We start from the raw sequence: 127,822 nt of genomic DNA, 5'->3' as shown, positions 1-127,822 counted from the left end.
CCACAGCTACCAAAGACTAATCTGCAATGCCAAGGAGTCTATAACTGAAAAAGTTTAAGCAATCGGTTGTGAAGATCTTGATATATAGTCCCACTTCCGGTTGCCCAGAAGTAGAGGTCAACATAGGGTCACAGTTTTTCAAAGTTAATATTTATTGCCTTAGAGTCTATAACTGAAGTTTGAACATTGGCTTTGTACTTCTTGAGATATTGGCCCACTTCCGGTCGACCCGGAAGTAAAGGTCAACATGGGGTCAAATGTGTTTCAAACTAATCTTGAATGTCCAAGGAGTCTATAACTGAAAAAAGTTTGAAAATTGGTTGTATATTTCTTGAGATATGGTCCCACTTCCGGTTGACCCGGAAGTAGAGGTCAACTTGAGGTCACGGTTTGTCAAAAGTTATATTTTTATGCCTAAGGAGTTTATAACTGAAAAAAGTTTTATAATCTGTTGTATAGTTCTTGAGATATGGTCCCACTTCCGGCCGACCCGGAAGTAGGGGTCAACTTGAGGTCACGATTTTTCAAAATTAATCTCCAATCCCCAAAGAGTCTTTAGCAACAAACAGTCTTAAAATCGGCTGTATACTTCTTGAGATATGGTGCTGCAAAGATTTTCTGATTGAATATGCAAATGAGGGTCATGTGGTTAATTAGTTACTAGTTGCCATTTTTCAAAAACAAATTAAAGATGCAAACATCACGACATCGTCTTCTCAGACTCTCCCCGAGAGTCCTCAACCCATACATGTCCGCAATGTGTTGCAAGAGCTATAGAGATGTTTAAACATTGCAATGAAAGTGACTGCACCCAATTTATGAAGTACTACGTTGTACCCATGATGCCAAGATTCTAATTGATTAATTAATTAATAGACGAACATTGATTGCTTTTATGGACTGAAACAAATCTTATTAGAATCAGTGTATTTTTCTACACATAATATGATATTTAGGAAACTAACAAATAAATTATTTCGAAGTTATTGTGTTTTTGACCAGTTTAAAGTATAGATTTGAAGAGCCATTGTGTTTGTGCACAGACACAAAACGTGCATTAAATGACGTCATGGTGACGTCATCCGAAATTTTATGTCAGAAATCACCTTAACAGGACCTGACTAGTGTATAGCTGAAAAAAGTTTCAGGATCGGCGGTCTACTTTTTGAGATATGGTGTTAACTAGGTTTGCTAATTAGATATTCATAAGCTTAATTAAGGCTTATTAATTAACAATTTTAATTTTTTTTTACGATAAGAATTAAGCTTATGTTCTAAGCTTCAATTTGGTATAATAAACTCACTCTTTCGTATTATGGTTTAGGAGATTAGGCTGCCACAAAAACGTGTACAAACACTATGTGATTTAGGGAGAAACAAAGAATAATAATAAAAACAATAAAAATCTAGACGAAAACAATACCTGTTCCGACGGACGGTCGGAACAGCTAATAATAAAAATCTCGACGAAAACAATAGCTGTTCCGACTGGATCGGAACAGCTAACTAGACATTAAGTGTTTGTGAACAAACACGAAGCTGTTCCTTGTTGTTTTGCTTGGATTATGTGCTTCATTGCCCAAGGAATATATAACTTAAAAAAAGGTTTCAAAAAAGTTGTGTAGCTCTTGTTATAAGGTTTTACTTCCCGGTTGACCCGTAAGTAAAGGTCAACATGGGCCCACAGCTACCAAAGATTAATCTGCAATGCCAAGGAGTCTATAAAATCGGTTGTGTAGATCTTGATATATAGTCCCACTTCCGGTTGACCCAGAAGTAGAGGTCAACTTGGGGTCACAGTTTTCCAAAGCTAATATTTATTGCCTAAGAGTCTACAACTGAAGTTTGAACATTAGCTTTGTACTTTTTTAGATATGGGTTCACTTCCGGTTGACCCGGAAGTAAAGATCAACATGGGGTCAAAGTTGTTTCAAACTAATCTTGAATGCCCAAGGAGTCTATAACTGAACCAAAATTTATAATCTGTTGTATAGTTCTTGAGATATGGTCCCACTTCCGGTTGACCAGGAAGTAGGGGTCAACTTGAGGTCACGTTTTTTTAAAGTTAATATTTTATGCCTAAGGAGTTTATAACTGAAAATATTTTGAAAATCTGCTGTATAGTTCTTGAGATATGGTGACACTTCCGGTTGACGCGGAAGTAGAGGTCAACTTGACGTCACAGTTTTTTCAATCTAATCTCCAACCCCCAAGGAGTCTTTAAAAACAAACAGTTGAAAAGTCGGCCGTGAAGTTCTTGAGATATGATGCTGCAAAGATTTCCTAATTAATATGCATATGAGGGTCACTGGTGGTTAATTAATAAATAATTTTAATATGTTTTATGATAGGAATTAAGCTAAACATCCTAAAGCTTCCATTTGATATTATTTTACGTGTTTAAAAACACATAATTAATTTGTAGGATACTCCTTTATTTTCCTACTCCTGCCGATAGGGGGCGCTCTTATGAGACATTTCAATTGCACGATTTCTGCACCGTAATGTCTGTATCTGACTCTGTATTTGTATGTGTACGTCGCAGAGACCAAAACTGTCACAAAATGTCAAGCTATAATTTCCCCTATAGAACACGGCCCAGTTTTATGGCTCTGTCTGCTTCAACCAAACTCTGCCCATTTATTATACAACCACCATTCTCCACTTACTGTGCAGGCGCTGAAATATCTGTACAATTAGTTCAAAGCAAATATTACATATGATAAGTTTCCCCGCGCACAATCAAAAATATCCCTGCTAAGCTGTGAAATATGCTTTAAGTAAGCGATAATATCCGCGCTTCTGATGTGTCAATTCTTTGCTTACGCAGTGAAGCAGAGTCAAATTGGACCAGTTTCACAAGATTTCCCCTCATGTACTAACAATCTTTTTTGACTTTACATGTTTGAAGTGTAGGCCTTACCAAACCTACTTACAGGGCAAAGTTACATGGTTCTCATGACCACCAAAGTCTGCGCTTACGATCACCATTTTCCGCTTTACTGTGATGTGCAAGCTTGGAAAATAATGTGCGAACTTGGAAGCACACAAACAAAAGAAATCCCTGCTATAAGCAGTCTATTTCGCTTGACGTAAGCGCAGAATTCAATGCTTCTGCAGAGCACTGAATCTTTTTCATTAAGCAAGTTCCCATCATGACTCGACTAGTCGAACCTCAAACCTAACTACGACACTTGTCGAGATAAAATACAGATTCTCAAGATTTGTGCCGCTATGTGCCGCAAAGACAATATTAATTATGTTGCGAATAGTAGTAAGCAACACAACTGGTTCACCAAACAGGTAGTCGGGACAAATTTTGTAGTCGATGTGTGGACACGATTATAACGGAGTAGAGAAAAACAGTAGTCGCGACTCAAATAATAATTTGTAGTCGCGACTTTAACACTAAAGCACACTAGTCCACCCTGCCTACTTTTGTCACAAGTAAAGCACGGTTTTTCCTGCGAATGCAAATCAAATTTTTAAGTCACTGTTTTCGCAGTGAAAGTTGCGCAGGAGTTGAGCACAATTAGTCAACTGTAGCAAATTTTTTGATGCGAATTGTGACGTGAAGAACACATTCCCTGCTAAGCTGTAAAATACGCTTAGCGTAAGCACAGTTCCCTGATTACGTAAGCGCTGCGATTCTTTCCTTTAAAAGCCATTGGCCCAGGACCAAACTACATAATAGCTTTTTAAACACAAAAAGCAGCTTAACCATGCCTCATGTTCAAGTTGTGAATCCAGGTATTCTGCTCAATTTCTGCAATTTTGTAAAGCAAAATATTTTGCCTGTTTATTATAAGCAGCTCTATAAAACTGAGCCACTCAACCACCAGAGAAACGTCAGCATAATAAAATCTCTGCTTTTGTATTCCTGTCAGTTTTTGTTTGTCATGGTCTAATTTCCGAACGTAACGCGAAATACTGGAATTAGTTTAGGCAAATGGTCCCCGGCGCGAACAAGGTGACTTTACCCGTAAATAATTCCAAATCCCGGGCGGTCTATTTTCGTCGTCCACGCTCGTCGGCTGAAATGAACCCGGTCCACGACGCACCATGCTCAGGCTTGTCAAATTTTGGGAACAAGTTTAGACTTGTGCTAGTCGGTTACCGTAAGAAATCTATGTATATTGAACAAAAAAACGCAATAACACCGGTCCAAAATGGTATAAGGACTTGGTCAAGTTAACAGTTTTACAATTTTGACTATTCAAATCAAGTTTTACGCCGTACCCATGATCTTTGAAAAAACTTCCCCGGAAATACAGGTTTTTTAAAATAATTACACTGTTTCTATAAGTTCTGATGCTTTTAAAATGACCATCAATAACATATATCTTAATCTAAAGCAGTTTTGGGAAGTGTACAACATGTAATTTAATTTTAATCGAATAAATTATGTTTCCGAAAGCTGGGTTTGTTTACACTTCAAGAGCCATTGTGTTTGTGCACAGACACAAAACGTGCAATACATGACGTCATGGTGACGTCGTCCAGAATTTTATGTCGGAAATCACATTAACAGGACCTGACTAGTGTATAGCTGAAAAAAGTTTCAGGATCGGCGGTCTAATTTTTGAGATATGGTGTTAACTTGGTTTGCTAATTAAATATTCAAAAGCTTAATTAAGGCTTATTAATTAACAATTTTTACATTTTTTACGATAAGAATTAAGCTTATGTTCTAAGCTTCAATTTGGTATTATAAACTCACTCTTTCGTATTATGGTTTAGGAGATTAGGCTGCCGCAAAAACGTGTACAAACACTATGGGATTTAGGGAGAAACAAAGAATAATAATAACTAGACATTAAGTGTTTGTGAACAAACACGAAGCTGTTCCTTGTTGTTTTGCTTGGATTATGTGCTTCATTGCCCAAGGAATATATAACTGAAAAAAAAAGGTTTCAAAAAAGTTGTGTAGCTCTTGGTATTAGGTCGCACTTCCCGGTTGACCCGCAAGTAAAGGTCAAAATGGGCCCACAGCTACCAAAGACTAATCTGCAATGCCAAGGAGTCTATAACTGAAAAAGTTAAAGCAATCGGTTGTGAAGATCTTGATATATAGTCCCACTTCCGGTTGACCCAGAAGTAGAGGTCAACATAGGGTTACAGTTTTCCAAAGTTATATTTATTGCCTTAGAGTCTATAACTGAAGTTTCAACATTGGTTTTGTACTTCTTGATATATGGGCCCACTTCCGGTCGACCCGGAAGTAAAGGTCAACATGGGGTCAAATGTGTTTCAAACTAATCTTGAATGTCCAAGGAGTCTATAACTGAAAAAAGTTTGAAAATCGGTTGTATATTTCTTGAGATATGGTCCCACTTCCGGTTGACCCGGAAGTAGAGGTCAACTTGAGGTCACGGTTTGACAAAAGTTATATTTTATGCCTAGGAGTTTATAACTGAAAACAAGTTTTATAATCTGTTGTATAGTTCTTGAGTGTGTGTTGCAAGAGCCATAGAGATGTTTAAACATTGCAATGAAAGTGACTGCACCCAATTTATGAAGTACTACGTTGTACCCATGATGCCAAGATTCTAATTGATTAATTAATTAATAGACGAACATTGATTGCTTTTATGGACTGAAACAAATCTTTTTAGAATCAGTGTATTTTTCTACACATAATATGATATTTAGGAAACTAACAAATAAATTATTTCGAAGTTATTGTGTTTTTGACCAGTTTAAAGTATAGATTTGAAGAGCCATTGTGTTTGTGCACAGACACAAAACGTGCATTAAATGACGTCATGGTGACGTCGTCCGAAATTTTATGTCAGAAATCATCTTAACAGGACCTGACTAGTGTATAGCTGAAAAAAGTTTCAGGATCGGCGGTCTCCTTTTTGAGATATGGTGTTAACTAGGTTTGCTAATTAGATATTCATAAGCTTAATTAAGGCTTATTAATTAACAATATTAATTTTTTTTTACGATAAGAATTAAGCTTATCTTCTAAGCTTCAATTTGGTATAATAAACTCACTCTTTCGTATTATGGTTTAGGAGATTAGGCTGCCACAAAAACGTGTACAAACACTATGGGATTTAGGGAGAAACAAAGAATAATAATAAAAACAATAAAAATCTAGACGAAAACAATACCTGTTCCGACGGACGGTCGGAACAGCTAATAATAATAATAAAAATAATAAAAATCTCGACGAAAACAATAGCTGTTCCGACTGGATCGGAACAGCTAATAAAAATAATAAAAATCTCGACGAAAACAATAGCTGTTCCGACTGGATCGGAACAGCTAATAAAAATAATAAAAATCTCGACGAAAACAATAGCTGTTCCGACTGGATCGGAACAGCTAACAAGTTTAGGGGTCTAAATTTATCTGACTGGGTTTTAAGAGACTTTAAAATATTTTATGAGAATTGTTTTATATTTTAGCATTATAAACATTTATACATGGGAGTTTTATTTTAATGTGGAGCACCCTCATAACTTTTCAGTCACTGTACTATCTACAAAAAGTACCGCCCTCTGTCGACGACAAGGTCAATGTCCTCTATGCGGAAATAAAAAAATAGGGTTGGAAATAATTATTGCCAAACAGTCAGTGTCTGGATTGTTCATAGGCTGGGCGTAGACCAAAGTTACACATTGATTTGAAAAAAACTCCCCATTGCCTACACTGTACACATCTTCAGATTATCATAAATTGGAGTATGGTAAGTACATAAGTTAAAGTTTATCACCCCTTCTTCTTGTAAAAACTCTAGTCTTAGAAGTGGGTGCGAATATCGAGCAGGTGTTGAGATTTAAAAAAGACTCGAAAACCTTTGTCAAAGACCAGTCTTCTCACTTGGTGTATCTCAATATTAGGAGTCGCCGGCTACGAGGTGGTGCTTATGGGTTGCGGGGTATTCTGCAATTGAGCCCAATATTATCATCATATGCACAAAGTAACACACCTGTGAACATTTGAATTCAACTTTTTTGGTCATTGAATTTGCGAGATGATAATGGAAGAAAAAAACCTTGTCGCCCACCTTGTTGAGCTGTCAATGGCTCCGCTTTTAACATCGGTCTCATCACTGTCGCCATCCAGTGGTGAGACCGATGTTAAAAGCGGAGCCATTAACAGCTCAACAAGGTGGGCTTTGCTTTATGATGCTTGATTTCGAGACCTCAAATTCTAATTCTGATTTCTTGAAATCAAATTCGGGGAAAAATTACCTCTTTCTCGGAAACTACGTACGTCACTTCAGAGGGAGCCGTTTCTCACAATGTTTTTTACTACCAACCTCTACCCATTACTCGTTACCAATTAAGGTTTTATGCTAATTGTAATTATTCTGAGAGTAATTACCAATAGTAGTGTCCACAGCCTGGAGCTTTTAAATAATACGGCATGGATGTAGAAATAGTAATTGTTGTGTGCCTCATTGAATTTAGGATAACTTTCCGTATGGCGCCACCACTTTTTCACTCATTTTTACAAAAAGGGATATATCAATGTGTGATCTGCCCAACTTGGTTGAGTTGTATCTTTTCGCTAAATGGATCCCTTGGAGGTTCTGCTGCATCATGGGCCCATCACTTCAAGAAGATGAAGAGCCTTCAGAGGCTTTTCTTGAGTCTCTGCTCATTGACAGATGGAGATATGACACATATTGCTCCTGCACTGTGTGATCTGCCCAACTTGGTTCAGTTGGATCTTTGAGGAAATGTATGCCTTGATTCTTATAGATCCCTTATAGATGTTTTTAGATGAAATAGATCCCTTATTGGTTCTGCTGCATCATGGGCCCATCACTTCATGAAGATGAAGAACCTTCAGAAGTTCGACTTGAGCTTCTGCTATAATAGTAATGAAAATTTATAAAGCGCCGGTATCCGCCATGACTGACGCTCATGGCGCACTAACAAAAAGAAAAGAAAGAAAAGAAAAGAACAACAAATTAATCACAAAGACGTGAGGAAAACAGGTGGGTTTTTAAGCAGGATTTAAATACAGTCAATGAAGAACACTGACGAATTTCAAGGGGTAGATTGTTCCAGAGTTTGGGAGCAGCATGTGAAAAGGACCGATCTCCCCAAGAGTGACTGGTGCGGGGGACAGTGAGTTGCAAGGCGCTGCTTGAACGAAGGCTACGTGACGGTAGATGTCGACTGATGATGTCTGTCATGTAGTCCGGTGAATTTCCTTGAAGTGACTGGAAAACGAGAATGAGGATCTTGAAGGCGATGCGATCGATGATTGGAAGCCAGTGGAGGGACTTTAAGACGGGGGTGATATGCGTGGAGCGTCTGGTTAAGGTGATGAGGCGAGCAGTTGCATTTTGTAGGCGTTGAAGTTTGTTTATTTGGTGTTGCGGGAGGTTATACAGTAGGGCATTGCAGAAATCTAAGCGAGATGTAATAAATGCATGGACTATTTGTTTCGTAGCGGTGCAATTGAGATATTTTCGGATGAAGCCAAGGTTACGGAGATGAAATCTGACTGATTTTGACACTGCTTCTATCTGATTGACGTGGGACATGTGGGAGTCAAAGGTGATACCAAGGTTGCGACATTTATTGGAAGGATAGATGTGACAGTGTCCAATCCTGATGCTGGGGATATTGAACTTGGCAAGTTGTTGTTTAGAACCACACAGGATGAATTCAGACTTGCTGTCGTTTAACTTGAGACTGTTTGCCAACATCCATGTCTTGATGTCATCAATGCATGCCTCAAGCTTCTCCAGGGCAGAGACAGCATTGGGCTGAGATGGAGTGAAGGATTGATACAATTGTATGTCGTCAGCATAAAGGTGGTATTGAAGGTTGTGCTTCTTGATGATCTGGGTGAGTGGTGATATGTAGATAGTGAATAAAAGGGGACCGCCAACTGATCCTTGAGGAACACCGCAGTTGAGGGAGGCAGGGGCAGATAATACACCATTGATGTTAACAGCCTGTTGCCGATCCGCAAGGTATGATGTAAACCACTTCAAGGCTGCATCGTTCACTTCCAAAGATTGCAAACGACTGGTAAGGATGGTATGATCAATAGTATCAAATGCTGATGATAAGTCGAGAAGCACAAGTGCCGTTACTCTACCAACATCCATCTGTTGTAGGATGTGGTTTGACAGATGAACAAGTAGTGTTTCTACACTGTGGTTCTGACGATATGCAGATTGGCGACTATCCAACAAATTGCTTTGCAGTAGAAACGTGGAAAATCTGGAAAAAAGCCACTCGCTCAAGTAACTTTGAGATGTACGGCAAGTTGGAAACCGGGCGGTAGTTTTGAAGGTCGTTTGGGTCTAATGTAGGTTTCTTTAACAAGGGAAGTACATGGGCAGATTTGAAGGCAGAGGGAACAACACTAGATTTAAGGCTGTGATTGATGATCATGGTGATAGCAGGAACAATTGAATTGGAACATTGCCTCAGGAGCGAGGTTAGGTATTGGATCCAAGTCTTAGTAGCCAGTCAATGTCTGAGGAAGGTTCAACAAAACTCCAGCTGCAGGCCAGGTTTTCAGAATTCCAAACGGTGTCTGAGGATGTCGTAAGGAGAGCCATCAAGCAAAGCCCGTCCAAGTCTTGTCGCCTGGACCCAGCCCCGACTTGGCTTGTCAAGACCTGCCTCGATGAGATGTTGCCCCTCATCACTCGGGTTATCAACCTGTCATTGTCAACTGGAATAGTCCCATGTATTTTCAAAACTTCTCACATAACACCTGTTCCAAAGAAATCTCTCCAGGATCCTGATGACCTTGCCGGTTACAGACCTATTGCCAACCTGATGTTCCTCTCAAAGATCTTGGAAAAGATTGTTGACAATCAACTGCGTGCTTATCTTCGAGAGCACAACCTGTTTCCAGCCATGCAAGCGGCATATCGTGCAAATCACTCGACAGAGACGGCTCTTACTAGAGTCTACAACGACATCCTTCTGGCGGTTGATAAGGGTCAGGAAGTCATCCTTGTTCTTCTCGACTACTCTTCAGCATTCGATTCCATCGACCACAAAAAGATCACTCGGTGCTTTCAGCAGTCTTACGGCATAGACGGAACGGCCCTTAGCTGGCTTACCTCCTACCTCATAGACAGAAAACAAATCGTAGTGGTTAATGGTACTATGGGAGATGAGTACCCCCTTTCTTGGGGAGTTCCACAAGGATCAGTAATGGGGCCGCTTTACTTCGCCATGTATACTGGTTCTATATCTAACACTATATCTGCTCATCCGGGTGTTAATCACATAATGTATGCTGATGATACCCAATTGTACATCATCTTGAAACAAAATGAACTTGCATCTGGAGCTTCAATCCTTGAGCATTGCATTACTGATGTGAAGTCCTGGTCGAGTCAGAATAGTCTTCTGCTGAATGGTGGGAAAACTGAGGTGATCCATATCGCGTCACAGTTTCGTAAAAGAAATCCATCACCAGATCTGATCATTGATGGTGTGCGCATCACTCCTTCCACTTCTGCAAAGGACCTCGGGGTTATAGTTGATAATGCCGTCACTATGAAAGAACACATCAAGAAAATCTCTCGCGCCGCATCCTTTGGAATATTCAAAATTGGAAAACTTCGACAATACCTAGACCGTACCTCCACAGAACGTCTCGTCAACGCACTAGTCACCTCCCATCTTGATTATTGTAACAGCCTCCTGATAAATCTCCCTGCTTCTCATCTCGCCCCACTACAGTCCATCCAAAATACAGCAGCTCGCCTCATCACTCGGTCCAAGAAGTTTCAGCACATCACCCCAGTACTTCACTCATTACACTGGCTCCCCATTCCCCGTCGCACCCAGTTCAAAGTTCTTCTCCTCACCTACAAGATATTGCGTAACCATGAACCATCATACTTAGCTGAACTTTTGTCTTCCAGAACACGCCCCTCAATCAACCTTAGATCTTCATCATCATCCCAGTTTGCACCAGGTCCCCGTACCAACACACGATACGGCGATAGAGCCTTCTCAGTATGTGCCCCCACATTATGGAACAGTCTCCCCTCCTACATCCAGAATGCTCAGACAATTGGCAGTTTCAAAACACAATTAAAAACCCATCTTTTCAATGGTTTCCATCAGTGCCAATGAGATTACAATAATTTTTCACATAGTCTAATGATATTTGTCTCTTCTAAATAGCCTGTTATATATTGTATATTTCGTGTACCTTTTGTATTATTATTGTATATTTCTAGCTTTAATTTTCCCGTTAGCTTACTTAATCGTTTATATTTACTTTGTGAAGCGCTTAGAAACTTATTTTTAGTATGAAGCGCTATATAAATGTAATCATTATTATTATTATTAAGTCGCATGATTTGGCTGGGGATTTCAACATAAAAGTGGAAATTTCGTCATGAGAGGCAGAACGAAGAGTGGCCAGTGTTGAAGCTGGCGACGAACAAACAGCTGGCACAGGGGGTGGTAGTGCATCACGAATCAAAGCAATCTTGGACGTAAAGAACTTGCTGAAACTATCAGCCAACGATTGGTCGGAAACATGAAGGGGTACAGGGGATTTCTTATTCCTATGCAGAAGCTTGTTAGCAACACGAAAAAGTTGCTTTTGATCGCCAGAACACTTGGAGACTATTTCAGAGTAGTGGGTTCTTTTGGGTTTACGGATCAACGAGATCACATGTTGGCGTTGTTGGCAGATAGTTGGCGGTCAATTTCGAGTGAGGATGCGCGCCACCTGTGCTCAAGCTGCCTTCTCATGTGCTTAGCTTGGGACACCTCGTCCGAGTACCAACCGGTGTCGGGCCGAATCATGACACGCCGAGACTTCACTGGTGCAAATTTATCCAATAGTTTTGACAGTATTGAGGTGGGAGAACACAGGTGGGTCAGCAGAACGTGTTATGAAGAGGTCAAGAATATGGCCACGCTGGTGGGTGGGGATGTCTATGTGTTGTTCAAGACCATGGGCGGCCAACAGATCAGCAAATTGTTTGGTCTCAGATGCAGTTGGCACATCAACATGGATGTTGAAATCACCAGTCATTATCAAAGAGGAAGGTTCTATATTAAGAAGCTGTCAGCGAGCCTGGCAAATTCATCTATGAATCCACTAAACGGGTGTTTTGAGCCGGGAGGGCGATATATGATCACAAGATGAATGGAAACAGCATTGTCGATAATCTCTGCTTGCATTGACTCGAAAGAGATGAAGTTCTCTGGAGTTTTGCAAATGTTAACTTGTAGCCCAGAGCGATGTAGCAGGCCAATTCCGCCACCACGTCTGTTAGATCTTGGTATATGTTTAAATATGTACCCATCGGGTGTCATGTCCGCAATAACTGCTGAATCGTCAGGGAATAACCACGTCTCACAGATACCAACAATATCGAGATGATTGTCACAAACAAAATCAATGAGTTCAGTTTTTCTTTGAAAAAGTGACAGGAATTTCATTGGGGTTGTGTTTTCTCTTTCTGTTTCTGTTTTTTTTTTGTCCACCTCTTTTCCCTCGTCAAGTTGAACGTTTGGCGGTTATTCCAAGAGATCTGATGGTGGCCCATACAGTATACTCAATTCTCGAATGATACTTGAGATTGATCAGAGCTGCTTTATCGTATTTTATGACAGACTGTTGTTGCCCGGGTCCCTGCAGCTGATGTTGATACATGGTGAGGTTGTTGTCATCAGAGGCACAAGCCTCATGACGACCTGGGCCGGGGTTAGGATGTACATCACCGGACCGAATGAGAGGTACCTGGAGTGTACAAATGGAATTGATGTAGTAGGAAATTCTCCTGCCAGTGTATTGTGAATAGACAATGCGTCTGCTTGAAAAGGGTTTAATCCATTGAGTGGTTCTTGGAAATCCTTCATTGTCGAGTTGAGCACATCCCAAAAGAAGCACACAGGTAGTAAGCCATTGTGTTATCCTCATTGTCAAGTAGCCGGGTCTTTAAAGACACTCAACAATGTGTAACATGTAGATATGGTGAGGGTAGTAATGGCTACTAGGCTACATGTAGATCTGGTTGATGTTGATCAAAAATCGACGATTCAATCACAGTAAAATATGAAGTGAAATATGACGAAGAACTTGTCCAGTGGTACCAGTGCTACATTACAATTTAGCTGGTAGAATTTATTTAATATAGAGAGCATTGAAACTCGGAAAATAGCAGATAACATCAGAGAGAGGTGCGAGCAGCTGTCAGACTGCCAGCGCTCACTTATGACATCTTGAAGATGAAGATATGACACATGTTGAAAATGCATTGCATGGTTTGCCCCATTTGGTTGTAACCGGAAGATAATTCATAAATGAATAATTCTCAATGGATGATCCAAAGATTTTGACAAATTTGTGAAAAAGACGGCTAGCTTTAAGACAAGCTTAAATCTCAACGGTCCTCATGCATGATGTAATGGTGACTCTACAACACTCTGCACTGCATCCTTCCTTGCATGTTCTAATGTACATGGCGTAAAGTATTATCACAACATCGAGATGAACAAAACCTTTGGTTGGTTCTGCTGCATTATGGGTACCGTCACTGAAGAAGATGGAAGAACCTTCATAAGCTGAGCATGATGTTCTGAAGCTGTGACAAATACAAATTGCACTGCCCAACTAAGTGGTTGAATTGATTCTTGGTGAGCAGCAGTTGATCAAGTGTCCCATGGCGCTGACTTGTTCATGACCTTACAGGTACACTCAAATATAACACACCACTGAAGTTGAACCCGTGGCTTATAATTTTGCAATAATCATCAAAAGCCAAATAACGACTTCATCTCTAATACAGAAAACGAACAGCAAGTTTCATCCCACACAATAAACATACACAACTCTTTTCCCTCCATTCATGGGAACATGTTTTTTCCCTGTGTCACACGAATGCGCGCATTCAAGTTATAGGCTAGTCTTGCACGAGCGCGCATAATGTACGCTCAAAGGGCAGTAATAATCACTCTCAGCTACATAGAGGTCGTTCTGACACAGTACTAAAGTCGGTTGAACTCATGGTTCAACCCGATCAAGTTCAACTCTGTGCGTCTGAACGGTACTAAAGATAATCCGAATCAAGTTCAACCCACAAAACATAGACCGTCCAGCGAGGCTGTTTATCTTGAAACCGCTTTCAGGTTTTTCTTTTAACACTGTGTGGACAGAATAAAAAAGACCATATCCGGTTTAACTTACAACAGACAATCCAATGACCTCCGCAATCCAATGACCTCCGTAATCATTACACAAACACACTGTGACCAATGAACAAGACAATAATTAGAGGAACGGGGTCACGTTTGCTTTGACCTCTTAAAACCAAAGATAAATTGTATCGGGTTTTACTCAGTGCTGTCTGAATGCAACGGGAACAACTTTCTTGAAAGTTAAACCATGGAATTAAAATTGGGCCCTGGTTGTGTTAATACATTGACAGAAACGTGGTGCAGGAGTTTAGCATCATGTCATCATCTCTTATGTGTGTGTGTAAATAAAGGCAAATCTGATGTATATTTTTAGAACTTCTATTATTTTTTGTTCTAACTAAACACTCACCGTTGTATACAAGAATGCAATTAGATGTAGTTCAAGGTAAATGAAGTTTCACTGTCTGTGTATTTAAAGCCACGTACAATTGTGCTCTCTGCTAAGTTGAGGGAAATATATTCTTTTAAATTAGACTAAAGGAACTTTACAGAATTGGTTTTGCTGACAAAACAGTTGCTGGCAGTGTAAGCACTTTATCTAATCCACCAGATATGTAATATAAACTAACAAACCTGTAGAAGTTTGAGATCGATTGGCCATCTGGGTCCGAGAAAATAGTGAAAAACCAAATCACATTTTTGCATTTCATCGATGCAAAAAAAAAAATGAATAAAACGCTCACTGAGCGATAAACTCCAAAATAATTTATTCCTCAACAAATATATGACATTTAAAGACAATAATATTTCACAGGATGTTTTCTACTATCATCATTAGACCGTGTAAGTTTTATGTAAACCTGTGATCTTCACAATTTTTGTTTCTTACCAATTCTGTAACGTTCCTTTAAAACGAATGCTGTAAGCCCTCTCTGCTGTCATGATGTGAACTTTATTTGTATTGGGATGTAATAATAATAATATCAGAGGCTTATATAGCGCACGTACATGTATCTACCAAACAAGGTACTCAAGGCGCTGAGTATATACAAACTTTCAGAAAGATAGGTTATTGCAGTGATGAATTCTGAAACTGAATTATGTAGCACCTTATAAGGGTTTACAAGGTGTTAGGGCGCATACAGCAGCCACAGCCAGGAACACTGGGGAGAACCCCTGCTCTTTTCGATAAGTGCACTGGGTTCTTTTACATGCGTTACACAACACATGGGACCAACGGCTTTACATCCCATCCGAAAGACAAAGCAATGGTTCAGTGTCTTGCTTAAGGACACAAGTGTCACGGCTGGGGATTCGAACCCACACTCTGCTGATCAGTAATACCAGTGTTTGAATTCGGTGCTCTTAACTGCGCGGTTACGACACTTCCCCAGAGTTATGGAGTTAAGTTACTTTGGTAGAATAAAACAAGACATGAAATAGACAAGTATCCAGTGAAATATAAACAAACATCTGGTGTAATATTTCAATTACTAAAGGCAACTTTTTCTAGTTCTACAATAAAAGTCGAGTACCAAGAAGAACTTCACCAAACATGGAATTAGACAAAAATCAAATGGTCAAGAAGAATTTGGAAACTGTTCAATTCCAATCTACCTTGCATTCCAACTTAATTTATTATGTTCACTTTTGTGGTTGTCTAGATGTAGCACCCTGATCTAGATGGGAGTTTTCTTATAATAAAGACACTAGACACCTTTGGAAATTGCACAAAATAATAAACCTGTGAACATTTGAACTCAATTGGTAGTCAAAGTGGAGATAATAATGGATGGATCAAATTACCCTTTTCACACGAAGTTGTGTGCTTTCGGTGTTTGATTTCGAGACCTCGAGTGTGAGCTCTCGAAATCAATTCAAATATTTTACTGAGAAATTACTCCTTCTCAAAAACCTTGCTACTTCGGAGGGGGAGCCGTTTCTAACAAAGTTTTTTTTTTACTACTAACAGCTCTCCATTGCTCGTTACCAAGTATGTTAATAATTATTTTGGAGTAATTACCAATAGTGTCCAGTGCCTTTAGGGTATTCATTAATAATTAAAGACACACCGTAGTATTTCTAGTTGAAAGGTAGGATTTAAAAAAGCGTGATACTATTTTATTTGAAGAGCACAGTCATTCCGATCCTCTATAGTTTCCAACAAACAGATCAAAACCAACCTATGAATGGTTTATCTTCTTATATGATTATAAATACTGGTAAATGCTTTGACATGGATTGTGGGCATGTTTAAAGACCCTGGACACTATTGGTAATTGTCAAAGACCAGTCTTCTCACTTTGTGTATCTCAACATGCATAAAATAACAAACCTGGGAAAATTTGAGCTCAATGAAAGAACAAAACACTGTGTCACACTAAGTTGTGTGCTTTCAGATGCTTGATTTCGAGACCTCAAATTCTAAATGTGAGGTATTGAAATCAAATTCGCAGAAAATTACTTCTTTCTCGAAAACTACACCACTTCAGAGGGAGCCGTTTCTCACAATGTTTTTTACTATCTACCTTTCCCTATTACTCATTACCAAGTCAGGTTTTATGCTAATAATTATTTTGAGTAATTACCAATAGTGTCCACTGCCTTTAAACAGAAAGGCTTTTGATCGCCTATAATTATAAGAACCAAATGTTGAGGATAATTTGTTGCCACACATCCAAGATTGTCCCCCCGATTGGTTCATGGTCTCTGGCTAATGGTAGCATTTGAGGCAGCAGTAGTTTAGTTGACTGTTGACACTATTATCAAAATAAACACTTAACGAGTAGATTTATATTTGGTCATTTAGTTTTAGAATAACTTATTTTGAAAATTAACTTTAAAGACAAAGATTTCAGTATAAGCAATTATCATCTAACGTAGAATTATGTATTCTATTTTACACTTATCTGTAACACTAACAGCGCTTAGAAACCTTGTATTAAATGCTACATAAATGCAGCTGTTATTATTGTTATAATTAATTGGTAACTGTTGATGATAAATGATCAGTTTTAATTATCTGAAAGTTCACTGAATAAAAAACTGATAATAAAGTTCATACTAGTGCAATTGGTGAGAGATATCGTCAATCTAATTCAGTGAAATTTAAAAGAACACGTTGTCTTGGATCGGTCGATTTGGTCTTTGAAAAGCATTTGTAACTGATTGTTATAAAATGCATAGAAAGATGATTTAAAAGTAGAATACAATGATCCACACAAATTTGCCTCAAAATTGCGTGGTTTTCCTTTTATTTTACTAACACGGTCAGCCATTTATGGGAGTCAAAAAATTGACTCCCATAAATGGCCGACCGTGTAAGTCGACGATGTTAAAGGAAAAGTGCAATTTTGAGTGATACTTGTATGGATCACTATATTCTACTTTTAAAATATATTTCTTACCAATATGCATTTTATAACAAACGGTTATAAACGCTTTTCAATTACCAACTCCACCGATGCAAGGCAACGTGAACCTTTAATTCCTTGATAAAAATGTATCTACAAGTTATGTTGACTGATGAAATAGTGTTGTTTATAGTTTTGTTATTTATGTACCTTTTCATTGAGGCGAGTGTATGTAAGGTACAATAAGAATAATAACACTCTCATTGCCTTACCCATTGAACTGTAGTAGAATGTAATAAGAGAATAAAAGAATGAGACTCTGCTAAGGTTGAAACGTCAGGCCATTAACTATTTTCTTTTTGCATATAATGCCATCGGTCCATTTGGTTGGTAAGTTGTTTGCAACAGCTTATTCTATTTTCTCAAGAGAATAAAACACAAACTTATTCTTGAAGTTTTGTATGGAAATTATTTGTGTGAGGTTTTGCTTTCAGTTTCCCATGTTACTATTATTGATTTCTTATTGTTATCCCTCACTAAGTACAAGATTAGCCATAACTTAAATGATTCTTGTTATTTACGATCGAAAGTGACGTTTGATTCACTTGCATATTCCATATAATATACAGCTGGATTTCAAATTTCGATTTTGACAAAGTGACATCCAGATTATTTGAGTTTTGTCTAAGTGATTACATAAAAAAGAATTGATTTTGAACATCGTTAAATAAACAACTCGGCCTTTGAGACTCGTTTACGTAAACAGATTTTGGAAATTGAGAGTTTGTCATCGCAGAGAATAAAACTATTTTCTTTGTGAGGACGTAAGACCTACCCATCAGGCCTACGTGTGATTACTGGTCACTTCTTACTTGCTCCTTTGACTATTTCACCGATCGCGAGTTTGTTATCCTACATTCTTGCACAGTTTACCACCTTGCAAGCTCAACATAGGTTCGATATTCGAGTTTTCCTTTTGTACAAAAAAAAAGTTCCTTTTGGAAGTAGCGAAAAATGGTGTTGTGAGTTTTCAGTTTCTGAGGAGATGATAAGTTTGGGTTTTTAAAAGTTTTTCCTATTTAGTTTGGGAAATGGAGAATTGCCTCATGAAAACTGGCGGCAAGTTAAAAAAAATCGAAAACTCTGACGTGCAAACAATTTAATATAAATAACAAGTTTAGGGGTCTAAATTTATCTGACTGGGTTTTAAGAGACTTTAAAATATTTTATGAGAATTGTTTTATATTTTAGCATTATAAACATTTATACATGGGAGTTTTATTTTAATGTGGAGCACCCTCATAACTTTTCAGTCACGGTACTAAAAAAAGTACCGCCCTCTGTCGACGACAAGGTCAATGTCCTCTATGCAGAAATGAAAAAATAGGGATGGAAATAATTATTGCCAATTAGTCAGTGTCTGGATTGTTCATAGGCTGGGCGTAGACCAAAGTTACACATTGATTTGAAAAAACAACTCCCCATTGCCTACACTGTACACATCTTCAGATTATCATAATTTGGAGTATGGTAAGTAAATAGTTTAAAAAAGACTCGAAAACCTTTGTCAGAGACCAGTTTTCTCACTTGGTGTATCTCAATATTATCATTATATGCACAAAGTAACAAACCTGTGAAAATTTGAATTCAATTGGTCATTGAATTTGCGAGATGATAATGGAAGGAAAAAAAACCTTGTCGCCCACCTTGTTGAGCTGTCAATGGCTCCGCTTTTAACATCGGTCTCATCACTGTCGCCATCCAGTGGTGAGACCGATGTTAAAAGCGGAGCCATTAACAGCTCAAAAAGGTGGACCATGCTTTATGATGCTTGATTTTGAGACCTCAAATTCTAATTCTGATTTCTTGAAATCAAATTCGGGGAAAAATTACCTCTTTCTCGAAAACTACGTACGTCACTTCAGAGGGAGCCGTTTCTCACAATGTTCTTTTACTACCAACCTCTCCCCATTACTCGTTACCAATTAAGGTTTATGCTAATTGTAATTATTCTGAGAGCTTTTAAATAATACGGCATGGATGTAGAAATAGTAATTGTTGTGTGCCTCATTGAATTTAATGCAATTCAATAAAAAAAAACTTTAATCATCCTCAAAAGACAATTACATCAGTTAGCTTGCTCCATATAAAAACAAATACAGTTATGATTATAAATAGACGAATACAATTGTTTTAAATATATAAAGATTGTTTGACAAAATGACAATAAGCACAAAATGTAAAAAGTGGTTGAAACCACAGCAATTACATGTAATTACATTTAAAACATTGGAAAAGTTTCCGTATGGCGCCACCACTTTTTCATTCGAAATAAAATAATATAGTATCTAATTTACCTGATTGATATTATCCCTATATGTAAAAATGAGTGAAAAAGTGGTGGCGCCATATGGAAAGTTATCCAAAACATTTATTGAATGATAAAAAGCCTGGCGGAATAAATGGGTTTTGAGCAATGTTTTGAAGGTACCTGTATTGTTGGCGATCCTGATTGCATGTGGGAGAGCATTCCAAAGTTTAGGAGCAACACACTCAAAAGCGCGATCTCCCAGAGTACTTTTGCTTTTACAGAGTGGGTAACTGAGAGTGGAAGTGTCATTAAAACTACGAAGACAATATTTAGAAAAAGACCTTTTAGTTAAAAGATTACACAAATATGAAGGCGCTTGCCCATTAAGGGCTTTATACACAATCAGCAAAATTTTAAAATTAATTTTAAAACTGACAGGCAGCCAATGTAAACCAACAAGCAAAGGCGTGATATGGCAATATCTATTTTCATTACAAACAAGCCTATAGCACATGAGTTTGGACCCGTTGAAGTTTATTGATGAGACTGTCTGGCAAACCATGGAGGAGGCTGTTACAATAGTCCAAACGACTTGTTGTAAAGGCATGAATTAGTTTTTCGGTGCATTACTCGTAGACAGATATTTTCTGATACGTCTAATATTGTGTAAAAAATAAATTAAAAAAAATGCACTGCAAGCTTTTGTAATGTGTGTATTCATATTCATGTGACTATCGAACCAGGCGCCCAGGTTTTTCACAATGGGTACAGGGGTTAATCTGAAACTCCCCACCTTGATGCTGTGAATATATAACTTTGGCCAACTGTTGACGAGTGCCAATAACCATGAATTCAGTTTTTGTGTCATTTAACATCAAACCGTTGCTGAGCATCCATTCACGCGCTTTATATACGCAGGCCTCCATTGCAAAAAGAGAATTGTCTGGACAAAAGGAAAGATAAAGTTGAGTATCGTCAGCGTAACAATGTACATTAAGGAGATGATTCTTAAAAATATCAAAAAGTCTGCTGGTATACAAATTAAACAACAAAGGTCCCAAACACGAGCCCTGGGGAACTCCCCACTCATGGTCAAATTTCTGAAAGAGGTTACCCTTCACCAAAACACGCTAAGATCTGCGCCCAATTTCATAGAGCTGCTTAAGCACAAAATTTTTGCTTAAGCAAAAAAATCCTTGCTTAGTAAAATCAGATTACCGGCCAAGACTCCACACAATTGTTATGCTATGTTAACAACAGCTAGATACCAGTCACAAGCAATGCATAATGGCATTAAATTTTGGCCAGTAACATGTGTAAAATAAGCGAGCTATTTTCGTGCTTAAGCATTTTTTTTTTGCTTAAGCAGCTCTATGAAATTGGCCCCTGTTAGACAAATATGATTTAAACCAGGGGAGAGCAACACCGTTAATACCAAAATCATACTCTAATGTGCGCAGTAAAATCTGATGATCTAAAATATCAAAAGCGGAACTCAAATCAAGTAAAACTAACAAAGAGACATGCTGCTTATTCATAGCCATTAAAAGATCGTTCCTAACCTTGAGAAGCGCTGTCTCATGTACTATGATGTTAACGGTAAGCTGATTGAGCAATAGGCAACAGATTGTTATTGGATAAGTGACACTGTAATTGATTCGCAACAACTTGTTCAGCTAGTTTAGAAACGAAATGTAGGTTGCTGATTGGTCTGAAATTTTTAATTTTCAAATCTAGACCAGGTTTTTTGAGCAAGGGTAATACAACAGCTGATTTCCAGACATCAGGGAAATGACCAGAACAAAGAGATGAATTTACCATTCTGGTGATAACTGGTAAAAGAATGTACAAACAATCAATGAGTAGTTTCGTGTGAATGGGGTCAAATATGCAACATTTCTTGTTAGAACGTAAAATCAGCTTACGAACACTTTCCTCAGAAAGTGTATCAAATTCTATCAAACTTGTATCACAAACCCTAGAATCAATGGGGTCGGGATTCAATAAATGAGAAGAACCAGTCTCGTCCAATCTTGATCTGATCTTAGAAATTTTCTGAACAAAGAAGGTACCCATTTTGTTGGCAAGTTCAGTGTCATTAGAGTGTGGAGGTAATAGCAAGGTCTTATTAAGATTTAGTAAAGACCTGCTAAGTGCTAACCTTGAACAACTTGCGCTGATCATCACTGTAAGTTGGTGTAATACTCCCGACGAGCCTTGTTCATCAAAAAAGTAACATTATTTTTGTTCCGCTTGAAACAGTTCAAATCCTGTAAAAGTTTAGACTTTCTCCATTTATTCTCAGCTTTTCTTCTTGATGTTTTGGCATTTTTGACTTCATCAATGTACCATGGCACACGGGGGCGAACAGTGATATTTTTTGTCTTGATAGGCTCATGTTGATCAAGAATGTCTCGTAAAACATTGTTGTAGGATGTAGTGAGATCATCAAGGTTATCAGGTGTTTCCTGACTAATTGTATTAAATAGATCAGAAACACAATTATCATGTTTTAACATTTGAATGTCAACATCATTAATCTTCCTGAGAGCAATATTTTTCACAGATAGCTGAGGTTTATTCAAGTCCAAGTCACACAAAAGAGAAAAATGGTCCGAAAAGAGATAGACCGGAACGGGCGTGGACTTAATGATCACCTCTGACTTGCGGGTAATAATTAAATCAAGGGTGTGTCCATGAACGTGAGTAGGTTGATTAACATGTAGCTCCAGGTTTACTGATTCCAGAAGCTCACAAAAGCGAACTGCGTCTTGGTCATCAATGTTATCAACGTGGATGTTAAAGTCTGCTGTGATAACGAGGGGTGCGGTCGTTAGTAAGATTGACTCCAAAATAATATTCTGAAAATTCTCTGAAAAATACAGAAACCGTGGCACGATGATTGTTTGAATAAGGCGGCCTGTACACCACAACAAACAATACACCCACAACATCCACAAACAGTAGCCTACATAAGTACAAATATAGCATCATACACCACTTATTGACGCCGTCAAATAGTTAAAGAAATTATTAAAGTAATTCAAAGTCTCACAGTTGAGTAATTGTTATGAGTTTCAATTACTTTTGTTTGGAGAGATCAGTACTCATTTCGCAGCGTCAAAAGAGGGCGCCCTTTACCCCTCCCGTAAAAAAAGTGACCCCATCATCTTTCAATTTCTCGCTGTCACGGACGGGGTGAAATTGACTGCTAAAAAGCTACAGATTTCTCACTGTGTTTTAGCCAGCGAGAGATTGTTGCTACATTTATTCACAGAATCACTGTCTGTCGAATTGGAAGGATAAGAAGCTTACAATTGCCGAGTTTGGACGTGAAAAGGATTGCTTGTAAGTAGACATTTTTTTGTTTTATTAATAATGTCGACAACGTGCTGGGCCTTTCTAATGTGAGTGTGTGTACAGTGTGGATTTGGGGTGGGGGGGGGGGGGGTCGCTGGGTGCGCAGTGATGACCAGCGTTAATGTGGGGCAATTAATAATCATTATGATCCTAATAATACTTTTGTTGACAAATACTATAACATTTTTACAAATGTTGATTTGACTTTCGAACTTACAATTAAATTGTATAAATTATTGAATAAGGGGGCGGGGGGGGGGGTAACTCATTTCGAAAATGAATATTTACTGACTGAGTCTGAGAACGGATGGCGGAGCCTGTGTCGTGTGAACACACCCATGGGGGAGGAGGTAGGCCCTGGCTGGGGCTCTGAGTCTGTACTTAGTGTAGTCGTGTTTACAGGTTTTTTGTATAGTTTTTTTTTACTTCGTCTGGCCAGTCTGTATTATTATTATGGCATCAGGCCTCACAAGTTACTCCTACACTCCTGCAAAGACAAAAAACAAAATGAGATTACAATCTCTATGCATTACTGCAGGTAAAACGTAAGTTTCTCTTTTATGAAGTGCTTGTTCCAATAAGAAACCAATTTTTTCACTCATTTTTACAAAAAGGGATATTAATATCTCATTGAGGTAAATTAGATAGCCTACTATATTATTTCATATCGAATGAAAAAGTTGTGGCGCCATGCGGAAACTTTTCCGAAACTAGAAATGTTCAGATGTTTTCACACCTTTGGAGTTTGATGCAATAATAATGTAGCAATCCGGCTGCTAGTCCAGCAAAAGATTTTAGCTGCAAAACCTGTGGTCTTGTGAACTGTACTCTAAATTGATTTTGGGTCATTTATGATGAATGAGTGATTATCACGGTTGGTAATGACATGAAAATGACACAAACGATTTGAGATTGAAAAAGTGTTTTGGTTGGTAATGACCAACTGGTAATGACATGACAACGACACAAACGATTTGAGAATTCTTTCCAGATTAAGGCCCAATAATGGGTGGTTTCTCTCATTACGAACTGACTGGACACGGTCAAATGCTAAAACCTTCCTCTGCCTACACTTCAAGGTCCAAGGTGATTAAAAACAGGTGTAATTGAGTTCAGATTGGTTTGAAGAAAAGGTCAAGTGATTTGTGTATTTAACAGGTAGGACTAGAGCCTTAGTTTCATGTCTTTTTTAGACCGCATGGTTTGTCCCATGAAGCTGTTTCGGTGAAACTTTCGGTTTGACACTAGTATTTTGCACTGGATGGTTTTCCATAGCGTATCATTTGATGGAAAGTTTGACAGGTTGGTTTTTAACAGAGTCTGCTCTAATAATAAGACACCCCTTTGTTCCCGCACCCCTATGAATGTTCCAACCCTACTGAATTCTGAAATCCATTTCGTACATTCTATATTAAACGATGTAGCTCGTGACGCTCTGAGTTTGACACCCCTGTGTTCCGATAACCCTACATCATGTTGTTGTTCTGATACCTCCGACCATCCACCGCCCCTACATGACAATACACTACATGTGTACATGTATGTTTTGACACCCCTTTGTTTCGACAACTCTACATGTTCTGACACCCCTCTGTTGAATGTAACCCCTATGATTTGTTATAATAGGGAGTGAGGGTTAGTTAGGTTAGGGTTGGGGTTGTCAGAACACCTGTGTGAAACCAGTTTAAGAATGTCTTATAATAAGGGAATCAATGTGTGGTGAAGAGGTTTTCAACTAGTGGTTTAAACCCGGTGAAGCCTGGTTCTTGATAATTTTACCGAGACAAAGTCGAGGTAAATTATCAAGAACCAGGCCTCGTCGGGTTTAAATCACGAGTTGAAAACCGATTCAACACACTTTGATTCCCATTCAATATACATTTTTCGGTCAAAAAACATCAACACTTTTTGGTCAAATAGTAAAATAAATGCAAAAATTTTAATTGTTCAATGATTTCTTTCAACACAACACCCCTACAGCTATGAAATGGTAAGACCCTCGGGTAAACAACTCCTTATTAAGGAGATGCTGTGCGCGTATCGCGTGATGTGGCACAGCTGTTCCAGCAGTTGCTCTCGGCCAAATAGGAATGTAGAAACCGTCTTATAAGCACAGGTGCAAAGTCGCGTGTCACGCCCATGTGTCAACACTTTTTACTGGTGTTATATCATCCGTTCAAACACCCCACGTGATGCCCTCTCGACCAATCAGAATGGATAAACTGTCTTACATGTACATGTAATGTATGTATTTATGAATGGCTTATATAAAAAATAAGAGGATCTCAAATCAACCGCAACATTTTTTAAATCCATGTGTCTCAGTTGTACAATTTTAAATATAAAAACTCTCTGAAAGAATTGGGGCGCCTGCTGGCACTTTCCTCTGTTTTTGTTTTTGACAACCCATAGAGCTATATATATTGACTAGAGCGCTAACAGCCCGTTATACACGCACTAAGGTTTTGAAGCCTTGTGGGCGCATCCATGTTTATGTACAAACCAATACAAAAGCTTGAAATTTTGTACGGCAATTGTACGGCTATTTGCATGATAGTGCGTTTGTTCTTTTTTATGTGCCACCGAAGCAAAAAATGCAACAAATGTGAACACACAATCTACTGATCTGCGCACAAACTGCGAGCGTCATGTGCGTCATGATTAAAAGGCGCGTTTACTTTTTTTTAGTACGGCAATCAAGTCCAAGTTACGGTTTTCGTAGCGCGGACGTACGCGAGTGGACAGTTGCGTATGTATACGCACACGCAGAATGTAAAATAATTGCGGCAATGTGTGTTCTCTTAAAATTCCGAATTCACGCAACACATCAAACATGTCTGCGCCCAGGGTGGCTTCAAAACGCAGAGCAAGTTAGCGCTCTAGTCAATATATATAGCTCTATGGGACAACCTCACCTGTCCTGCTGTGCACTGTGGATACCAACACAGGTGTGACAGTCTCCCTCTTGCGAGGGCAAGGCTGTTTTCCTGATTTGTCACAACTTATGTATTTTTATGAGGACATTTTAAGTTTGTAATGGAACCTAAGGGTCACCAAGGCAATGACCATGGGCATGATTGGCGTGTCGTTGTCGCCTATGTGCAAAGCATTAATCAGTGTTTTAGTGAATCAGCAAGCCTGGAATTTCATCTTTGAATTTTTAAAAGGGCACTTCCATTGGAAATTGGTTGTTAAAGTCTATCGGAAACTTTTTGAGGGCACCAAAACCAGTGCAGCGAAGACCATGGCCTCCGTGTTGTCCAGGCCTGCATCAGCAGTGTCCAACTGAACTTGCTGTTCCCCATTTTGGTTTCGTTCAAGCTCTTACCCAAGTTTTATTACTTCCAGAAGCATTGATTTCCCTGCCCTGTAAAGCGATCCCCAAGTTCTAGTCCTCTGGGACTCCGTAGCCTCATTATCAGGTCAACTCTGGCTGCCTTGTGTTTGCCATCATGAAAACATTTAATAACAATGCCAGATAGTTTTATAAAGCGGCTTGAGAAGGAGTCCAGGTGGCATTAAATTGATTTGTCTGACCTCGATGACCTTTTGACCTTCGTAATAATGGGTAGCGTAATCTGTTTACATTGTATGACAAAAGTTTCCAGCTTTTTCTTATCGTCACTAGAGACTAATTTCCAACTTTTGTTACTTAGCTTTAAGATTGCAGCTTTAACATACTATGTGTATGGTTATTTTGTACACTTGTACTGCATACATAATTATGCCATCATAACAGGGCCCAATTTCATGGCTCTGCTTACCGCCAAATTCTGCGCTGACGACCACGATTCCCCGCTTACGTGCAAGCGCCTAATTTCTGCGCTAGCCTTGTACATATGTATGCGTAGAATGCTTGGTAACGTGGAGTACGCACGGTTGGAAGCCAAAATTCCCTGCTAACCTGTGAAATATGCTTGCCATGAGCACAGAATTCCCTGCTTCCGTAAGCGCCGTCTGTGCTTACGGTAAGCAGAACCATGAAATTGGGCCATGTTCCTTGCTCTACAGTGTGATTACAGTACACTTTGTGTTCTTTCTGTGTGTGATTTTGTTTGCACTACATTACACGCGTACAGTAGAATTTTAGAATTATAGTTATTGTTTTATTGTCCGCAACATGTGCTGGATTTCTTCTTAGCTTAGCCTTACTTTTCAATTTTGGTTATTGTACATGTAAATATTATTCTTTGTATTTAGCGCCATGAGCACTTTGATGGATTTGTGCGCTTTATAAGTTCTCATTATTATTATTATTATTATTATTATAAATACACAGAAAATTCACATCATCAATACAGTAGACCCTACACACGTATTGTGTTAAAGGGAAGGTACATGTTTGGTAATTACTCAAAACAAAGATTAACTTAAAAACTGACTTGATAATATACATAACACATTGTGGGAAACGACTCCCTCTGAAGTAACGTAGTTTTTGAGAAAGAGGTAATTTCTCACTAAAATAATAAAAGACTTCTAGCTAGAAGTCTTTTTTTCTTATCTGAAAGCACACAAATTCAACCAACAAGGGTGTTTTTTCTTTCATCATTTTCTCGCAACTTCGATGACCAATTGAGCCCAAATTTTCACAGGCTCGTTATTTTATGGTTATGATGGGATACACAAAGTGAGTACACTGGTCTTTGACAATTACCAAACATGTACCCTCCCTTTAATGTTCAACCCCATGAAAGATTTACTGTAGGTACCTTGTAATAACAATTGAGCAAATTTGTACTTCACAAAATGTAATTGTTCCTACTCAAAAATTATCATTTGTTACTCAATACCCAGCATTCAGTGTGTAGAAAAAATGTTCAGTCTAAATGTTTTGCTATGCGAAAATGCTTGATGAAAACGTTCCCCTGCTACCCATAATACGCAGTGACTCAGCACCCAGTACACTCTTCACCATCACCATCACACCCTAAGGTGATTCAGATGGTATGTTGTCTCTTGCTGTGCGGCCATTCAGTGGGATACGATGATACAATCCTCAATAGTCGAAGATGTCATCAGACTGTCACACAGTCTGAAAATCTGCGCTCGTTGGAAAAAATTAATTTGTACTGCGGGAGGCTGGGGAGCAGAGTGTTAGTTGAAGTGGGTACCTGAAGGAGAGGGAGCGACAAAGCCGACATGCTGGCTTTTTGGGAATGGTTTTCTTTCATTCCATGTATTTTTATCAATGATGACCTGGTGTTTGTTTGTTTTTTGGGGTTTTTTTTTTTTGGGGGGGGGGGGTGGGTTCGTTTGGGAAATTGAAACAAAGATGGTGATTCATAAAGATAATGTGTGAATAAATTACTGTAATTATGTCACCCCATGATTGAATACTGTAAGCTCTACTTGTATGTTATGGGATATTTCATTATTGTTTCACCATGTGGATGGAAATAAATAACGAACAGTAGGCGGGATTTAAACTGTATGCATACTTAAATCTGAGTGTGGATGATGAATAGTCACACAGTAGGAAGGTTAACTTTGTGTTCCTCTGCATGCTACAATGTGCATTAGCAACCTAATGTACATGTAGTTCAATGTACACTTCACCCCGAGCCATGCAAGCATTTGTACCTATTGGAATGATATTGATTGGTCACAAAGTAGGAAGGGTAACTGTGTTTTGCACTTGTACGTATGAGTGCATTCGCATCATCATCTGCAGGCTTGCAGTGTGCATGTTTACGTTCATGTAGTAGGCCTAACCATTCAAAAATGTCTTGGACACGATATTGAATAATGAATACAGTGAATGATTTCCCTTGTACACATGTAGCAAAATGCTCCATAAAATGTCTCAGTTGCTACTCAAAAATCATTGTTTGCTACTCAATTATTGCATTCATTGTGCGCAAAACTTTCCAGTTAAAATATTTTGCTACACTGAAAGCAAAATTGCTGGACGAGTTTGTTCCAGCTGTTAGTCAGAAAGTAGGCTCGGGTTAGGACTTTGAAGTAATTCATCAAATAATGTGCGATGAAAACACCTCACTTCTGTTGAACCCAAGTCTAGTCTCCAACACCACGAGCATCATTGTCTGCACCACAACCCCCCAGCATGTCCTCAAGTCCTGTACACTACATCAACTCTCTGGTAGCCGTTGAAAAAAAAAACTTTTCAAAACATTCCCTGGCCCTTTGAAAAGACCCTTTCTACTCCAAACGACACTCATGTCAGTTAAGTGTATTGTTTGTCTTTCTTACTGTACATTTTACGTGTACATTCATTACGCGCACACATTGCTTCTGGCGCCGTACTGAAAAGAGGTGGGGAATTGGCTACTGAGTGTGTATTAGCATACAACAATCAAATATTGGTATTTTTCCTTAGGCCTATATATTTTTTTATTAAAAAAAAACAGTTTGGCAAGGAAACTGACAGAATTAAATCAAAATTAATTCCAATGTGTCAATCTTCTGTACAGTAGATTTCCAAAAGACAACGTGTGATTGCTTTTTGTTTGTTTTTTCCCTTTTGAAATTGTCCATACTTCAGACCCATCCTCTAATTGTTTAATAAAATGAAACTATTATTTGTAATTAATGATGGGTTCAAATCCCGGTGACTTTGTTTTTGCTTCTCTTCAACTAGGGGTCGTGGGTACCGGTGAGGGTAGCTACATAATGTATGTTCATGGTTTTTAGCTTGTAACCTTATCTGGATACATGTACATATAGCATGATTTGGTTGTGCTTAGTTTTGTCTGTGTTTAAAGCCATTATACACTTTCGGTAAACAGTATTGTCCAAGTCCCACACTTTGTGTATCACAACTTATATAAAATAACAATCCTGTGGAAATTTAGGCTCAATCGGACATCGGAGTCGGGAGAAAATAACGGGAAAACCCACTTCTGTTTTCGCGCGTTTGCCTATGTCATGACATGTGTTTATAACAAATCCATAATTCTCGCTAACGAGAATTTATATTTTTTTACTGTTTTCTCAAAAAGTAAAGCATTTCATGGACTAATATTTCAAGAGAAGTCTTTCACCATTACCTTCTGTAAACCCTGTAAATTATTTGTAAATTTGTGAACTTTTTTTTTTTTCTGTACCGAAAGGGTCCAATGGCTTTAAAGACAGTGGACACTAATGGTAATTGTCAAAGACAATTAATGGTAATTGTCAAAGACAAGTCTTTTCACTTGGTGTATCTCAACATATGTATACATAAAATAACAAACCTGTGAAAATTTGAGCTCAATCGGTCATCGAAGTTGCGAGATAATCATGATAATGAAAGAAAAAACACCCTTGTCACACAAAGTTGTGTGCTTCCAGATGTTTAATTTTGAGACCTCAAACTCTAAATCTGAGGTCTCAAAATCAAATATTCGTGGAAATTTACTTCTTTCTCAAAAACTATGTCCCTTCAGAGGGAGCCGTTTCTCACAATGTTTTATACCATCAACCTCTCCCTATTACTCATAACCAAGTAGGGTTTTATGCTAAACATTATTTTGAGTAATTACCAATAGTGTCCACTGCCTTTAAAGCAATTGGACCCTTTCGGTACAGGAAAACACAAAGTTCACAGATTTACAAATAACTTCAGGGTTTACAGGGTAGTGGTGAAAGACTCCTCTTGAAATATTATTCCATGAATACTTTTTGAGAAAACAGTAAAGCAATAGGCCTATCCATTCTCGATATCGAGAATTACGGATTTATTTTAAACACATGTCATGACACGGCGAAACGTGCAGCTACAGTACAAGGGTGGGTTTTCCTGTTATTTTCTCCCGACTCCGATGACCAATTGAGCCTAAATTTTCACAGGTTTGTTATTTTATAATATAAGTTGTGATATACGAAGTGTGGGCCTTGGACAATACTGTTTACCGAAAGGGTCCAATGGCATTAAAAGCAGCTCTGTGCAATTTGGGCTGATATGACCCTTTTACTAAGCGCGTTTGATATTCACACTAAACATTCCCAAGTCCTCTAGGATTGGATGGCGTTTATTATGCTACCACCTAATCCACTTTACACACTGTTCAATGAGGACTCCAGATCATAATGCCTACCGATCTTTCATTACCGGGTAATGTTAGACCATGGACCAGTGACTCAGACCTCTTGAGATTTGCAGAGTATTAATTTTTTTTTCCCTTCTTTTGTGTAAAAATATCTTAAAGGGTCTGGGTACTTTTTGTAGGACACAAAACATAATGTCCACAGATTTACATTTAACTCACACAGTTTGACAACAACGATATTAGAAAGCTTCCCTATAAATATTACTTGCTGAGGTGCTGTACATTTTGAGAAAAGAGTGAAACAATTCACAAAAATAATTTTGGTCTCTAAAAACTAAAATTAATTTAACATGTAAAACGTATTTTCGTGACATTATTATCAGCAAGTTTTCATGTAAGCTTTCAACTATCATTATCTTCAAACGGTGTAAGTTCAATTTCAATCTGTGAACATTGTGTTTTGTGTTACACAAAATGCCCAAATCCTTTAAAGGGAACCCCAGTGTCTCTGCTCTGCTTTCCTACAATTTTTCTTTTTTTTGCTTTAAGATTTTGTCTGCGTACAAGTTCCGTTTCTTAGCTGCATCTCCGATGCCATTGATTTTAGCACCGGGCCTGCCCTGTAAACTCAAAAACAGACAAGCTTGGTCAGGTGGTCTTTTTCGTTTGAATAATAATAAAAACCTCACTGCGCACTGCATAAATTATTTATTCTCACAATTTTGTTATAGGCCTACCATCAAAAGCTCTCCATTGCTCATTACCAAGTAAGTTTTTATGCTAACATTTATTTTGACATGTTTGAGTAATTTAAAATAGCAACAGTGTCCTGCTGTTGATTTCACCAAATTCCTCCTAACTGAGGATAAATCTTAGGTTATAAGACAACTTAAGTTCTGTAACCAGGCACTAGGACGCATTGAACCCATAGTTAGGATGAGTTACTCGTCCTATTTTCTCGTTCTAACTCGAGATCCTAGCGTTTCGTGCCTTCAACCTCACATCAGAGTCAATAATATTTTTTTCAAAGCAGCGATACAACTATAACACTGTACGTACCATCGTGTTCGTTTCAATGAGGTTTTCTGCTACATGTTGGAATTAGACTGGCGCCTCACAGGCCACGTAACTGTCAGGGTATCATGTATCACAGATGACACGGGAAGCCATCCCTAAGTAGCCTATTCCCATGTTCCAGATATTCAAGTACATTTGATGTATTATGGATGAGAAGAATGCATGAAGCCTGCAGAGGAGCTACATGTGTGTGGTGTACAGTAGGGACATTCTAACCCACATTCAAATATGACTCATGAACGTGATGTTTGGGATGTTTACACCAACTCACAGGGCTGGAGAAGCACGTTCTCGAAGCACGTTCTCCTATCAGGAGACCCTCCTCCCCCCCAACTCCCCAACCCCCCTCCGCCTTTGAAATCTGAAGGAGAACAAAAAACATGTTTGTTGTGATTTCAACAAGGTAGAAAGAATGGTACATGAACAGGCGATGCTTCATTTTTTAAAGGGCAAGGGCACCTTGATATTTTCTCCTTGGGAAAGGAAATTGTCAATTTTTAGGGCACCAAGGCAATGACTAAAGGGCATGGAGGCAATCGCCTTTGTTCCCTCCGTGAAGTATCGGGCCTGGCTGAACATATTTTGCATACAGAAACATGCCTGGTGTTACTCTGAGGCCATGGCCTTTGTTGCCCCAGGTCTTTGGCCTTGGTGCCCCTCCCAAAGTCGGGCGTGATTCTTAACATTCTGATTTCCAAGTTTTGTTCCCATGAACAAAAATCAGAAAAAGTGTGATGGAAAGTCTATTTAAAGCCTACATCACATGGATCAGCTCTTGTACTGAATAGAATGTTCCTCATCATCCTCCTGGGATTCGAACCCATGGCCTTTAACATTCTAGAGCATATGTCTTACAAACTAGACCACAGAGATTTCCCAGTCAGTAGATCCTAGGCTATTTGAGCGACGGGTAGGCCTACATGTACATGTACCAATTTGACAGTGCAAGCACACAAAAAGTTGCTGAGCTATGTTTTGTAAATTTTAGCTTTTACATAAAAAAGTTTGCAGAGAAGTCATACACGTTTTCAACATCACGTGGTAATTTTTTCTGATCATCTCTTGACTCTGCTATTTACAACATTTTTGTGCTCAATAAATCTGTACATAGCTGTATGGGAAACCAGTAAAATACATGTGTCACCTGTAAATTCTAAATGTGTATGTTTCGGGTTTTTTTTTTTTTTTTTCAATCAGCCAAATATTTACCCTAAGGAGCCTATAAATCAACATTTGCTGAAAAGGACCAGTAAGCCTGCTGGGATTTGGCTTTTTACCTCGGAGGCTTTAAATCCACCCCATAACGAGCTTCATTCCATCAGTAAGGGTCAAAGGTCAGTGGGGAAGGTCAGGGGTTAGGGTGGGCCTCTTCTGATGACGAAGTTTGTCTGTCTTCTTGTTTTGATGATACACCTTGGCTGGCTGATTCTCATCATGGACTGGTACATGTAAATTAGGTAGACTTTTCTGGCAGTGTTGTTGATGTGTAGACACCTGGATTTTCACCTGTTTTTGAAGGTCATTGCAGATCTGTTGCCCAAAGTCTTTGCCTTCAAAAGTTTCCAATTAGACTTTAAAAAAAAAGGCAACTGACACCTTTGGTAATATTGTCAAAGACCAGTATTCTCACTTGGTGTATATCCCACCATAGAAATGCATAAAATAACAATAATTATTTGGGCTCAATTAGTCATCTAAGTTGCAAGAGAATAATGAAAGAAACAAAAACACCCTTGTTGCACAAATTTGTGTGCTTTCAGATGCCTGATTAAAAGGCTTCAGGCCTGAAGTATTTTATTATTTGAGTGAGAAATTACCTCTTTCTAAAAAAAATACGTTAATTTAGAGGGAGCCGTTCCTCAAAATGTTTTGTACTATCAACATCTCTCCAATGCTCCGTTACTATTCAAGTAAGTTTGCATGCTAACAAATATGTTCTGAGTAATTACCAATAGTGTCCAGTGCCTTTAAATTAAAGGGAAGGTAGACGTTTGTTAATTAACTCAAAACAAATATTAACTTAAAAACTGACTTGGTAACGAGCATTGGAGAGATGTAAACATTGTGGGAAACGACTCCTTCTCAAGTAACGTAGTTTTTGAGAAAGGGGTCATTTCTCACTAAAATACATGTAATAAAAGACTTCTAGCTGGAAGTCTTTTATTCCTATCTGAAAGCACACAAATTCGTCCAACAAGGGTGTTTTTTTCTTTCATCATTTTCTCACAACTTCGATGACCGATTGAGCCCGAATTTTCACATGCTTCTTATTTTATGCTTATGATGGGAAACACCAAGTGAGAACACTGGTCTTTGACAATTACCATAAGGTACAGTGCCTTTAAGAAAATCTTCTTCCTGTACTTCCAATCTTAAAGGAATGTGACAGGTTCCTTAGAGGACAAATACATTACCTTGTTGTTGTTTTGGCTTCTTGAATGCTGGAGGATTTGGAGAGGTTTTTGTGTCTAAGGACACCCTTGGGGCAGGGGTGGAGGGGGTCTGGTGTTAGTCAGAGACGAACATGTTTGTACCTGACGGTCTCAGGAACTAGTTTGAAAGAAGATGAATTCCTTTTCTTTTGTGGCATGCATGTTCGTACACATGTTGTTTATAAGCAACATCAATAATTACTCGAAGATTTAACGCATCAACACTTAGGTTAGAGTGCCCCACGTGTGTACACAGTCATACAAAGAAATACCTTCAGTTTCTAAAAGGTAGAAATACCTTGCAGTTTTTGAAACGCACATTTGTAAGCACATTTTTCTACCATTTGTTTGCTGCTACTCTTTAAAATGTTAATTGGCGTCCGTTCTGCTACGTACGTGTTTATCATTTCTGTGGGTATGGCGTGAGCAGGCCCTCAGTCTCGCTGCTTGCTTCAAAGTGTACACAGAGCTGCCAGTGCCAGCCTTTCCTGATTCTGCCTATGTTTTTCTTCTGAAAACAGGCCTAAAGTAGGGAAGTCAGGTTGGCTCAGTGGTGTCTTGCCTCGCCTTTCACCTCTGGGGACCCCGTGGTGGTTCAAATCCTACCGCGGGGGGGCACTGTGTGGATTGGGTTTTTCAGTCCCTACTTGACTTCCTGGGTTTTCCCTGGAACAATTCTCTTGGGTTTTCCTCCCACTTCTAAAACTGAAAACTTCTTCATTGTCTTCTCACCTTGTCTAGATGCTGAAAAGGCCAAGTAGTATGTTTTATCATAAATCGTCAGCGGTTTCACGAAGTAGCACTCACTGCTAACCAGCAAAAAACAACAATCAAAGAAAACGGCCTCTGAAGTTGAACACTTTTTAGAAACCCGCCTCCCTTCAAAATTCAAAGTATTTCCATTTAATTTTTTCAATGTAGATACTTGATGACTTGAACTTATCAATTAATCTTATTTTGACTCATTTGCATAATTAATTATGAAACTAGACACAAGAGAAGATGCGTGCTACTTCGTGAAACCCAAAAAGTGCAAAATATGTCTTTTTGCGTTTTCACGAAGTAGCACTCGCCTATGCTACAACACAGCATTTTGTATTGATTTTTGAAACTAGGTCAGCGCGCGCGCGCTCACACAACTTGCGTGCTACTTCGTGAAAACGTTTTTACCACACTTTGACTCGAGTGCGTGCCATGCATACAACGGTAAACAGAGGTTCGGGTGCTACTTCGTGAAAACGAAAAATGCCACGTTTGTGCCAAAATTGAAAACACTAATTAGCTTAATTAAAAAAGTAAAGCTGTCTGAGCTTCGAAACATTATGGAATTGTAGGTCTTCGTGCATTATCAACAGAAATGTAACAAAAAATAAAATGTGTAAACAAAATCCTTAAGCACGTCGAGTGCTACTTCGTGAAAACGCTGACGAAATGTAGATGAGATGTACATGTAGATGTACATGTAGATGTACATGATTATTTTTCATGTTCTGATTCACAAAGTTTGAAAAATTCCCTGATTATGGAAACTCTTTCCCCGATATAAATGTGGAAAAATCTCCCCAAGGTTTTGTAAAAAATCTGCCTTATTGCAAATGCAAATGTTGGCAGCTCTGGTTTACAGGTTGGCCTAGGTGTTCACACAGTCAGTGTTCAACCCAATTCTACATAGGCCCCTAACATCATGATTGCATATCAGTGGATTTCAAACTGTTATTCATAAAATTGGCAAAAAAATGTGTACCCATGATTGTGACTAATGCAGATTTCAGCAAGGAAAAAAGTATACAGTTGTTGCAAAATCTTAGTTTGTTGCAAAATAAAGGTTCTCTAACAGATTTCTGTCAGAGAAATATGAACTACACCCTTTACTTCATGGCAACCAAATACCAAAGTGACACCTAATCTATCCTTTTTGGTAAAGCCACCCTAAGGGTCCCACCTCTCCTCTCTTTCACCACCGTCCCCCTGATTGACACCTCATTGATGCAGTTGCTACGGTAACTACCCATCACAATAGAGGAGCGGAGGGTCATTCAGGGTGGGTGACCTCCCCATTGGGGTATGGGGCCATTTGGGGAGAGCTGCTTTCTATTACAGAGCTCCTGGTGATTAGTAAACTGTTCTCCTCGTTGAAATGTTTTTCTACAAAGTTTTAAACAGTTTAAAGGGCACTTATGGAAAGTTTCCTTTTCTCTGAAATGATGGGGTGTTCTGTTTTGCTTCTTTTGTTGGCGATTTTTAGATAATTCCCGCTCTTTTTGCAACTTTTTGTAAGAGTGTTTAGTAGGGAGGGGGTCTGTCTGGGTACAAAACAAGAGGATGAGTCAAGATAAAATTTAGGAATGCTAGGAATTTATAAGTGGCGCTCCATACAAAACCAGACATTTTCTGCCAAAATTAAATACTGTTTTTTTTTTTTTTCAAAAGGAATGAGCTTGCAAATAACATTAATAAGCGTGGCTATGATGTTTCTTCCACAAAGTCGCGCGAAAATACTGCGTGCTGCGTGTGGGAGTTTTTTTTAAATGTTCTTGCATGATTGGTCGTTGATCAACTGGGATGCATTTCGTAGAAACAATTTATACAGCATAGAGTTGGGATTATTCCGTGGTCAAAGGTCTATAAGGCCCTGTTTTGGTAAAACCAGAGATGCAACTTTTCCGATTTAAATCGGGAAAACCGACTTTTCTTATTTTTTCCCCCAAAAATCTGATTTTTCAGGTTTTGTTTTGTTCATAATCTAAAATGTATAAATCGGATAAAAAATGTCAGATATTTCCACGATTTACGCTTCCAAATTCGCTATTTTTAAATTCGAAAAACTCAAAAATCGCCGTTAAAACCATGGAAAAACTCCATTGTATCGTCAGCGATCGCGCGCGAATCACAACCGGTCTTACATACTACATGTTATTGCTGTCAACTCGCCGTCAACTCGCTTGTGTCAGTCAATTCGCCATCAATTCTCAACCACGCAGATATGGCAGGCATGGATAAGTTTTAGTCTTGACCCAAGACGGCACCGATCAATTTACACGTAGCACAGTACATACATGTAATACACCAAGCAGTACCGATCATTGACGACTTAGGTCAAGACTATTCCAAATGCCAACTGCTCTGCTGAGAGATAATTTTTTTCACAAGAAAAAAACCCTAAATTTTTACACCGAACCTAAAACTTATGAAACTTCTCCTTAAGCTAATACATTACAGTTCTATGCCTCTTTTGTCGATTTTAAAAACAAATTAGAGGAGTTGACGGCGAGTTGACGGCACCAAGCGAGTTGACGAGTTAACGGCAAGGAAGTATTTAGGTAGGACCCTACCAGCCTATATAATATCTGTACATGTATTTCTACCTCCGCGCTATTTCCAAGTGTGCGTTGCTGACCAAAGATTTTTATTGCAAAATAAGTTTTTTGTACTACCGATCTTCAAATCATGAAAATGGCTGTTGACGAAAAAAAGTGTTATTAAGGGCAGAAATTAGCGGGTAAGATCGTCAAAAAAAACAAAAATTTAAAAAAATAATTTACGTTTTGATTATTTTTTTGCATCAATGTTTAGTTGGGCTAGTGAAACTTTTGTTGTGCGATCCAAAGTTTGTTTGACCCCCAAACGAGTAAAACATACATGTTCCGTATGTTCACCTCCGGCGACCACAACAAATTTCTGTCTGCGAGGTTGGGGTGGTTTACTGTGTTAAGTGTCCAAAACGTCACCACAAAATTTTTCAGATTTTTTTTTCAACACAGGTTGCATCTCTGTAAAACGATGTATCTCAAAATAGCCAATTTCAATAAAAATAGGTTTCAAGTTGAAATCACTGCCTTTTTATTCCATAATATTAGATTGTCATTTTTTGTTTGTTTTTCACTAATCTAATAACTGAAAATAAGTTTCCATATTTGGTTATAAGTTTTTCAACATTATTGAAGAAACTGTGACAATTTATTCAAAGATACATCATTTCACCAAAATAATGCACCCTCACAGGAAAGCGTATCTCGTCAAACTGATGCATGACAATCATAGGGCGCAATACATTTTCTTCTCGGTAAATGGCACCCTACAGTATGAGGAAATAATAAATTTCTACTCCAGATCATTTCAAGGGCATGAAGGCATTGAAAAGGGGGCATGAAGGCAATCGCCTTCAGTGCCTCCTTGAAGTACCATGGTCTAGAGCCCCAAGAAATTTTCTTCTCGGTAAATGGCACCCTACAGTATGAGAAAATTGTAAATTTCTACTCCAGATCATTTCAAGGGCATGAAGGTATTGAATAGGGGCACAAGGTTTATCGCGAATAGCAAAATATCAAGAGAGGGCGCTGTTGAACCCACACAAAGGTATAGGCGTTGCGTGCACGAGTCGTAGAAACTGCATAGAAACCGCCCCATATTCCTTCCCACAACGCATTGCGGTTCTGAATCGCGATAAACCGTATGGAGGCAATTGCCTTCAGTGCCTCCTTTAGGTACCATCGGTCCATTTAATGAGTACATGTAGAACTGTTTAGTTCTCATCAATTGAGAAAATAACAAAGTTGAGTTTAGTAGGATTTGAAACTTTGCTTAGTGGAAATACGATAATGGAAAGGTTTGCAGGAACACCATTGTACATAGTGACTATCTCTAAATGAGTTGGAATGGTTCAGAAAAGAACTGTTGGTTTTACCTCCACGTTTTGATCAGTAGGCTATGCTCTGATCGTCTTCTTTTTTTTCTTTTTCTTTTTTTCTCCAGAAGATGATCAGAGCATACTCGTTGGAACCAATGGTTCTTTTCAGCACCACCCAACTCATTTAGAGATAGTCATTACATGGTGTTACTGCAAATCTTTCTATAAAGTTGAGATTACTCTGAGTAGATCCTACACTTGTTAGAAATTATAAACAAAAAAATACTTTCATTAGGATGTACATGTACAGTACATACATGTAATGTATAGCTCGATAATTTGCGCAAACACCAGTACTGAGTCAGCCTCCATCGTGACTATCGTATCAAAAACATCCTACTCCAGACATGTCCATTACTTGTTCCCCAAACTGGTACACCTTCCGGCCCTTCAATTATAAACTCATTTTAAGTCTTTTCGCCTTCCAACAATGGTCCCCAATTTATCAGGGGCGGACCCTCCTCAAGTCAGTAACGACCCCCCTCTTTCTTTTCCTTTCTTTTTCTTTCCTCTCTGAGTTTTTTTTTCTTCTCTTTTTTCTTCTTGAATAATCGGACAAGTCGTGCCTGGGTTCACTCAATCAGGATTTTGACAATCACGGCTGGCATGTTTGCGTCGTCGTCGTCGTTGTAGGAAATCTTAGGTAATTCCCTGGTGGTTTGGCGTTCTCCCGAATTGAGTCACCTGTGTGCAGTTATCGCTGTTTAATTAAGCGTAAATGTAGCGAAGGGCCAACCTTTCTGTAAGTGGTATTGTGCCGTTAATTGGCATGGTCGGAGACCATTGGTGGGAGTCTCAGTTAGTTAATGTATGTTTGTAACTTTCCTTTTCTACATTTCTTCAAGATACTGTGGTTCTTAAAAGTTTTCTGGAATGGCAATTATTTTTCCGGTTGGAATTTAACCAGTAACCTTTGGCAGTTTAATCTTAAAAACGACATCTTAACAGCTAGACAATACAGTTTTTGTAACTTTCCTTTTCTACATTTCAAGATACGGTGCGATGGTGCTTACAAAGTTTTTGGATGACAATTATTTTCTGTTGGAAATTGAACCAGTAACCTTCGCCATTTTAATCTAAATCATGACGTCTTATACAAAACACATGGTGAAAATTAGCAGCTATACAAAACATGTTTGTACCTTTCCTTTTCTACATGTACATCTGCGTGGTGGTTCTTCAAAGGCTTTTGATGACAATTATTTTTCCAGTTGGAATTCAACCAACAACCTTCAGCATTTCAATCTAAAATGTGATCATCTGTACAGCTTAGAGATACAAAACATATATTAAGACACAACTATATTTTAAGATAATGCGTGGTGGTGCTTAAAAGTTTTTTTATGACAATTTTATTTCTGTTGTTGGAATTTACCCAGTAACCTTCAGCATTTAAATCTAAAATCTTTACAGCTGTTATAAAAAAAAACACCTGGTAAAATGAGCCAGTACGAATCCTATAGCAGGGTTTACCCTTAATAAGACTATAATATTTCAGTGACTAGCTGCGTCGGTCGCAATTACAGCTTCTGTGCTGCAAGTAAAGATGATAACCCCCCCCCCCCCCCCCCCCAGAAAAACATTACTATGTATCCAATATTTGTTTCGATCGAAAGCTTCGCCACATGCTTGGACATCATTTCCGATCTTCTCCATTATTTTTATAAAAGCGACTGTAGATGCACCTGTCCATTGAAGTCAATCAAATATTTAAATACCTTTTTGTCTGGGTCATAAAGGCACTGGACACCTTAAAGGCAGTGGCGATGGTAATTACTCAAAATAATTATTAGCATAAAACCTTACTTGGTAATGAGTAATGGGGAGAGGTTGATAGTAAAAAACATTGTGAGAAACAGCTCCCTTTGAAGGTTTTCGAGAAAGAAGTAATTTTCCATGGATTTTATTTCGAGACCTCAAAATAAGATTTTGATGCCTCGAAATCAAACATCTTAAAGCACATAACTTTGTGTAACAAGGGTGTTTTTTATTTCATTCATATCTCGCAACTTCAACGACCAATTGAGCTTAAATTTTCACAGGTTTGTTATTTTATGCATAAAATTGAGATACACCAAGTGGGAAGACTGATCTTTGACAGTTACCAATAGTGTCCAGTGTCTTTTAAGTTCAAGAGAACTGATTCATTTCACTACCACTGCAACAGTGACAGACATTTAACGACTTGTCCACAAGTCTACTGGTCTATGTGAACTGTGACATCACATGTTTACAAAAGAGCCACAGAGTCTGAACTTCCTGCAGGCACGATTTGTACACAGCCTTACGGAATGAAACATAAAATCTTATATTTTATGGAGATTGCACTGTCTAATTCTTATCAACTTTTGATATGATGAAAGGTAGCACATCTCAAAACTTGTCCAGCTTTTACGTTCATAATTCTTTGATTTATGTGGAAATTATGACACAAAATGTAAACTTTCCCACAGGACCTGTGCAGTATCTTGCCTGCCGGGATACCCACAGAATGCACACGGTCACACAGTCTATTGTAAACAAAGTTAACATGGTCTATAGGCCTACTGGTCTACAGTCAGAATGACATGACCTCAATGTACAAACCATGTTAAGTCCTTAGCCCTTTAATTAGAATTCAGTTGGGACTACTTCACCACGGATTGACTCTAGAAGCTAGACTTTGGATTTGTAATTTACGAGGAATTATGTGTAGGATTAGTGAGTGAAGGCTGTAGGGATTACCCATGTGGGTATCATTCATAGTCCACTGAAGTTCCTTGGGTTTTTTTTAACACAATTTTATTTAAAAAGATTGTAACGGTACAAGAATTTTGAATACATGTGTTCGCGGTGATGTTCTTTGAAATACCATTCACTAAAAAAAAAAATCAATTTTTTAATGTTTGGGCCAAAAATCTGACATAGCATCTTTTAAAACTTACTACTGTATGGGGGGTGTAATTCCATTAAGACTGCAGGACATTATGCTCAAATGCAGTTGGCCTGTAAAATGGGGAAATGTTTTGGGGTAACAAATTATCAAAACCATTCTTCAAAGAGAAAATTGTTTTTCGAATTAGTTGTAGGATTTACACTAGCAGTATCAACAGTTGCGTCACTTCTAGTGGACCCCAGTTCGAATCCCATTCGGACCAGTGCCTTGCATGTGGATTGGGTTTTCCCTCCCACATCTAAAACTTAACATTTCTGCTCGATTCCTATCCAGTCGGGTGTTGGCACTAACTGTGCTGTAGGACTAAACAAATAAATAAGTAATAAACAAATGAATCAAGTTCTTATGGACTAAAAAGTTTTGGGTATTTACATGTACCTGTCTATGACCCTACCTTTAAGAATTACATGTAACTAACAATTACTTCACCTTTAGCCACAGCATGAATTTAATATAACGAGGCTTAAAGGCAGTGGACACTATTGGTAATTGTCAAAGACTAGCCTTCACAGTTGGTGTATCTCAACATATGCATAAAATAACAAACCTGTGAAAATTTGAGCTCAATCGGTCATCGAAGTTGCGAGATAATAATGAAAGAAAAAAACACCCTTGTCACACGAAGTTGTGTACGTTTAGATGGTTGATTTCGAGACCTCAAGTTCTAAATCTGAGGTCTCAAAATCAATCTGTGGAAACATTGTTCAGAGGGAGCCGCTTCTCACAATGTTTTATACCATCAACCTCTCCCCTTTACTCGTCACCAAGAAAGGTTCTAAATGCTAAATAATTATTTTGAGCAATTACCAATAGTGTCCACTGCCTTTAATTTTGTTGGTTTGGTGAGTTGAGTTCTTGGGGAATGTTCATGCCTTCTGCTTCATGTAGTCAGTACAGACCTTTATCATGGTGCAGCCATCTTGAATTTCTCCCATTTATACAAATGTTTCCAAACCGAGGCTGGAAGAACAAAATAGTCTGGTACCTATTTGCAAAATTATTATTAGCATTCATTATTGTTGTTCGGTTCGAGGTACGACCAAGATGGAGGCATTATGATAAAAGTCTATTGGTCTCAGACTGGCGGAGAAATCCTTCAGAGTTGTTTGCAAAAGTTTGGGTTACAGGCCTGATATTACACAATATGCAACAGAGGTGATTGCTTCCATGCCCCTGGTCATTGCCTTGGTGCCCTTGAAATGCTCTAGTAGAAGTTTACAATTTCCTTGTACAGTTGGGTGCCCTTTATTAGGAAAAAAATGCCTTTGTGCCGTTGCCCTCTAAAAAAAAACATACAGGCCTGGGGATATTACCGGTCTATGATCCTACCTTTAAGAAGTAACTTCACACTACTTCACCTTTAACCACGGCATGAATTAATAATAACGAGGGTTGATTTGGTTGGTTTGGCGAGTTCTTGGGGAATGTTCATGCCTTCTGCTACTAGTATTGCGTCTCAGACTAGGGGAGAACTCCTTGGGGTTGTTTGCAAAACAGTCCTGCGAGGCAGTCTGCAATTTTTGGTAATTCATCCTCTAGAATTGGCCGACGTTTATTTAAAGGGTTTTGATACCTTTTGTAGATCAATTTTTTGACCATGATATGAATCCCTACTCACTGTGAATGAAGATGTACTTAATTATGTAAAATAATTTATCTGTAGAAGATTCTGCTTCATTTGTCATCAACGTTATGAGAAGAAAAAAGTGGAATTCACAGTGCAATGCTTTCAGGAGAGTTGCGTAAACCCTTTGTACATGCTAATTGCTAAGTTAGTTTTTGTGGAATTTTTTTACTAGTTTCTCAAAAACTACAGCACCTCAGCAAGTAATTTTTTAAGGGGAAGCTTTCTTCTACCATTCTTTATCTTACAAGTTTAATGTAAATCTGTGTACATTGTGAATTGTGTCGTATAAAAAGTACCAAAGACCTTTAAGAAACAATCACTTAAAGGCAGTGGACACTATTAATAATTACTCAAAATAATTATTACGATAAAACCTTACTTGGTAACGAGTAATGGGGAGCTATTGATAGTATAAAACATTGTGAGAAACGGCTCCCTCTGAAGTAACATAGTTTTCGAGAAAGAAGTTATTTTCCATGAATTTGATTTCGAGACCTCGAATCAGATTTTGAGGTCTCGAAATCAAGCATCTGAAAGCACACAACTTCGTGTGACAAGGGTGTTTTTTTCTTTCATTATTATCTCACAACTTCGACAACGAATTGAGCTCAATCTTATGCATATGTTGAGATACACCAAGTGAGAAGACTGGTCTTTGACAATTACCAATAGTGTCCAGTGTCTTTTTAAGAAAAAGGTTTTTTTTTTCAAATGGCAGAGCAAAGTCCCAAGGACTCAATATATTTCAAACCTATAGTTTTGTCATTCTGTTGATGCACAGATTCTGAATGGTATAAATGATACATCATTTGGGTCAAGAATAAGGGGTCCGAGTCAATGCCACTCAGCCATTTTCATAATTTTGTTTTGCCTTTTTCAACTTTCATCCATGTGAACTGGAAATGGCCTTGCCCTCTCAAATGTGAATATCCATGCCTGTTATGGGCCATTCAGAATAGTAAGTGTTAAAAAGGGGGGTGGGGTTTGCTCGAAATTGTGGGTGTGTTGGTCAAAAGAAATAACTGAAAACTGAAATTCAACCGTACACTTTAACAAACAAAAAAGAAGAAGAAAATAGACCCAGATGGTCAATTTTATTCCTGAAGTATAATTTTTTTTTTGTAATGGTTTTTTTAAGCCAGAAAAAGCATTTGAAACTATTGATTTTGGAGACCTTTGATCCAGTAAATCATCTTGATCCTTTGCGGCTTTACTTCGTTCTTTAGCGTATAGAGAATATTACAAAGCCATTGGATATTAAAATGGAATTTTAGGTAGGGTGGGTGGATAATTTTTTATTTTATTTGTTAACATGTTTATCATTGATTATTCCTCAAGTCCCCCTCACACGTATTATAATTGTTTTCTATTGTGTCGTATCTTCTTCAGATCAAAGAGTGCAAGTTGATTCATCTTGTGTTTCTAAAATGTCTTCATCTTCTTGCTGAAAAGATAACATCTTTAAGCCAAAGTATACCTTCACGTACATGAAGGCCTAATACAGTACAAAGGTTTTTTTTCCAAGAAAAATATTAATAAATGAATAAAAAAATAATAAAAAATAATAATAACAAGAGTAAACAATAAGACTAAATTATTCTCACATTTTTGCTTCATCTTGGCACCATTCTCTTGGTATGATGTACAGGTATAAGACTTCTATCTAAGTTCTTCACGACAAAGCCAGTAAATTTTTTTCGTCTGGCTTTTTCTTCTTGAAAATATAATATTATATACAAAATTCAAAAAAACAATCTTGTCTTTCTGAAAAAACCCAAAGATGATCAACTGGTATATTATTTATTTACCTTGCCATTGTGATATTAGTCATAATTGGATGTTGGTTTGTATTCCTATTTTTTCTTCATGTGATTATCTCCATGTATGAATATTATTCTTACTCTTTGGATCCTGACTAACAACACAACACACTGATCCATCATTTACTTATTAACTCTTTGTTAAACCCTTTCATTCCGTCTTAATTCCTGACCCCACATGCACAAAAGGCATCCCTTACCAAACTCACACATTACCCATGTTTTCTCAAGGTAACTCACCCAATAATGTGTCAGCCCCCCTCACGTATTGTCATGCTAATGCCCTTTAAAAAAAACTACACAGTATTGATCTAAGCCCCCTCCACTATTGTCCCACCTCCACTAAACACCCCTGTGGAGCCCTGTGAATGGTATAGCCCAGGTCGCTTCTTTGTGCACACAATTTTCTAAGTGCTTGGCTTACTGCTTGCTAGCTTGCAATAAGTCCTGTTTATGTATGGATTTTTTACAGACTGCGGTACGATTTTGACATCTTATTTGGGGGAGAATTCACCCCGATGGTTCCTTCCCATGTAAGTATACATTTCTTGTCACCTCACTAAATTATCAAACCTTTATTTCATAACATGTTGTGGTCGACAATTCAAAGGTTTATCTGTGTGATATAGGGAAGGAATACGGTCGGGGAATTTTGTCAAAAGGGTGACATTTTCTTTTTTTGTTAGCAGCCTGTCAGGTTCCATTATTTTCACTAGGTGCCCACCTTTCAGATTGCTTTATACACACCGCAATGCTATGTACAACTCATAGGGAGGGCATAGTCTACATTCAGATGCACTACATTGGGATGAGGGCACAATGTTTATTTTACGTCTCAGACAGGTTTTCACCTACTGGATTTCTGCACTGTGTTTTTTTTTTATTATATGGAATTTTTGATCTGCCATTCTTTGGACGCATGAGAAACTATATAAGCAATGAAATCAGACAGAGTTGTCGATTTCACTTAAACTTGCCTTTTTAGGAACCTTACAGAATTGGTTTTTGCTAACAAACAGTTGCTGGCAGTGTAAGCACTTAATGTAATCCACTATATACATCAACTGACCAACCTGCAGAAGTTTGAGGTCGATTGACCATCTGGGTTGAAAATAGTGAAAAACTGTTTTAACACATTTTGCATGACATAAATAAATATAAAAAAATGAATTAAACGCTCACTGTGCGATAAAATCCAACTTCTAAATTAGACAGACTTCTTAAATTTCAGACAGAAATATTTCAAGACTGTGGTCGATTTATAAAGCCATTATACACTTTCGGTACAGAAAAAAAAAAAAAAAAATGTTCACAGATTTACAAATAACTTACAGGGTTTACAGAGGGTAATATTCTCTTGAAATATTGTTCCATGAAATGCTTTACTTTTTGAGAAAACATTAAAACAATATCAATTCTCGATAGCGAGAATTACAAATTTATTTTGAACACATGTCATGACATGAGGAAACGTGCAGAAACAAGGGTGGGTTTTCCCGTTGTTATTTTCTCCCGACTCCGATGACCGATTGAGCCTAAATTTTCACAGGTTTGTTATTTTATATAGAAGTTGTGATACACAAAGTGTGGGCCTTGGACAACACTGTTTACCGAAAGTGTCCAATGGCTTTAAGTACATTTCTGATCTTAGTTTAGACAAGTTTTTCTTACAAATGTATGTTCCTTTAAATCTGTTTTCCGTATGCATTGGACGATAATGACCAATTTTGAAGCACAAAAAAATGTTTGAGAGTGTAACTGCTCTCCTACACTATTCGCACTCTTAAAACTTGTCCAAAAAAAAAAAACTTAAACAAATTAAAGTGGAATGAAAAACAAATCCTGGTGCAAAATTAACTTGAACCTTGAAACGCACGTGAAATCAGTAAATAGTTTGTATTTTCGGTATCGACAACAATTTGTGCAACCTGCGCAGGCAAATCGTGCGTACTGCCTTGCTTCGCTAGGCTGTGCATGAAAAGAATGAACCCTGATTTGAACATACCCCCTGAGTTTCGGATCATACTTGTAGCTTCAGACTTTTTTGTCAGCAATGACTACCAGAACTACCCCTTCAGTTTTTATCTTGAAAATCTAAACTCTTATCTTTAGAATAATATTGTGGTTTACACACTCTGTTTACAACTCGTGTTATTATGCACAATTGCACACTGAATTTCGCAATCAAGTTAAATTCCTTAAAAAGGTCGTGCCCCCCCCCCCCTCTCCTTCAATTCAGTTGGACGCATTCAAAACTCTTTTCATCAAAGTATCCACTTCATACCAAAGTTCAACCAATTTCTGTCTGAGAAACATAAAGGCGGCCTAGTTGGTAAGCTGTCATAAAAGCCGGTAACAGACCCCATGATGCGCATCGGCACACAAACACACTGACTCAGCGCTGATGGGGTTTTCTTTTGCTGTTACAAACAGCCATTCTCAGGGTAAAATAAACGTGACAATGGAGTTGAGAAAGGGAACGTTGTTTGTATTAGCTATTTTCCCAACCACTGTTGGGCAAGTTGGAAAAAAAGAACGGGAGTACAAGTGTTAAGTTGTCAAACAAGCCGACTGGAATAAACTTGGTCTTTCATATTTCTGCTGTCTGTAAAAACATTTACTGCCTGCGCTGTATTTGTACAGCAGAGATTTCTAGCTGTGTGTGTTTTGATTTGGGGGAACGCTTCACAATGCTGTAAGATGGAAATACTGATAAAAATATGATGTCCGTAAAAAGGTAGCGAGGGTCCCTTGCTATATTGCAGCGTGGTTGTACAGTTTTACAAAATGTACCTTGTGTGAATGGACAGCATTTTTTGTAATGTCCATGGTCCCTTCTCAGGGTGGCCTACCAGATTCAAGCCTGCTTCAAAGCCTCTTAACATCGTTGTAATCATTATAGCTCCATGGTGTACAGGGCTCGAATTTGGGGAAAAAATCCACAAGACCGCAGGGCTTGTTGCTCAGAATTTTTGCTGGACCGGAAGATTTTTTACAAGACCAAAATTTTATTAGGAAAAAAAAAAGTTAACACGATAGAACAGCAGGCCTTTCTCATCCCTTAGGAGGCTTTTTTTTTGCTGTGAAACCCAATCAATAAAGTTCCACATACCTACTTCACGTCATTCTCGCCGCCTACAAAAAAAAATCGTCCCCGCTCGCTCACTCCCCGGGTGCATAAACATAAATGGTTTGAGACTAGATGTACAAGGTGTGGGCATGAGTAAACTGAATGGAAAACTTGTATGCAGCCTGATGCACGTGAAAAAAGGACGGATTGACGTTCCGCAAGCGTGCTCAGAACACTGATTTGACGACAAGTAAAACAAAAACTTTTATTCTAAATGAGATTGAAATACATTTTTTAATGAAAGATAATATATTTCATATAATTATTTGTAATAGGAACTATGTTAGTATGCATAAAAAAAAAAATAAGACCGCCGGACTTGTTCGGCATAAAGTTTACTGGACCAAAGCTAAAATCACTGGCCTCGGGCCTGCGGTCCAGCGTAAAATTCGAGCCCTGAGTGTAATTAACATCAGTTTAAGCTTCAAAACAGCTCAAGATTATCTGTATGTAACTGTTGCAGGAGATGCTGCTGTGGCATGGCCTGCCTATCAAAGCTGGATCTATATCCTTCAAGGTTGCTCAATAGGCCTTGGTGACTAGTGAAATTTACTACTCGACTAGTCTCGCCTCAAATAGTCTAGTCTCAAGATGCATTGCAGCATGATGTTTGTTGCAGGCACAATACAGTAAAGTTCACGCTAAAAGGATTGAAGGATTGTGTCACCAATATCTGATTATGTTTCAAAAGTAAAATATGTTGTCATGAATAGTCATGAGCTACATGTACACAATTAATTCACCAAGCAGGTACATGTAGTTGTGACTACTTTTGTAGTAGTCGTGGTGGCATAATTAGTCAAATAGTTGAAAAACGGTAGGAGTCGCGAATCGACTGAGCTGTCAACTGTCGTGACTACGACACTAGTCGCACTAGTTGCCCAGGCTTAGTCTTGGCCTTCATGCTCCTTTAATGGTTTCCAATAGACTTTATTTAATCATTTCCAATGTAGGTGCTCTTTGCATTTTTAATTCACATAGACTTGAAGATTTTCCAATGGAGGTGCCCTTCGCATTTAAAATTCCCATAGACTTGAAGATTTTCCAATGGAGGTGTCCTTTGCATTTATAATGAAAATGGCCTTGCCCTTTTAAAAATGAACACGCAGGTCTGTTTTAATCTTGTTCGTGTACTCATGTAGAATCAGACTGCTCAGTGTTTTATCTAACAAGAAGACAAAGACTGTAAGAAGTTAAGTAAGATGACTACCTTATAAGGCCTAAAAGCAAAAAATATACATATTTAGTTCTGCATTTTTGAAAAACAGGAGGAGGGCCTTTTTTTTTTTTTTTAATGGCCGCCCAACACATTTTTTAAGACAACTGGCTAAACTAACTGTGTTGATTATTGTCCAAGTTTAAATTGTTCGTCTGAGATCATTTGAAAAACTTTTTATTTTGTAAAAACAGAAAGAAAAGGATGCGGCCTCTAAGGAGGAAGCAGGCAGGGATGCTAACTAAACATGTTTTTTGAGGGGGCCTAAGAAAGAAGACTTAATACACATTGATTGAAACATCTTGTACCAAGTCTTAGCTAACCTTACAGACTGGGGATCTCTCATCACCCAGGAACACCCAGACACATATTTACATGAGGCAAGACCTCCTCTGACCCAATGATAAACATTGAGATGTATAGCCTCACTGCTGAAGTAGGAGCTATGGACAGATGACCTTGTTGCTATGGTGATTGACCCCTGGATTTATCACTTTGTTATTCAGTGGGAGTTAGGAATCAGATTCAAGTCTGAGCAAGTCAAAACTGTGAATAAAAAATGCAGCCAGTAACACTAACAGGGTGGATATTTAGGGATTATAGTGCTTGCGCTTTAAAAGCTTTTTGTAAAAGATCCATACTTACATGTACATTAGAACTTTGTTTGTCCCCGGGAAAGTTTTAGCAGCCTAAATTTTTTAAACATGTATTGGAGGCCTGTATACTTTGTTTCAGAAGGGCAAGGGCGCCAAGGCATTTTCTCCTTGTTAGAGGGCAACTAGGAAATTGCACGAGGCAATCGCCTTCGTTGCCTCTGTAAAGTACCAGGACTGATAGTATTGTTATAATTGTATTTTTCCTCAATGGTTTTTGTAGTGACCATCAACCAGTTTCAAATGTAGAAACATTCACACGCTAAAAAGTTTTGTTTACACATTTTAAAAATGTTGATGGGGTTTTCATTTCCAAGTTGGTTTTCTCTGGAATAATTCTCTGGGGTTTTCATCCCACATCTAAAACTTAAACTTCCTTCCTTGATGCTCTCCATGGGTTATTAGCTACACGAACATGTAATAGGAGACTTTCCAACGCTAGGCGGCAGCAGATATACCGGGTCAATTTCCATTGTTTACGTAGTTCTGAACATGCGCATAATTCTGAGAACAATGGATTTACCTGGTAAGTCTGCTGCCCTCTATCGTCCCAGAAAGTCTCCCATTGATTTTTAATTGTTCTGAGAAGCATTGGCTTCATATAAACCAGGATATTCCTTGAAGGATTTTGGTACCTTTTCAAAATGACCATATATTTACATTAAACTTACAGGGTTTGAAGATAGTGGAAAGCTTCCCTTTAAATATTACTTACTGAGGTGCTGTAGTTTTTGAGAAATTAGTAAAATAATGTCCTTAAAATACGTTTGTAAATGATAAAAAATAATTTTCGTCTCATGGGTGAGAAAAAAATTATTTTTATGACATTTTATTTTCATTTCCCAAAAACTACAGCACCTCAGCACGTAATATTTTCAGGGAAGCTTTCTACTATCCTTATCTTCAAACTGTGTAAGTTTAGTGTAAATCTGTGGACATTGTGTTTTTTGTCCTACAAAAGTTACATAGACCCTTTAAAATGGACTGTGTAAATGTAGCGCTGACCGAAACATTTCGGACATGTAAAAATAGTTTGTCATTGGGTGATTAGAAATATCACCCCATACAATTCCATACTGTATATATCTACATTGACTGATAAATATCAGAGAAGCCATAAAATTTCAGCTGCTAAACCGACCAGCATTGGTCCACTCAATTTTTGTAAGGCATACTCTCTGTCAACAGCCACAAATTAAAGGAGGACTATGTCCCCTGAATACATGTATACAGTACAAATATGTAATTGGGGTTATACCATTTACCTCAGTTTATAACATCCTACGCTTGTTTGTTTTTCTGTGGGAAAGCAGTCTTGACATTCTGTTAATAATTTACAGATGAATGAGAACAAAAGGCAGTCCATTTTTGATGGAATGTCTATGCACGGAGTGTTAAAGGGTACTTTTTCCTAACAAAAAACACACTGTCCACAGATTTACATTAAACTTACACAGTTTGAAGATTTTGATAGTAGAAAGCTTCCCTTGAAATTTTACTTACTGAGGTGCTGTAGTTTTTGAGAAATGAGTAAAACAAATAGTTTTGTCTCAGTTTCAGCATGTAAAAACGTATTAACCAGTTATGCTATGGTTTTGGTATAATATCATAACTGGTTAAGGGGATTTGACATGCTAAAATAATTTTGATCTCATGAGATCAAAATTTTAATGTGACTTGTTTTACTCATTTCTCAAAAACTACACAACCTTAGTTAGTAATATTTGAAGGGGAGCTTTCCACTATCATTATCTTCAAACCCTATAAGTTTAATGTAAATCTGTGGACATTTTGAAAAAGTACCCGAATCCTTTAATACTGATTTAAAGTAATAAACAAAACTAAAATCATTTTTCATGGGAAAAATGTGATATACTGCAAATCTTGACAATCCGATTCCTGTCATGCTTTGTTTTTGAAAGGGCAAGGGCACCAAGGTATTTTCTCCATGGTAAAGGGCAACCTACATGTATGAGGAAATTGTCAATTTCTACTGTCCGAGCATTTCAAGGGCACCAAGGCAGGGGGCACAGAGACAATCGCCTTCGTTGCCTCCGTGAAGTAAAAAATAACACATCTGTTTTTGCAGAACCACTTTACGGAGAATTGTAAACGGTCCTCACCTCAGGTGTTTTAACTGGCGTTTGGCCAGTGGACCACTGTAAAAAACACAAGGGAGAATGCTGAAGGAAGGTAACGTTACCTTTGCTCAATGGTTGCACCGATATCATTTTAAGCCCGACCAAGCAATTTTAAGCATCATGTCTTTTCGGTGTGAGTAATTCACAAATTTTAATTAGAGACTGTAAACCTACTCACTCGAGCTACATGTACATTTATTTACTGTTGTTCCCCGACACTGGTGTACATTACAATGTAAACACACTCACCTGGGTGTGTACATTTCACATATAGAGCTGTAAGTAATGATGTTTTGTACGTGACCCAACGCGAAGTCAGTCTGTGGCACTACATCATGATGTCCGGTTTAAACTTCACAAATGGCCCGTAGACGCTGCCTTTTCTCTCGGTCCAATCCAGCCTGTAATTTGAAATTTTCCGCCTTCACGACTCTCTCTCTCATTATGGGGAACACAATGCGCCTGTCGCAACATCCCTGCTAGTGTTATATCCTTAAAGGCACTGGACACTATTGGTAATTACTCAAAATAATTTTTTGGCAAAAAAGCATACTTGGTAACGAGCAATGGAGAGCTGTTGATAATTGTGAGAAACGGCTCCCTTTGAAGTAACATAGTTTTTGAGAAAAAGATTTCTCACTCAAATATTTGAATCTAACATTAAGACTTCAGGCCCGAAGCCTTTTTTAGGCATCTGAAAGGACACAAATTTGTGCAACAAGGGTGTTTTTTCTTTCGTTATTCTCTTGCACCTTCGATGACCAATTGTTATGTTGGGATACACTAAGTGAGAATGCTGGTCTTTGATAAATTACCAAACATGTACAGTGCCTTTTAAGGACTGTAATGTAATGCACATGTCATCTTTAAACAAACCCTGCTCGCTTTTCTTAAGACTGCCGCAAGCTCGCTGACTCAAGACAGGAATTATTGTAACCAAATTATACCCCTTTAAGGTGGCTTTCATTGCTAATGGAAAGGTGTGGGTAGAGGGACCCGGACATCGTTCTCTTAGTGCTTTTATCTTTGGCATTGTTGGTGTCAAAAGACATGAGAAGGAATTGCAGGAAATTTTGAATTATCTATGAAAAGCCAAGAGGCATCTTATTACTGTTCTTCAGTTGTAATTTCACTGTAAACACGTACACCGACGGATGCCGATGATACTTTTTTGACAGTAAAAAAAAATTCTGTTAATTTATTTATTTTTCTTTTTTTTCTTCTTCTTTTCCATAAATAGGATGAAAATGGTATATGCAAGTTATTGCTTGAGTTAGAGATGTCAAACAAGAACAGACAGACTTAAGTCTTATTCTGGGTTGGGATTTTTTTTTTTGGGGGGGGGTTAGGGGGGGTGTGGAGTTTGGCTTTGAAAAATTGTGATTAAATAGCGTATGTACTCTACTTGGATCAACCCTCGTGATGTACTCAATAGAATATTTCTACTTTTTTCCAAAGGACCAACTGTCGTGCCTAGTTTGGTATAATGACAAATCCTTTTTACTGTGTATGCAGATGAGATTTTTGATCAATGACTGGACAACAGGTGGATTCTGATCACATTGTGTCGAGCCATAATGTACAAAACCCAAGGTTACATTGTAATGTATGATTCATCCAACCTAATGGCATCCGACTACTACTACTACAGCAAAGTAGAATGCAGCACTACCCTGCAGAGTACTCATTACTATTTTGTGGCACGTCCCATGGCCAATCAGTCTTTTTCACTGGAGCCAAGGTCTGGTGTTGTCAGCAGCTGAGTTGGGGTTCGCATCCAGGCCATAGACACTTGTGCCTTTTTGAGCAACGCCAGACTCCTACTCCTAGTGGATGTTACACATGATGCCTATGTACAAGGTACAGTACATTAATTGTACATACATGTACATGTAGAAACCGTTAAGGGAGTAGCCCTGTTTCAGCCCCAGGAATAGGTGGCCAAGCAGCCTTTTTCACTGGACACAAGGTCTGGTGTTGTCAGCAGCTGACTTGGGGGTTCGAATCCAGGCCATAGACACTTGTGTCCTTTTGAGCAAGGCCAGACTCCTAGTGGATGTTACACCAGTTCATGCATGTGTACATTATATGTAGGAACTGTGAAGGGAGTAGCCCTCTTTCAGCCCCAGGAATAGGTGGCCAAGCAGCCTTTTTCACTGGACACAAGGTATGGTGTTGTCAGCAGCTGAGTGGGGGTTCGAATCCAGACCACAGACACTAAGTTGTGCCCTGGAGCAAGGCCAGACGCCTAGTGGATGTTACACCAGTTCAATCATGCATATATGTATAAACAGTACATAATGTACATTACATATGTAGGAACTGTGAAGGGATTAGCCCTGTTTCAGCCCCTAGGACTTAGTGGCAAAGTGTCTGATGGTAGTACGTGATTTGTTTAGCCCTCACCTTGAAGTCAGTCTGGCCTTGTGATGTTAGGTGATGCAGGGCTGTATGCTTCGTTTTTGAAAGGGCAAGGGCACCAAGGCATTTTCTCCTTGGTAAAGGGCACCTATGAGGAAATTGTAAATTTGTACTGGAGCATTTCAAGGGCACCAAGGCAATGACAAGGGGCAACGGAGGCAATTGCCTCCGTTGCCTCCGTGAAGTATCAGGCCTGGTGATGTCTCATATTGGTAGTTTTGTTTTATTTCAACTTCCCATGGCTCATTAATTATATGTCATGTACATGTCATGTACATATATAATAACAACTGTTTTGGTTTAACCACACAAAATTTTTAATTATTTGTAGGACACATGTAGGTCAGCCCTTGTAGTTGGTGAAGTTCCTACTTTTTTCCAAGGGCCATATATCATGCTTGACTACGTGTGTCCTGACTTCCCTTTCACAAGCGTAAATGTATCAGGCCTGAAACTCTACACACAAGACCCGATAGTGATAGTGTGTCTGTACCGATTGTCTTGGGTTGCTGTATAATTATGCATGAATTCTGCGGTAGGGCAAGCTTCGCTCATAGCAGTTGCAAGCAGCGTCTCTGATTGACCTCACTTCAAGAGCATCTTCTGACCACATTTCTGAATCTAAACACAGCCGAGTAGATTGGTCATAATTCAACCGAGCATCTCAACCATTCTAAAGGGCAAATAAAATAAAAACATGGTTAGCGTCCCCGCCTGTTCCTTTTTATAGAGGCTGCCTCCGTTTTTTTGTTTTTTTTATTTATTTTTTTATTACGCAATTCGCAAAGTATGATACACTGTATGATCTCAGACGAACAAAATTAATTTTAGAAAAACAGCCCAGCCAGTTGTCTTCAAAAAAGCATTGGCAGGCCATTTTGGAGAAGGAAAAAAGATCTTCCTTTAACAAAAAAAAAGGCAGGACGCTAAACATGTTCTGTTTTTTTGGGTTGGGGCTTTATATATTCCCTTTACCTATGAGGGCAGGCAGTGGCCTCATAAACAGGACAGGATCATTTTGACCTTTGAGTTACTAGCTTTGAGCTAGAATCAACACGCAGTGTAAACACAACGACGATTCCATCGGTCGTTGTCGTTCTGATGAACTCACTACTGCTTGCTCGATTTTTTTATTTTTGTCTGCGTCGTCGCTGGCTTGTGTTTCGAAGGTGCACTTGACAAGGATTAAGGTCCAGGATTTTTTGTAATTTTGTGAAATGTGAGGAATGTCAACTGTTCAGAGGGACTGAAAGTTTGATGGTCTCAAATGGATAATCAGGCGTACTCAGCCGAGGAGACTGGAAACTGTCGGTAAGTCATCTTCATCAGGACTGTACCAGTTTTTGAAATTTTGCAGGAGCTATTGTAATTAAGCCTGGAAATTCATGGAGGCCAAGCTCTCAGTTGCCCTGGTCTTGTCCTTGGTGCCCCTTCCAAAGTTTTTAATGGTCTTTAAGATTTTCCAATGGAGGGGCCCTTTCAAATATGGCTTTGCCCTCTCACAGAATCTTTGTCACTATATTAATCCGGCAATCCAAGCTATACATTTGTACCTCCAAACTGTAACACTCAAGTTGGGACCACTTGCTATAGTTGGGACGATTCTACAGTTGGGAAGATTCCACAGTTGAGAAGATTCCACAGTTGGGAAGATTCCACAGTTTGAACGATTCCACAGTTGGGACGGAATATGATGATGTATTCAACATTATTATAGTGTCAGGGGCCTGGTTTGACCATGGAGTTCTTCCTCCATGGTTTGACAGAGTACTTAAGTTAGAACCCAAACCATTCTAATCTTACTACATTTGTAGCAGCTGGGGTTGGTCACAAAAATAAAACTACCTTGCATTCAGACAGCTCAAAGTTAAACCTGGTTTTAAAATAAGTGTGTATAAAAGATGCTCCCTTTAACAATCTACCCTGATTCACTGGTCACCTGTGAGGACTTAAAACTGGTTGTGGTTGTTTTACACAGTGCTAACACCATGCTAAAAGATAAAACCAAAGTGGTTTAGCGTTAAAACCACCCTCTCTGACCGATTTTACTCAAATGGTTTAAACACTCTATGGTTTAAACTTGACAAGTTTTAAAAGCGTTCTGACACACAAAGTTAAATTGAATGAGTTAAAACTGCTTGAAACCATTTTTAGTACTGTGTCTGAACGACCTCACAGAAAAGGAAAGAGGATTCAAAATGCCACCACAACTTAAGGGTAGTCTTCTTGGAAGACGAGTAGTTCTGAATCAACAGGTTTGTCAGAAATTAGTTTTTGTGGGCATTGTGGTTGGTCTCTTTTCATTTGAATTGGGGGTCTACAGAGCAGGGTTTGCACTTAAAATTCATTCTAAAGAGAGGGTTGACTCTCTAGTATTTGTTTTGTAAACGTGACACCATGAAAGCTTATGGGTCTTTAACTGCTGAGTTGGGGTCACTTTTGTTTGAGAGGTCATTGTCCAAGATGTGTTGGGCCAAAACAAAAATGGATTAGTATCCTGCAAAAAACTGTAAGTGTTTTTTTTTTTTTTTTTTTTTAAGAGTGAGTTAATTTATCTCTCTTTTATTCAAAATGGCCGCCTGACATATTTTCAAAGATAACCTTTTTTTTTTTCTAATTTTGTTTTTCATCTTTTTTTCTATTTAAAAAAAATAAATCTTGAAAAAAAGAAAGAAGAATAAAAAAAAGGAGGCGGCCTCTGAAAAGAAAGCAGGCAGGATGATAAACATGTTTTTTGTTATTTGGCCTAAAAGAGAAACTATGTGGCATTTTGTTGTTGAGAATGTCCGTCCTTCAGAGACAATAGATTGACATGTCCGAGTCAGTGGGTTGACAACAATCAATAAACGGATCAAAGAAATGCCGCTGTGGAGCAATAAATTCATCCACACTATCAACAACACACTTCTTTAAGTTCGGACTTGAAGGTTTTGCAAACACCAACATGGTTCCCTTGTCATAATGGGTTACTCCTGCCCGACCTTAAAGTCCAATCTAAGAAACTAACAACGTTTTTCTTGCACCTCAAACTAACAAAAGAAGAACAAAGTATAGAAAACAGACTTTGCTTTGCAGTTTTCCTTGCACAGCATGTAACTTTTGATTTGTTTTTTAAATGAACAGTTTTAAAGGCACTGGACACGTAATGGTAGTTGGCACAAATTTCTTCATTCATTTATTCCTTTTTTATTAAAAACCAACTGGTAGCACAAAGCTGAATTATGTGGCACTACAAGGCCAATTGTAATCCATTTCTGAAGTTGGTTATCAGGAGAGAGAAGTATGCCAGTATAAAATAAAATAAGTTATGGCATTTAAAGACATTGGACACTATAATTGTCAAAGACCAGTCTTCTCACTTGGTGAATCTCAACATATGCATAAAATAACAAACCTGTGAAAATTTGAGATCAATTGGTCGTCAAAGTTGCGAGATAATAATGAAAGAACAAACACCTTTGTCACACGAACTTGTGTGCTTTCAGACAATTGATTTTGAGACCTCAAAATTTAAATCTGAGGTCTCGAAATTAAATTCGTGGAAAATTACTTCTTTCTCGAAAACTACATTACTTCAGAGGGAGCCGTTTCTCACAATGTTTTATACTATCAACAGCTCCCCATTACTAGTAACCAAGTATTGTTTTATGCTAACACATAGTTATTTTGAGTAATTACCAATAGTGTCCACTGTCTTTAAATGATGTAGTTGTTAAAGGCACTGGACACTATTGGTTATTACTCAAAAAAAGTTGTTAGCATAAAAACTTACTTTGTAACGAGCAAGGCGCTTTAACAAACAGTATTTTCCTGCAAGGTATGTGGGCCTACGCTTGAATTATGAGACCTATCATATAAGACAATGTAGTGGTTTACAAGGTGCTGTGGCACAATATGCTGCCAATCAAACTCAAACCAGGAACACCAGTTACCAAGTAAGGTTTTATTTATTTGTACCCACAAATATTTTTGAAAAATTTCACCCCTGTGAATCTGTTTTGGCTTGTTTGTCTATACTGATATTTCTAACATTCGATTCATTTAGTTTGACCCCATCACAAATGCACCCTGCACTCCATACACTTCATGTGTAATCTGTCGACCCTGAAAGCTCAACAAAGTTTCTTGGTATTTGGTCATCCCCACTTGGAAGTCTTCCCATTAGTGACGGGTGCAAGTGGAAATGAAACACCTCAAAACCTAGGTCTACATTGTATTTAGCAATCTGCTTCTGTTGGATGGGTTCTTCTTTTTTTTCTTCTAATTTTAAGCAATCTACTTTTGTTGGATGGGTTCTACTTTGTTTGATGGGTTTTACTTTGTTGGATGGGCTCTTCTTTGTTTGATGCGTTCTACTTTGTTGGATGGACTCTATGTGATAGCCTTGCTTGTTCCCATCTGACCTTTTTTTGCTGAAGTACTTTTCTGGAGACTGACAAAATTAACTCCAATGGGGAAGCATAGTAAACTGGGCTGCTAAAAAGTACAATGCTGAAGGCACAGCTCCGCGCTGTAAATATACCCAACCACGCTGTAAAACGGTATGGGAATGCGCAGAATACATGTAACATGTGGGAACGCACGGTAGATCTAGAATAACACCAAAGCCAGTCTCAGTAATTTCTGCGAGGCTCTGGAAGAAAATGTCCAATGGGATTACGGACTCTGGTTCTACTTTGTTGGATGGGTTCTTTTGTGTACTGGGTATGCTATGACCATGGGGCTGTGACCAAGTTGCCGTATAAAGAACGATTGAGTTTGTAAGTTGTGTTACAGACACTTCGCTGATCCAAGCAAATATTCTGATTGTAGATGTTGGAGAGTCACTATCAGGCCTGTATGCTCTGTTCTTGAAAGGGCAAGGGCACCAAGTCATTTTCTTCTTGGTAAAGGGCACCCTATGATGAAATTGCAAATTTGTACTGGAGCGTTTCAAGGGCACCAAGGCAATGACCAGGGGACACAGAGGCAATCGCCCTTGTTGCCTCCGTGAAGTATCAGGCCTGCACTATGGTGAATGTGGATTTAATTTATCGTAAACTAAGGGTGACTTGTTTGATTAAAAAGTCCAACACCTGTGGCATGACCCTGCCCTGCGGTAGACCATTTTTTCTTATCTTACCTTAAGCTAAGCACTTTTGCTAATTTACCTCCATACATGATCCTTCTGTAATTCCAGTATTAGATTAACCAGTATTGTCACCTTGTGGCACTTTTCTGAAATCAATATCAAAGATCAAAGGCAGGTACTGAAGGACTTCATGACAAGCAATTAAATGTTAAATTGAATGGGATGAACAGGTGTAAAAAAAAAATGTATCTTTATCACATTTTGTGATTAAGAACAATTTATTATTTAAGGCATTGCATGGAGAGGGTATCATATCAATAAATACTTGGTTGGCGGTAACACCATATGTGTATCTACTTGCTACATGTACATGTACATGTTGGTTGAGTTTGTTATAGAGTAACTGTCTTGCTTTATGTTCTACTACCGCATAATAGATTGTTTTATTTATTCGGGAGACTTCTCAGTTTTAAAAAAACACTGTCCTGCTTTTTTACTACCTGGGCAAAATAGGCTGGAACTACTCCTTTACCATAGGATCGTTAACTGCACTTTCACGGATTGAGTTCTTTTAAATTAACAATTTGTTGTTTAATTTTTTATTTTATTTTTTTCAGATCTGTTATTTAAAGGGTTTGGGTGACACAACACGGGTTTGCATACATATGTACATGTAATGTAAATTAGTGTACACATGTACGTGGCTTAAAAGATATTGATGGTAGAAAGCCTCCCGGGAAATATTACTTGCTGAGTTGCTATATTTTTTGAGAAATTGGTAATTAGTTCCTTTGGCCAAACGCTAACTCAGAGATTTGTTGTGCTTTAAAACATTAGAGCTTTATTAAATGAGGCACTTTATGTTGATAACCTGTGAGTCATCAGCTTGTATTGTGCTTCATTGTAAACATGTTAATAGACCCTACTTATGGAACAATGACTCAAGATCCATAAAGGATTCATAATATTAAGTTCTTAAAGGCAGTGGACACTATCGGTAATTGTCAAAGATTAGTCTTCACAGTTGATGTATCTCAATACATGCATAAAATAACAAACCTGTAAAAATTTGAGCTCAATCGGTCATCGAACTTGCGAGATAATAATGAAAGAAGAAAACACCCTTGTCACACGAAGTTGTGTGCGTTTAGATTGTTGATTTCGAGACCTCAGGTTCTAAATCTGAGGTCTCGAAAACTATGGCACTTCAGAGGGAGCCGTTTATCACAATGTTTTATACCATCAACCTCTATCCATTACTCGTCCCGAAGAAAGGTTTTATGCTAATAATTATTTTGAGTAATTACCAATAGTGTCCACTGCCTTTAAAAGTGAATCGCTTTGTCTGGACATGTTTGCCTGATGGGCATCCCAAAGCGCTCAATTATTTTTACGACATTTGTGGAGAGAAGTAATTTTTAATTACTACATACATTTAGTACACTTGTGGGTAGATCTCTATTGAGGGGAGTGTTGCCTCTGAAAAAGAGCCGGTGTGGAGAGCTATGTACACTGTCATTTTATGAAATGGATTTTCACAGGTCCACCAGCTTCTTCACTGGTCCCTGGTTTGGGATTTCCTTTCAACATAAGTTTTATACTAGACTAGGTAGATGTGATTGAACCAATATTCATAAATACCTCAGACAGTTTCGCTATTCCTATTGGTGGAGAGCGCGTCACGTGGGTGTGTATAAACCTTCGTTTATGACCAGTTAAAAAACGTTAAAACATGGGCGTGACACGCGAGCTTGCACCTGTTCTTATAAGACAGTTTCTTCATTCCTATTGGTCGAGAGCAAAGGCTGAAACAGTTGTGCCACGTCACGCGATACGTGCAACGCAGCATTCCCTTATAAGGAGTTGTTTACCCGAGGGCCTTACCATTTCATAGCTAGAGGGGTGTTGTGTTGGAAGAAATTATTGAACAATTATAATTTTTGCATTTCGTCTCTAAAATTATCAAGAACCAGGCCTCGGCGGGTTTATACCACGAGTTCAAAACCTCTTCACCACACATTGATTCCCTTATTGAACGTAGCATTGACAAACAATCAACTAGTCAGTTGGACAGAATTATGACTGGTCCTTTTAGTGTTTTTTAGGGTCTGTAAATGTTTGGTAATGACTGGAAATTAATGGCAATAAAAACAGCAGCTTTGGATAGTATAATGCATTTTGAGAAATATTTCACTTTGAAGTACTGGGGAAATGGAAAAAAGTAATCACTTTTATCGGCAACAATTTGAATATAAGAAACTTAACCTTGTGCAGTAGGGCCTCTTTAGATTGTGTATTTCTATAGGGTTTGTTCTTCTTGCGCACATGGACATTACAGTTTGGGGTTTCAGTGATATATTTGTAAAAAATGCGACCAGCTTTTGAGAAGAAAAACATTCTCAGTTTAATTTTATTGTATACAACTACATTTATATAGAGTAGTACATGTCCTCTCACCAAATAAGTTGCCAAATAAGTTTGTATCACTAACATTTATTTAAAAGTTATTACCAAATGTACATCCATGCCTTTAAAGCCATTGGACACTTTTGGTAAACAGTATTGTCTATCTATATAAAATAACAAACCTGTGAAAATTTAGGCTCAATTGGTCATTGGAGTCGGGAGAAAATCACAGTAAAACCCACCCTTGTTTCCGCACGTTTCTTCGTGTCATGATATGTGTTCAAAAGAAATTTGTAATTCTCGCTATCGAGAATTGATATTGTTTTAATGTTTTCTCAAAAAGTAAAGCATTTCATGGAATAATATTTCAAGAGAAGTCTTTCACCATTACCTTCTGTAAACCCTGTTTGTAAATCTGTACCGAAAGTGTAATGGCTTTAAACTGTTTGCCACTTTGCCACTATCTACAGTTGATGTACTTGACCAGAGTCTAATGATGTGCATTAAGTGAATACCCCCCCCCCCCTGGCTGTCCACAAGATGGTACATTCCTGTTTATTCCTTCATGCTAATGGGGTATTATCTACAGCTATTGAAGACCCCCTACCCTAGTTGCCTCAATGGGTACTTGTTTGTCCTGGTGAGGTCAGACTGCTTCACCTCCACTGGGATTTATGAGCCCATTAGGGAACTGGTGGGGAGCCTTTGTAGGTGACATGTAAAGCTGGACATGCATTGCCTTTTGTGGTCCATTTTGTACAATCGTCTCCATGGTACAATGGTACAATGAATGTTATTTCTGTTTTCATGTTGTACATTTTGCTTTCAGCTTCTCTGGGGAAGTTACACTATCAACTGCCTTAAAGGCAGTGGACACTATTGGTAATTGTCAAAGACTAGCCTTCACAGTTTGTGTATCTCAACATATGCATAAAATTACTAACCTGTGAAAATTTGAGCTCAATCGGTCATCAAAGTTGCGAGATAATGAAAGAAGAAAACACCCTTGTCACATGAAGTTGTGTTTAGATGGTTGATTTCGAGACCTCAAGTTCTAAATCTGAGGTCTCGAAATCAAACTTGTGGAAAATTACTTCTTTCTCGAAAACTATGGCACTTCAGAGGGAGCCGTTTCTCACAATGTTTTATACCATCAACCTCTCCCCATTACTCGTCACCAAGAAAGGTTTTATGATAATAATTATTTTGTAATTACCAATAGTGTCCACTGCCTTTAAAACTCGACAATAGACTGGATGGCCCACTGAATTTACATGATTAGTTCGAAATCCAGAATGTTATAAACTTCTGCTTGTGGTGGTGTTCACAGAGGTTTTTGAAATCCTCTGAAATAAAACACCCAGGAGGTTCAGGGGGCTTCATCCTCTAGACCAGGGGAGACCCAAGCCCACTACTCTAGTCCTTTATATTTGGTGATTTAGAGACTCTGTAAATCCTCTGAAATGTTACACCCAGGAGGTTCAGGAGGTTTCATCCTCTAGACCTTGGGGACACCCAGACCCACTACCCTGCTTCCGTATTTGTGGTGATGTGGAGAGTCTGTACATCCTCTGAAATGTAGCACCCAGGAGGTTCAGGAGGTTTCATCCTCTAGACCTAGGGGACACCCAGACCCACTACCCTGCTTCCGTATTTGTGGTGATGTGGAGAGTCTGTACATCCTCTGAAATGTAACACCCAGGAGGTTCAGGAGGTTTCATCCTCTAGACCTAGGGGACACCCAGACCCACTACCCTGCTTCCGTATTTGTGGTGATGTGGAGAGTCTGTACATCCTCTGAAATGTAACACCCAGGAGGTTCAGGAGGTTTCATCCTCTAGACCTAGGGGACACCCAGACCCACTACCCTGCTTCCGTATTTGTGGTGATGTGGAGAGTCTGTACATCCTCTGAAATGTAGCACCCAGGAGGTTCAGGAGGTTTCATCCTCTAGACCTAGGGGACACCCAGACCCACTACCCTGCTTCCGTATTTGTGGTGATGTGGAGAGTCTGTACATCCTCTGAAATGTAACACCCAGGAGGTTCAGGAGGTTTCATCCTCTAGACCTAGGGGACACCCAGACCCACTACCCTGCTTCCGTATTTGTGGTGATGTGGAGAGTCTGTACATCCTCTGAAATGTAACACCCAGGAGGTTCAGGAGGTTTCATCCTCTAGACCTAGGGGACACCCAGACCCACTACCCTGCTTCCGTATTTGTGGTGATGTGGAGAGTCTGTACATCCTCTGAAATGTAACACCCAGGAGGTTCAGGAGGTTTCATCCTCTAGACCTTGGGGACACCCAGACCCACTACCCTGCTTCCGTATTTGTGGTGATGTGGAGAGTCTGTACATCCTCTGAAATGTAACACCCATGAGGTTCAGGAGGTTTCATCCTCTAGACCTAGGGGACACCCAGACCCACTACCCTGCTTCTGTATTTGTGGTGATGTGGAGAGTCTGTACATCCTCTGAAATGTAGCACCCAGGAGGTTCAGGAGGTTTCATCCTCTAGACCTAGGGGACACCCAGACCCACTACCCTGCTTCTGTATTTGTGGTGATGTGGAGAGTCTGTACATCCTCTCAAATGTAGCACCCAGGAGGTTCAGGGGGGCTTCATCCTCTAGACCTAGGGGACACCCAGACCCACTACCCTGCTTCTGTATTTGTGGTGATTTGGAGAGTCTGTACATCCTCTGAAATGTAACACCCAGGAGGTTCAGGAGGTTTCATCCTCTAGACCTAGGGGACACCCAGACCCACTACCCTGCTTCTGTATTTGTGGTGATGTGGAGAGTCTGTAAATCCTCTCAAATGTAGCACCTAGGGGGTTCAGGGGGGCTTCATCCTGTAGATCAAGGAAGACCCACCATTTTGTAACAGCTCTTTATTAATGGTGTCGTTGAAAGTATTAGGGAGACTGCGCCCTCTTGCCTCAGGCCCCCTAAAGTGCTTGTTTGTTTACACACATTGGTCAAAAAAACAGATTGTCTGTAAAACCACCTCAGATGTTTGTTGACATTGTCAACAGAAGAATGTAGTTTAAGTTTTAGAAGTAAGGCCTTAAAAAATAAAAACATGTTTAGCGTCCCCACCTGCTTCCTTTTTTTCCCCCCCCAAAAAAAAAAAAGGATGTACTAAAAAAAAAAAAAAAACCTAGCCATACATGTAGGCCTATGTATTGAAAATTGAAAAATGTGTCGTGCTGCCATTTAAAAACTAAACAAACAAAACATCTCCTATGTTCAGGTACACGTAGATGTAAAAAAAAAACGGAAAAAAAGGGCGAGTCTTCTCAGATTCAAATATTTTAGTCAGAATTGACCCCTTTCTCAAAAACTACATAACTATGTTATTTCAGAGGAAGTAAATTTTCACAATGTCTTGTACATGTACATGTACTATCAAAAGCCTTCCGTTGCTCATTACCATGTAAGTTTTTATGCTGATAAACAATTATTTTGAGTACTGACCAAATATTTAATATATTTTTATTTTATGCGTGTGAGAATACTGGTCTTTGACAATTACATGTACATGTACCAAACGTGTCCAGCAGCCGATTTCATGAAAAACGCTAGGATTAATCATATCCCGAGTAAGGACAAGTAACTCGTCCTAACTTAGGATGGGTTCAATGCATCCAAACGCCTATGGATACAAACTGAACTTGTCCTATTCCTAAGGTTAATTCTTAGTTAGGATGAGTTTGGTGAAATAAGACCCTGCCGTCGATTTCACAAAACTCTTCCTAACTTAAGACTAATCTTAGGACTTAGGACGAGTCCCAACCCTGCACTGTAGGATGCAGACCTTAAGATTAATCCTTAAGACGAGTCCTAACTCTTTGTGAAATTGACGGCTGTGCCTTCAAAGTCCTATAAGTCGATAATGTCTGACCAATTGTCATTTTTTCCCCCTCATTGCTACAGGTGTGACAAACTAAGCAGTCAAAGTGTCTATCACGGCAATCTTTCTCCAGTCGGACCCTAGTGCTTCATCCCGCAGCATGGAGCCCGACACACCCAACAGTAAACCACTTAGGAACAACACCCAGACTCCACCCAGTAACCACACACCCCATCGGAGTGGGCGACACAGGTGTGTGAAATGAAACCCCCCTTGACCCTGACGCACCCATACCCCTCCCAGGCTTTTATGTTTTGTTTTTGAACAGGGCCAGGGCATCAAGGCATTATCTTGGTAACGGGCACCCTATGGGGAAATTGTTAAAGGAACACGTTGCCTTGGATCGGATGAGTTGGTCTAACAAAAGCGTTTGAAACCGTTTGTTATAAAATGAATATGATTGGAAAGATGTTTTAAAAGTAGAATACAATGATCCACACAAGTTTGCCTTGAAATTGCGTGGTTTGCCTTTTGCTTTGCGAACTAACACGGTCGGCCATTTATGGGAGTCAAAAATTTGACTCCCTTAAATGGCCGACAGTGTTAGTCGACGAGATAAAAGGAAAACCATGCAATTTCGAGGCATGTTTGTGTGGATCATTGTATTCTACTTTTTAAACATCTTTCCAACCATATTCATTTTATAACAAACGGTTACAAACTCTTTTCAAAGACCAACTCGACTGGTCCAAGGCACTGTGTTCCTTTAATTTCTACTCATGAGCATTTCAGGGGCACAAAGGCAATGACCATGAGGCATGCAGGCAATCGCCTCCCTTGCACCCTGCCCCCTGGTCACTGCCTTTGTTCCTTTAATATGCTATACAGTAGTACAAATTTACAATTTCCTTATAGGGTGATCTTTACCGAGGAGAAACGCTACTCAAAAATCAGGATTTTATACTCAATGATCCAGTTCGGGCGTTGTGTTCTTGGATTTCAAGAACATGTAGGATTGTTGTTCATGTATTTTCCAACCGATCAATGATGATGTACAAATGAAGCACCATATTGTACAGTGTTGTTCTCGACTGATCCCTGTTGAAAAATGGTGTGTGGTCATGTTCCGAGTGCATTGTTCTCGGGGTCATGTTCTCATCGTTCGGGCGTGCGAACAGTGCACTAGGGCCAATAATTGCCAATCAGAGTGCATACAAAAAATCAGTCTTAATATTTTGCTCATGCAAAAATGCCGGGGCGAAATAATTCCTTGTCCTATGATAGGCATGCCCAACCAGGACTGACTAATAAAACTCTTCCGCGGTAGCACGGTTAATTACGATCCTATAAGCTAAAGTATTAGTCCCAGCTTATTTTCTATACCATCTGCCCGGGAAGTAGATCAAAAGCAGGACAGTTCTTTTCAGAACTGAGAAGTCTCCCGGACACCCGAACAATCTACTCTGGCGCGGTAGTAGAATAAAGAAAGACGGTTCCCTCAAAACAAACTCTACCTGGCAAGTAGATACACATATAAAGTTACCGCAAACCAAATATATATTGATACCTCACCATGCAATGCCTCAAATCCTATAAAAACTCTTCTTCTTCTCGTTTTCTTAGGGATCGGTATCGAGACCGAGACACAGATGAAGAGAGTGAGAAGGGTCACCGTAGCCGACGCCGTCGGGAGCGGGACCAGGAGCCGCGGGGCGAAGACTACGAGGCTGACCGATCTCATCGGAGTCACAATCGAAGCAGTCGCTCGGTAACGATCCAACCTCCTCAAGCTCTCACCACGGACGATGAAAGAGATGAGGTAAAGTATATCTCGTTTTGTTTAAAAACAAGGGCACCCTGTGAGGAAATTGCAAATTTCCAGCAGGGCACCAAGGCAATGACCAGGGGGTATGGAGGCAATTGCCTTTCTTGCCTTCGTGAAGTATCAGGCCTGTCCATCTGTGGAACAGAACCATTGGTTTCAACTCGAAGTTGCGATCAGTATGCTCTGACCGCTTTCTGGAGAAAAGGTTCAGAACCACCCAATTCATGAAGAGATTATCATTACATGGTGTTACCGCGAACCTTACTATAATGTTCATTTACTTTAATGTTGCATTTATCCACACAATGTTTTTATTGTTGCTTTCTGATTGTATTTTTGCATGCAAACCCAATCCTTCAAAGTCCAACTGCATTTTGTGTTTGATGTTGTTTGTTTGATTTTGCTTTACATAGGATCACGATCACGCATACCACCATAATCAGCGTCCAACAGTTTCTGTATAGAGTAACTGAATGGTGTTGGACTGAGAACTGAACTAATAAACTGATTACACTCTACATGTAAACTCTGAGTCCATTATGTTTTGTATAGACTAGAGTACATGTAGTCAGTACGTAGGCCTATTGTTTTGGATATAATTATTGTCAATGTTAACAAAACATTTTGCACAAATTCTTTCGCACAGTCAATTTTGTACATCCCTAAAGGATTTTATGCATTTTGATCCTTTTTTATGTAGGGGCACATTATGATTCTAATTTTGCTGTTTGTATATTTATTTTATATATATTTTTGTATTTCAATTAATTGTTGTTCTCTTTGGGATCAGCAGGATTTCTGTTTCTTGTAGGCAATCCTTCTGGCTCCAGCTGTTTCTTTTTCCTCTCCATATTAAATTGCTCATGGCTGTGTTTTTATATGTTTTTACCGTGTTAGTCTGCGTTATTGCTCTTTTTATCTACCCAAGAAATGAAATAAATATAAATATTCAAATTTTGTTTATATCAGGTTCTTGAGGTCGAAATCCTGCCACAGGATGACAACTGGGGCGACAACACCACCGCCATCACCGGTACCTCGGATCGCTCCTCCATGGAAGACCTTACGCAGCTTGCCAAAAGCATGGACAGTACCGGGTTCGATTGCAGCCGCTACGTCGGCTACGTCTTAGCGGTGGTCATCGGCCTGGCCGCGTTCTTATCCCCGATTGCCTTTGTTGTTCTCCCCATCGTGATGCAGAATCGGTCCCCGTGCGGCACGGCGTGCGACGGCCTTTTCATCAGCATGGCGTTTAAGCTTTTGATTCTACTCATTGGGAGTTGGGCTCTGTTCTTCCGGAGACCCAAAGCGAGTTTTCCACGAGTCTTCATATTCCGTATGATCGTCATGGGCTTGCTGCTAGTCTTGGTCGTCGCCTATTGGTTGTTCTATGGAGTTCGCGTAATGCAACAAGAACAGGTTGATTATAATGGTGTGGTATTGTACGCCGTCTCGCTCGTGGACGCGTTGTTGTTTGTTCACTACATCGCTGTGATTCTTTTAGAGTTGCGCCAGCTTCAGCCGATGTACGCCATTAAAGTGGTGCGCTCGCCGGACGGCGCCAGTGAATACTACACCGTTGGGATGTTGAGCATACAACGTTGCGCTGCGTGGGTCCTCGAACATTATTACCGCGATTTCAAGATCTTTAACCCACACCTCCTCCGAGTGCCGACGTCGAGAGTCGCCAATAAAATCTCCAACTTCAAGGTGTACGACGTGGACGGCGGACCCAACGAGTCTGTCACCAACCGCTCACGAGCGATCATGGCGGCGACGGCCCACCGTCGCGATCAGAGTCGCAATGAGCGCTTCTATGAGAAGCAGGAGTACGAGCGACGCGTGAAGAAGCGCAGAGCTCGTCTGGAGCTAGCCGCCGAGGAAGCCTTCAATCACATCAAACGCCTTCATGAGGACCAGAGTATGAGTGCTCATGTGATGGACCCGACGGAAGCTGCTCAGGCTATCTTCCCATCAATGGCCCGCTCGCTGCAGAAGTATCTCCGCGTGACTCGCCAGCAACCGAGATGGACTATGGACGCCGTCATTGGACACCTCACCATGTGCATCAGTTACAACCTCTCCCCTAAGGCATTCCTAGAAGCATTTTTCGAACCAGGGCCCACTATCGTTCAGAGTGTACGCGAGGGCGTTGCCTCGCAACCATGGGAGCTGGTTTCGGACACATTGGTGTCCCGCCCCATCAAAGAGGGCGGGACGTTTCAACTTCGGCAAGGGGAGGTGATGCTGCAGGTATATGTGATGAGGATACCGCACTTGAAGTTCAAAGAGGAGGCGTACGACTATAAGAACAATAGGTTTGCCCTACGTCTCCAATCGGAGACTTCAGTGTGAGAACTTCAGGTAAAACAAAAACTCAAAACACTTCTGGTTTCTTTCAGCGAGGCACCAACTTCCTGCTCGCTATGCGAAGAAGCAGATGAAATTGTTAATTGTACAGTTGTGATGTAAAGTAGATAATAACATTGCAAATTGTTGAAAAGTACTGTGTCACAGAGATGTGTGTTTTGCACCACGCTACCAGTCCAACAAAGTTTGGCGTTTTGTTTGTCAACACCGTCATCAGTTTTTTTGTGAACATCTACAGAAGTACCTTGTGGTTGCGTCAGCAGTGGAGATTCTGTGCTCTAAAGAATACAGACAGAGTCGATGCGGCGATACTTGTACATTGTTGGTTCTTGGAAGAAAAACAAAATTCAGTCCTCTTGTTTTCAACACTGTATAACTGTCCTGTAAGCATTTCACAGTTTCTTTTAGAAAAGACCGCATTTATCGTTCGTGCTGTGTCAGGGGTAATTGGGATGGTCACTGTGATTCATATCAAAATAGAGGGAGACATTGAAGTTTTTTTTTAATTCAAGAAAACTTACAGATTAAAAACTGGTTCGTTTGATATTTACCGAACCGTATCACACCATTAAGTTCACCTGTTAACAGTTTCTCTCAGCCTCATTACGTGTCCGAATTGGCAGATACGGCTACGGCTAATGCTTAATCACAATGTCATCATGCATTGAAGTATAAGATGTCCTTAGCAACAGCCTTAGCAACAGCTGTAGCCGCAGCCGCCATTTCAGATACAGCCTCAAATTCAGGCCTGGGCTAGATTTCACAAAGAGCTAAGACTGGTCTTAACTCAAGTTCTTAACTTGTCCTAAGTTAAGACTAGCTTTAAGTTTTGACTAACTCCTCGGGGCTATCTTGGTGAAATCAACCTTCGGAACTTCATCTTTGAGAGGGCATTCTCATTTCGCCAAGGACACAATAAACTTTTGTGGGGGGCGCCAAGGCAGAGGTGGTGGCCTGTGTGTAATTCCAGGTTTAAAGCCAGCTAGCTTAAAGCTTAAAGCCAGCTAGCAAGTGTGTGTATCGTCCGTGTCAGTGTAAACCAGTACTGAGCACTGACCTTTTGTATTCTTCATAGTATGTTTAATCGGCATATACATGTATAGGAATATGGCATAATATGTATAAAAATAATAACGATAATAATAATAATAATAGTGCGTGAAACAGTTGAGTATGTACTATGTGTCAGGAAACAGCTTTTACTCTCTTTTTTTTCTTTTTAGTTTTAGTTTTGTGGAGCATTGTACAATTAAAAAAAAGTGCACATGGCTTGCTGATATTTATCATAAGATTCGTAACTAGATATATGTACAGAGAGATGTCGATTGTGAGTTGGGGTAACATTGTGTACAACATGCAATCAACAGGGCCCAATTTCATGGCTCTGCTTACCGCCGAATTCCGCGCTTACGATCACGATTCCCCAATACGTGCAAGCGCCGGATATCTGCGCTAGCCTTGGTCGAATGCCTTGAAAGCGTAGAATGCCTAGTAACATTCAGTACGCCCACGCAGAAGCCAAAATTTGACGCTAATCCGTGAAACACGCTTGCAGTAAGCACAGAATTCCCTGCTTCCGTAAGCGCCGATTCTGTGTTTACGGTAAGCAGAGCCATGAAATTGGGCCCCGGTCGGCTATGTCTTGATTTGAAGGGTATGTTTCCACTGCACAGAATGTGTTCGTAAAAAAAGCAAATGCTCCAAACCTTTTTGGTTGATCATTACCATTTAAGGTTTGCGGTGGCATCATGTAAAAATAACTTTTTTTGTGAGTGGTGGCTCTCACAAGAGCCCGTTTTGATGCTTGACGTTTCGATCAGTGTGGTCAGATCGTCTTTCAGCATTCTTCTTCAGAAGACGGTCCGAGCACACTGACCAAAACGTCGAGCAGTACAAGCCAGCACTTCTCAGAGCCACCACTACTCACAAAAGAGATTTATACACGGTGTCACTGCAAACCTCACTTTACATGTAGTATTTTCCACCACGGATAGCCTTTAAGGCACTGGACACATTTGGTAATTGTCAAAGACCAGTATTCTCACTGGGTTTAATCGGTTGTCGAGTTTGCAAGAGAATAATGAAAGAAAAGACACCCTTGTTGCACTCATGTGTGTGTTTTCAGATGCCTATTTTTCAAACTCAAATATTTTAGTGAAAAATTCCCTCTTTCTCAAAAACAACTTTACTTCAGAGGGAGCCGTTTTTCACAATGTTTTATACTATCAACAGCGCTCAGTTGCTTGTTACCAAGTAAAGATCTTATAAATGCTAACTAATTTGAGTCGTTACCAAAAGTGTCTAGTGCCTTTAAAATAAATCAAATCAGGTTGCATGTGGCAAATTGTTTACTTTTTCTTCAAGATGTTGAATCCTTCAAATTATCTTCACTTAAAAAGATTGTAGTGCAGTATTGTGTCCTGAATGTCCTTCAAACTCAAGACAAGACATAATTAACTTGGTTGGGAATATATTGTCTATGAGTTTGTTGTATGTCATTTATTTCAAGCTTGTAAATACATGAAGGTTGAATCAATTAAAAAAATTGTGTGTGTAGTTAAACCATAGAGTTATATATAAGAACGAGAGGGCGTACTGGCCTATATACGCGACCTGGCATACGCGCATGCGGCCATTTTCTTAGTTGACAAACCAGGCTTCGCACAGCGTGTGTTTGTGCAACCATTTTGTAAGTTGACAAAACAGCATCGCGTCAGCATTCAATAGACACAAATTAAAACGCATACTTTATATTCGACGCGCGGGCAGAATGGGTCGTTTGTCTACTTACGGTCCTGTACAAGAAGCATCACCAGTGGGGCCCTCTAGTTCTCAGAGTTATATATAGAAGTCTTGGTGACCTTGATAGGGTCCTAACTATTAAAGGGGCTGTGTTGTCATGATCAAAGCAGGGCCCAGTTTCATGGCTCTGCTTACCGCCGAATTCTGCGTTTACGATCACCATTTTCCGCTTTCACGGCAAGTGGCGAACATCTGCACTGGCTGTGTAAGCATAGAATGCCTAGTAATGTGGAGTACGCACACGCATGAGCCAAAAATGCCTTGGTGCGCTTGCCCTTTCAAAGACAAAGCATACAAGCCTGTGCATGAAGTCAAGGCTCTTGACACACATGGAGGATTTGTGCAAGTGGCAAATAATCATGACCGCACAGCCCGTTTAATGGTACAATTCATAAAGGTAAACCCCTTAAGTTTCTGAGAATTTGTGTGATTTGAAAAAACTTGAATTGGCCACTCAGATAAAACGTGTTAAGGTGTTTGGTTAAGAAAAAACTTCAGGAACCTAGGGAGCTATCCCCCTTGTGAAAATAAGGCCTGAGGAAAAATAGTCAGGGTCCTAATAACTTTATGAACTCTCATGGGATTGCGAGTCTGGACACCCAACAATGTATTTTGCAAGGAGCTATGAATGGCTTGCCTTTGGCAGATTTTTACTAAGCAAGTGTATTACACTTGGTGAAAATTTGCAGGGGACCACATAGAAGCAGTACTAATCTAATGAAAATTCACTGGTAACTTCCGATTCTGCTAAGCATAAATAATCAGTGTTAAGCAGTTAAGCATTTTCATCTTTAAAAGGCAGGGCCCATTTCATTTTGCAAAGGGCACTTCCATTGGAAATCTTTAAAGTCTATGGGAAAATTTTGAAGGGCACCAAGGACAAGACCAGGGCAACGGAGACCATGGCCTCCAGATAATTCCAGACCTGCTCTGAGGTGCTTTCGCTCTGGCCTAATGAATTAATAAGCTCTAGAACTATCCCAATGCCCCTTATTTTTGACCGCGCGGGGGCGCTATAAATAGTATTTTGATCACTTCCGGGGGTACACGCGATTCGCCCTGCACAAATTAATAGGCGTTCTGTCACTTTTGTTGCGCCGTAGTTTCAATTTGCTTTAGAGGTGGATTATAACGGCTCCTTTTAAAGTCTTATTGTCTGTGATGGATTAGATGTCTGTGGTTATAATGTGTTCCAATCTTTAAAAACTGTTTTGCGTATGAATGAATATACCCCCGGAAGTGATTGAGAGCGCCCTCACGCGGTCAAAAATATGGCCCATTGGCTTGGGAGGTCTGCAATCCAGACGAGAAATTAAATTACGGAGTGAATTAAAGCGAGGACCTTCCCTGTTAGATTTCTCTTCTTTGTCTCTCCATCACAGAGATAAAAGATTTAATTACCGAGTAACGACACTTTAATTAATTAGGCAGGCGTACTCTGCGGTAATCAACTGCTGTTTAAGTGGTTAAGTGAACGACTCATTTATCACAGTCAGTTCAGAGTTAAGAAGTTGAGGTTTCTTTGGTTTGGCGCCTTGAAGCGAAGACTAACTGCACACAGGTTCAAAGGTCATGTCGTTGTAGCAAAAGCTTATCAATCACCGAATGAATGACTTAAATCTAGAGTCTGTACAATGGCAATAAATTTAGTTTGATATTGGACATTGAAAATTCACAAAGGTTTGTACAGTGAATATCAATGTTGCTTTTATGGATATTGGAAATTGGGTATTTAAAATAGGTTTGTACAGTGAATATCAATGTTGCTTATTCAATATTGGACAATTAGACTTTCACATAGGTTTATGCAGTGAATGTTCACCTTGTACATCGATATCTGATATTGGACATTCACATCGCTTTGTACTGTGAATTTCTACCTTGCACAACAATAATTATGTCCAATATCAATGTAGACATTCACAGTACAAATCTGTGTGAATGTCCAATGTTCAATATCGAAAAAGCAACATACATATTCGCTATATGTCAATGTCCAATATGAAACTGACCTCACTTTTATGTCTGTACATCACTCAAGCCTGTTATATTTTCAAGCATTTGGGTAAAAAAAATTGATTGGTGCTTGGTTTTACCTTTGTAGTAAAAAACACACTTTGACGCGTCCCAGTTTTTGATAACACCTGGCTTTCCACAGCCTATTTCCGAATAAGGACAGAAAATCTTGAGAAACTAAATTTAAAAAGTTTGGGTGCTTTATATTGAATTTTTTCATTCCTTCTAACCCACCTCTTTTATTAGCAAGTTTATATTTTATCTTGTAACAGGTGCTAAAATGTTTTTAAATTCTCTTTTTAAGTATCATTTTTCCACTCATGTTGCTTCCATCTTTCTAGTCTTATTACAATCTTATAAATCTTTTGTTATGTTTGCCTTCAATATATTAGTTGAAAAGTCTTTCTACATTTTTTTCAACACATTGTTCATTTAATGGGAGACTTTTGTGACGCGTGGTGGCAGCAGACTTACCAGGTAAAATCCATTGTTCTCGGTTATGTGGGCATGCTCAGAACTATGTCAACAATGGAAATTTACCTGGTAAGTCTGCTGCAATCTTTGGCCTCAACGTCTCCCATTTTCTGATCAATTTGAGGAAGCAAGTGTTTATAATTGGCATGTTTCTGTTATCGTAGAAGAAAAACATGTAAATACCTGAGACAGTGTGATGTGGATTCAGTGTACGACAAAAACAAAATAAGTTTTTACGACAAGATAGTAATTGATAAATTAAGAAAGATTCAGCAAAGGTTTGTGTTTGGGAATTACTGTGAAGGGAACCAACGAGCCTACCTTGTATTATTATTATAGTACTATCTTCTGTGGTTTTATTTTAAAAATTCAATCAATGGCAATTGCGGTTGTTTTTATTTTAAGCAGTCTTTAAAAAAGGGGGTATTCTTAACTCTGGTTTGTTTTCTCCGTTTTTTTTTTATTTTATTTTTTATAGATGTCAATTATTGTTATGGGCGTTTTGCTGTGTATAAGAGCTGTATGTATTAGAACTATGAACCGAATGTCGTTTGGGGTTTTTATATGATTAAAATCTCTAAACAGATTGTAAATGAGTACTAGAAAAAAAACTATTTAAAATAATTCAATCAATGTAAAGTATATGTTAGTGGGTAAATATAATGAATCGTGAAAAGCACAACAATGTTATTTAAAGTTGGTTTCTTTTCTTAAGAAAGGGTAATTGATTCGTTCGATTTTGACATGGGATACCAACTAAAATTAGTCTTGAAGGAAAGACTATACGATCAATACCAGGGACCAATTTCGTAGAGCTGCTAAGCACAAAACTTTGCTTAGCATGAAATTATTGCCTTGTTAAAAACAGGATTACAAGCAGTATGCAACAACTGTAAATTTGGTTGGTAATCCTGTTTTATCAAGGAAGAAATGTTATGCTAAGCAAATCTTTGTGCTTAGCAGCTCTATGAAATTGGCCCCTTGGCTCAATTTCCTGCTCTGCTTATCATAATCAAAGAACCGGCGCTTACGGAAGCAGTGAATCCTGTGCTTACGTCAAGCGTATTTCATGTATAAGCACTAAGCAGGGAATTTTTTTGCTTGTATGCGTGCTTATTCCACATTACTGGGCGCTCTTCGTTATCACAACTATTGGTTAGAAATTAGGCGCTTACCCAGCAAGCAGAAAATGATGATCGTAAGCGCAGAATTCGGCGGTAAGCAGATTGGGCTGAGCAATACTAAACCTTTTTTTCCAGTCAGTTTTGATGGGTTGTAAATTTGTACGCAGTTATGATTGTTGTTGGCTTGGTGTATTTACTGGCCACCACTGAAAATTTTGTTTTTCAAAGTAAATTCTAAAAGAAAGGGTATCAAACTAATGTGTTTTTCTGAGCAATTGTTGTGGCAGCTCTTGTTTCTTTGCCATGACAACACCCTGAGTTTTTAGATGAATTTGCAAGTCCTGTACGTACTATGTTGGACCCCCAACATCGCACACATTTATAATGGGAGTTCCTAAGTTTCGGTTAACGCAAGACACTTGCACGTCTGCACAGTAGAGCTGCTTAAGCAAAAGAAGTAGCCAAGCACAACCAAATGTATGCTTACCAGAATAAGGTTACCAACTACATGTCACGTGTGCAATTTGTGGCTGGTATCCTGCTCATTTCTGCTTAGCAGACATCTGCTAAGCAATCTGCTTAAGCAGCTCTATTAAAACTTGACCCTGCTGTGAGCATGGCGTCACACAGTCCCATTGAACAGTTATCGTTAGTGGATGGTTTGAAAATGAAGTGATTTCGAAAAATATCTCCTATCTCTAGAAATTAGTGAAAGAAATGAAATAAAAAAGCTGTTCATATTGCTATGTAATTTGCTGTTTATGTGTGTGGAAATTCTTCCAGTTGTCTGTTGTTACCTTCAGTTGGAACTGATCTGAAATATGTGAAAATTTTGGCTCAATTGGTCATCGAAGTTGCAAGCGAATAATTTTGTCTGCTTTGAGATGCATAATAAAAGGCTTCATGCCTGAAGTCTTATTGAGTGAGAAATTACCTCTTTCTCGGAAACTATGTTACTTCAGAGGGAGCCGTTTCTCACAATGTTTTATATTATCAACAGCTCTCTCCATTGCTCGTTACCAAGTAAGTTTTTATGCCAACAATTATTTTGAGTAATTACAAATAATGCCTTGAAAACATTTTTGTCAGCAACGACTCTCACCCTTGGTGCATAGAAACTCCCCTGAAACTACCAACGATAATACAGAGTTACGTTGCCCTTTGTAAAAAGAAAAACAGAAAACGTCGTCGAAACAGATACATTTTCTCAGAACTTGTTCTTCTTTTACAGGATCCATTCCATTTCAACTTGGGTTAGAAAATGATGGTCTCGTATCGTGTTTCAAAAAACAACATCTAAACTTCATGCTCGCTCATTTTTTGCTTTCTTTTCTTGTGAGAAAAAAAGTGGAACATGTAGTGTATCTTTAAGATAAATGTTCAGTCCTTCGTGGCAAAACAAATACTTATCAAAGTGATCTTCAAGAACGAACTTCCTTGTTCTTGTTTCGTGTGTTGTGTTATCTTAAAAACTAAATATTTTGGGACCAGAAAAGTTTTACTTTCAAGACTGTGAGCGCGTGATCGGCCGTGAAGTTATGGCATGAGTTGTTTCATTGTTGCTCCAGCCAGCAAACAAGTGAAGACCCGGCAGAACCAAACCGCCTACCACTTTTTGCACCATTCTTGCAAGTGTTGGAAACTCTGGAAAAGTAAGTTTGTTTGTGTTCGTTTTTGCAGAAACATTTTTCTGCTCATCTCGCCTAGTTGAATTCATGTGTACTTTTTATGCCCCCTTGTTTTAATGTCAAACCTAATTTTGATTTGTCTGTAATTTTATTGTTTTATCTGTAAATTCAATGTAATTTTGCCTATGGCAACTAATTTGAATGTTTTTTTATAAACCATGGATAATAATAATAATAATAATAACAATAATAGTACATGTTTATAAAGGGAGGTTATTTATTACTCAACAACAATAATACCTTTAAAAAAATGATTTTGTAATAAGCACTACAGCTGTTGACAATGTATACCAATATACTCTCTAATGCAAAAGAGTAAAAAAGCACTCTTTGAAGAGCCATATGAGGGACAACTCTTTTTCGAGTGGCCTTCCTCTCTTTTAGATTGAAGTTTGCATCTTTTGGGGGGATGTTTCACTCTGTCCTGGAGTAAAACCCCTCTTAAAGAGTGAACTAACCATCACTATTTTTAAAGAGCCATTTGAGGGACAACTCGAAATGTAAAGAGTGGTGTTTTTCACTCTTTTACATTTTGCGAGTAATGAGAAATAATTCCCTTTTATATGGGATTTGAGGCATCGCATGGTGAGGTATTATACAAACATTGACTGCTTCGAGTGCTATGGTTAAAACTATGACTCCCGAGGTGATCCCCGGAGCGTTCTGCTTGCCAGGGGTATCTGCTTGCCAGGTAGGTTATGTTCTTTAGAGAACATGTGTTGCTTGATGGAGGAGCTTTTTTGGAACTCGGGAGACTTCTAAAGAATGTGGTTTTATAGAGATAGAGAGGGAGGATGCAAATACGTATCATTCTGAGTAGAAACGTTTCCGCAAACTTGTATTATTGCTAAATTGTAAAGCATGTGAGGATTTTCATAACACCTTGGCGCTTTATAAATGTACATTGTATGTTGTTATTCTTTTATGAATTTAATAACTTTGTTTATTGTTGTCTGTTTCAGAGCGAAGTTCATAATGACCCGCCTGATTTTTGTCCTCGTTGTTCTTTCAATAAGTAAAGGTAAGAACACTTTATTTTAGGTAGTTTCCATGTTCGCCTGTTTTTCAGCGACAAGCGTGTGCTAGTCTGGTCCCCTTAAAGACACTGGGCACTATTGGTAATTATCACAGTTGGTGTATCTCCACATATGCATAAAATAACAAACCTGTGAAAGTTTGAGCTCAATCTGTCGTCGAACTTGCGAGATATTAATGAAAGAAAAAACACCCTTGTTGCACCATGGTCACACGAAGTTGTGTGCTTTCAGATGCTTGATTTCGAGACTTCAAATTCTAAATCTGAGGTCTCGAAATCAAATTCGATGAACATTATTTCTTTCTCGAAAACTACGTCACTTCAGAGGGAGCTGTTTCTCACATTGTTTTATACCATCAACCTCTCCCTATTACTCGTAATCAAGAAAGGTTTAATGATAATAATTATTTTAATAATTACCAATAGTGACCACTGCCTTTAAGGACAGGTACTGGCTTTATGTGTATACACATGTACGTCGAAATTAACTGAGAATCTCCAGCACCGTGAAGGACATGATGAAGGTCAAAGGTGATTACGTACGTGGTACTGTGTAGACGCGCATTCTGCATCTATACTTTTAATTGCAATAATTTCTGAGGGCCATTTCACGCGAGGATATTTCCAAGAAGAAAAGCCATTGCAATTCAGTGTTCATTTATTAGTTTTCTAGGGGATCGTTATCAGACAAATTAATTCGAAAAATTACTCCTGTGTTACCAAAGTGGGTCCTGTGGGCATGCACTGCAATTGGTTGCACAGAGTTATCTGTTAAAGTTGCCCAAGTGACAAAGGCATTTGGATATCTTTTGGGTGTTTCTGCATCAATAAAGCAATTTGATGGTGTTATTTTTTCCCCATTTTTCTCTTGTCCAGGCAATGCGTTGAAATGCTATCAGTGCGATGACTTACTCTCGAATGAGCCCGATTGTGATGACGTCATCAAAGAAGGTGTACTAACGGAGTGCCCAAAATCCACTGAAGGGGATCCGTACTGCGATTCTCTGGATGGAACGGAAAATGGTAAACCATGAATACCGTGGTCAGTACTTACAGGCACTGGGCACCTTTGGTAATATTGTCAAAGACCAGTCTTCTCACTAGGTGTATCCCAACATATGCACAATTAAATAACAAACCTGTGAAACTTTGAACTCAATTGGTCGTCGGAGTTGCGAGAGAATAATGGAAGAAAAAACAAGTGCATCCTTGTCGCACAAGTTGTTTACTTTTCATGCTTGACCTCAGCTGAGGTCTCGAATTCAATTCAAGTATTTTATTTAAACTTACTTGGTAACGAGCAATGGAAAGCTGTTGAAAGTATAACACATTTTGAGAAACGGTTACCTATAAATAAAAGAGTTTGGAGAAAGGGCTCACTCAAATATTCATTAGAAGACTTCAACATGTCGTCTCTCTGGAACCAATTACCACCAAAAGTTGATGATTCCAAACGCTCAAAACCTATTTATTCTAGTACATTATTGCTAATGTTGTTTTTGGTTTGATTGTGAAGCGCAATGCTAATGTTTTGGAATAGCGCTATATAAGAGCTGTCTCTTTTATTTTTTAGTGTCCGGTGCTTTGGAAATTCAACGAAGCCTGCGCAGGAAGAGCTGCTCACACATCGACAAACTCAAGCTGCAAGGTCGACAGTGTATACCGTTCAATCGGACAGAAGTGAATGGGATACTCGTCGGCACTGAGCAGAAACTGGAGACCTACGTCACAAAAGATAATGCAACTCTTTGTCTCTGCAATGATTATAATGGCTGCAATGGCTCCGTGCGGCCGATGGTGGCGCTGTGGTCGATCGTTGCGTCACTGGTCGCCGCAGTGAAGTTTATTAATTAGGGGTTCACCCCACTGTAAATACCTTTATGCATGATCTCAAGTAGGGCGCCTTTACTTATAGGTCAAAAGAAGGTTGATCATCTGGCCAAGTCTGTACGCCCTGCATCCAAATCTGTGCGTTGTGATTGTTAGGCATTTTTACCAGGGGCCATGTCACACGAGACAATTTACAGGCAACCAGTTACAGGCAATCTCCAAGAAGAAAAGCCATATACATTTCATTGTTCGGGTACTTCTCTTGTTGATAATAATAAGACATTGTTTGAAAATTTACTCATGTGCTACCAAAGTGGTCCTGTAGCATGCACTGCAGTTGGTTGCCTCCAAGTTGGCTGTAAAAGTTGCATCGTATGACTTGCAAGGTCCTAAGCATACAGTGTAAGATGCTAAATACTCAAGAATACACCAACAATTCTTTGAAGTCTCACAGCTTTTTACACTAAAGAAACAACTATTCATTTACTCTTGAACATTGATCTACTGATAAATTTAGTATGCAGCGTCCCTGGGCCCATCAAGTTATTCCACTCCAAGTCAAAACACCAGTGCAAGTGTAATTTTTCCAAATCCAAGCATCAATCTTGAAAACTGTCCGTAAATTTTGCTTAGTGAATAGGTGTACAACTTTTAGGGACCAATATCATCCAACACACATCAAGTTGGAAGTCAACAACCCCCAGGCGATAATAATTGGGAAACTGTTTTACACTGAATCCCTTTTTTTGGGGGGGGGGGTCTCTTAAATCTGTCTTTTGATTTTGAGGGCCTACACAAAAAAATATAATGATCTCGCACTCTGTTTTCTACTTATTGAGTGGGGTGCACCTTTAGGACTTGACCATACGCCATTGAAGTTTGATAAACTTCGTGTTAAATTCTATATAAGAGGATACAGATTGTGTATTGTGTACATGTATAATGCTTTAAAGACACTGGACACCATTGGTACTTGTCAACGACTAGTCTTCACAGTTAGTGTATCTCAGCATATGAATACAATAACAAACCTGTGAAAATTTGAGCTCAATCGGTCTTCGAAGTTGCGAGATGTTTAATGAAAGAAAAAACGCCCTTGGCGCACCATGGTCACACAAAGTTGTGTGCTTTCAGATGCTTGATTTCGAGACCTCAATTTCTAAATCTGAGGTCTCGAAATCAAATTCGTGGAAAATTACTTCTTTCTCGAAAACTACGTCACATCAGAGGGAGCTGTTTCTCACAATGTTTTATACTATCAATCTCTCCCAATTACTTGTAATCAAGAAAGGATTATTATGGTAAACATTTTGAGTAATGACCAATAGTGTCCACTGCCTTTAAAGTCGTTCATGCGCACTGCTATAACTTTTAGATGTACCGGAAATTCCAGCTTTCCCAGTTTGTAATCTTGCTCATTTTCCAAAACGGGCCCAATTTCATAGAGCTGCTCATCAATTATTGTCTGCTGAGCAGAAATTAGCAGGATACCATCCACAAATTGTACACTTGATAAGGTACTTTAGCTGGTAACCTTATTCTGGTAAGCATATTGTTGTATGCTTAGCTATTTTGTATGCTTAAGTAACTCTGTGAAATTGGGCCCAAGCATGTAAACAAGGAATTGATATTATCCACTGATGCGATATAAAACGCATCCACAATGCTGTCCATATTTTTTGATAAAGAAGCCGCGTATTAACAATCATGTTTTAACAAAAATTCAAGTTGTCTGCAGACTTTCATTAAGGGATTCAATGTGTGGTGAAGAGGTTTTCAACTAGTGGTTTAATCCCAACGAGGCCTGGTTCTTGATAATTTTATCGAGACGAAGTCGAGGTGAATTATCAAGAACCAGGCCTCGGCGGGCTTAAACCACTAGTTGAAAACCGATTCAACACACTTTGATTCCCATTCCTAAATACCTTTTCGGTCAAAAACATCAACACTTTTTGGTCAAAAAGTAAAATAAATGCAAAAATTATAGTTGTTTAATGATTTCTTTCAACACAACACCCCTCCAGCTATGAAATGGTAACGCCCTCCGCCGCCCTCGGGTAAACAACTCCTTATAAGGGAATGCTGTGCCGTCGCGCGTATCGCGTGATGTGGCACAATTGTTTCAGCCGTTGCTCTCGGCCAATAGGAATGAAGAAACTGTCTTATAAGAACAGGTGCAAGCTCGCGTGTCACGCCCATGTTTCAACACTTCTTACCGGTCTTAAACAAAGGTTTATACCGACCCACGTGACGCGCTCTCCACCAATAGGAATAGCGAAACTGTCTGAGGTATTTATGAATTATAATTAATGCAAAGCCTTCCTTTGTTTTGTGTCCAACAAAACCAACACTATTTTGTGTGTAACAATGTAACAAATATTGTGGCTACCTGTTTTTGTTTTGGATTTATGTCGTATAGTTATCTAATCTCGGTTGACAAAAACAGTTAGCCACAAAAGTGTTGAATTTACTACAAATGGTTTTTAGAGTTCATGGATAATCTGCTAAAGTAAATCTCGATAATTTTCATGGCTATAAACAATTAACATTATTTTTATTCTACCCTATATAAAATAAATATCTTGTGTTTTGTTAGAAATAAGTGTATGCTGTTCTTCCAATAAATCAACCGATACTCTGAAGAAGTCTCTTGAGGTTTGCTATTTTATGCATGTTTGGATACTGGTTGAATGACCAATGTATCCAGGGGTCGATTTCACATAGAGTTAGGACTAGTTCTAACTTAGGACTAGTCCTATGGAGATATTAAAAAAGAACGGCTATATTCCCAAATCAGTGCTTTTAACGTGAAATTAGAAACTTGTGTTAGAAAACAAATTCCCCGCTCATATGAGGACTCTATCTACTGGAAAAGCACAAATTAATTGAATTTGACATTTGTATTCCTCTTTAAAATGAGACTTGGTGCAATGATCCATTCCCTATTACGGAACATTATGTATTTCTTCCTGAGATGAAGAAGGTGCGGGCGGGGGGGGGGGGACTGGTAGCCCAAGTACCCCTATAGATCTCTCTTGACGTCATTTTAGTAGGGCGCCCTCGTGTACAGGTCAAAGAGGGGTTTAGACTCGTTCCCAGTCTTTATCCTCAAAGATAAGGCCATGTGCCGGTTCTACCGTGACCAAAATGACTTCATTGGATACAATGATTTCATTGGATAAACGTACAGTGACGGAAGTAACATGTTCATGTTTTGATTGGTCCACTGTTTGTCAGCTACATGCTTGCGGTGTACACTGTAATGTTTGTATATATGGCCTACCTGCATAGTAGTTTTATATGGTTACCACTGATATCTAGTTTATATAGATCAGTGATGTATACATGTTTATAGGATTTGATGGCGAATCCCCATGTGAAATTAATGGGAGGTCAAAGGTTCTTTTGAAAGGGGATTAACGTAGACTCATCAAGGCAGATTCTACAAGTCACCTGTCGTTGTAAAATCTTATGAGAAATACTTCGTCTCGGTAAAATTATCAAGAACCAGACCTCGTTTGGATTAAACCACTAGTTAAATACCTCTTCACCACACATTGATTCCCTTATTAATCGCGCTGCCAGTGACCCAGCAGTGGCGGTGCAGCCGTGGCGTTGTGATATCGTCCCACCTCTGTGAACGAGGTCGGGTTCCTCCTTCATGGCATAGTATGGTCTTCGCTTGGTTTGGTTTGCGAGTTTGTTATTTTTGAAATCAAACTTTTAGTAGGCCTACGTCAATGAGGCATTGAATATCCAGTTATCAAAGTACAAATCAAAAATCCGTTTCGGTTCATTGACGCAATTTCGGTCAAAAATAAACACTAGAAAGTGTTTCACTCTCTGGAAAGTATAATCATTGTTCTTGGTTTTCTATCTCTTTCAATCTAAATTAAGAACGTAATGTAAACTTTAGTTCCGTCTCTTGTACTTTGCAACCACAAAGAGACGCCGTGATTTTGTTCATGTCAACGGGTTGATGTACACTGGACAACACCGACATTAGTCGTCAGAGCGAACACCACGGGAGATTCTGTCCAAGTTTGTTTTAAGTTGCGAATTTGTTTGGATCGGGGACATAAAACAGTAAGTTGTAAATTTATTGATTGTTTGAACTCATTTTTATTATAATAATAATGTTGTACACTGTTACAACATTTAAGCAGATGAAAACATCCACAGAAGGACAACAAATTTTAAAAAGGAAAATAAAAATTCCCTAAATCATTCAAGTGCGCAAAGAGTCAATTTTTTTATTTAACAACCCTGTAATTTTGACAACTGAAAGTGCTTTTCGCGGTAGTCATGAGAGGGATATTAAACCTAACTGAAAACAATGCAACAGTCTTCAATATTATGGAAATGTAGAATGTATTTCACAATGATGCCAGGGCTGCCGGGCCCGTGAAAATTTACCCGGTGGGGTCAGGGCCCAATTTCATAGAGCTGCTAAGCACAAAAATTTGCTTAGGATGAAATTTCTTCCTTGATAAAAAACAGGTTTACCAACCAAATTATTTCCATGTGATTTTCAGGATAAGCAAACAAAAGCTGAATACCAGTAACAAGCACTATGCAACAAATGAAAATTGGGCTGGTGATCCTGTTTTTATCTAGGAGGAAAATTCATGCTTAGCAATTTTTTGTGCTTAGCAGCTCTATGAAATTGGGCCCAGGTGTGTCAATCGACACCATAATACTATACAGACTCTTGCCCAGTTTATGTACTTTTTTGTTTTGCCCTTAGTCTACAGGAGGTAGTGAATAATATGAAATCTACACGGCAGACTTAAGGCTGAGTCATACTGCAGCGATAACGAAAACGATGACGATCACGACGCATTCTATTGGTTGAATGAGCGTGTGCGTATTCTGCGTGGAGCAATTCAACCAATAGTATGCATGCGTTCTCTTTGCGTCGTGATCAGTGTTGTTTTCGTTATCGCTGCAGTGTTATTGGCCCTTAAGGCCCGTTTATGGACGAGATGGGGGGAACTCCCTTGAGACAGCGGACTAGTCTGTGTTGTAAAATATACAGCGGGGGAACGAGGTTACTCAAACTTTTTATTAATATTCTCAAGCGTCAAATACCGTGTAAAAAGAGCCATGGCTATGTTTTCTAGAGTGGCTTTTAGCCTTGTTTTGGAGCACGTTGCCTTGGATCGGTCGAGTTGGTCTTTGAAAAGCGTTTGTAACCGTTTGTTATAAAATGCATGATTGGAAAGATATTTTAAAAGTAGAATATAAAGATTCACACAAGGATCACTCAAAATTGCGTGGTTTTCCTGTTACCTCGTCGACAAACACGGTCGCCCATTTATGGGAGTCTTTTTGACTCCCATAAATGGCCGACCGTAGTTCGCAGAGTAAAGGGAAAACCACGCAACTTCGAGGCAAATGTGTATGGACCATTGTATTCTACTTTTTAAATATCTTTCACACCATATGCATTTTATAACAAACGGTTACAAACGCTTTTCAAAGACCAACTCGACCGATCCAGGGCAACGTGTTCCTTTAAAGGCGCAGTGGACACTATTTGTAATTGTCAAAGACTAGCCTTCACAGTTGGTGTGTCTCAACATATGCTTAAAATAACAAACCTGTGAAAATTTGAGCTCAATCGGTCATCGAAGTTGCGAGATAATAATGAAAGAAAAAACACCCCGGTCACACGAGGTTGTGTGCGTTTAGATGGTTGATTTCGAGACCTCAAGATCTAAATCTGAGGTCTCGAAATCAAACAAATTCGTGGAAAATTACTTCTTTCTCGAAAACTATGGCACTTCAGAGGGAGCCGTTTCTCACAATGTTTTATACCATCAACCTCTCCCCATTACTCGTCACCAAGAAAGGTTCTATGCTAATAATTATTTTGAGTAATTACCAATTGTGTCCACTGCCTTTAAAGGAAATAGGTCTACATACTTTCAACTTTGTGGTTTTCATTTTTTAGTTTTGTGTGTATTTGTGTAGGCCTATTATCATATTACATTCTTGATTCTTATTCTTGTTACTATTATAGCTATTTTGATATTATTTTATTTGTATGTCTGGTTTCAGGAATGGTAAAGTTGCTGCATGTAGCTTTCTGCATCATAGCTTTATCTACATTGAAAGGTAAGCTAAAGACCATGTGAACTTTGTTTAAAATAAGTGTGACCTTGTACATTCTTTGAGTATTCTGGCAGGCAAGATACTACACTGGTCATATGGGAAAGTTAAAATTGTGTATCCTAATTTCAACACAAAACCAAGAGTTGTGAAAGCTGGACAAGTTTTGAGATGTGCCCCTTTCATCATATCAAAAGTTGATAAGAGTTAGACTTTGTGCAATCTCCATAAAATCTAAGATTTTATGTTTTCTTCCATTGAGCTGTGTACAAATCGTGCCTGCAGGAAGTCCAAGCTCTGTGTGGCTCTTTTGTAAACATGTGATGTCACAGGTCACATCATCTATACTTCAAGGAAATACCAATGTCTATTCATTCATTTTCTTTCCGTCTTTCAATTTTCTCCTTCCTGGTTGTTTTATTAGTAATGTCTGTACTTTCTATTGTTAAAAATTCACAAGTGAAATTACTAATAATGCATTGGAGAATCAACAGTAAATCAATAAGTCAGACCAATTAGGACTAAAAAATGTGAAATTAATCTTTGAAAAAATAATAAGAAGTTATCCTGCAAGTTTTTCAAAATACCTTCAATGGGAGACTTTCTGGGACGATAGAGGGCAGCAGACTTACCGGGTAAATCCATTGTTCTCAGAATTATGCGCATGTTCAGAACTACGTAAACAATGGAAATTTACCCGGTATGTCTGCTGCCACCTAGCGTTGGAAAGTCTCCTATTAGTAGGCCCCATTTTGTCAATCTCTTAAAGGAACGTTACAGAATGGGTTTTTGCTAATAAAACAGTTGTCGGCAGTGTAAGCACTTTATGTAACCCACCATATACATAGACGGACAAACCTGTAGAAGTTTGAGATCGATCGGCCATCTGGGTAACGAGTAGACTTGTGGACAAGTCGTTAAATCGGCCCCACGCGCTGAGATAGTTATTAATGAGGAGTCGAAATCGGGGAGCCATCAGTTCGCGCGAGAGCAGTGATCTCGCGAGACCACTATCTCAGCGCGTGGGGCCGATTTAACGACTTGTCCACAAGTCTAGGTAACGAGAGAATAGTGAAAAACCGATTGAAATTTTGCATTGCATTGATGCCAAAATGAAAATGAATAAAACGCTCACTGAGCGATAAACTCCAAACGCGAAGTTAGATTATTTATTTCTCATCAAATTCAGACATTTCAGACAGAAGTATTTCAAGGAATGTCTTCACTAGCATCATCATAAGACCATGTGAGCTTCATGTAAATCTGTGATCTTCACGATTTTTGTTTCTTACCAATTCTGTAACATTTTTCAGTGTATGTTAGTGGTCTCCCTATCTTGTCAATGGTTTTGTTAGTAACTCTAGCTTTGGGGGTTGTGTTTTTCGTCTTGTAATAGGTATGGCATTGGAGTGTTACTATTGTAACGACTTTGATGACACCGGCCCAAACTGTAGCGCCCTCACCGAGCATTCTAAATTAGATGAGTGCGTCTTGGTGGAAGGCTACAAAACTTACTGTATGTCATTTCAAGGAATTGTGGCATTGGCTCAGCAAGGTATGTGTGATGAACACTAGCTTGAAATCCAGTGTGATTATAATAGAGGACCTTTGAGACGCTAGGTGGCAGCAGACTCTCAAGGTAAATCCAGGCAATATGCGCATGCTCAGAACTAGCTACGTTAATCAATAGATATTTGCCTGAAAGTCGGCTGCCACCTACACTGCAAAAACTTGGGTGTTAAATTGATTCTCTTGGTATCTATTTGTGACAACACTGACACGGCTTTATGAAGTTGGGCCCAGGTCAAGACTTCAGGCCACTTACTATTTTGTACATTTATATTAATTTATCCTTTTGGTTGGTAAAGCAGTTTGCAATCACAGGTTGTATTTTCCTATACGTTTATTGTTGCAGGTATTTTGGCCGTTCGAACTACTACACAGGTTGGCGAGATAAAGAGTTGCCTGTCTTGGGCCACTGTCCTCGCACCACCAAATGCCTCTTGCTATCATTTAAGCGATGCCCGAAGTGGATATGATCTTAATGGTATTGTGTTAGAGAGTGTGGCCGAATCCATACAAGGTACACAGTGTTACTGCAACCAAACGAATGGGTGTAACTACAGCAGTACCTACGCTACTGCTGAAAGTATTAAACCCGAGGCATCGCCATACTTTGGAGGAGTTGGCAGTCTCAGACCGATGATGTCGCTGTTGCTAATCCTTCCAGTGGCCACTATTGTTAATCACATCATATAGCACCCAACCTTGCAACTTCGATGACCAATTCAGCCCAAGTTTTCACATGATTGTGATATTTCTATGCATGTTGGGAAGACACCAAGTGAGAATAACTGGTCTATGACAAATTACCAAAGGTGTCCAGTGTCAGATCGGTCGAGTTGGTCTTTGAAAAGCGTCTGAAACCGTTTGTTATGAAATGCATATGGTTGGAAAGAAATTTAACACGAACTAACACGGTCGGCCATTTTAATGAGTCAAACTTTTGACTCCACAAAAAAAAATGGCCGATCGTGTTTCTTCGCAACTTATAAGGAAAACCGTGCAATTTCGAGGCATGTTTGTGTGGATCATTACATTCTACTTTTAAGTTATGTATCTAACCATTGCATTTCATAACAAACACTTTTCAAAGACTTACTCGTCCGATCCAAGGCACAGTATTCCTTTAAGCACTTCGTGTAGTCTCTTTCGTTTGAGGCACTGGACAACGTATACCGGTATTTGTAATTACCTATACTAATTAATATAATAATAACAAACTTTTCCCGTTGTTGTTTATTGTATTTATTTACATTATTTGGCACTTTGTCTTTTTAGGTTTTAGCCCTGGTTACAAAGTTAAACGCGAATCCATAATGCTAGTAAACAAAAAGGGCTCGTCTGTGTAAAAACAAAACACTACTAAAGGTGAACCTCTTTGTAAAATGAAAGTTAAAAAATGTTGTTTTCGAAATGCAGCGAAGAGAACAGTGACGTCAACAAAATTATTAGTTCCCAAAAGATCGTATTATTATAACACACTCAGGCTGAGCACATTTTCCTGGATTTGTTGTTAATTGTCATTCCTTTGCGATATTTTCATTGAAGAACTCGAAACTTTTTTAAATTTGCTCTTGTCGGTGTGGCAGACGGAAGATTCTGTCCCCCAGAGATTCTGTAGTGTAGCGTGGCCATCGTAGAGGGAGACATTTAACACTGTCGGTATAATTATAGGCCCTTTTCGAAACGACTGGGTTTTGGCTTTGGATTCGGCTCAGGCTAGCTTGGCACCGCGATTGTTTTGACAATTATTGCGCTAGCTTTGCGTATACGCGCCCAGGATTTCACACGAGAGGACCGGAGCCTGAAGCCGAATCCAAAGCCGAAGCCGTGGTTTCGAAAAAGGCCATAACATGTACCTTAATAACCCTAAGTAGTATCAGTCTCTTCGGGCGCCCTCTCGCGGATGCAAGCGTTTCCTGTACAGACCCAGCTACCGCATGCACAAACGCTGAAATCAAAATGGGATGTGCGTGGTGTGAGTAACAAGATCTTGAATAAGCTTTAAATAGAAAACTTGCGGCCGTACACCAACGAATGAGTGTTGGCTTTTGAAAAGAGCCGGTGTCAGATGCAAGTGTGTCCGTCATGCAATACTGTCCGCTCCGGGCACTTTTAAGCAATCGTGTCCGGGGCTATGCAAAAACCGTCCGGCGGCCATGTACATGACTGTACATGTATGTGCGCGCGTAAGCGAGCGTGCATGCACTGTGAACCTACGTTTATGCAGCATGAATATTCACGTATTTTATGATTGCAGCGAATACCCAACGGCCGAACATTTCCCATGTCATTCATGACATTCACTTACTTGTACAAAAGTGGCGAACATGTTCCGTCGACCAAGGGCGTTTAATTTACTGCAAGGACGGTTTTGCACGGGGGCGGACACAACTGCATATGCAAATCTGTCCGGGCGGACACCATTGCATTATGCAGCAGCGTCCGAGCGGACACGATTGCATATGCAAAACCGTCCGGCGGACATTATTGCATATGCAACAATGTCCTCCAGATAGTATTGCATAGAGGACATAATTGCATGCGACACCGGCCGGTTGTGGTCTCCACGTTTCGAACAGTATATAATCTGCTCTTTTCTCCTGAACACGAGCAGAGTGTACTGATCGAAACGTCGAGACCACACTGCTCTTTTCAGACCCAACACTCCCTCAAAAGATAATTCATACTAGGTTTTACCCGCAAATTTACTATTATTTATAGTTTATACTGAGAAAAATCATGTGTATAATGCATTCTTAAAATTTATAAAACCTCGTGGTATGTTAAAAATTAGATGTGAATGTAGCCCTATAAGGGCATATGTAAGCTTTTTGGTGGTGTAAAAATAATAAAATAATGTTAACCGGTTAATCAAAAGTAAACCAGTCGTTTTGTAACCTGCTGAGCACATGATGCAATAACAGAACATGGTTTCTGGTAAGTGATATTTAAAGCTTTGCATGGTGTTTTTTTTTTTTTTTTTTTGGGGGGGGGAAGTTTTGGCTCTTAAAAATGCCGGTTTGGTCTCGACGTTTCCAAAAGATACTCTGCCCGTCTTCTCCAGGTTTTTTTTTTTCAGACAAGCATTTTACACAAGAGTACAGCCTTTTCTACATAATTTCTTATAAACGAAAACACAGCATTGACAAACTTCTAACAGCTACTTTTTATAAACTTCAGTTTGTACAACAACAACTAATTATTTTGTCTTACCAGAAGTTACAGTTATTTCTATTTTGTTCTCCGTCTTGAAAGAAGTTGCCATTAAGAGAACACTCTGAAACGTAAGAAAGACGAATTGTTGGTCAAAATATGGTCTGGTCTTTTAGCAGTTGCCACATAATCCTGTAGTCCTTCGTCGAGGCCTTCTTTGAAGCTAGCTGCGAAGCGACTTGAACTGGAGACCACGCCACTCTGTGGTATCCAGTTCCAGCCGCTTTTTCATGGCTAAAAAAACTATCCAATCGACGACGGCCATGAGAAAAGGCTATACACGGTTCCTTTGTGTTTTAAGAATTGTTTTAAAAACACGTCTTACTCTTTGTTGGTGGGCTGAAGTCGGGCATCATGGCTGCCTTAAACTCCGTCAAACTCAGCCTCCAATCGAAATTACTATCTGCACCAGCAAGAAGAGCATCGATGCAAAGTCCTCTGAAGAAAAAAAATGGTTGTCCGGTTATAAAGAGGAAAAATTTTCTGTTGGCGATTTCGGTGCGATCTAAGACTTCGAAATATGGAAAATCGATTCAGGTCACGGAACGCTGATTTGAAATGTCTATTAGAGTTGTGAAACCCTCTCAAAGACACTGGACACTATTGGTAATTACTCACAATTACTGTTAGCATACAAACTTACTTGACGAGCAATGGAGAGCTGTTGATAGTATAAAACACTGTGAAAAACGGCTCCTTCTGAAGTGACGAAGTATTTGAGAAAGAAGTAATTTCTCACTCAAATAGTAAAATACTTCTGGCCCGGAGCCACTTAAGCACACGTATATAAAGGCATCTGAAAACACAACAATTTGTGCAACAAGGTTTTTTTCCTTGTCCTCTTACAACTTCGATAACCAATTGTCTGAGTCAAAATTTGCACAGATTTTATATTTTATGCATCGGGCATGACGCATTTTATTAGACACCTTAAAAGCACACTGTGTAACAATACGCTTTTTCTTTCGTTGTTATCTTGAGACTTCGATGATTCAGAATTTTCACAGATTGGTCTTATGCTTTGTGGAATACACATACTTTAACTACTTCAGTGACTTACCTTAGCAAAGTGTCTGCTTTAATGTCACGATTAAGGTCACCTGTAGAGTTATGAAGAGTCTGGTTTTGCTCTACGAACTTGAGGAATTCATTCGGGTCTAGAAGGGCGTCCTCTGTCTCGTCAAAGCGCTGGAAATTAAGAGATTATTATTTAAAAAGAAAATAGACCTGCGTCTTTTTTTATCATTTTTAATTGAGATATCGCCAAACTCACAAGAAGGTCGCGCGGCCACTTTAAGGTACGTAAGGGCCACACAACTGATTTAGCAAAGGATTCTGGTTGAGTTCAAAAAGAAGGCTAAACAAATATCTAGCTTTAGGTTACAGCCGTCTCCTGAAAAATAAACAGTGATGAAGATTACACCGAAATCAAGACAGTGTGCCACGTTCAGGATAACTTTTTTCCATATTGATTGTTCTGTAATGTTTAAATAATTTATAAACTTATTGTATTGGGTTTGTTCATCTTCAGCTTTCTTGTTGTTTTTTTAATACAGTTAAAGACACTGGACACTATTGGTAATTGTCAAAGACCAGTCTTTTCTCTTGGTGTAAGTCAACACATGCACAAAATAACAAACCTGTGAATATTTGAGCTCAGTTGGCCGTCAAAGTTGCGAGATAATAATAAGAGAAGAAAAACCTTGTCACACAAAGTTGTGTGTGTTTAGATGGTTGATTTCGAAACTTCAAATTCTAAATTTGAGGTCTCGAAATCAAATTCGTGGAAAAATTACTTCTTTCTCGAAAACGATGTCACTTCAGAGGGAGCCGTTTCTCACGATGTTTTATACCATCAACCTCTCCCCATTACTCGTCGCCAAAGAAGGTTTTATGCTAATAATTATTGTGAGTAATTACCAAAAGTGTCCACTGCCTTTAAGGTGTGTGGAATGGTGTTTGCAATAAATATAACCTAAATGGTTCCAATTCTCCGGGGGGGGGGACAACAAGATTTATAAGACCGTCATCAATTTGTTTACCGCGAAACAGTCCGAGAGCACGGTTTCGTACACCCTCTCGTCACCTTCTACTCCCCCGTCTTCGCGCGTCTCTCGTCCCAGTAGCCATTCCACGATGTTACGCTGCAGGGCGTCCCGTTGGTCTTGGTAACAGGCAATAGGATGTACCGGCGAGTCGGAGACCACACCAACTGTTGTCGAAGGATCTGTCGGCATAGCTTTGAGAAATCATACAACTTTTTCAATATCGCCAGTTAAAGGCACTGTACACTATTGGTAATCACTCATAATTATTTTTAGCATAAAAACTTACGTGGAAAACGAGCAATGGTGACGTCCCCTGTGTTGATTAAAAGAAAGTTAGAAATGGCCCCCTCTGAATAACGTAGTTTGTGAGAAGGAGGTAACTTGTCACTCAAAATAATATCAAGTGAAGCCTTTTATTATGCATCTAAAAGCACCAGATTTGTGCTGCAAGGGTGTTTTTTCTTTCCTTATTCTCTTGCAACTTCAATGACCAGTTGAGCCCAAATTGTCACCGATTTTTTTAAATGCATTATTATGTTGGGGTACATCAAGTGATATCACATGGTCTTTGACAAAATGTGTCCCATTTAAAATCTGTATAATTAATTTGTTTGAAAACAAAATAAGCTTTCATCAAGTTTTGACTTAAAGAATGTAACATCTATATTCATGTTTGTCTTACGTGCACACATGCCCTCGTGTACTGCCGACACGCGCGTGCCTCTCTGGCAGGCAAGGCGTCGCATCTCACACTTATTGGTATACGTCACTCCATCTGATGCGCAGATTAGACGAATACGGTCATGACACTCCTGTAATAAGACAGAATGGGTTAGACTTAGACTGGTCTCCTGTAAAGACAGGTACTGGTCTTGCAGGTCCAATGATTTCATTGGATGATCGCATCATTTTTAACGATGTATAAATATCCTGTGACGTAAGCTTTCCATATCAACTCTTTGCATTTCGAGTTGTCCGTCATATGGCTCTTTAAAAGAGTGGTGGTTATTTCACTCTTTTAGAGGGGTTTCACTCCAGGACAGAGTGAAAAACCACTCAAAAAGATGCAAACTTCAATTTAAAAGAGTGGAAGACCACTCGAAAAAGGGTTGTCCCTCATATGGCTCTTCAAAGAGTGCATTTTCACTCTTTTGCGTTTAGAGATGAAGGGGTTATTGAGACTGCTACCGTTACTCCTTGTACCCGAGAACAAATACTCCCGTATGGTGTTCTCAAGACGGCACGACATCTGTCGTCTTTAGAACACCATTCACGTGGCGGCGGTTTGTGTAGTAAAGACAAGACACGACAAACCATGGCGAAAAAATGTCCCGCTGATTTACAAACAAAATGGTCGCCATTCAAAAAGTGTTTCGTCGTGACGTCATGCACCTCGGTCAGCCCCAAACGTCCTAAAAAGTTCAATGTGAGTTTTTTCTCCATTTTTCATCCATATTGGAATTGGTAAAATAAACTAACTTCTTTACTGAAAATTTTAATGAACATTCCTATTGAATCTATGCAAGTTTTTGAGAGTTGTGAAGAATGTTTATTTACTTGGGTGCATATGCACGTGGTCTTTCCTTCAGCCGTTACTTTGCACTGTTCACCGGGTCCACATTTGACTCCTTCGCACTCTGGTGAGGGTTGCTGTGGGGTGGTCTTTTCAACGACTTGAAGCTTAGGCTGTCTGACGTCACCTAAGTATAGAAGTAAATAATTATTGAAAGTATTACGTTGAGTTTTTAACAGATTTAAATATTAATTTTTTTTTTTTTTTTAAGGAAAGCAATTTCATATTAGTTGTTTCCACAGTGGCTTTGACCTTTTGCCCGTTACAAACCACACTTCAGAAAGATTGATTCGAGTCAATCGTTCACCACCAAATACTTCGACAATAAAGGATTAAATAGTTCTAAAAAGCCGATTAAAATCGCCCTCTCGGGGCGGTGTCAAAGCTCACCTTTTGTCACTCCCAACGCCTTTATTATACGACGCCCTCTGTTGACCTTGAATAGCAAAAGATGACAAAGTTTTATAAAGTTGAATTATTTTTGACTTCATGACAAAGATTACTTGGATTACATCGTAGCAATAGAAAAGCTAGGTCCTTTTTTCGAAATAGAATAAGATGTTGTTGCATTATTTAGTGCCTCAAGTAACGTTTTTAAATTTTTAACTGCTAACTTTTAACTTTTAGTGGCTCAAGCTTATACCTAATCCATGTAACTAAAAATCTGTTGTGATTTTAACAACACATGCCAAACTTTATTATGATGATGGCTTTAATCTGTCTATGATCCAGGACGCTTAATCATTGTGAAGTGATTAATACCCAAAAGCACCAGGCTGTGGGACAATGATCTCTCTGTCAGTATATCGAGAGAAAACTAGCTAAGGTTGTTTTCGATTTGGCGGCTACGGCTTCAAGTGTTGCTATAATGGATGTCATACACGTAAACGCATGATGACGTCACAACCCAGCCGTAGCTGTAGCTGTAGCCAATTCAGAAAGTTATTGCTAATAATTGGGTTACTAGGCGAAGTATGTATATTGCTCATACACAGTCCCCTGTTACTGTTTCCATGTTTGTCTAGCAAATAAAAAATCCCATAGCAATGTCCTTTATGAACTAATTTGGGCACAGAAAGAGAGGGAGGGGGAGTGGGTGGGGGGGGAGGTCCGGCGAGTGGCTTTGGTTAGAGAAGATCAAAAGAATTGGGAAACATTCCTTCAAGAGCGGGTAGGTCTGTGGGTGGCAGAAAATGGTGTCACTTTCTGGTCATCGAAACCTCTTCAGTCGGCGAGTAAACAACATCAATCTTCTACTTATATGTGATACTGCAAGGTTACCCCTTCAATATGACTCTTTCTCTTCCTGGCTAGACTTGTGCACAAGTCGTCAAAATGTCTGTCGCAGTGGTAGCGTTCCGACTCTCTCAACGATTCCCGCGACACTGGCGATGTTCTCGCGAGACTGCTGCCCCTGTGAGACTACTGCTCTAATCGGCAGCCAGCGTCTTCGCCCGATCCGAGTGCAGTGGTTTCGCGAGATCGGGGAGAGCTGAACCATTACGCGACCACCACGACTCGACTATAACCGCGACAAACATTAACGACTTGTTCGCAAGTCTATTCTCTTCCTGGCTGAACTGTTTCCAATTTTAAGATGATGACCAAAAGCACTTAATACAAGGACATCGTTGCATAGCATACTTAATCAATGTCAACCTCTTGCGATAGGAGGATTTAAAGCACGATCGAGGGTGGATGTATTTCAAGAAAGAAAACACTATTGGTAATTGTCAAAAACTAGTCTTCACAGTCGGTGTATCTCAACACACGCATTAAATAACAAACCTGTGAAAATTTGAGCTCAATCGGTCGTCAAAGTTGCGATATAATAATGAAAGAAAAAACACCTCAAATTCTAAATCTGAGGTCTCGAAATCAAATTCGTGGAAAATTACTTCTTTCTCGAAAACTACATTGCTTCAAAATGGAGCCGTTTCTCGCAATGTTTTATACATCAACCTCTCCTCATTGTTACCAATAAAGGTTTTATATGCTAATAATTATTTTGAGTATAATTACCAATAGTGTTCACTGCCTTTAAGTTTACATAGACCTTATCGCAAATACAAATGCGCAAGCGCAGACTGTTGAATGAGGTGCATTGTGGGATAGATATGGATCAAATTTGGATACCAGCAAGACCACAATGCACCTAATTCCAAGCTTTACGCGCGCACCCCGGTATTTGCGAAAAGGTCTATGGGATTTGAGGCATGGTGAGGTATCAGTTTGGTTTGCGGTAACACCATGTGTGTATCTACATGCCAGGTAGATTTTGATCTTTACAGAATTGTATTGCAGTAATTATATTCTACTACTACCGCGGAACAGATTTTCTGATTTCGGAGACTTCTTCTTTTTAACTACTACCTGTGAGGAAGATATAGAACATCGGCCGCCGGGACTGCTATTTTAGCTGATAGAGAATCGTAATTAACTTCATTGTCGCGGAGGGGGCTCTATTGGTCTCAACGTTTCGACTAGTTCTCTCTTCCAGTCATCGTCAGTTTTTCTCATGATCCACAACATTCAAACGCTTCAAGTATGGACAATATTATGAGCATTTTTATGATCGATTAAAATTTTAATTCTTATAGGGATTTGTTTTGAAAGATAGGGATACGATTTCGTTTGCATTTATATCAGACTATTATTTCGTTTCTCCTTCGTCTATTTTGAGGGTTATTGCTCTGTGCTGTGCACGGTTGGAGATCACTTTAGTCGACGTGATGTTTGTGTACATGGAGGTAACTGGAGATGGTTGCCGCATCAAGCAACTCCTCCAGAATTTCTGCATTTTTTTGTTCTAAAATTGGACGGTTGTGCTACTCCGGGGTCACAGTCCGCGGGTAAATAGAAATAATTAAGAGAGAGCAACAGTCTCCTGACTATGACTAAAAAGCGAGCTAGTCGGAAAGTTGAGACCTAAGAACTCACTCCGCGGTGTGTATATAGTTAAAGACAGAGGACCATATGGTAATTGACAAAGACTAGTCTTCTCACTTGGTGTATCTCAACATATGCATAACATAACAAACCTGTGAAAATTTGAGCTCAATGGTCGTCGAAGTTGCGAGATAATGAAAAAAAAAACACCCTCGTCATACGAAGTTGTGTGCTTTCAGATGCTTGACTTCGAGAGACCTCAAAATCTAAATCTGAGGTCTCGAAATCAATAATTCGTGGAAAATTACTTCTTTCTTGAAAACTAAGTTACTTCAGAGGGAGCTGTTTCTCACAATGTTTAATACTATCAACCTCTCCCCATTACCCATTACCAAGTGAGGTTTAATGGTGATAATTATTTTGAGTAATTACCAATAGTGTCTAGTGTCTCTAACGACGATCATAGCTAAAGTAGTAGCGTCCGATTTTCTATCTTCTGCACAGGAGTTAAAACTGAGAAGTCTCCTGAATTCTGAAATCTACTCCGCGGTAATAGAATATAAAGCAAGACAGTTCTCTAAAGAACAAATCTACCTGGCATGGCAAGTAAATACAAACATGGTGTTACTACAAACCACTATTATATAGATCAATGTTGCAGTTTATTGTTGTTTGCGTGTGCTGGGCGGCTTTCGCAAAGGGAGTATTGGATGAATCTTGCCATCGGTATCGTGGCACTCGAACCTTTGTCCGGTTTTTGTTTTGCGATAAATCTTTTGTCATTCGGTTACTTTACTAGGAAATGTTCACGTCCCATTGCTCTATCGGACAAAAAGACGCGCCCGCAAAAACACGTTCACGCCCAAACCTGTTACCGTCCCTGACCCGCCCAACCTTCCCCGGAAAACAACGCCAAGTCCCCCACGCCTAAAGCCCGAAAAAAGTCCCGCTTATTATGACAAAACTTATCATTCTTATGTTGAGAAAAACACAAAGTGTAGAGGCGTGTTAAAATCCTTGAGTTGCGTGAAACTGTAGCCCTGTCCACGGACATAATAAACCATTTAGTTTTGTAAAATCTGGGACGATAAATTACTGACATGGTTGGATAACTTCCAAATACTTTTGATCAGCTGACAGTATTTTTTCCAATTTCATAAAGCCTGTAAGCACAAACATTGCTTAGCACAGAAAAGTATTGCTTAGCAAATAAGGTTAACAACCCAAATTCCATTTAGTTTGCATTTATTATGGCTGTGCCCGACTCGAGCAGTACTTTCAGCTTAATAAGCTTCATAAAATTGGGACGATTTATAATTGACATATAGATGGAATATACATTTTATCATGGCATGAAGCCTTTTATTTCAGCCATCTGAAAGGACACAAATGAATTTGTGCAACAAGGGTGTGTTTCCTTCGTTGTTTTCAGAGATGTGTTATTTTATGCATACCGGTTCGGATACACCAAGTAAGAATTAGTGGTCTTTGACAATTACCAAAGGTGTCAAATACCTTATCAAGAAATAGCAAACGAACTTCAATCCTTTTGATTCCATTCCCGTCGAAAACTGACCCAGTTTAAAGGGGAGCTTTTTGAAAGAAAATTGAATGCAATCGTTTTTCTCAGGAGATTGTTTTGATTTTCACAAAGGCACTTTAGGGTCAAGTTATCTCATGGGTATTAAATCCTATACGTCGAACAAACATCCATCGTGCTATACAGCCTCCAACTGAAAAGGCGTCTAGTTTTTCTTGGTTAATAATCATTGCGGGTCAATTCAGACTAGGGCCCGATTTTAGGGCCCGACCAATTAGGTCCAAGTTTCTTACAGATTTTGTATTCTTTGTATGCATTTGTTGAGATACACTAGAGTGAGAATAACGGGTCTTTGCCCAATTACCAAATGTGTACAGCGCTTTAAGTTTTGGCCCGCTTTCTCCCCTTGTTTTGCCCCTCTCCTGAACTTTCTGGCAAACTTATAATTTCGTTATGAGTTGGTGCTCGCTTAAACCATAAGTGACATGTTATTAACACGTAAAATGATACTGAAGTTGGTAAAGCAAAACCAAATTATATGAAACCCCTGCGGGCGAAAATTATGAGATTGGTTTTCGGATTTGGTCGGTCCATAAACTTTTGATCGTCATAATCTGGCCGCACAGTATACTTTAGGCATAAAAAACAACCTTGCACGATGGAAACGACACCAATGTATAAAATAAATTCCTGTCTGGGCAACCTACGGGTGTGAAGTAATGAAAAGCATTGATTTGTTAATATGCAATAAAGACCAGGAGAATAGGCCGACAAGTTTGGTTCATGTTTTTCTTCTCAATTGCGGATTATTGCACTGCTTCAAAACAACGCATTGTGACTTTCTGGTGATTATGCTTACGTTCTACAAGTTAACGGCCATCAAAACTTACTATTGGTTCATTGTTGGAAAGGCCCCGTTTAAAGTAATACTTTTAGAGAAAGAGTTTTCACACACAATAAAGTTAATAGTGAGAGGATTCAAACATGAAGCCGTTCTCAGGCATCTGAAGCACAATATTTTGTGAACAAAATGTTTTTGTTGTTGTTCATGTTCCTGCAACTTCGATAACCAAAATTATTTATCGCAAGGTTCGTTTTATTATAAATGCTGGGATACAACAATAATTGAGGAAAATCGTATTTGACAACTACCAAAAGCATACCTTTAAAAGCAAACCTTGTGCGAGTTTTGTCAATGTTTCGAACCCGTCTGATTGGGTGACTTAAAGACGCTAAGAGAAGCTGCAGCTTCTTGGCGTTATGGAAAAGCAGTCTGTTTTGCGCGTGATAATTTAAGGCAGTGGACACTATTGGTAAGTACTAACAATTAGCATAAAACCTTACTTGGTAACGAGTAATGGGGAGAGGTTGATAGTATAAAACATTGTGACAAACGGCTCCCTCTGAAGTGGAGTAGTTTTCGAGAAAGAAGTAATTTTGCACGAATTGGATTTCAGAGACCTCAAGTTTAGAATTTGAGGTCTCGAAATCAAGCATCTGAAAGCACACAACTTCGTGTGACAAGGGTATGTTTTTTTTTTCATTCATATCTCGCAACTTCGACGACCAATTGAGCTCAAATTTTCACAGGTTTGTTATTGTATGCATATGTTTAGATACACCAAGTGAGAAGACTGGGTTTTGACAATTACTAATAGTGTCCACTGTCTTTAAACACGCACTCAAAGTACATTCTGAAAACCAGTATCTCGACGCGAAGTGCTTGGCCACGAAAAATTAAAAAAATGTACTAGAACGGGGTGTGGTCTCGATGTTTCGAACAATTCGGTTAGATAGTCTTCAGAAGGTGTGTAAAACATGGTTATACCCGTAAGGTTACTAACTTCCGTTTCTTCCGTTACTTCCGTTTTTATTATGTTTGGGACTGTATTTAGGTCGACTTACCCTTTCTGTATGTTTTCCACAAACCTCCAAACCAACCAGCACCGTTAGCATCAATATGAAAAGAGTAATCCGCGCCTTAAAACAAATAATATTGAAATGATTAATTAACACAATTATGTCATCCAACTGATGAAATAACAGTATTATTTTTTTATTTTTTTATTATGCTTTACTCGAATTGTTTTCTCAAAAACAAAAGCCACCAAATAAATTGAAGTGGAATCGGTGTTAATTTCTTGGTTTGATTATTGACACGAACCGTCATTTACACAAAAGTGAACCTACATTTTTGAATAATAATGCATAGGAGTTGGTGAGCTCACTCACAAGATAATCACACCATACAGTGTTCTTAATACTTTGTGTTTTATCCATTGCTGGAGTCGCGAGAATAAGGAAAACTATTCGACGAAATTATCAGCATGTAATTTTGGTGTCGTTGACAACAAAAATCAGTTGTTGTTTTCCGACGACATCTTTTCAGAGGAACACAGAAAAGGAGATCTTTTATGAGCTACCAGACTAAACAAGGCACCAACAAAATAAGAAATTGTGTTGGTGTTTCTATTTGTTTGATTAGATTCTTAAAAAGAAAAAAAAAAAACATTTAATGCTTTTCTTATAAAAACATGTAGACTTACCATTTTTCCACCGATGGAACCGAAGGGGAATTGACCCTGGGCTGAGCGTATTCTAGGGGGTGTCCAAGATGAGGTTTGCACGGAGCAAGTTCTCCCTCGCGTTCGGTCACTTCATCCCAACAACCCTCACGCGATCACGCGCCGCTTTCAGAAAATCGTCAATTCGCATCCCTCTATACCTCTGAAATTAAACGGCACAACCTACCTTTAAGAAATAGGGGGCGTTCAAAATCCTTTTTATCCGTTTTTTTAAGCACCACTGTTGCAGAGTTGTAATCATAATGATACCGTCAACTAATGATTCACTGTGAGTTGTATAATAAATTAATGTTAATAATTATTATTTATCCACATTTCTATATATTCAGAAATTGATTGTACTTTTTCTTATGACCTCCCCTATTGAATAGTGGTATCGCCCACATTTCTTTCAAACTGTTTTTGTAAGAATGGGAAAAAAGCTTAGTCCGAGTGTGCGGTGTTATTCTACACTACACGAAACCTGAGGGAGAATCACCAGGGGTCCCTTTACGCAGTGCCAATGCCGCCCAAGAGCAGTTTTCTTTGAGTAAGTTTAGACTCAAGGGTGTATTTTATTAGGCAATCTTTCATCGCTGGTTGAAACTTTAGGCCTAAGCCTTTTGAGCTGCGCTTGTGGGAGTAGGCCTAGCGTTATAACTGTGGAATGTTACGGCAGTAAGTTATGGCGGTAAACAATGAAGTTGACTTCTTGCACGGTAAAAGAAAAAACAATAAGCCACTTCCAATAAGCCATTAATTTGAATGGAGGACAAAACCTACTAGTTGAGAATCGGCCGAATACCAGTACGGTGGCGGGAGATTCTGTCCCCCCGTTTTTTATGGCAAACTGTGAACAAAACTTCTTCTGATACGCCCTCTTTTGAATCATCTTCCTCCAGCCCTTACCCTTTGGATGGGGGACCGAATCTCCGGTGGATGATTCCCGGGAACACCCCTGCCTTCCCATTTTTTTCAAAACTTTGTAGTAGAATAACTCGGATGTTGTCTTTGTGATTATTTGGGTTGTCATTTGGCCAAAAGAGTTTTTGTAATAAACATCGACAGTAATGTATTATTTACATAATTCACCAGGTAAACATTATTTTTTGTGCCTTTTGTGTTCAATGAAAGTTTCATTGAAACTTTCACCGTTGATGAACTAATACATACTGAACAGCGCCCTCAATGGAGGTAAAAGCTGTTTATTTATTAAATTTATTTATTTATTATTTATTTATTTATTTCGGATCATTTCACTAGGTGGCGCCCTACCACCCATGCTAACTTTTCCGAGCAAGTCAGCATAACCAGACTGAAGTGAGCACCAAATTTGGGCCCAACACCAAATTTGGTGATGGCAAAAAAATTTGGTGCTAGCACCAAATTTCGATATAACTGTCGACGACCGTCATTACCCGTCGAAGACAGTGCGGAAGGATTGTACACGCGTAAGGTATGGGTAGATTCAAAGCCAAGAGTTCCATCTTAATTGGGCAATATTATTAATTTTTATTTCATAAATCTATTCCTCATACCCCTGGCTAAATCAGATTAGCGCCCCAGTGTTTGAAGTCTACTAATTAGCTTAGCCCAATTAATTTAGTCAATGAAGAATATACGAATTTTTGTACTGTATGCGCTGTATGCGTAAGGTATGGGCAATTACAAAGCCAAGAGTTCCATCTTAATTGGAAAAATTTATTAATTTTTAGTTCATAAATCTATTCCTCATACCCCTGGCTATATCAGATTAGCGCCCCAACTTGTTAAGTCTGCTAATTAGCTTAGCCCAATTAATTTAATAAGGGAAGAACTTGCTAGTTTTTGTACTTTATACGCTGTTTATATGCTATGCAAAGAACAAGCGTATAGGTAGGGCATATGCAAAGCCAAGAGTTCCATCTTAATTAGCAAAAATTATTAATTTTTATTTCATAAATCTATTCCTCATACCTCTGGCTATATAAGCCCGGCGCCCCAATGTGTTAAGTCTTCTAATTAGTTCAGCCCAATTAATTTAATAAGGGAAGAATTTACGAGTTTTTCTACTTTTTACGCTGTACATTATGCTGCACACAAAGAACAAGCGTAAGATATGGGCAATTACAAAGCCAAGAGTTCCATCTTAATTGGAAAATATTATTAAATTTTATTTCATAAATCTGTTTCTCATATCCCTGGCTATATAAGCCCGGCGCCCCAATGTGTTAAGTCTTCTAATTAGTTCAGCCCAATTAATTTAATAAGGGAAGAATTTACGAGTTTTTCTACTTTATACGCTGTACATTATGCTATACACAAAGAACAAGCGTAAGGTATGGGCAATTACAAAGCCAAGAGTTCCATCTTAATTAGAAAATATTATTAATTTTTATTTCATGAATTTATTCCTCATACCCCTGGCTAAATCAGATTAGCGCCCCAGTGTTTGAAGTCTGCTAATTAGCTTAGCCCAATTAATTTAGTCAATGAAGAATATACGAATTTTTGTACTGTATGCGCTGTATGCGTAAGGTATGGGCAATTACAAAGCCAAGAGTTCCATCTTAATTGGAAAAATTTATTAATTTTTAGTTCATAAATCTATTCCTCATACCCCTGGCTATATCAGATTAGCGCCCCAACTTGTTAAGTCTGCTAATTAGCTTAGCCCAATTAATTTAATAAGGGAAGAACTTGCTAGTTTTTGTACTTTATACGCTGTTTATATGCTATGCAAAGAACAAGCGTATAGGTAGGGCATATGCAAAGCCAAGAGTTCCATCTTAATTAGCAAAAATTATTAATTTTTATTTCATAAATCTATTCCTCATACCTCTGGCTATATAAGCCCGGCGCCCCAATGTGTTAAGTCTTCTAATTAGTTCAGCCCAATTAATTTAATAATAAGGGAAGAATTTACGAGTTTTTCTACTTTTTACGCTGTACATTATGCTGCACACACAGAACAAGCGTAAGATATGGGCAATTACAAAGCCAAGAGTTCCATCTTAATTGGAAAATATTATTAAATTTTATTTCATAAATCTGTTTCTCATATCCCTGGCTATATAAGCCCGGCGCCCCAATGTGTTAAGTCTTCTAATTAGTTCAGCCCAATTAATTTAATAAGGGAAGAATTTACGAGTTTTTCTACTTTATACGCTGTACATTATGCTATACACAAAGAACAAGCGTAAGGTATGGGCAATTACAAAGCCAAGAGTTCCATCTTAATTAGAAAATATTATTAATTTTTATTTCATGAATTTATTCCTCATACCTCTGGCTATATAAGCCCGGCGCCCCAATGTGTTAAGTCTTCTAATTAGTTCAGCCCAATTAATTTAATAAGGGAAGAATTTACGAGTTTTTCTACTTTTTACGCTGTACATTATGCTGTACACAAAGAACAAGCGTAAGATATGGGCAATTACAAAGCCAAGAGTTCCATCTTAATTGGAAAATATTATTAATTTTTATTTTAAAAATCTGTTTCCCATACCCCTGGCTATATAAGCCCGGCGCCCAAATGTGTTAAGTCTGCTAATTAGTTCAGCCCAATTAATTTAATAAGGGAAGAATTTACGAGTTTTTCTACTTTTTACGCTGTTTATATGATATGCAAAGAACAAGTGTATAGGTACGGGCAATTACAAAGCCAAGAGTTCCATATTAATTGGACAATATTATTAATTTTTATTTCATAAATATGTTCCTCATACCCCTGGCTATATCAGATTAGCGCCCCAGAGTGTTAAGTCTACTAATTAGCTCAGCCCAATTAATTTAATAAGGGAAGAACTTGCTAGTTTTTGTACTTTATACGCTGTTTATATGCTATGCAAAGAACAAGCGTCTAGGTACGGGCATATACAAAGCCAAGAGTTCCATCTTAATTAGCAAAAATTATTAATTTTTATTTCATAAATCTATTCCTCATACCTCTGGCTATATCAGATTAGCGCCCCAGAGTATTAAGTCTGCTAATTAGCTCAGCCCAACTAAATTAATCAGGGAAGATTTTACGAATTTGTGTACTTTTACGCTATACTTATATAACAAGCGCGTAAGGTATGGGAAATTACAAAGCCAAGAGTTCCACCTTAATTGGAAAATATTATTAATTTTTATTTCATCAAATATGTTTCCCATACCCCTGGCTATATATGCCCAGCGCCCCAATGTGTTAAGTCTGCTAATTAGTTCAGCCCAATTAATTTAATAAGGGAAGAATTTACGAGTTTTTCTACTTTTTACGCTGTTTATATGATATGCAAAGAACAAGTGTATAGGTACGGGCAATTACAAAGCCAAGAGTTCCATATTAATTGGACAATATTATTAATTTTTATTTCATAAATATGTTCCTCATACCCCTGGCTATATCAGATTAGCGCCCCAGAGTGTTAAGTCTACTAATTAGCTCAGCCCAATTAATTTAATAAGGGAAGAACTTGCTAGTTTTTGTACTTTATACGCTGTTTATATGCTATGCAAAGAACAAGCGTCTAGGTACGGGCATATACAAAGCCAAGAGTTCCATCTTAATTAGCAAAAATTATTAATTTTTATTTCATAAATCTATTCCTCATACCTCTGGCTATATCAGATTAGCGCCCCAGAGTATTAAGTCTGCTAATTAGCTCAGCCCAACTAAATTAATCAGGGAAGATTTTACGAATTTGTGTACTTTTACGCTATACTTATATAACAAGCGCGTAAGGTATGGGAAATTACAAAGCCAAGAGTTCCACCTTAATTGGAAAATATTATTAATTTTTATTTCATCAAATATGTTTCCCATACCCCTGGCTATATATGCCCAGCGCCCCAATGTGTTAAGTCTGCTAATTAGTTCAGCCCAATTAATTTAATAAGGGAAGAATTTACGAGTTTTTCTACTTTTTACGCTGTTTATATGATATGCAAAGAACAAGTGTATAGGTACGGGCAATTACAAAGCCAAGAGTTCCATATTAATTGGACAATATTATAAATTTTTATTTCATAAATCTGTTCCTCATACCCCTGGCTATATAAGCCCGGCGCCCCAATGTGTTAAGTCTTCTAATTAGTTCAGCCCAATTAATTTAATAAGGGAAGAATTTACGAGTTTTTCTACTTTTTACGCTGTACATTATGCTATACACAAAGAACAAGCGTAAGATACGGGCAATTACAAAGCCAAGAGTTCCATATTAATTGGAAAATATTATTAATTTTTATTTCATAAATCTGTTCCTCATACCCCTGGCTATATAAGCCCGGCGCCCCAATGTGTTAAGTCTTCTAATTAGTTCAGCCCAATTAATTTAATAAGGGAATAATTTACGAGTTTTTCTACTTTTTACGCTGTTTATATGATATGCAAAGAACAAGTGTATAGGTACGGGCAATTACAAAGCCAAGAGTTCCATATTAATTGGACAATATTATTAATTTATATTTCATAAATATGTTCCTCATACCCCTGGCTATATCAGATTAGCGCCCCAGAGTGTTAAGTCTACTAATTAGCTCAGCCCAATTAATTTAATAAGGGAAGAACTTGCTAGTTTTTGTACTTTATACGCTGTTTATATGCTATGCAAAGAACAAGCGTCTAGGTACGGGCATATACAAAGCCAAGAGTTCCATCTTAATTAGCAAAAATTATTAATTTTTATTTCATAAATCTATTCCTCATACCTCTGGCTATATCAGATTAGTGCCCCAGAGTATTAAGTCTGCTAATTAGCTCAGCCCAACTAAATTAATCAGGGAAGATTTTACGAATTTGTGTACTTTTACGCTATACTTATATAACAAGCGCGTAAGGTATGGGAAATTACAAAGCCAAGAGTTCCACCTTAATTGGAAAATATTATTAATTTTTATTTCATCAAATATGTTTCCCATACCCCTGGCTATATATGCCCAGCGCCCCAATGTGTTAAGTCTGCTAATTAGTTCAGCCCAATTAATTTAATAAGGGAAGAATTTACGAGTTTTTCTACTTTTTACGCTGTTTATATGATATGCAAAGAACAAGTGTATAGGTACGGGCAATTACAAAGCCAAGAGTTCCATATTAATTGGACAATATTATAAATTTTTATTTCATAAATCTGTTCCTCATACCCCTGGCTATATAAGCCCGGCGCCCCAATGTGTTAAGTCTTCTAATTAGTTCAGCCCAATTAATTTAATAAGGGAAGAATTTACGAGTTTTTCTACTTTTTACGCTGTACATTATGCTATACACAAAGAACAAGCGTAAGATACGGGCAATTACAAAGCCAAGAGTTCCATATTAATTGGAAAATATTATTAATTTTTATTTCATCAAATATGTTTCCCATACCCCTGGCTATATATGCCCAGCGCCCCAATGTGTTAAGTCTGCTAATTAGTTCAGCCCAATTAATTTAATAAGGGAAGAATTTACGAGTTTTTCTACTTTTTACGCTGTTTATATGATATGCAAAGAACAAGTGTATAGGTACGGGCAATTACAAAGCCAAGAGTTCCATATTAATTGGACAATATTATAAATTTTTATTTCATAAATCTGTTCCTCATACCCCTGGCTATATAAGCCCGGCGCCCCAATGTGTTAAGTCTTCTAATTAGTTCAGCCCAATTAATTTAATAAGGGAAGAATTTACGAGTTTTTCTACTTTTTACGCTGTACATTATGCTATACACAAAGAACAAGCGTAAGATACGGGCAATTACAAAGCCAAGAGTTCCATATTAATTGGAAAATATTATTAATTTTTATTTCATAAATCTTTTCCTCATACCCCTGGCTATATAAGCCCGGCGCCCCAATGTGTTAAGTCTTCTAATTAGTTCAGCCCAATTAATTTAATAAGGGAATAATTTACGAGTTTTTCTACTTTTTACGCTGTTTATATGATATGCAAAGAACAAGTGTATAGGTACGGGCAATTACAAAGCCAAGAGTTCCATATTAATTGGACAATATTATTAATTTTTATTTCATAAATCTATTCCTCATACCTCTGGCTATATAAGCCCGGCGCCCCAATGTGTTAAGTCTTCTAATTAGTTCAGCCCAATTAATTTAATAAGGGAATAATTTACGAGTTTTTCTACTTTTTACGCTGTACATTATCCTCACACAAAGAACAAGCGTAAGATATGGGCAATTACAAAGCCAAGAGTTCCATCTTAATTGGAAAATATTATTAATTTTTATTTTATAACTCTGTTTCTCATACCCCTGGCTATATCAGATTAGCGCCCCAACTTGTTAAGTCTGCTAATTAGCTCAGCCCAATTAATTTAATCAAGGAAGAAATTGCGAATTCCGTACTGTTTATACGCTAATATGCCTAATACATCATGCGTAGGGTATAGGCAAAAACTAAACAAACGAATTCCATCTAAGTTTGAAAATATTAATATTATTTGTCTCATAAATGTGTTTCACATACCCATGGCTAAATCAATTTAGTACCTCGACGTGTTACCTTACCTAATTAGCTCAGCCCAACTAAATTAATCAAGAGAATCATTCACGAATTTCTTACTATACGTTGTATGAACACACGCGTAAGGTATGGGCAAATACAAAGCCAAGAGTTCCATCTTAATTGGTAAATATTATTAATTTTTATTTCATAAATCTATTCTGTATACCTCTAGCTAAGTCAGATTAGCGCCCCAACTTGTTAAGTCTGCTAATTAGCTCAGCCCAATTAATTTAATCAAGGAAGAATTTATGAGTGTTGATACTGTATGCGCTGTATGCGTAAGGTAGGGGAAAATAAAAAGGCAAGAGTTCCATCTTAATTGGAAAATATTATTAGTTTTTATTTCATAAATCTGTTCCTTGTACCTTTGGCCATGTCAGATTAGCGCCCCATTGTGTAACGTTTTCTAATGAGCTCAGCCCAATTAATCCAATTAGGGAAGAAATTGCGAATTCCGTACTGTTTATACGCTAATATGCATAATACATCATGCGTAGGGTATAGGCAAAAACTAAACAAACGAATTCCATCTAAGTTTGAAAATATTAATATTATTTATCTCATAAATGTGTTCCACATACCCATGGCTAAATCAATTTAGTACCTCGACGTGTTACCTTACCTAATTAGCTCAGCCCAACTAAATTAATAAAGAGAATCATTCATGAATTTCTTACTATACGTTGTATGAACACACGCGTAAGGTATGGGCAAATACAAAGCCAAGAGTTCCATCTTAATTGGTAAATATGATTAATTTTTATTTCATAAATCTATTCTTTATACCTCTAGCTACGTCAGATTAGCGCCCCAACTTGTTAAGTCTGCTAATTAGCTCAGCCCAATTAATTTAATCAAGGAAGAATTTACGAATGTTGATACTGTATGCGCTGTATGCGTAAGGTAGGGGAAAATACAAAGCCAAGAGTTCCATCTTAATTGGAAATTATTATTAATTTTTATTTCATAAATCTGTTCCTCACACCCATGGCTATATCAGATTAGCGCCCCAACTTGTTAAGACTGCTAATTAGCTCAGCCCAATTAAATTAATAAGGGAATAATTTACTAGTTTTTGTACTGTATAACGCTATTAATATGCTATACAAAGAACAAGCGTAAGGTTTGGGCAAATAAAAAGGCAAGAGTTCCATCTTAATTGGAAAATATTATTAATTTTTATTTCATAAATCTATTACTCATACCCCTGGCTATATCAGACTAGCGCCCCAACTTGATAAGTCAGCTAATTAGCTCAACCCAATTAAATTAATCAGGGAAGAAGTTACCAGTTTTTGTACTGTATATATACACTGTATATATACTTATAGATAACAAGCGCGTAAGTAATGGGCAATTACAAAGCCAAGAGTTCCATCTTAATTGGAAAATATTATTAATTTTTATTTCATAAATCTATTCCTCATACCCCTGGCTATATCAGATTAGCGCCCCAACTTGTTAAGTTTGCTAATTAGCTCAGCCCAATTAATTTAATCAGGGAAGAATTTACTAGTTTTTGTACTGTAAGATGTAGCCACTTGCACGAACTTGTTCTAATATATGAAAAAGACATGTTACCCCTTCACAGAGAGTTTGCAGACGGTTTTTGCAAAAAAAAAAAAATATGTAATAAAAAGCCTCTAAAATTAGCGAGGGAAAAATGGTCTAAAAGAGTCCGTCAGCCAGGTACTCAGGGAATATACCTAACGCCACCAACAAAAGAAATGAAATTTAAAGAAGGTCTTTCAACGAATACGACAAATACAAGAATAAACACTAAAACATGCTCCCAAACGTAAAAATGTCAGTGACCCCTCGCATGAACCAACACAGCCAATCATGACGAAAAAGCCTAAACACGAACACCGGCCATCACTTTTTCCAGTCGGCAAGGGCATATGTAACAACTCTGTTTCATGTTGGTGGGTATCATCAATCCAGGCTCTTTTTCCTGTTTACATAACAGTTCGTAGAACTGCAAGTCAAATTCCGAATTTAAACGCTTTCAAGCGTGAATTAATTCTTACTTTTGAAAAACTTAAAAACCAAGTGTGTCAAGCAGTTCCTTTCTATTCCGTTAAACAAAGTATTAGAACGTGTGCAAGATTTTGTTCAATAGATCCACTCCAACAGCAGGATGCAGCAGAATTTTTAACCTGTCATGAGGTTTGTAGCTTTTTCCATGATGCTGGTGTGTCGCCCTATATAATTAGTAAACAGACACGGCGATGTGATCGATGTAAAGACATTTCCACAGTCAATACAAGGACCCCAATTTTGCCAGTAACAGCAATGGACCAAATAATAGAATCTGGCATTGTAATAGAAACGGCTTGTGTAATGTTTGTAATCGGGGAGTAAGATATAACGAATCAGTAATAACCCTTGCACCTCAAATTGTCATTGTTCAATTAATGCGCTTTAGATGGGAAGACGGGAGAGCTTCAAAAGTATTGGACAATGTTTATGTGGAAGATGTAATTGATCTTACCCCACTTTGTGCAGATCAAACATCGAAATCCTTGTATCATTTAATATCAGTCGTGGTACACCGTGGAAACAGTGTTCAAAGTGGTCACTATGTTACTTATGTTAATGATCGCATTAAAGCCATTGGACCCTTTCGGTAAACAGTGTTGTCCAAGGCCCACACTTTGTGTACCACAACTTCTTTATCAAATAATAAACCTGTGAAAATTTAGGCTCAATCGGTCATCGGAGTCGGGAGAAAACAACGGAAAACCCACCCTTGTTTCCGCGCGTTTCGCCGTGCCATGACATGTGTTTTAAATAAATCCGTAATTCTCGTTAACGAGAATTTATATTGTTTTGCTGTTTTCTCAAAAAGTAAAGCATTTCATGGAATAATATTTCAAGAGAAGTCTTTCACCATTGCCTTCTGTAAACCCTGTAAGTTATTTGTAAATCTGTGAACTTTTTTTTTTTCTGAACCAAAAGGGTCCAATGGCTTTAACCAGAGAAAAATATTGTATGATGATCATGAAGTTGACCAAGTGACTGACCAAGAATTTCAACAATCTGTTGATGAAGGCGCCTACATCCTCATTTATGAAAAATGTCATGATTTAACCAAATATACTGATGAGCATGCAACAGATGGGGATTCGGCAACGCCTTCAGGTTCAAGTACCCAGCATCAAAACAATGACAACCGTAACAATGCTCCTCTTAACAGTAAACATTTCTCAGTTACACCAAACGAAAAAGTCTTTGTTGAAAATGTGTGGGGTTACATTGACGAAAGTATTGTACACAAAGATGCACTCAAATTAAAAACAAATAACGAAACTATTACTTTCTGCCATCTTGCCATACTCAATTTTCACATACCTAATACATTATTTCAAACCTTGCAGACGACTGGAACAGAATATGTAAGGGGATGGACGAGTAATTTTTTTGTTGATTTTTACCTCCAGCAGTTAGCCGACAGCAATGAGGTTACGTCAACCATTGGTGCACTTCTGTGTTCTGAAACACTGGCTATAGTTGATAGAAAAGAAAGTGTTTCAACTTACCGTTCAGTGAAGCGCAAATGTATACATAACAATCGGTGGTGCGATTTGATACTCTGTCCCCTTTTGAAGAGCAACCATTTTGTATTGTACGTCATAGATCAAAATAAACAATGCATTTTGTCTTATGATCCACTGCGTCCATCATTATTCACATCAATGCCAAAACACGCAAAAGCTTTTGCAGATTTTTTTTCTTCTGGTCTGAGCCTCGTTCACTGGGATAAACTACCAAATATCATACAACCTGGAGGCAAGGTAGCAATAACAAATTCTACGTCGGTTTCTCAAAATGATTTTTCCGCATGTGGTCTGTATTGCTGCGTTTTTGCTGAAGAGGTCGCTTTGGGAAAACGAAAGGTGAGACACATTGATACAAGTGAAGAACTTGATGTTTGGTCAAAGTTTTCATAATTAGTGATCAAATCAAACACAATATGCTTTTTAATTAATCAAATATTATGTAACAAGATAGTCTCGCTCTTGTAATTACCCATTCCATACGCAGCATGTGCTAGCGTATACTGAATAAATATGTGAAATCGTCTCTCGATTAACATGATAACTTGTTTCTACTTAAGCTGGAACTCTTATTTGCCCATACCTTAGTAGGCATGTATTTAATAAAGAATATTAGCCCACGCAGTAGGAATTTGTGAGGTATTAATTTGGCTGAGCTAATTAACCAATGTTACATGGTATATAGGGTGACTGGTCGAATATTAGCTCCCCTCGGTATGGAAATTGAAAAACTAGTTTGTCAACTTCCAATACCTCGGGAAGCTATTATCGACTAGTCACCCTCAAACCATATAGAGCAAGTTCAATCAACAGACTAAAGTTGACTACTGTTGACCATTTGGCGATTTCGCCTGTTTGTAAATCTTCAATCTATTAAATAAATTTTGCTGAGCTAATTAGCCAATGTTACATGGTTTATTTAGGGTGACTAGTCGATTAGTAGAACATTGACTATAGTGGTTGAAAAATGGTCGCTGATCGAACTTGCTCCATGTTATCTTTGTATAGTACATACCTCATACATATTCATGACCTAGAGTCGAGTTCTCATTGGTCCATTCATAACCACGTGCCAGGTGTTAATTTTGCTAATTACCAAGCGGTACGTGAGTATTCACGCAAGTGGTAGATGCGCATGACAAGTAATAGCTCCCCGGGAGCTATTCTACTTGTCATGCGCACTACCATTGCGCGACGTCATCCCTGGGCGATATTGATCGTGGCACCGTTTGTATACACGCGCACGAACAGCGCTCTCTAAGCGACATCCAACACATGAACAAACTTATAATGTGCATTTTGTTTCAAAGTCATCATTTTCTCTTGCACAAAACTCATGTTCCGGTAACTGAATATGTACGAAGTATAGTAAAACAAATAACATGATTTATTTCAGGTGACTAGTCGACGAGAGGCCCCCGAGGTATTGGGTAAACTTCCTATACCTATAGGGGAGCTAATATCGACTAGTCACCGTCAAACCATGTTTTGTATATAACAGCCAGGGGTGTGTGTTACAGATTTATGGATTAAAAAATTGTACCTTCTTTCTATTAAAAGATGGAACCATTGGCTTTGTATTTGCCCATTATGTTACACACGTATTAAGCATGGCGAATTAGAGCATACAATAGGAAATTCGTGTTGTGAATTTAATTGGGTTGAGCTAAGTAGCCGATGATTAACACGTATGAGCACTAATCTGATATTGGTTTCAGATTTATGGATTAAAACATTGTACTATTTTTCAATGAAGATGGAACCATTGGCTTTGTATTCGCCCATACCTTAAGCATGTATTTATGTATAGGCAAAGAGCACATGCAGTAAAGTATGAAGTTCGTTAATTATAGACTTGTTTACATTAATTGGGCTGATTTCTGATCAGAGTTGTGAAAAGATTTGAGAAATAAAACATGATTATATTTTCTAAAGAAGATGGAACTCTTGCCTTTGTAATTACCCATTTAATACACAGCTTGCAGCTTGTATTAGCCCAAAGAGTAGAAAATTCGTAATTTTTCCTCTTGACTAAATTAATTGGGCTGAGCTAATTAGCAGACTTAACAAGTTGGGGCGCTAGTCTGATATAGCCAGGGGTATGAGGAATAGATTTATGAAATAAAAATTAATAATATTTCCTAATTAAGATGGAACTCTTGGCTTTGTAATTGCCCCTTACTTACGCGCTTGTTATCTATAAGTATATACAGCGTATATATACAGTACAAAAACTCGTAAATTCTTCCCTTATTAAATTAATTGGGCTGAACTAATTAGAAGACCTAACACATTGGGGCGCCGGGCTTATATAGCCAGGGGTATGAGGAACAGATTTATGAAATAAAAATTAATAATATTGTCCAATTAATATGGAACTCTTGGCTTTGTAATTGCCCGTACCTATACACTTGTTCTTTGCATATCATATAAACAGCGTAAAAAGTAGAAAAACTCGTAAATTCTTCCCTTATTAAATTAATTGGGCTGAACTAATTAGAAGACTTAACACATTGGGGCGCCGGGCTTATATAGCCAGGGGTATGAGGAACAGATTTATGAAATAAAAATTTATAATATTGTCCAATTAATATGGAACTCTTGGCTTTGTAATTGCCCGTACCTATACACTTGTTCTTTGCATATCATATAAACAGCGTAAAAAGTAGAAAAACTCGTAAATTCTTCCCTTATTAAATTAATTGGGCTGAACTAATTAGAAGACTTAACACATTGGGGCGCCGGGCTTATATAGCCAGGGGTATGAGGAACAGATTTATGAAATAAAAATTAATAATATTTTCAAATTAAGATGGAACTCTTGGCTTTGTAATTGCCCATATCTTACGCTTGTTCTTTGTGTATAGCATAATGTACAGCGTAAAAAGTAAAAAAACTCGTACATTCTTCCCTTATTAAATTCATTGGGCTGAGCTAATTAAAAGACTTAACACATTGGGGCGCCGGGCTTATATAGCCAGGGGTATGAGGAACAGATTTATGAAATAAAAATTAATAATATTTTCCAATTAAGATGGAACTCTTGGCTTTGTAATTGCCCATATCTTACGCTTGTTCTTTGTGTATAGCATAATGTACAGCGTAAAAAGTAGAAAAACTCGTAAATTCTTCCCTTATTAAATTAATTGGGCTGAACTAATTAGAAGACCTAACACATTGGGGCGCCGGGCTTATATAGCCAGGGGTATGAGGAACAGATTTATGAAATAAAAATTAATAATATTTTCCAATTAAGATGGAACTCTTGGCTTTGTAATTTCCCGTATCTTACGCTTGTTCTTTGTGTATAGCGTAATGTACAGCGTAAAAAGTAGAAAAACTCGTAAATTCTTCCCTTATTAAATCAATTGGGCTGAACTAATTAGAAGACTTAACACATTGGGGCGCCAGGCTTATATAGCCAGGGGTATGAGGAACAGATTTATGAAATAAAAATTAATAATTGTTGCTAATTAAGATGGAACTCTTGGCTTTGTATATGCCCGTACCTATACGCTTGTTCTTTGCATAGCATATAAACAGCGTATTGAGTACAAAAACTAGCAAGTTCTTCCCTTATTAAATTAATTGGGCTGAGCTAATTAGCAGACTTAACACATTGGGGCGCCGGGCTCATATAGCCAGGGGTATGAGGAACAGATTTATGAAATAAAAATTAATAATTTTTGCTAATTAAGATGGAACTCTTGGCTTTGTATATGCCCGTACCTATACGCTTGTTCTTTGCATAGCATATAAACAGCGTATAGAGTACAAAAACTAGCAAGTTCTTCCCTTATTAAATTAATTGGGCTGAGCTAATTAGCAGACTTAACACATTGGGGCGCCGGGCTTATATAGCCAGGGGTATGAGGAACAGATTTATGAAATAAAAATTAATAATATTTTCCAATTAAGATGGAACTCTTGGCTTTGTAATTGCCCGTATCTTACGCTTGTTCTTTGTGTATAGCATAATGTACAGCGTAAAAAGTAGAAAAACTCGTAAATTCTTCCCTTATTAAATTAATTGGGCTGAACTAATTAGAAGACTTAACACATTGGGGCGCCGGGCTTATATAGCCAGGGGTATGAGGAACAGATTTATGAAATAAAAATTAATAATATTTTCCAATTAAGATGGAACTCTTGGCTTTGTAATTGCCCATATCTTACGCTTGTTCTTTGTGTATAGCATAATGTACAGCGTAAAAAGTAAAAAAACTCGTACATTCTTCCCTTATTAAATTCATTGGGCTGAGCTAATTAAAAGACTTAACACATTGGGGCGCCGGGCTTATATAGCCAGGGGTATGAGGAACAGATTTATGAAATAAAAATTAATAATATTTTCCAATTAAGATGGAACTCTTGGCTTTGTAATTGCCCATATCTTACGCTTGTTCTTTGTGTATAGCATAATGTACAGCGTAAAAAGTAGAAAAACTCGTAAATTCTTCCCTTATTAAATCAATTGGGCTGAACTAATTAGAAGACTTAACACATTGGGGCGCCAGGCTTATATAGCCAGGGGTATGAGGAACAGATTTATGAAATAAAAATTAATAAATTTTTCCAATTAAGATGGAACTCTTGGCTTTGTAATTGCCCATACCTTACGCATACAGCGCATACAGTACAAAAATTCGTATATTCTTCATTGACTAAATTAATTGGGCTAAGCTAATTAGCAGACTTCAAACACTGGGGCGCTAATCTGATATAGCCAGGGGTATGAGGAATAAATTTATGAAATAAATATTAATAATATTGCCCAATTAAGATGGAACTCTTGGCTTTGAATCTACCCATACCTTACGCGTGTACAATCCTCCCGCACTGTCTTCGACGGGTAATGACGGTCGTTGACAGTTATATCGAAATTTGGTGCTAGCACCAAATTTTTTTGCCATCACCAAATTTGGTGTTGGGCCCAAATTTGGTGCTCACTTCAGTCTGGTGTCAGCATAGCATCTTTGCCAGCGCGCAAACACATTGCGAACGTGACCTAGACCACAGAAACTTAGAACTAGAGTGTGGAGCAGTTTTATGTTCCTCAAAAAAACAATATAATGTAAGTATTTTAATGAGTGAATTTGTAATCTTGTGGGTTCTTGGTTGAAGTACATTTGTAGATGATATTTTTAAGTGGGATTTTATTTATTTGGGTTTTTTTTTTTTTTACTCTTTTATAGAATTCAGTTTTTAAAAAACATAGAAAATAGACAAAAGTTTAGATGACAGAATGTCACTTCACTGCTTGGTGCATTTTGTTGATTGGTTGGTTCGGAAGTTCGGTGGGTGCAGGTTGGTCCACCTGGTATGTTTACCGTACCCACCCCCCCCCCCCCCTGGCCACTCTGTTCTGCCCCAACCAACTTGACAATCACCCTATTTTGGGGACTGGTCCAACTTGAATTGAGTTGGGGCACTCTCGCAAAAAACTTACTAGGGACTGCAGCAGTACCAGTAGTGTCGCAGTAAATACAAGGCATGGTTTGGTAGCCCCATAAATCAGTCCAATCCACTCCGTATCCTTGGATGGATACAGAGTGGATTGGACCGATTTATGGGGCTAGGTTATTGGTAGCGGTACAGCACACTGGACTCGCTCTCCGCTTCTATTCTAACTTGGCCCTATGGCTAGCATGTACTGTAGTCTATATGCCTCCCTGTTCTCTCCAGCACTGAGGCTGAGCATGTGGTGAAATCGTTATTCATAGAAACCTCGGTTGTTATGCCGATAGTTTCCCCCAGTTGTGGTCACTTAACGAAACACATTGTGGAAAGCACATAAAAACTACATCTACGCCATAATGTATGCTGAGAAGTCTTTTGGTCAATGCAGTATTCTTTACTCTCAGACAGAGCAGAGCCAAGTGGAACGTGAATCAGCAACAAGCAGTGCGGAGTAAAACTGCCCGCTAAAGCAACACAAAAAGACAAGTGAAGACTGCTACATCAGTGGTTTTCAAACTGTTGTTCATAAAATTGACTTTCAAGAAAAAAATAGATCTGTACAAATTGTTACACTGTTCAAAAACCAGGTCTGATGCTTCATTGTTGAAAATGCAAGGGCACCGAGGCATTCTCTCCTTGGTAAAGGGCTCTATTTGAACATTGTATATTTTGTAAATTTTTGCAAACAACAAATTTGAATTTTCCTCTTTAATCACTGATTGTCAAATATAGCTCCAAAAATGAAAAAGGTTCGATATCTTGATCGGAAGTTAGTGCGGAACATTCTCCGCCACACCGAGACTCATAACCGTCTTCAGGAGGAAGATGGAATGTGGCAAAATAGAAGACAAGAGTCTTCAAGACGCAGGACTGGGGGTCGTCCTCCTCCTCAACGACAGAGAGATCGTCCAAGGCAGATGGGTGGAAGGTATGAAATTTTGGTTATTAAGCCAAGTAAAAACAAAATTCCAGTTGATCGTCCAGGTGTTTCCAAAAAGAGGAGGATAAGGGCCTTTTTATTTAATATGTCTTATTTCTTACAAAGGCAGCCGCCAAGAATTTTCATTCTAATTGGCCATCAACTCTTCAGTTTAAAGTCATCACTTACTTAATGTAGCTAATGATTAGTATTAAGTTAATTGAGAAATACACAGAAATTGTTTAAGATTTTTTTTTTTAAACAAGTGTAAAATAAAAAATAGTAAAAAAAAAGGATGCGCCCTCAAAAAAAAAGGATGCGGGAGGGGACGATCAACTGGTAATTTATTTTTACTTGGCCTTACACAGGGCTTGATTTTTACACTGGACGGTGGACTGAGGCTAGTGATTTTAGCGTCGGGCTAGTAAACTCATGACCGGACAAGTCCAGTGGTCTTGTTGTTTTCAACTGAATATTAATATCTCACTGTGAAATCAAAACCAAATTATGTTCAAATGTTGTCATTAGAGATTAGCAGGCTACTGCTAGACATACTGAGCTGGCAGTGAGCAGGCTGGTGCTATGGGCCCCTACTCATGGAATTTGTTCCCGTGGCAGACTACAAACCACCTATGTGGATACCTGGTGCCGGGACACTGACCTGCAACGGGAGGAGCTTTGACAGCAATTGGAGACCAACGTGTTTGGAGGGCCATCATCAGATGCTCCGTATAGACCTTTCTTTTGCAATGCACGGCCCAAGTTTTTGCCAACCCAAGTTGGAAAACTATGGAAAGCCATAAATGCATATCAAAAACTGATCGCTACTGTTTGTAACAATGTACACAAATACTCAAACATTGTGTGATTTTGTTGAAAACAAAACAACTAATTATGCGAGGTATTATATTTAATTGAAGGTTCGCAGAAAATGTTGAATTTGTTTGAAGCTTCTGTTAGTATGATTGAGTGTTTTACTCACATTCGGCCGGTCATGTCAACCAAGGCGGTTTGTTTATCAACAAAAGAAAGGTCTGTTAAATGAATGAAAGCCGATCCACCATTTTATCTGTAGGTCAGCCCTTGTGCTCCATGTCCTTTTTAATTTGTTGTTTCCAATGGCCAAAATATAACGTCTGAAATAAAAATTCTTTGATTTTCAGACTTGCTATAAATCCTAGATTCAGACGACGACAGGAAGAGGATATGATGAAGAGGAGAATCCGAGGTATCAACTCTGGCGCTCGAGGGGACTCCAGGGAACACAGACCGATGGAGAGAGAACAGAATAGAAATATCTACAGAGCAGAACTTGGAAATCAAGAAAAGTATGACCTCATTCTCTTCTCAATTTGTATAAAGGTCGAGTCACACTGCAGCGATAACAAAAACGATAACGATCACGACGCAAAGAGAACGCATTCTATTGGTTGAATGAGCGTGTGCATATTCTGCGTGGGGCAATTCAACCGATAGAATGCCTTCTCTTTGCGTCATGATCATTTTCATTTTCACAGCAGTGTGACTCGGCCTTGAGTGTAATGACTCATGGTCGAGCGGTTTTGATACCTTTTGTAGATCAATATTTTGGCCATGACATGAATCTCCACTCATTGTGAATAAAGATGTACATAATTATGTAAAATAATGTAATATCTGTAGAAGTTTTAGCTTTATAAATCATCAATTATTTGAGAAAAAAAGTGAACATCACAGAGCAATGTTTTCACAGAGAGTCGCGTTAATCCATTGCACATGCTTTAACAAAACTTTGTCTCACCAAAAAGACAATTATTTTTGTTTTACTTGTTTCTCAAAAACTAGAGCAACTCGGCAAGTAATATTTTGAGAAAAGCTTTATACCATCCTTATCTTTAAACCATGTACAGTAAGTTTAATGTAAATCTGTGGATCTTTGTGTACAGGAAGTACCCAAACCCTTTAGCATGTTGCATTTTTATTAAACCAGAGTTGCCGTGTTGTGGCTGAGCGGATAAGAACACCAAACTTATGCTATGATGTTTTTGATCAGCAGAGTGTGGGTTCAAGTCCCATTTGTGACACGTGTGTCATTAAGCAAGACACTTAAACCATTTAGTGTTGCTTTCTTTTTAAATGGGATGTGGTGTCGAGTCCCGGCCATGAGACTTGTGTCCTTAACCAAACCCTTTACCACTTTTTATCTGTTTATCTGTTTATATATTTTTGTTGTGGTTCTTATTTGTACATTCAGTTTATGCTTTCATATGTAGTTTCATGTATTTTATTGCAGTGGTTTTTACCACTTTTACTGCTGATTGTCATTCATCAAAAAATCTTTATATTTTTTAATAATTGTATATAATCAATTTCTAGCCCTAACCGTTATTGTTTTTATATGGAGCTGGCCAACTAATGTAATTGCCTAAATGAAGTTTTTTAAATGAATTGAAATAATTTTAAATTGTCTGATTTAGGCCTATACCTGTATATCCGTGGCCGAGCGGATAAGAGCACCAAACTCAGGCTCTACTCTACTGTTTCTGTTCAGCAGAGTGTGGGTTCAAATCCAGTTCATGACACTTGTGTCATTGTGCAAGACACTTAACTATAATTGCTTCTCTCCACCCAGGGGTAAATGGGTACATGTGAGGGCAGAGATGGTTCTTGTGATTGATTTAGCTTAGTGCGCTACATACTTCGCAGGGAGCTGAGATGGTTTAAGGAATGAAAAGGCCCATGTAAAGTTGTTGCAAGCGCTTTGAGAGATGGTCTATAAAGCGCTATTTAAAAACCGATTATTATATTATTTTTTTATTATTTACTGTTATCCAGGTGGGGCCATACAGGTTTCATGGAGTTATATCCAGAGGATTTCATCAATAAAGATTCTATGGATGAGATGAGTAACGGAGAAGAGAATGCAAGAGAGATAAAGAAGAGGTTGAAGAAGAAAAGAACAAGGTAGGTCAAATCTTAACGGCACTGGACACTATTGGTAAATCCTCAAAACAATTGTTAGCAATAAAACTTACTTGGTAATGCGCAATGGAGAGCTGTTGATAGTTTAACAAATTGTGAGAAACGGCTCCCTCTGAAGTAATGTAGTTTTTTAGAAAGAAGTAATTTCTCACTGAAATATTTGAATTGAATTTGAGACCTCAGCTGAGGTCTCAAAATCAAGCATCTGAAAGCACACAACCTGTACGACAAGACTGTTTTTCCTCCATTCTTATCTCGCAACTTCGATGACCAATTGAGTTCAAATTGTCACATATTTGTTATTTTATGCATGTTGAGATACGCCAAGTGAGAAGAGACTTGGCTTTGACAAATACCCACAGTGTATTTAAAGAAGAACACACTAACAGTCATTGCTTTCAACTACAAGAGCTTCTTCCATTTGTTGTGGTCAAAGATCATTCTCTTACGCTGCTCCACTTCTTTGCAATGTTCTTCCTAGTATAAACGCCAAGCTTAGTTCTTTTACGTCTCTGAAAAAAAACTATTTTGTTTGAAGCTGCTTATTTGTAATCTGCTTACTTGTAAATGTGTCTTTCATTCATTGTATAAGCTTTGTAATGCATTACCGTTGCATAATTGTCTCTTTGAAATGTTAAAAAACCCATGGATCTTTTTAATGTCGTATTTTTGTGTTTTTATAGTGCTTGTTCTTTTGTGTCTTTTGTTTGTCTATTTTTGTAAGGTTGCCTTGTAGATTCTTAACATAGGTAGGGTTTAGAGGCACCTGTCTCCTGAAAAGATCAAAACATTATAAATACCAGCAGGGATAGGCCTAATGTATTTTAAATAAATAACTTTTAGTTCTCTGTTGGCGGGACACACATCCCCACCAGGGCTCGCCCTTAACACTAGCCCAACGTACATTGTCTAGTAAAAACTGCAACCGGTTTGTAAAACACCATCTCTCAACTTGCTCTGAAAGCTACGAAAAACTATGCAACCTACTTGTTTAAAATTCTCATATTTCTTCCATACAGATGTGAATAACACATTTTTTTAATGATATTTGGAAAACAACTCTGTGCTGTTATTATTACACCGTTCACGCTTTTACTATGATGGAAAAGTGACCGAGAGCATGGCCAATCACGGACCAATCATGGGCCAAATGCTGGAGGATCTCCATGGGCGTGGTTTGGTCGGGTTGAGATCTCCCAGGTCGGGAAGATGCATTCTCTCCCAACGCTTACTTTGAACATGTTCAAAATAAGCGTAGCATTATTGCCGGTGATTTTGACGGTGATTGTGCCCCGACTTGATAGATCGCGGTGATTGACATGGTGATCGGCGTAGGGCTGTGTGAACAGGGTAATATATCAAATAGGATACTAATGCCACAAAATATTCCTTTTAACCAGTCTTCTGTTTTTTTGTTTGTTATCATTTTGTGTTGATTCAGCGTCAGTGACAAAGAGCAGACGCCACGTAAGAAGAGGAAATCAGGCGAGACCTCCTCCTCCTCCAGCTCCCATTCATCTTCAGATTCTTCAGACTCTGACTCGTCCTCCTCTAGCAGTTCATCAAACTCTTCCCCCGAGCCAAAGCAAAAATCTTCCCCACAAAGACGAGCGAAACATCACTCAGCAAAAGCAGAGTCAAAACTAAAAAAGGACCACAGAAGGGCGCCCTCTATTGACAGGAAGGACCATAGAAGGAAGCCCTCTATTGACAGGAAGGACCATAGAAGGAAGCCCTCTATTGACAGGAAGGACCATAGAAGGATGCCCTCTATTGACAGGAAGGACCATAGAAGGACGTCCTCTATTGACAGGACAGTAGTGAGAGAAGGGTTGAAGCGTCATAGAAGACTGCCCTCTGGAGACAAGGAAGTGTCAGGTTCGAGGAGGAGGAATGGCACGGCGGATGAGAGAGAGACTGAGATAAAACAGAGACGAGATAAAGATCATGAGAAACAAAAAGCCATCAAGAAAGAGGAGCGAAGGAGGAAAAATGATAAGCATCTGGCTTTAGACGGCAAGAAGGAGCGACACAAGTCGGAAAAACATCGGCCGAAGGAGATGAGAGACCAGGAGAACGGGATCAAGGCAAAAAATAAGGAACATAATCATGATTCGAAAAAGAGAAAAGACTTCAAACATGAGCGTCTGGAAGTAAATGACCGAGATCTTGAAAAGAGAAAAAAATCCAAGAAGCAGAAAGATTCATCATCAATCAGGGATAGGACTCGTGATTCCGGATCGAAATCAAACAAAAGACTCCACTCTGAGAAAAAAGAAAAGACGTCTGAGGAGGACAAAGAGCAGCGCCGTCACAAACACCGCAAGTCTTCAGAAAAGGAGAGGAAGGAACACCATAGAAACAGGAAGGAAGACGGGCATGGGAGGAGGAAGTGAGGGATGTTTGTGGAGTGATTCGGTGTCCTTCTGTGAATTCCCTGTGGATGTGGCGAAAGGGAAAGAACAAGTTGGAGATATACTAATTTTGCTTTACCCATATATACATGTACACCGATGTGTGTTAGCACTGTATAACCAATACTTTACTGACCTCCGAGAAGAAAAATCAAAGGCAAACTACTTGGTTGGGATTCAAACCCCAAACCTTTGCAACTCCAGAGCAGTGTCTCACCAACTAGACTTTTTTTCTCAGAGCTTGAGAAAGTAGTGTACACTGCTAACACATGTGTATTGTATGGGTAAAACCAAAATTAGTGTTCTTTATCTCCGATGCAAATTTCCATCTATCTACATATTAGAGATAGAGATAGTATAGAAAGAAAGACTCGATGGGATGAAGTGAGCACTCTTCCTGATCAATTTTTTTATTTTTATGGACCATTAGAAAAAGACGAAAGACTGATGTCAAAAACAAAAGTTTATTTTGTATAATTTGAAAGCTGCTTGGCTTTAAATTCTATCTATATGTTTTTATTAAAAGTACTATGTTTTTTTTTACTGTTCGCAAAGATAGTCCAAAATTTGAGGAAAAACGTGTGACAATTTGTGCGGTCAGGTTGGTGTCTTTCCTCGCCTTCCACCTGTAGGACCCCGGTTCTAGTCCAACCGGGGCCAGCAGGCCTGTAAGCTTTGTTTTTCAAAGGGCAAAGGCACCAAGGCTTTTTCTCCTTGGTAAAGGGCAATCTATGAGGAAATTGTAAATTTCTACTGGAGCATTTCAAAGGCATCATTGCAATTACCAGGGCCCAATTTCATAGCTCTGCTTACCGTCGAATTCTGCGCTTACAATCACGATTCCCCGCTGTCGTAACGTGAGTACGCATCTGAGAAGCCAAAATTCACCGCTAACCCGTGAAATACGCTCTCCGTAAGCACAGAATTCCCTGCTTCTGTAAGCGCTGATTCTGTTCTTACCGTAAGCAGAGCAATGGAATTGGGCCCTGGGGGACATAGAGGTAACCGGCTTTGTTGCCTCCATGAAGTATCAGTCCTGTACGATGTGGAGTGGGTTTTCAGTCCCTACCTGACTGTATGGGTTTTCCCTGGAAAAATTCTCTGGGGTTTTTCCTCCCACATCTAAAACTAAAACTTCTTCACTGTGCTCTCCTCATGGGGTTCTTGGTCAAAGTAGTGGTTAATGTTTAGTTTTCTGAGAAAACCTTTGTTTCACAACATGAATTAATACATAAATAAATACAAGTCCGAAAGACTATCCTTGAATTAATTGAAACAATTAAAAGGGATCAGACATCAGATTGTCAGACAGGTTGGTAATTGTCAAAGACCAGTCTTCTCACTTGGTGGTATCCCAACATGTGCATAAAAAATAAAAAAAAAGTGAAAATTTGAGCTCAATTGGTCACCTAAGTTGCAAGAAAGAACCTATGGAATACAAATGTACTTACTCCGGTGTCAGATGCAATTGTGTCCGCCATGCAAACTGTCCGCTCCAGACACTTTTACATATGCAATCGTGTCCGGGCTATGCAAAAATCGTCCGGCGGACATGTACATGACTGTTCATGTACAGTATGTACTTGCGGAAGCGGGCGTGCATGCACTGAACTTACGCATATGTAGCATGAATGTTCACATAATTATTTTATGATTGCAGCGAATGCTAAGCGGCCGAACATTCATGACATGCACTTAGCTTGTAAAAAAATGTCGAGCGTGTTCTGTCGACCAAGACATTTTTACTTCAAGGACGGTTTTGCACAGGGGCGGACA

General features: G+C 38.7%; 6 protein-coding genes across 7 annotated transcripts in view; 5 read left to right on the top strand and 1 right to left on the bottom strand.

The window, feature by feature from the left end:
- The window catches only part of LOC117301722 (leucine-rich repeat-containing protein 31-like), a 9,751-nt gene extending 2,059 nt beyond the window's left edge, over positions 1 to 7,692 (top strand). Inside the window, exon 3 of the mRNA XM_033785750.1 lies at positions 7,625 to 7,692. Coding sequence (XP_033641641.1) covers positions 7,625 to 7,692 — 68 coding nt within the window. The remainder of the gene's footprint in view (positions 1 to 7,624) is intronic.
- Positions 7,693 to 46,124: 38,432 nt separating this feature from the next.
- Positions 46,125 to 72,341, top strand: LOC117301460 (vang-like protein 2-B). Its single transcript, XM_033785471.1, has 4 exons — positions 46,125 to 46,234; positions 66,678 to 66,846; positions 68,218 to 68,413; positions 69,389 to 72,341. The coding sequence occupies exons 2-4, from the start codon at positions 66,755 to 66,757 to the stop codon at positions 70,772 to 70,774; spliced, it is 1,674 nt and encodes a 557-aa protein (XP_033641362.1). The 5' UTR covers positions 46,125 to 46,234; positions 66,678 to 66,754; the 3' UTR covers positions 70,775 to 72,341.
- Positions 72,342 to 78,647: 6,306 nt separating this feature from the next.
- LOC117301495 lies at positions 78,648 to 82,760 on the top strand. Its single transcript, XM_033785516.1, has 4 exons — positions 78,648 to 78,857; positions 79,856 to 79,914; positions 80,806 to 80,952; positions 81,503 to 82,760. Exons 2-4 carry the CDS (start codon positions 79,869 to 79,871, stop codon positions 81,781 to 81,783), a joined length of 474 nt encoding a protein of 157 aa, XP_033641407.1. The 5' UTR covers positions 78,648 to 78,857; positions 79,856 to 79,868; the 3' UTR covers positions 81,784 to 82,760.
- Positions 82,761 to 85,159: 2,399 nt separating this feature from the next.
- Positions 85,160 to 90,285, top strand: LOC117301511. Its single transcript, XM_033785534.1, has 5 exons — positions 85,160 to 85,250; positions 85,706 to 85,845; positions 87,823 to 87,879; positions 89,270 to 89,428; positions 89,789 to 90,285. Exons 3-5 carry the CDS (start codon positions 87,825 to 87,827, stop codon positions 90,130 to 90,132), a joined length of 558 nt encoding a protein of 185 aa, XP_033641425.1. The 5' UTR covers positions 85,160 to 85,250; positions 85,706 to 85,845; positions 87,823 to 87,824; the 3' UTR covers positions 90,133 to 90,285.
- Positions 90,286 to 90,477: 192 nt separating this feature from the next.
- Positions 90,478 to 103,380, bottom strand: LOC117301854 (follistatin-related protein 1-like). The gene is made up of 10 exons (XM_033785846.1): positions 103,249 to 103,380; positions 102,608 to 102,682; positions 96,664 to 96,709; positions 96,258 to 96,400; positions 95,383 to 95,512; positions 94,695 to 94,891; positions 93,713 to 93,840; positions 92,978 to 93,090; positions 92,653 to 92,716; positions 90,478 to 91,387 (listed from the first exon to the last, which is right to left on the bottom strand). Exons 1-10 carry the CDS (start codon positions 103,249 to 103,251, stop codon positions 91,306 to 91,308), a joined length of 981 nt encoding a protein of 326 aa, XP_033641737.1. The 5' UTR covers positions 103,252 to 103,380; the 3' UTR covers positions 90,478 to 91,305.
- Positions 103,381 to 119,267: 15,887 nt separating this feature from the next.
- On the top strand, positions 119,268 to 126,799 carry LOC117301272 (uncharacterized protein NKAPD1-like). Of its 2 annotated transcripts, XM_033785154.1 has the most exons (5): positions 119,268 to 119,366; positions 120,485 to 120,680; positions 121,835 to 121,999; positions 123,486 to 123,614; positions 125,074 to 126,799. In XM_033785154.1, exons 2-5 carry the CDS (start codon positions 120,493 to 120,495, stop codon positions 126,026 to 126,028), a joined length of 1,437 nt encoding a protein of 478 aa, XP_033641045.1. In that variant the 5' UTR covers positions 119,268 to 119,366; positions 120,485 to 120,492; the 3' UTR covers positions 126,029 to 126,799. The 2 variants fall into 2 exon arrangements, with proteins under 2 accessions (XP_033641045.1, XP_033641046.1); XM_033785155.1 differs by lacking the exon at positions 120,485 to 120,680.
- The last annotated feature ends 1,023 nt before the right edge of the window (positions 126,800 to 127,822 follow it).

This window comes from Asterias rubens, chromosome 17 (genome assembly GCF_902459465.1).
Source record: "Asterias rubens chromosome 17, eAstRub1.3, whole genome shotgun sequence".
In the NCBI taxonomy this organism is placed as follows: Eukaryota; Metazoa; Echinodermata; class Asteroidea; order Forcipulatida; family Asteriidae; genus Asterias; species Asterias rubens.
This window is presented reverse-complemented; position numbering and strand designations above follow the sequence as displayed.

Excerpts from the sequence above, each read along its gene's own strand:
- LOC117301460 (XM_033785471.1), top strand. The coding sequence starts at position 66,755 with ATGGAGCCCGACACACCCAACAGTAAACCACTTAGGAACAACACCCAG. Across the intron at positions 66,847-68,217 it reads CATCGGAGTGGGCGACACAG|GGATCGGTATCGAGACCGAG; the intron begins GTGTGTGAAATG and ends TCGTTTTCTTAG. Across the intron at positions 68,414-69,388 it reads CGGACGATGAAAGAGATGAG|GTTCTTGAGGTCGAAATCCT; the intron begins GTAAAGTATATC and ends TGTTTATATCAG.
- LOC117301495 (XM_033785516.1), top strand. The coding sequence starts at position 79,869 with ATGACCCGCCTGATTTTTGTCCTCGTTGTTCTTTCAATAAGTAAAG. Across the intron at positions 79,915-80,805 it reads TGTTCTTTCAATAAGTAAAG|GCAATGCGTTGAAATGCTAT; the intron begins GTAAGAACACTT and ends TCTCTTGTCCAG. Across the intron at positions 80,953-81,502 it reads TCTGGATGGAACGGAAAATG|TGTCCGGTGCTTTGGAAATT; the intron begins GTAAACCATGAA and ends TTTATTTTTTAG.
- LOC117301511 (XM_033785534.1), top strand. The coding sequence starts at position 87,825 with ATGGTAAAGTTGCTGCATGTAGCTTTCTGCATCATAGCTTTATCTACA. Across the intron at positions 87,880-89,269 it reads AGCTTTATCTACATTGAAAG|GTATGGCATTGGAGTGTTAC; the intron begins GTAAGCTAAAGA and ends GTCTTGTAATAG. Across the intron at positions 89,429-89,788 it reads TGTGGCATTGGCTCAGCAAG|GTATTTTGGCCGTTCGAACT; the intron begins GTATGTGTGATG and ends TTATTGTTGCAG.
- LOC117301854 (XM_033785846.1), bottom strand. Across the intron at positions 92,717-92,977 it reads CTTCAGCCCACCAACAAAGA|AGTGTTCTCTTAATGGCAAC; the intron begins GTAAGACGTGTT and ends CTTACGTTTCAG. Across the intron at positions 91,388-92,652 it reads AGAAATAACTGTAACTTCTG|CGTTTGTGCATGCGGTAGCT; the intron begins GTAAGACAAAAT and ends TTTTGATTTCAG.
- LOC117301272 (XM_033785154.1), top strand. The coding sequence starts at position 120,493 with ATGAAAAAGGTTCGATATCTTGATCGGAAGTTAGTGCGGAACATTCTC. Across the intron at positions 120,681-121,834 it reads CCAAGGCAGATGGGTGGAAG|ACTTGCTATAAATCCTAGAT; the intron begins GTATGAAATTTT and ends TTTGATTTTCAG. Across the intron at positions 122,000-123,485 it reads GAACTTGGAAATCAAGAAAA|GTGGGGCCATACAGGTTTCA; the intron begins GTATGACCTCAT and ends ACTGTTATCCAG.